General features: G+C 36.5%; 4 protein-coding genes and 1 long non-coding RNA gene across 5 annotated transcripts; 2 read left to right on the forward strand and 3 right to left on the reverse strand.

Annotated features, from left to right (window-relative positions):
- Window positions 1–30628: 30628 nt before the first annotated feature.
- LOC144447410 (heat shock cognate 71 kDa protein) lies at window positions 30629–40261 on the reverse strand. Its single transcript, XM_078137426.1, has 10 exons — window positions 40103–40261; window positions 38087–38305; window positions 37312–37517; window positions 36755–36907; window positions 35707–35984; window positions 34831–35108; window positions 33817–34055; window positions 33096–33258; window positions 32155–32387; window positions 30629–31764 (listed from the first exon to the last, which is right to left on the reverse strand). Exons 2-10 carry the CDS (start codon window positions 38298–38300, stop codon window positions 31561–31563), a joined length of 1968 nt encoding a protein of 655 aa, XP_077993552.1. The 5' UTR covers window positions 38301–38305; window positions 40103–40261; the 3' UTR covers window positions 30629–31560.
- Window positions 40262–43688: 3427 nt separating this feature from the next.
- On the forward strand, window positions 43689–48442 carry LOC144447530 (uncharacterized). Its single transcript, XR_013482033.1, has 3 exons — window positions 43689–44160; window positions 45822–45961; window positions 47650–48442. It is a non-coding gene; the product is annotated as an uncharacterized LOC144447530 (long non-coding RNA).
- Window positions 48443–48617: 175 nt separating this feature from the next.
- LOC144447529 (uncharacterized) lies at window positions 48618–56233 on the reverse strand. The gene is made up of 3 exons (XM_078137577.1): window positions 55826–56233; window positions 54993–55168; window positions 48618–49956 (listed from the first exon to the last, which is right to left on the reverse strand). The coding sequence occupies exons 1-3, from the start codon at window positions 56177–56179 to the stop codon at window positions 49935–49937; spliced, it is 552 nt and encodes a 183-aa protein (XP_077993703.1). The 5' UTR covers window positions 56180–56233; the 3' UTR covers window positions 48618–49934.
- Window positions 56234–56318: 85 nt separating this feature from the next.
- Window positions 56319–70090, forward strand: LOC144447528 (zygotic DNA replication licensing factor mcm6-B-like). The gene is made up of 18 exons (XM_078137576.1): window positions 56319–57122; window positions 58368–58511; window positions 59207–59317; window positions 59814–59976; window positions 60601–60740; window positions 60970–61082; window positions 61693–61838; window positions 62285–62435; window positions 63048–63189; window positions 63573–63714; window positions 64164–64271; window positions 64717–64872; window positions 65257–65385; window positions 66243–66404; window positions 66552–66660; window positions 66893–67054; window positions 67720–67865; window positions 68556–70090. Exons 1-18 carry the CDS (start codon window positions 57031–57033, stop codon window positions 68682–68684), a joined length of 2445 nt encoding a protein of 814 aa, XP_077993702.1. The 5' UTR covers window positions 56319–57030; the 3' UTR covers window positions 68685–70090.
- Window positions 70091–72363: 2273 nt separating this feature from the next.
- On the reverse strand, window positions 72364–77377 carry LOC144447517 (cytochrome c oxidase assembly factor 3 homolog, mitochondrial-like). Its single transcript, XM_078137564.1, has 2 exons — window positions 77176–77377; window positions 72364–74602 (listed from the first exon to the last, which is right to left on the reverse strand). The coding sequence occupies exons 1-2, from the start codon at window positions 77375–77377 to the stop codon at window positions 74526–74528; spliced, it is 279 nt and encodes a 92-aa protein (XP_077993690.1). The 3' UTR covers window positions 72364–74525.
- Between the last annotated feature and the right edge of the window lie 47623 nt (window positions 77378–125000).

Consider the following 125000-nt stretch of genomic DNA (forward strand, 5'->3'; position numbering starts at 1 on the left):
TGCCGTTCAATGTCATCATCGTCTCGAAAGTTATTAGTCAACAAGAAACCCAGATGTTTTTTCTTAGCAACAACCCCTAGTCTAACTCCCGGTATATTGAAGGAATACGACTAATCTTAGTTTGAGCTAGAGTAACACACATACAATTGGTCTTCTTGCTGTTAAATAAAATGGCACGAGTCTCACCATAGGTTCTGCATATATTAATCAGTTTCTGTGTTCCCTTGGCAGAAGGACTTATAAGACAAATATCATCTGCGTACATTAAATGATTTATGAAAATACCTCCAATATTACAACCTGTTTTCGAGTTACACAACAGAACACTTAAATAATCAACGTAAACATTAAAAAGCTTTGGGGATAATATCCCACCCTGTTTTACACCATTAGTGACTGTAAAGCCATCAGAAGTATGTGCATGTGTGTGTGTGTGTGTGTGTGTGTGTGTGTGTGTGTGTGTGTGTGTGTGTGTGTGTGTGTGTGTGTGTATATATGATTTTCGGTATTGAGGCAATATCTTAAATGTACAAACTTCAGATTTCTTATAGTTTGACATAATTATTTTCCAATTACAAATGTGAAGGGTGTGTCATGTATGATAGCTAGAGCTAAGAATTTTGCATTCCAACAATTACTGTGTTTAGGAACGAAAATCAAAAGACTTTGCCTCTATTACGGAAGGTATTCATTTTTTAAAAATCTAAAATCTTTTATTTTGTATTTTCAAAACATCTACAGCAAAGTTCATAAGAGAAGATTGTATAGACACTCAGCAGTAGCTTTCTCTCATTCCTGTTGTTTCAAAATTATGAGGCGAATTATGTTGCTATGACAACCTTCATAAACAATTACTGTTGTTATAGATACTAAAGTCAACTTCGTTGCAAAAATATCGCATTTTACCATAATTTATGCCATTACAGTGTTTTCAACCTGTCATGAAGTATAGCTGCCGAAGTATAATTTTGCAGATTTCAGAAAGCGACGTTTATACTATATTAAATATTAGTAATTCATTGTTTATGGTGCGATTGCTAAAATAACCGTAAACGTGTATACGTGTGAACCAATCAAACCGACCGATCGCATGACACGTGTGTAAATCTGGTAACATTGTATCTATTTTCAATGTTTCACTCTGGACCCACCACCATCACGACTGCACTGGAACGTCATGTCTCGCCTCAGATGTAAACACAGTTCTGCATCAGCAGTAATACTATAACCCGGTACTATTTTGCTCTTTACAGAATCTGTATGAACACAGCAAAGACCACAACCAACTGCAGGTTCCGCCATAGTCATGATAGTGTGTACATATGTAGTCTACATGGTCTATGGTTCCGCTGAGAACATTGCGCGCGCTACAGGACAATGTTCGAACTGTACGGGCGCCAATATATATAGAGTTCGAATGCTCCGAGTACGTGTGTTGTCCGTTGGTCCGTGATAGTGACATCGATCTTGTAATTTTCGAATGGTTTCCTGTCAAAATGAATTTCTCAATGAAACTGATAATTTTATTACTCGTATTGGTTCTAATTTCACAACTTAGTATGTGTAAGAAGACTCAGAAAGCGCCATCTAAGAAAAAACCTCCAAAGAAACCAGCACCACAATCAAAAGCTCCAAAGAAACCAGCACCACAATCAAAAGCTCCAAAGAAACCAGCACCACAATCAAAAGCTCCACAGAAACCAGCACCACAATCAAAAGCTCCACAGAAACCAGCACCACAATCAAAAGCTCCACAGAAACCAGCACCACAGCCAAAGCTTCTTGAGTCGCCAGGTAGGGAAACAGCTAGACTAGCTCAAGTGTCCGAGATTTTTTTTAACTATCTACATGTATTTGAATTTTTAAAAACACAAATGTGTTCTTTTGTATGAAATAGTGACCAGTGGGATGAACTCGAAGCCCATTCGCATAATAAGCCACAGGGATTCAGAAAAGATCTTTACATTTGTTTACAAATATAATGTACTTAATTAAAAAAGTATCAAAAATAAATAAATAAAAATTAAACGATGAAGAACCCCAACCACCCAAATATTTGTAAACAGATACAAGGCCTTTTCCGAATACCTACACAGAATTCCTCGAGTCGAATGCTATAGATTACAGTGTGTATGGACTCCGTGTATGGACGAGATGAAGTCATCAAACTTACGACCTCATATTTATTCATGATCAAGGTGGAGGTAAAATCATGCATAAAGTCACATGACAGATGTTTATATTATGCAAATTAATAAGTGCTCACTTGTCTGATTAGCTAGAGAAATAATCTTTGGACCCGTCTGTCTGCCTCTTTTTGTTCGCTGTATATATATTTGCTACAGTACAGGGCAGCCAATGTTCACTTCTGATTTTTGTCTTTCAGATGATAATTTGATATCTATTAAAATACCAAACAGAAAGGAATTCTGCGACAATGAAGACAGTATAAAAATATGTCACATGACCAAAAAAATTGACGACAGGGTTGATTTAGAAATAAAAGTTGCAGAACCAAACGCTGAGCAAAAGATAACATGGTATCGCAGGATCAAAGTTTACAACAGGCCAAAACTACTGGTGGTCCCTCTTCTGAAACTTGGACGTCCACCAGACAACATGTACATGTACAGTGATAAAACACATCTTGTTATCCTCAGTGTAAAAGACTATGATCTAGCAAGCAACAGTTTTAAAGTAGTCGTGACTCAAGGGAAAAAATCTGCCGAGAGAAAGTTTATGATTGATCCAGAACCTATTGGTAAGTCCTTTGACTTGCTGTGTCTTGTGCTTTTAATTTTTTATTATTTGTTATATACACACACACACACATACACAGAGACATGCAAAGACATACATACATACACAGGCACACACAGACATACACAGACATACACAGATATACACAGACATACACAGATATACACAGACAGACACGACATACAGACATACACAGGCACAGATATACACAGGCACACACAGACATACACAGGCACACACAGGCACACAGACATACACAGGCACACAGATATACACATAGACATACACAGACACATACGCAGGCACAGACATACACAGGCACACAGACATAGAGACTCACAGACACATGCACACAGACATACATAGACACACACAGACAATATTTTTCTATATATCAAACACATGTATATGATATATATGTCTATATAGTTATGTATGGAATATTTTACCAAAAGTTGTCTATTTTCATCGATGTCAAAATTTGATGGGTTAATATCTGTGTACTTATACAGGTAGTGTTTTTGTCTCTGCAGACATCTACATTAGCAATTACTGTATGCAGACCTTCTTTTTATATCGAATTAAACTTTTGCTCAGAACACAAACTTGTAAATTTTACTGGAATAAAAATTTACTTTGATACAATGGCCAGCCAGCATGGATGAATTTGTTAATAAACTTTGATGTTTTTGATTTGCATATAGACCTGGGCATCCATCCTATTGGTAGTTCAGTTGAGATTGAATTAGACGACTACATACAGTTACAAAAGTATGTCGGCCAGTTACATTGGTACCAGGAGGGTGTACCCGTGTTGCCAAGCAACGCAAAGGTTACACCAGATGGACGCAGGTTAACGATCACTGCTGTTGAAGAGGAGAACTATGGCATCGTAACATGTGTCATATACAGCTCGTCAAATTATTTTGTTGCCAAGCGAAGATTTGAAATCAGACGAGGTAAGGATAGACAGTCATTTTGATTGGTTTTTCAATTTTGTTTTGTACTCGTAGTCAATTAGAAGATTATGTCAAATACTAGAGGGGCTTATGTGGCAATTTATCATATACTGGGGGGGCTTACATGACAATTTATCATATACTTGGAGGGTTTAAATGGCAATTCATATGAAATCTGTAAAGACAGTACCTATCAAATTGCCATGGCAAAACATGTTTTTGAGAGATAGTTTTGAACAAGGAGTGGAGGTGGGTAGGATGAATATTGAAATTAAAAACATAATTCTAAAATGTTTTTAACATTTTCTCTATGTATGCCTGTTTGTCTCTCGCCATGTACCTTTCCTCATCTCTACTATGTATAACTGTCTGTCTGTCTGACTGTCTGTCTGTCTGTCTGTCTGTCTGTCTGTCTGTCTGTCTGCCTGTTTGTCTCTCTGTCCTGTCCTTCCTATGTCTGCTGCCACAGAGATTGCAATCTATCCATCGTCTCCAGTGTTTCCAAGAGAAGTATTCCGTCCCCTGGGTTCAGGCATAAGTTTTGAAGTAAGGATTGCTGGTCAATATTCGCCCCAAAATGTAAAATGGTGAGTCTTTCAGCTCCTGTTAAAGGGGAAATGTCATTCCAGGAAGTAAAGGCATTTTTAGAAAATATGGGTTCTGTTGGTGGAGGGTCTATGGTTCTGGAGAGTTATTTCATGATTTTACATCTTCTACATATACGATTTCAGAAAAACAACAAGTTGATCTTGGGCATTTATAGGGTATCTTTGCTGTATGCTATTGCATCATGGGAGATAGTAGAAATACATTAACGAATGGTTGAACAGTGAATATTCATGAGTACAAAATGCTATTATTTTCAGTGTGAAATATTAACTGAGCCATTAAAAACAAACTAAAATAAAGTCGTTTTCATTTTATTGAAATATTCCCCATCATCAAACCAAGGCATAATCTGTAAGGTACGCCGTGACGGGGCGCCCTCACACATTGGCTGGAGGAGACTGGTGAAACATCACAACGCATCTTACAGTCTAACCAAGGCACAACGCTCAACAAAAAAGGAAATTAAATTTATTTTTATAATTGCCTCAAAGGTACAAGGGTCTGCGGCTTGTTGACTTAGAGATGCCAGGTGTCAATGTCACCAACAAAGGTCGTACGTTAACTTTGAATCACATCCGAAAGATTGATTATGGCACCTACATTTGTACACTGAAAGACGAGGAAACTGACGATACTATCAGCAAAGCAGAGTTCCAGCTTTCTCAGCCAGGTCAGGATTCATGACAAGTGATCAACAAGAAGATTTTCACTTGTATGCCTTTTCTACTCGGATAAACATCAATGACCAAGACATTCAATATGTTTCTTCGTGAAACTGAAGATATAATCTATTTTTACGTGAAAATTATAGCCTTTGAAAATTATGTGTCACTCATGAACTATTTCAACTGTAGTAAAGGTGAAATTAGATTCTGTTAGAAGTCCTACTTCAGCCATTTAAAGTACTTTTGCAGATGTTAAAAAATACTGCTGGAACTGTTACTGCCTCATCAAGTATGTGTCAATTATAACAGCATGCTTTGCAAACAACAACAACAACAACAACAACAACAACAACAACAATAATAAATACTTTGATATAACAGATTTTTAAAAAAAACTTGATTTATCAGTTATTGTTATTATTTTTTTCTTAGTGTTTGATCACTATCAGGACATCACCCATTACTGGGACTGCAATGTAATGCAGCCCCTGAAAGACGAGAACGGCATTCAAATTCTAGACGTTATTACTCACCACAAAAGTAAAGGAACATGTGCAACAGTAGGAGAGGGAATTGTGGGTAGAAGTGTTCATCTAAATAGTGGACCAGATCAGTGTGAAGGTGAGTATTTACACCAATAAACAATATGATACCTGAGAGCAAATGCAGCATATGCGGTACTTTTGGAATTTTCATAAGTGTTTTCAGCCTTACTTTCACTAACGTAGCTATACCCACAAGTACTGGCTCATTGGCATTCAAGCATCATTGAGTTCTGTTGTTAATACAAATAATTATCCAAAATAGCAAACTTCAGCAAAAATGCTTTTCTAGGTTCATGTGTTTTTGAGTATATCGAGTGATCATGCCATGCTCATTTGCAGTCACTTTTTTCGGTATCGTAGTGCAGAGCAGTAGTATGTGTGTACTAATGCACGTATTTACAGGTACGCATTTGTCACCTGTGTGGACTGCCTCACTGTTGTCAAAGTTAAATAAGTAAATAAATAAATAAATAATGAATATTTCATAATATTGTAGATTTTCTCTGTATTGTAGCTTATCTGCTTAACATTTAATCTCTTCCTAGTCCTTGAATGCAATATAATAGTTCTACAAGGTGTCACCACTAGAGGGCTCCCTTCATACATACTGTACCAAAATTGCAACATCTAACACAATCAATCACTTTGCAAATCGGTTGATCAATAAACTTGTTGGTCTAATTTGCCAATAACTTTCCTACTATAGAATAATCAAATTGGCAATTCTCATTGATTTACATTTATAAGATTTCTGATATTTTTCTGATTATAAACCAGCTGAAGGATAGATATTTTTTAAACCCAAAAGTTTGAATTCCACCGTCTTAGGTTACTGGTATCTGATCAGTGAAGCTATACTGATTTATAATTAGGGTTTTTTTTTTTTTTTTTTGGGGGGGGGAGATCAAATCTTGCTAATAGCTGTGCGAGACAACTGTTTTTCACACTCAAATGTCACCCCGTCTGTCATTGGACACACGACCCCTGATGGCACACTTCATGAGCACATGTCCTATTAGATGTGTAAAGGCTATAATCTGACTTGTCTTTCAGATGGATATTTCACTTTGATAGAAGATAAACTTGCTGAGGAATGTTTAACAGACCCTGAGAATTGTATCGATGGTTTCTCTGTCTCTTTATGGGTGAATTTAAAAAAAGCCGTTTCAAGCAAGTATGTATCAATTCATTGTATGGTTTGATTTTCACTGATAAGAGAATTTGGAAGTTTTACCTGGACCTAATTTTCACTGATTTCAGAAAGGCGCATGCGCATCGTGAAAAGTAAAAGTATTTTCCAGTGGACTTTATTTAGTTTAGCAAAACATTATCAACAGCAACAACAATGACAACAACAAATTAATATAATACTTTATTGTCATAAGTCGTGGTTCTGCGAAAAAGCACTCGAGTTCAAATATCATGACAACAACAATATAAACAGATTACTAAAATAAATACATTCAGTAAAAACAGGAGAGTAAAACAACACTGTGACTCGTTTAAAATGTAAATGGCTTTAGTTTTTCATAGTATATTACAAAAGCCTATGATCATAAAACATTGAGATTGTATTATTGTGTGTGTGTGTGAGTGTGTGTGTGCATGTGTGTGTGTGAGTGTGTGTGAGTGTGTGAGTGTGTGTGCATGTGAGTGTGTGTGCGTGTGTGTGAGTGTGCATGTACACAGGGAATATAAATTATATTAAGATGTTATACATATGACCTATTTTCCTGATTATAAATTGAAAAGTCTGTTTAAACTCCGCATCATTAGCATATTGTCAAAAAAAAACCCACAATTGGCAATAAATTTTAATCTTTCTGTTTTTCACTTTCAGACCAATATATTTGATCTGTTCTGAGCCCTATGGATTGTGTATCAAGTGTACGCTACCTAAAGTTAATTACATCTGTGAAGTCACCATGGAAACAGCAGAAAGGAAATGGTATATGGCAGGAATAGTTATCCCAGTGGATAATTGGCATAATGTCATGGTAACCTGGGACCCTATTGGTGAAGTGAAGATGTATTTAGATTCAGAGATGACAAAGTCAGTATTTTCCGTAAGCAAGCTGAAACCAAGGTAATTATTTGAGGAGGATCTAAAGAAGCCAATTCATTCAACAGTTTTATAATATATTGCCCCCTCTATTGACATAGCTGTGTAGTGGTGTACAGTAGACCTTTACGATATATTGCCCCCTCTATTGACATAGCTGTGTAGTGGTGTACAGTAGACCTTTACGATATATTGCCCCCTCTATTGACATAGCTTTGTAGTTGTGTACAATGGACCTTTACAATACATTGCCCCCTCTGTTGACACAGCTTTGCAGTGGTGTACAATAGACCTTTACGATATATTGTCCCCTCTATTGACATAGCTTTGCAGTGGTGTACAGTAGACCTTTACAATATATTGCCCCCTCTGTTGGCACAGCTTTGCAGTGGTGTACAGTAGACCTTTACGATATATTGCCCCCTCTATTGACATAGCTTTGTAGTTGTGTACAATAGACCTTTACAATACATTGCCCCCACTGTTGACACAGCTTTGCAGTGGTGTACAATAGAACTTTACAATACATTGCCCCTCTGTTGACACAGCTTTGCAGTGGTGTATATGAACAAATTAAAAAATTTTTCTTCAAAAAGGAGTGATGATGCGATTTATGCAGTGTATCTAGGAAGAGGTGTATATACAATGAAATATCCTAAAGGATTCTTTGATGAAGTTGTTGTATGGTACCAACGAGTTATTACAGCCAAGGAATTGACGACAATGTTTTTACAAATTAAAGGTACACATTTATATGTCTTTGAATATAAATTGAAAATTTCTACTCCCAGAATCAAAACATTTATTTATGCTGTAACCTAAATGTAGACACAAACTCCATTACCCCAGTGTTGCAGGCAGTGGGGATTTTTGGGTCTTTTGACACACATTTTTTGGACCTGACCCACAATTTTAGAAGTGACGGGTGACCCACACTAAAATTGTATGCAAATATGTTTAGCAACATGACCATGCCTATAGCAACAGCCAAATGATTGCCTGTATTGCATAGATAACAACAGGGTTGGATAGGCAACTGCATAATCATTCAGCAAATATCTACCATGGATCAGCATGTGGGTAAATATTTTTAAATACTGTATAGTTGTGCTACAATGCCATTGACGCTTTTGTTTTATAAATATTAATGTCCCCAAAAAATTGATGATGACCCAGAAAAATGAAAGTCTCGGGACACTATGTCCCACTCTTTCAAAAGGCTGGCTGCAACATTGTCCTACCTCAGGTAGGACTCAGAACTGCCTCAGGTAGGACTATAGTATACCTACATGTAGATGGGGCTATATAGTAACACCTCATCAGTATCGTCAGGGGTATACTACAACGGGCTGATATGTGTCTTGATCTGAAGAGACACTTGAAATGAGCTGGAGTGATACAGCTAGGATTTTGACGCCAGCATTTGACAAGACATCAGTGGAAATTTGGGATTCACTTCCTGTAACTAGAATTTTGATTTGATACTATGAACCCACGGTCCATGAACATTCAACCTCATGTTTTATGTTTGTACATATTTGATACAATTTTGAGATCAGTGAACTTGCATGATAACACTGACAAACTAGCAATATAACACTGACTGTAGCAATATAAGACAGTACAAATTGTAGTGTTAAGCAGCTGATTAGGTGGTGAGACCTCCACTTCTACTTCAACATGCCTGTGTTGCCATGACAACAATGAGACTGCTCTCCTGTTTCTGAATCATCAGAATTAAGTCAAAGTGAACAAAGCCATTGATTGTGTCACCATCACGATTGTGTCTAAAATTTGACAACCTTTTCCCATATGGTTGTCCTTGGCTTGATGTGACCTGACAAGATACGCTCACAACCAATACATTTACTTACCATTTTTTACATTTTTTCCAACCATTCAGGAATGGGTCCCTATCCAGTAGAAACTGTGACGTATGAACGAAAGGTGTCACTGGGAGCCAGTGTTACCCTTCAGTGTCCCTATGATGTTCCTCGTAGGTTCCGTTCTTACCTGTACTGGGTCAGAGACAACAACATCATCCCTGAATTCAGAGGAAGGCCGACCATCCGTCTGACTGCTGATGCCGAGCAGAATATAACATGTCAATATTTTAGTGGGAGAGAATTAGTAGTATCCAACCCATTTAGTATCAAGTTAAAAAGTAAGTGACTTAAATCATTGTGTGACTGGCTACTCCATGTCGGTGTGAATACTTAATGTTCTCAACTTTTTATAGCCATGGACTGCTAGGGTGTTAACATTGGACACTTTGGGTCAACTCACCAGGGGCTGACAGACTTTGGCCAACACACTCTGAGAGGGCAAGATTTTTGTTAATAATACACATACATACATACATACATACATACATACATACCACCACCACCAACAACACCAAAAACAACAATAACAACAACAAGAGTACTGCTGATAGTAACAATGTAGATAAGCCCAAAATCAGACCGAATAGTATGTTTAGAGTCAGTGGTAGGCAATTACCAGAAATGCATGGACTAAACAGTAAATTTGTGATAAAAATGTACAGTATCGTGACATGCAGAGCTGACGATAATAGTGTGCTTGACTGGCATCAGATTTATTCAGTTAGAACAGATATGCTTATACTTGAAATAAACCATCACTAAATTATGGTAGATTTAATGGAATATGTGAGAAATATTTGGTTATTGCTTCAAATGCATGAAATGTACAAATTATCTATAATATTTCTGTAGAAAAACTCACCTGAAATAAACTTTTCTGGTAGTTTTTCATTTATGTCAGTGTAGGGTGTTGATTTGTAGGTTAGCATAGTTTTATAGTTTGGACTGTCATATTAGCAGAGAAAGTGATTCTGTTTCAGTATATATGTATGTAATAATTTCATGTTACATTTACGTTTGATAGACAAACCAGTGGAGGTAAATGAACATGATATCACCAGTGACATGACGGAAGAACATGAAGCTGAAAATAAACATAATGAAATGATACTACAGTTTCAAAAGTATGCACAGCAACAGAAGCCACAGGATGCAGCAATATTTCATGGTACGTCTGGTCAATATTATGGGCTGTATGTCTTTGAGTCAATTTGGAAAGACTGCCCACAAATCAACAGTCAACATTTTTTTTTCTAAAATCAGCATTTGTTGTTCAGTTGAATGAAAAAACTGCTATATAACTGTAAGTTTAAATTCAATTACATTAGTACGTTTTTCCTTCCAAATCAGTAAAAATGAATATAAAAATGAGCAGTCTTTGTTTTAGCAAACATATTTGATGGCTCAGATGAGTTTTGTTGGTGTTTATAGATGTATTACATAAGATTTGATATTTAGCAGTACAGAAACTACTCTAGGTGGACATGTGATTAGCTGACTTCTGCTACATATCACGTTTTTCCCTAATCCTTTGTGTTGGCTCTAGAGGGCCAAGAATTTGTGTCGAGAAATTGATGGCTTATTTGCATTCATCATATCCGATAGCCATATCAGTGGTATATTTTTGGCACAGAGTCTCTTTTGAGAGCTTGACGATCAGAAGGCTAGGTTTATTTAGCATTATTTTCACTGTTAAGAGCTGAAGGATAGATATCAGAAGGCTAGCCACCCTGTGTGTGATGTCAGAGCTAGCTACGCCACATTGGAAAGCTAGCTTTCATTACATTTGACTACCTTCATTTGTATGTTGTTGACGAACATTTATTATTGCACTGTTTTTACATTTTATTGTAGAGCTTCCATGTGCAAGTTATCCCTGTAAGAATGGAGGAACGTGTGAGATAGAGGAAGTGAAATATCAGTTGAAAGGAGAAGTAGTGACCGACTATACATACAGGTGTAACTGTGTTGATGGATTTATTGGAGTTGACTGCCAGAAAGGTAAATTAATTGTCATTTATGATATCAAGAGTCAATCTCAATATACAATAACTCCAGCCCTGAGTATTTATCTCACCAGTTTATTACCAAAGTATCTTCTGTTCATAATTATGGTACTAGGGGAAGTTGGTACTGTATGAACCCCACTGGAAACAAGTTTTTGGCTTTGTGGGTTATCGAAGTAATGATGAACTCTTTGACAGGAAAGGAACATTGTTGAATTTTCTCCTCAAATGAAAAAATGTTATCCGCGTTAGTTAACTTTGTCTGTTTGTAGATGTGAAATGTTTAAATATCTCTTATTTATTTCTTTGATTTTATCAGCCCAGTCTGTGTGTCACACCAGGCCATGTAAGAATGGTCGATGTATGGCAAGTACAGACAATGTTCATTGGCAGTGTAAGTGCAGACCAGGATATCAGGGATTAACATGTGAAGATGGTGAGTACAGAAAGTGGTACTAATTAATTCCCAGTTGTAAGGCAAAATGGACAGAATAGACTGATCTTTGTGCACAGACTGAGACAGACAAACGAACAAACAAACAGACTAAGAGAGAGAGAGAGAGAGAGAGAGAGAGAGAGAGAGAGAGAGAGAGAGAGAGAGAGAGAGAGAGAGAGAGAGAGAGAGAGAGAGAGAGAGAGAGAGAGAGAGAGAGAGAGAGAGAGAGAGAGAGAGAGAGAGAGAGAGAGAGAGAGAGAGAGAGAGAGAGAGAGAGAGAGAGAGAGAGGGAGGGAGGGAGGGAGGGAGGGAGGGAGGGAGGGAGGGAGGGAGGGAGGGAGGGAAGGAAGTCACTAACATCATTTAAGGCATTCAATTCTCAATAGGATGACACATCTTACTGTGCCATGATTCCAACCAATAGGATGTCATCTTTTTCAGACCAATGACCAATTTCTACCAATGGTATTACCTCTTGTTTCAGATACGGATGAGTGTATGATGCCCACAATGAATGACTGCAATCCATTGGCTGAATGCATAAACACACCTGGTTCATTTAAGTGTAAATGCAAAGCAGGATACAGTGGTGATGGGACTCACTGTACAGGTAAACAAAAAAGTTTGACAAATAATTGTAAGCAATTTTTAATATTGTGTAAGTAGAAGGCACAGTCAAAATACTGCTAACTCAGATCGTGCCGGTAACTAGAAAAGCAAACCACATGTGCTTGATGTAGCATTGTTTGTCTCGTAATTTATGACAAAAAATTTATAATGCATCTATTATGCTGGTTTCACCTGTTCCTGGACAATAAAACAAAGGTCCAGAATCAACAACAAAAAATAGACATATGATCGTGCTTCTCAACGTTAAGTCATTTTCTCATATTCAATGCATTTCTGTAGGAAGATATCAAAGTTTCTAATTATTTCTTAAAAGATTTGGTCTTCATATGAACATAATTCTTTATTTCTTGTAATACATATGAGAATTTATCATGGTGATGTTATTGCTTCAAATTACTGGTGTGGATGATTTGCCAAAGTTGTAAACGTTGCACTTTTTAATCCTTTTAGAAAATGTTATCTAGCATTAATTGAGTGTTAAAAATTAGTATCTTAGTGTCATGTCGGAAGCGCCTCGGTAAAACCAAACTACGGGTAACCCGAGTTCATCAATAGGCAAGTCGGGTTTTGACAATCTCTAAATCTGTTTGCAATGTAAAAGGATTATGAAAGTTGTAACAGCTGATAACGTCCCTTGACTCAAACGATTCACTCCTTGAAAGTAACCTTGCACTCGGAACTACAGTTTTTCTCGTTCCATAGTTAGTTAAATAATTTTTTGAAAAATTAAGCATTGAGATACTTAAATAGCAAATTCCAATATCTGATGTCCACATACCACATGTAATATCGTCAATGTACAGTGCACGATGTATCCTAATGTTATGATCGCGATCGGATCGTGACCTTTCACCCAAGCCAAATTGTAACCTTTCACCCAAGCCAGTTGTGCCTCGCGGCGGAGTAACACACTCACTAGTACTTGCACACATTCGGTCGACAGCATTTCAGTCTTGACCTAGTACCTGTACCAGCTATGACTCAGGCTTATCAGATGTAATTACAAAAAGCAAACACTTAGTTATGGTAATGAGCTGATAAGGATGGATAAGAAAGTGCAAGAATTGCACTTTGCTGGTAAAGGCGATGTTCCCCTCATGGCTCTTACAGGGAAATTGGAACTTATAGTCTAGCATTTAACTTGTGTGACATGACACATTTCTTAAAGATTCCCCCTGGGTGTGTAAGTGTTTCTGTTATTGTTAGCCTAGAGTTGAAACATGCATATCTTTATGCAAAAAAAAACCCCCATCATGTCATATGAATAAAACATTAATAACACACTGAACTGTATATTTATCTCATTGTAGAATATAAAAAATAAACACCAAGAAAAAGATGTTTCATAGTTCTATCTATCTATCTATCTATCTAATAAATTTATATAGAGCCAAATATCCAAAGAAAACAATGATCAGTGGCGCTTAGAGTTAGAAAGCAGATGAAAAAGCTCTCTGAAATATGTGAATTTTCAAGCGTCTTTTGAAAATGTCTACATTGGGAGAGGTTTTTAATGTCCAGGGGTAGAGAGTTCCAAAGTTCAGGAGGTACTGAAGAGAAGGAGAGGCGACCATAGGAAACCAGATTCTAGTTCTATCTCTATCTCTATCATTTTTATTGCAGCTGAAAAAGTGGACATAGGTCTTGCTAACCCTAGTATATGTAAACACTATATGGAGAAAGTACGCAAGTGTATTATAGTAGCTCATCAAATACATCAATGCAGTATACAGATTAATTTGAATATCACTGGACAAGTCTTACCTGACCAAGTAGTATGGACTAAACACATTGCCAGGTTGAACAAAACTGCAGCTAAATCCACACAGGTATAGTAGCTGATAACCAAAGGTTTATTAATATTAATACATGGATGATTTGCATATGCAAGTAGTTGTATAATTGTGATTTTTTATACAAAATTATTATCTTTTACAATTACACATTCATTGATAGGTGTATTATATCTTTTCTGTGTTGCTGTGGATATAAACTTTGAATGGATGTTGATGTAAATGCACTTTGAACTTTGAGAGTTAATCATATCATGACCATATATAAAACATCCATGCATATTTGTAACAACATGATATGAATATTCATAATATGTATATCATGAATATTCATGACATGCCTTATTTGGAGATGGGAGTTAATGCATTACAATATGCATGATTCAATTCAAACTTCTCACAAATGTCCACCAACCAAGGTGTGAAACTCGTCCAAGATCCAATTTCAAGGCATTTTTGTACTCATTTAGAGCTGACTACAATTTTGTTGACGGTTTTCAGTTTAAAGACGAACCTCTCATGCTGAATGGAGACAGAAAACAGAAACAGTTTTCCTGTGAAGAAGGTGACTTTGCTGACAACTATTTCACCGTGGAGATTCAAAATGGTCAAATTCCTACGCCAAAATTAACCCTCAAGTTTCTTCACCACTCAATAGGTAAGTAAACGGTTAATTCAATAGCAACCGTTGTTGTCAGCAAAAAAATCCATAGATAGAAATATATAGTTTGAATGTCTAAAATGAAATAATTCTTACATTTTTAAATTCTGTTGATGCTTGCCTTCAATGGCATTAAAAGTTGTCATATGAGTGACATTTCCTTGACATTTTAGGATACATTAATAAAATTATTTCATTAAAATTGTTGAAATAAATACTCCAGACTACCAGTTTGAGTTCTGCCAATGGTTTAAGTACGTTTTCTGACAAATATTTATTTATTTATTCATATTTATTCATCTTCTATTTCTATATTCTGTAACCTTTTAAACTTTGCATTTGTGAAAATTGTACTTTTGGATGTTGGCCTTTAACAATAAAACTTGTTTATATACCATACATTGTAATTACCAAAAGTATATTGAATTTGATACGTAGGGGAAAATTTTCCTGAAAAAATGTATCAACTCAGCTTTAGTTTGCTCCTTTAAATTTAATAACTACACTGTACATGTAACTCCAGAATTCTCCAATCTTAGTAGTTTACTTGAAAGTAAAATTTTCCTTTTTTTTCAATTTTTTTTCTCACAGAACTTGGTCCCCAGATGTCCAACAAACCGTTCACTGTCAATGTGTATAGTTACGATTTGTTTCCCCACAACGACTGGATTGCTAAATGGGTCTTTGAAAAAACTAACGACTTTGAAATATTGTATCCTCCGACCCTTACATACAAGTATGAAACTCGGCAGATAGACTCTGATCACATTGGTTTTTTGACATACTATGCCTATGACAGTGAAGAAAACCAGGTTGCTTCAAGAAGGTTTCATGATGAGCCTGGTAGGTTGGAGACATTTTTAATACTTTGATATTTTTTAAAGTTTTGTAATCCTGGGTCAGTCCAAAAACAGCAGAAAAAAAAGGAGTATTTGATATTGTTGTAGCGTGAATGCCTCGGTGTAAATTCAAGAAATACCAATTGCAGTCAGAAGAATATTGTGTGCAATATGTATATGTACTGGTGATAACTTTCATTGATGTGCACACTCATAGTATTGGTATCAATGTAAAACTCAAATATTGTTGTTTACCTGTATGCAAATGATATGCAAATGAGATTACAGTATCATTTTTATAGAAATTTCTGTTTTGGATAAACATATGTAATAATAACAGAACCCTGTATCATGTGAGTTCCATTGTTGGTACTCAGGGGTATTTGCATGCACACTTGTGGTGTTTTAATTCTGCCACACCTTCATTCACTACGCTCATGAAAGTATACAGTCACAGTTGTAATTCAATCTGATTAAAATCCGATGTAGATGTCGGCTAATTGTGCATTGCTATCTTACCGTCGTTATTTAGCTTGAATTGACCTTCGTAGTACATGTTTACGTTTTTAGCCTGATCGCCTCCTCTCCTCTAGAGAGATTAGCCGACTTCTACATCAGATTTTAATCAGATTGAGTTGTAATTGTACGTACACTTTTTAGCTTTCTGCAGTTTATTGGGTTTATTTACTTTGAAGTAGAAAAACATGGTAAAATATAGTAAAGTTGTTTTATCAATTAAAAATCCAAAATAAATACCAAATTCTTAACCCTGTGGTCACTTTAAAGAAGACTGTGTGTGTATTTTTACAAAGTCTTTAAATCTCTGACTCTGAGTTAGAAAGTGTTTATCCATCAAATGTCAAAAACAAAAACAACAAATAAAACGTTAATGTATGACTTTTTATTGTTTTTTCAGACATCAATGAATGTGAACTAGACACAGCTGTGTGTGATAAACACGCAGAGTGTGAGAACACACCGTCATCCTACATGTGTCTGTGTTATGATGGTTATAAGGGTAATGGTAGACATTGTACAGGTAAGTGATGAGAAGAAATGAAATATTTGTCATCAGATTCATTCAAATAAAGGATATTACATGGCAAGCTGTCTGTAACTACAGGGGGGGGGGGGGGGCTGTTCGATTTTCATTGAAAGGGTTGTGACTGACCTCACAATGTACTTGAAATATATGCCACTAGAGGGGGCTGTTCATTGGAAATGACTCGATGACATTGCGATGTACTTGAAAAATATGCCATTGGAGGGGGCTGTTTATTGTACGAAGATTAACATGTAAAATGCATGTTATACAATAAGATAAGATAAGATAAGATATAGCTTTATTATAACTAAGAAAATTGCCAATTTGGGTATTAAAAGTTAACCTCAGACAACAATCTCTTGCAGACATTGACGAATGTGAACTGGGTACTACCAGCCATTGTGACCGAAATGCTCAGTGCATCAACTCTCCTGGCAGTTTCAAGTGCAAGTGTCGAGATGGTTACCACGGTGACGGATTTCGCTGCAAGGAGATTGACTGTCCTATCCTTCCAGACTTCCCCAATGGCCACATATCTGGCTTGGCACATTCATTCTATGACAATGTTCAGTTTACATGTTTCAATGGCTACAGACTTTCAGGATCAAGTTCGATTACATGTTTACAGACAGGAGAATGGAGTGCAAGTAATCCAGTTTGTATAGGTAAGGATACAATCAGAAATCAGTTGATCGGCCGACAAAAATGTTCTTAAGTTTTAACTTTTTTTTTTAATGTTTCATGTTCTTGAAAATAACCAATGTTGTGATTTGATAATTAACTGTCAATCAATAACGAAATCTAGTCTTAGATGAAAATAGGAAATAATTATGAGTTGGATATTTGAGAGTAAAAAAAATGTATATTTGTAAATTTCTTGAATATTCAAATGAACACAATACAGTTGGTACTTTGCAGACATTTTGGTTTCATTCATTTTATTTGCACAAGTATTTGTTTTTCTCTCAGATATAAATGAATGTGAAGTAAACAACTACTGTGATTCTAACTCTATTTGTAAAAACACACCTGGATCATTTGAATGTCACTGTCAAAGTGGTTACCGTGGTGATGGGATACATTGTGTTGGTAAGTCTTTTCTATGTCTTTTGGCGTGTGTAGGTCAATATTGTTACAGCCCATTTTTTGGACTGAAACAGTTATGTTAATTACAGAATTTTCCCATGATTTTTTTTAACTGAATGATGGATCATACGTTTAAAATGCAAGCTGACAACAAACTGAGTGGCCAGATACTCACTTTGCAATTTATCTGAGTGTTTATATTTGGTAAGATGATTCTTGTATTGTTCTACATGCTATAGTTGTCTTACTTCCCATCACTGAGTTAAAAAAAACTAATTTATACCACAGATATTATTTTGCTGTTACAAGGGAGCATTTGCAGTTCTTGATTTGTTACAATTTTAGTGTCCCAAATCTGCAGAGTTCCTTGTCTCCTATACGTATTAAGTGGGAAACCATAGTGGAGTTCAGCCCATAACGCATCCTATTCTAACTTAGTCTAGCAGATGTAACCTGAAAGTGAAGCTTGTTGAACATTCATGTACTTCTTAAAAGTCAGGGTTCCAATCACAGATTCTTGCATTATTTTGACTTATCAGGGAAGCCACAAGGATCACATAGGATCATTCCTTTGTTCTAAGTCTAAGACCAACCTATTCTATAGCTCTATCTGCCAGACAACTGTTTTTCACACCTTATAAATTTCAATACAAATCTGAATTTGTCCGCCCTGATAAGCCTCGTTATAATTTACGCAAAAACTCAAAGACCTTTCAAAACTTGAACTTTTTAAACGAAAACTTAAAACACACCTCTTTAAAATGTATCATGAATTGTGATTTGGTTATTTGACTCAGAGTACAAAATTTATATTATTTTAGTGGTCATTTACGTTCGTTTTAATATTTGACATTTTTAAGGCTTTTATAACAAGTCTCATTCTATAATTTTAATGACCATTCACTATCCTTTTAACATTTGACATTTTAAGGGTCTTAACGGTATACTTGTTATTGTAGCATTCACCTTATTTATGTTTTTGTATTTTATGTGCAGCGCTTTTGAATATTTTAAATAGAAAAGGTGCTTTAGAAAATAAATAAACTTAAACTTAAACTAGACCTTCAAATTATAAGCTAGAGGGGGATCACCTACACCTCTCATGTACTGCTATGGTGTTAATATCGTACATTTTCTGTAATGTTTCTGTTGAAATTTTCACACAAAGGACATAATCATGGTTAGCTGGGGCATGAAATGAATTTACTGAATCTGTTATTTGTCGTATACTGCAGATATCAATGAATGTGAAGAGGCCAATCCGTGCCATGGTCATGCCAAGTGTACTAATATGGATGGTGGTTTTACCTGTACATGTTACCACAGTGCCGTACAGAATCTAGAAGATAGCTCATGTGGAGGTATGTATGTATGTATGTATGTATGTATGTATGTATGTGTATGTATGTATGTATGTATGTATGTATGTATGTATGTATGTATGTATGTATGTATACAGACTCTGTTGGAGCATAATAGTGGAAAGAGTTACAATTCATTGTGTGGTTAAGGTATGACCATGATGCCAACAAGTGACCTTTTAACCAAAATTCATATTGTAATTTTTTACATCAATAAACATGTATGTACTTCAGTAATAACATTTTTGGCCTTACTTTGGTTACTCTAATATTCTCATTTAAAATCAAGATGAAATATGACGGGTCATAAAAGTGCAATATTTTTGAAAAGAGAACAACATTAATCTAACAGTGATATCAATTTTATACTTCAAAATGGCCACCAAACACTACATGGGGAAATAATAAATTGATGGTTTCCTTGACAACAAGAAGCAATTTTCAGTAATAATTTCAAAAGGACTGTTGAAGAAACCCATTTTCATATGGTATAGTTTTGGATTGTTTGAGCTACTTTGATTTTCAAAGAAATTGGTCCCAAGGTGCATCATTGTCGTAAACCACCACAGCCAAGATATTTCATTGCTTCAGCTGAAATTTGTGCTGTTTCTTGCAAGAATGAAGGTGCATCTATAGAGATGAAAGCTAAAACTGTTCACAACTCCATTCCCATTGAGATATGTTTGTAATGAACTTTTCAGAGGAACTTTGCTGTATAAGACTAAAAACAAGCTTATAGTCTAAGAACAAACTATAATTTCATTTACTTTCCTGATATCAACATTGATTTTTAGATTCCATTTTTACTGTCATGTTTTCTTCATCAGAGTTTGGTGGTTTTTATAACGAAAGTCTGATGTACAAACACGGAGCACAAGGTCAAAGAATACGAAAAACAAAACCAGAAACACATCCTTCTGAAGTGGAAAGGCCGGCTAATAGTGATATTAGTGGTGTAACACATAATAAAACTGCCGAGAAATCAGGTAGGAGTTTGTACTTTGCTATATTAGGTCTGTTAATTGTCAATGACTTGTAGAGTGTAGTTTTGTGATGAGTATCAATCACATTCCAGGTTGTTTTTCATTATTAACTTTTGATTCTTTTTTGTTAACTTTTGAAGTTTGCAGACCCTTTCATTATTAACTTTTGAAGTTTGCAGACCCTTTCATTATTAACTTTTGAAGTTTGCAGACCCTTTCATTATTAACTTTTGAAGTTTGCAGACACTTTCATTGTTAACTTTTGAAGTTTGCAGACAGTTTCATTATTAACTTTTGAAGTTTGCAGACCCTTTCATTATTAACTTTTGAAGTTTGCAGACACTTTCATTGTTAACTTTTGAAGTTTGCAGACAGTTTCATTATTAACTTTTGAAGTTTGCAGACCCTTTCATTATTAAGTTTTGAAGTTTGCAGACACTTTCATTGTTAACTTTTGAAGTTTGCAGACACTTTCATTGTTAACTTTTGAAGTTTGCAGACCCTTTCATTATTAACTTTTGAAGTTTGCAGACCCTTTCATTATTAACTTTTGAAGTTTGCAGACACTTTCATTGTTAACTTTTGAAGTTTGCAGACAGTTTCATTGTTAACTTTTGAAGTTTGCAGACACTTTCATTATTAAGTTTTGAAGTTTGCAGACACTTTCATTATTAACTTTTGAAGTTTGCAGACACTTTCATTATTAACTTTTGAAGTTTGCAGACACTTTCATTATTAAGTTTTGAAGTTTGCAGACCCTTTCATTATTAACTTTTGAAGTTTGCAGACACTTTCATTATTAAGTTTTGAAGTTTGCAGACCCTTTCATTATTAACTTTTGAAGTTTGCAAACAGTTTCATTATTAACTTTTGAAGTTTGCAGACAGTTTCATTGTTAACTTTTGAAGTTTGCAGACCCTTTCATTATTAACTTTTGAAGTTTGCAAACAGTTTCATTATTAACTTTTGAAGTTTGCAGACACTTTCATTATTAACTTTTGAAGTTTGCAAACACTTTCATTATTAACTTTTGAAGTTTGCAGACACTTTCATTATTAACTTTTGAAGTTTGCAGACTTTCATTATTAACTTTTGAAGTTCGCAGACCCTTTCATTATTAACTTTTGAAGTTTGCAGACACTTTCATTATTAACTTTTGAAGTTTGCAGACAGTTTCATTATTAACTTTTGAAGTTTGCAGACACTTTCATTATTAACTTTTGAAGTTTGCAGACACTTTCATTATTAACTTTTGAAGTTTGCAAACACTTTCATTATTAAGTTTTGAAGTTTGCAGACACTTTCATTATTAACTTTTGAAGTTTGCAGACTTTCATTATTAACTTTTGAAGTTTGCAGACCCTTTCATTATTAACTTTTGAAGTTTGCAGACACTTTCATTATTAACTTTTGAAGTTTGCAGACAGTTTCATTATTAACTTTTGAAGTTTGCAGACACTTTCATTATTAACTTTTGAAGTTTGCAGACACTTTCATTATTAACTTTTGAAGTTTGCAGACACTTTCATTATTAACTTTTGAAGTTTGCAGACAGTTTCATTATTAACTTTTGAAGTTTGCAGACACTTTCAAAGTTTGCAGACTATTTCATCAAAGGTTAACAAGTTTGAGTTTATTTTTATTGTTTGAAAACATAAATGAATTAAATAATTAGGTACAATTGTCCTGGTAACACTTTTATCATATACCCAGTACATGTGTATCACTTCCAATGTAATTCATTGAAGTCCTGCACATTGAGCCGGGCAATAATCTTCCATATCACATCCTGGCACACTTTGCCCAAATATAGTAAGTGGTGTGCTCAGTGATTTGGCTTTGTAATTTCTTCATTATTTTTGTGTCATTGTCAATTTATCTGGCTATTAATGAAATATTTATTCTGTTCTAAAATCATGACAAACTTATTTCAATTTATCAAATATTTTCATCTTTCTCTTCCCTACTGTCTTGTAGTACTATATGCCATGAAGGATGGTAACTACAAACTCTCCTGTTTTCCTGGTGGTGTTTCCCCATCCATGGGAAATCAGGATGACAGGATGGCACCAGAATTCCTTTGGATGTTGGTGAACAGGAAACCACCATCAGGAGAGAGATTCCTGGCTTTAGATGATCAACTCTATATCAAAAACATTCAGCCTGAAGATTCAGGAAATTATGCATGTCATGTGACCTATTACCATAGAAACAGTATGGAGGTAACAGAAGAAACATTCTACCATTTTGTTTTAGGTAAGACTTTAAATTCGTGACTGGTTTCTTTTTTATGTTTAGCACTTTAATTTTGGCTGATAAGGTATACCTTGGTAACTTTAGTCAATTATAGCCACTTTACTGCAGGTTGTTTGAACTTATATTTATCCAATAGATGATAAACTTTGGATCCAGGGAACATTATTTTTAGACCATTGAAATTTAATTTAGATTTTGGACAAACAAAAAAGGGGGAAATAGCATTGGTAAGTAGAAGTATGCAATAGGAGAAAAATGACTATCTTGCAAAAATAAAATATTATATTAATATGTTGTTAAAAAATGAAAATGGTGATTATCATTTATTAAATTAAAATGTCCAACATTACATAATTGTGTTTTGTGATATATACCTGTCTCTAGAAATCAAGTATACTAGTATTATAATATAGTTTTACTATGTTCATGTACCTCTTCTTGTTTTCCTTGCAGTGTCTATTCTACCAGAATTGAACTTTCAGTTAGCACTTGTTTATGCTACTGAAGCTTGCCATGATGAACGTAACTTCGGCCATCGAGACGATTTCGTCCATGTCCTTGAGAATCAAGTTTGTTCTAACAACACGTGTAAACTGACACATTTCCAAATGACGTGCCTTTCCATACAAGGAGATGAGGTCCAGGGACCACTTCAGATGGGGATGCAACAAATACTACATGAGTTGTCTTTTGAGTTTTGGCTGACTGTGTATCCGAGCATGATTAGAATGGAGAAATGTGATGAAACGTGTATACTTGAACACATGAACTCTAGGATGACAAAAGTAAGTTTCAGTGGAAAAGATCAAGTGTCTAGATTAATGTACTGGGAGATGTCTTAAAATCAGAGAATTGATATAAACTGATAAAAAGTGATCTTAGACAAATTAACATTTGAAGTAGCAAAAAAATCATATTGTTATGAATAAATATTTCTAATAACGGAGTCACTGACTTCTTGAGTTGCCATTTTTGTAATTTATAAAAATAATCGTTTGTATTTAATTTTCAACTTCTAAAAATGGTCTTTTGACTGACTTACTTCTCAGTGCAAGGATAGGATTTAAATGTAAAATACACAAAGGATGTAGAAATAAAGTAATTTAATAAATAAATAAATAAATAAATAAATAAATAAATAAATAAATAAATAAATAAATAAGTATAAATAAAAGTAGGAAGATAGAATTGAGTAACTAGCCATGAACTTCAATATCAGATTTTAATCAGATTGAATTTTGGTAAATTATAAAATATGTTGGATTTGTTTGTACCTGTACCTATATCTGTCAGTATATGTATCTGTACCTGCACTTGTGTGTCTGTGTCTGTGTCTGTGTCTGGGTCTGTGTCTGTGTCTGTGTCTGTGTCTGTGTCTGTGTCTGTGTCTGTGACAGTCTGTATAAATATGTTGAATGACCAGATAACAGGTCATGGTCAATGGAGAAAGAAGGCATGTTAGTTGAACTGAATAGCTAAAAAAGCATCACTATATTATGAGCCTTTACTACATTATCTTCAAGTTTATTGTGCCAGTCTAATATCATATGTGAGCTTTTGAAGTTATCTATGAACTTATAGTGTGGTATCTTGTAGTAACAGAATTGTTTGTAAAGATGATGGCTTCATTGATAAAATTGATGAATTTAACTTCAGAGGTTAGTGAGAGGTCGACAGGTATATAAAATCAAATTACAAATTTTAAGATTCTTCTGTGTGTTTAGCATTGTAATGCTTGTCAATGTATTGGTTTCACGGTATAGACTCAGTAAACTTGAACATTTCATTGTTGAGCAGCAAATGATAGTATCTTGAAAACATGACATTGTTTGGAGAGCCTGCACAACAAGCGATAATATGTTGGCGGCGAGTCAGTTCTAGCATTGTCCTAATCGGCAAAAATTGTCTATGTCTTTTTTTTGACAGGCATACAGTAGACTTGAACAGTTTGTTGTGAAGCAAGAAATATATGTTAAAAACATGACATTGACAGAGGGTCAGTTTTACATTATAACACATTCTCTGAGACATACACTGAATTATAATTGTCCTGGTGGCTATGGAATAGAGAAGGAAATGTGTGGTAAGTATTTGATATTTTTATAGTTTAATTATTATATTTGAATAATATAGCTTTGAATTTTGTATGTAATTATGATTTCAATGTTTGACAATACTGGGAAGAAGAAACAAATTATTGACAGAGACAAAGCTAGTAATTTGGTAAATTTAGCTTCAAAATTGCATTAACAATAGGCAGCTACCATTCTGAGCTGCATAAGTGCCCTCATGTTGGCAAGAGCATAGTGCTTTTGTTTTTACAAGCTTATTTCTGTTTAACGCCAACCCTCACCTTCCTCATAAGTGTTTGTTAAACAATTAGGTTTTGACCATTTCAAAGGGGGGGGGGGGGGCTGTTGGGGATAGCCCCCCCCCCCCCCCCCCCCCCCCCCACCATTTTCATTTGTATAATAACTTACAAACTTACAAATAATCTTTTCCCCGTTGTAGTGTCCTGTAAGCCGGGTTCCTACAGTGGTAACAATGACCCAGAATGCCATGAATGTCAGAAAGGAAGGTATCAGTCACGTTATTGTTCCGAGACGTGTGAAGAGTGCCCTAACAACCAAGACACAGATACTATAGGTGCCACGTCTGTATCACATTGTAAACGTAAGTGAGAATATTGGAAAAAAAGTGGAATCATTCCGGGAGTACCCTATTAAAGTGAAAGTCAGTGTTTTCTGTTCTATGGCACTGGTATAATACGTACGACACTGGTATACATACAACACTGGTAATTGAGCCTTTGGTTTACTAAGATAGACGCGAACTAAATCTATTTTGTTCTTCAAGTTCAATGTGATAAATTACACAAGTGGGAGATAGGAGTTCCTTTGTTGTGTGATTCTAATCATCCTGTGATCAAGATAGTGTAAACATTGGAAGTCCCAAAACAGCACTGCAAGTTCATGGAACTCTAAATAAACTAGTTTTCAGATACACCTCCTTACTGAGACTATAATTAAATCAACATCCATTCAAAAGCTTATCACTGTTGTATCAACATGTTGCGACAATGGTTTTAGTTTGTGTCGATCTTAGTAAACCGAAGACCAGTTACCAGTGAGAGTACTAATATATACACGTAAGAAGTTTGTCAGTTGAGCAGGAACACTTGATCATGATTATGACCTAAATTTTACGATATGACAATTTCCATTTCAGAATATTCTATTGCTTCATATCTGGCCCTGTATATTTGCATCCAAAGTCGGGTTATATCAGTATTAATTTATGTTAATGATATAATATGAGTACTAATCTGGTATTCGTGTCTGACGATAGCTTGCGCAGCGGCAGCGTATCGACTCAATGACTAGCATGCATGCGTGTCCTATATGTTATGGAATTTTTTCTGGTGGTTTTACCCAAGGATGCATTGACTACGCATGCGCATTCTATATGCTATACCCATTCTCCACACGGAGGGCCTATCTACAATATCATCATGAGGCAGCCCAGGCAGCAAGTCACAAATGAATCTATCACATTTAGCACTAAATCATGCACAACATTGTAGAGAATTGACAACACTTGAAGATGTTGATAATACCAGGGCAGATTAATAGATTGTTATAAATCTATAAGAAATCTTGTTGTTGCTATTTTCTGTCTTTTCATTTCAGTCTCTTTTTGCATTTATCTAAAAAAATCTATTGATGTGTCGATAGTTTGAATCTGTTAAATGTTTAGTAATGAAATTTTTACTCACAGTCAAAACAATTCCAAATTTTTGCTGATTTCTTGTTAGTGTCATCAAAGGTGTACAACAATGGGCTATTGTCGTGTGTCTTGTCAGCATCATCAGGGGGGTGTACAACAAAGGGCTATTGTTGCGTGTCCTATCAGCATCGTCAAGGGGGTGTACTACTATGGGCTATTGTTACGTGTCTCGGAAGAGTTAAACGTTAAATGTTGTATTTCCTTCACAGATGGTACACTAAGTGTCATAGCAGGTAGTGTAGTGGGTTGTCTCTTAATCATCGTCATCATTGGTATGGCAGCTGGGTACAAGTAAGTACTTGTTGGAGTATTTTATTTTGACATTTGGCCTTGCCACATTAGATATTCAAAGTGTGGCATATTTTGGGTCACTTTCCTCAGGTTTTTTACATTATTAAAGTGGCCATATGGATGACAAATGGGTATTTTTAAAATTTTGGATTTTTAATTCTTAAGACAACTCTACTATTATGTTTTCATACTTACAAAAACAATGTGAAATATCATTAATACCAAGACCATGTTTGCAACTCAATAAATTACAATAACCTAAAAACTGTCTGAAAAGTTTGTTATTGTATGTACAGTAACAAACACTTTACACATTTTTTAATGTTTTGCAATTTTTGAGTTACAAAGGAGGATTTTATAGAAATATTGTTTCAAATCGATTTTCCAAGTAGGAAAATATAGTAGAGTTGTTTCATGAATTGAAGATCAAAAAATATTAAAATACCCATTTGTCATCCATATGGCCACCCTAAGCAAGTACAGTTTTTTTCTTTAATGTCAATGACCTTGACTTTAAGGTCAATGTCAAGATAAAGTTGTTCCTTGCATATCACAGAGGATACACCTATGTAATGGAGAAATTAAAATCATTGCATGATCAAGGTCTGTAGCAGACAAAACAGAATGGCATATTCGTTTTTTAATTTACTGTTCCAAAGTCATTTTATTACATCTATTTATACTATACATATGTAAAATCTTTTAGGAATTTTTTTTTGGTAATTTTAACTTAAAGCTCAAAAATACATACCTACTTTGAATGTGTGTCTTATAAGAAATAAAAATATTTAATCAGATATTTTCGTCTGTTTTCCAAGGGTGATTGTTAAATATTGCAAAGGATCCGTGCAGGATAGGACACTTCGTCACATGAAAGAAGCTGTTACGGAAAAACTGGAATCAGCAAAGGGTGCAGTGAAAGGAAAAGCCGGCGACCTGAAGTTCAAAGCCGACCTCGCAACTACTGGTGTCCAACAGAAATACAAAAAGAGGAAAAAGAAGATGGATGAGAACACTGCTGACGCATCACTAAAACAACAATCAGATCAGGAAATGGCCGATGAAAACCAATATTGGTATAGCCATGACCCTAATGACATGAATGTGTATTACAAGCATGGATTCTATGATACTAACAATCAGTGGTTTTACTATGAAGATATGCCCGGCTTTACGCCACCTAGTCCAAATCATGGTATTGATGAGGGCGCTAAAATTGAACTTGAACACATATCACCAAGTCCATCAAAGACAAATTTGAGGAAAGATCCACCTCCAGGAAGAGGTAGTATCCCTCCCAAGCCACCACCAAAAAGGTCATCAAAAAGTGACCTAGAAAGTAGCAGACCGGTTTCACCACAAGCAGATATACCCACTTTTGAAAACATATCACCACCCCTTGAGAGCATATCACCACCCCAAGAAAACATATTGCTACAACCTTCTGGAGATGTACCACCACCACCAGCATCTCCACCTCCTGCACCATCTACGCCACCACCTGAAGAGACGAATGTTAATGTGAGCGATGTCCGCGCCCGTTTCTTATAAGAAACACAGTAGTGGCTGTCACCTAAGATTTGAATGTGGATTTCTATAATCTTGCCCAGTGCAAACATCTGGCAGCTAGGTCAATAACAATCTCATTAAAATCTGATGTGGGAAATCTGGCACCGTTTCTTTATTTACCGCCTACTTTTATTATCATTTTTTTTTTGTTTTGTTCTGTGAGCACCCAATATCTACATCTGTCACAATACCATTGGTGTTCTCGGACAAGACGAGAGCACTGGATGAATTTACTCAACATATCTCAACGTATGAGAATGCGTAATGTGCAGAAACATACAGGTACAGTTCATCAGAACACTGATCTAAAAGAGCTCGAGTGCTGAGTGCAGGTGACAATGTTATCAATATTGTTTGATGGTTCTCTTTGTTTTAATTTTGAACATCAAATGTTTTATTGTAAGATGGATTCTGATTGGCTACATGTAAGTACGAGGTTTAGTACAAGAACACCTATGGTATTGTGTGAGATGTAGGTATCAGATGCTTCAAGAACAAAAACAAATGACAATAAAATTAGGCGGTAAATAAAGAAATCACCACATTAGATTTTAATCAGATTGGGTCAGTAATAACTTTTGCAGAAGGATGAGTGAGACACAATGAAGGGTCAAGCAATATCATGTGTGGAAGATTGTAGTATTTATCAAAATACAAAAAAGAAGAATAAAGAAAAAGAGGACTTTTTGGTGCTTCTAACTTTTTACCACCGACAAATATAATTTTATCACCACGACCAGCATCATAAATGGACTTAATAAACGGATAACTTAACTGTTATTCCTGTGTATATAATAATAAATAGCAGAATCTATTATGTAAATAGAATAACATTAGAAAGTTTCTTTGGTTGATAAAAGTGACTTTGTAAAGTTTGAAGGAGTTAAATTAGAGAGTAAATCAGTTTTTAAGTTTTGTACAAAAGTAAAATGTGTGGATTGTTTCTTTCTGAGAGTATGCTAAGAAATAGCATGTCTTACAACTATAGATTCTCTCACAGTCCTCGGAGCTAAAACCCAACTAAAAGGGTTGTTTTGTACGCATGTACCGATATTTACTGCATAATGTAATTGTACTTGAATATCCTTCTGTGCGTGTCCATCGACCACATAGGGATAACCGTTTGCTGACGTGTTATTGTGATGCTCCATGTTATTGCAAAGTCCCAAGCGATGGGAGTAACATGGGAGTGGTTGCAGTAACACGTACACGTCAGTGAATGGTTAGCCCTATGTAGTCGATGAGGGCACTCAGTACAAGTATATGCAAGTACAGTTATGTGGTAGATATCGGTACATACAAAACACCTGTTCCCGTCATGATACTCAAGAGACTGTTGAGTCTAGTCTTTTGTGGTGGTTGGGTATGTTAACCTTTGACCTATGGCTATGCAAATATCATGACAATGCCGTGGCATATACATATGATATAGCAGTGTGCTATAGTTTGGGAACCAAAGTACTACCACACCAGAAAGACTATAGAGTTTCAATTAGAATTAGATGGCATGATGTACTTTACATCTCGCGTTTTTGTTGCATATTACACAAACAAAATACAACCACTGATAATGTGCTCTTACATGAAATGTTGAAATGTTATTTTCTCTCAGTGTGAAGACAAATAAATAGTTCTGTGTTTGAATCTCCCTTCTTTCATCTTACAAGAGATGTAATTTGTATTAAAAAATGTTAGACGTAAAACTCATTGTGCTGCCTAATTGAAACTCTATAGTCACTCTGGTTTGCCAGTAACAGAGGTGGGAATTCAGATAAAATTTGCATTGATTTCCTTTGTACCACATTTTGATAGGAATCCCTATAAAAACAACTGAATCTCCCATCATAGGTAGATGTTACCTCCTTATTGCGACTTTTTCATGTTTATTCTTTTCTCATAATTGAATGGGTTTTTTTTGACGACGCACTGCAAAATAGTTTACTCGCATCTACCTGATTTGCTTTCAGACATTGTCTTGGGGGCTGCCTTCTTCAGGCAGCCGAGAGACCGTAACATCTATTGACTCATCTAGGTATATCAATTTTGAGCAATTTCCAAATTCCAAACAACTTCTCCACAAACATCTAAGTTGCTGTATCAGTTATTCATGCACACAGACATACATGGAACAATTACATCATGCCAATAGATGTACTGAACTTTCCATACAGTTACAAAAGTACTGAGGTTTAGTACATGTATATCCCATCCAGACAATGGTTGGCAAGTTATCTTCAAATATCTGTACTCGTACATACGATATACCATTTACTAAAACTGCTATGCATGCCTTGTAGCACTCCTGGACACCAAATTTGCTTCACTTCAGCAAATCATGATACCACTAAAATTTATGTATACATACATCCAAAACAGAAGAGTGAAACAAAATTATACATGTTTATATTTTTCAGCATTCTTTTTATTGTACATATTACTTTACTCAAGTATAACAGTACAAAGAAATGACTTTACTTGATACAAAAGGTCTTTCCTTTCAGCAGGAAGTTTGCACTTAAATCTCAACAAATAAAGTGACTTTACAGTAACATTTTATCTATTGAATGTCTAGTTTCTCTAGATATATTTCAAATAACTTGCATATACATGTAGCATTCTTTCATTTTGAATGACGAAGGGTTACTGTAAAGTGACCTTTTTTCACCGTTGCCGACGTGCTTCATGAATGTCAGTGAACTTTAATGTGAGTGAGTTAGATAGTTCATAAGCTCCTTTGCATTTATACAGAATTGGTCACAATGTGTTGGAAGGTATATAAGGTTCAATATTTATTTCTCTATAATGTTCGAGAGTGCAGATGTTTCGGGAGCTGGTAGTAATAGGTTACTTTCCCCAACTAGAAAAGTCGATACGTGGACACCTTTGTGAGTGTGGTCTTATCCCAGAGTTAGCATTACGAGGATTTGATGCGTTTCCTCGTAAACAAATGAAAGCAAATGTAAAATTACTTTTGTATAGTATAGCACAATTTATCTAGTTTTACATTCAACAGATTAACAAATCTAATATTTAAATAATTACAATTATGTCAACATCCAAATGTCTGCCTTTTGAACGTATTAAGTGGTAAGGCAGCGAGATAAATTATACCAAAAGTTTCTTATATTCATGCTTTTAGTTGACTACTGTTGGGAAATAATGTTATCAGGTCAAATTGCCATGAGGCAAAAGTCTTTCCTGTAGACAGATCTACATGATAGGGCTGTATTACATCTCAGCTTTTATATTGGTGATGTTAATCCTGTAATGATGGAAATTTTCTTCATACTCCAAGTCTATATCTTGTGCAAATTTTTTGATGTTGGTTTAGTTTAGTCGACTTCTTCAATGGTTGGGCCACCGCTGCCTCCTTCACCTTGGGCGCCACCTGCTGGTGCTCCACCGAAATTACCTGGCATACCACTTGGCATTCCACCTGGAGCACCACCAGCATCCTGGTACAGCTTGGTGATGATTGGACTACAGACTGCCTCGATTTCTTTTTGTTGGTGTTCAAATTCATCCTTTTCAGCAGTCTGTGGGAGATGAAAAATGTGTTATTGGTTTGCAGAACGGTGGAAAATGTACAAAATAACTTTTTTTGTACGTTATCAGAAATATTCACACAAACTATTTATATAATTGATGTGGTCCTTTGATGCAGAGCTTCCCCAAAGCTATTTGATGTACAACTGATATTCAGCATTCCATGCAATACACCAAATTGTCATGATTTCACATCACATAAATTCCACTCAACTGCCACGAAACACAAAACTGATACTATTTCACCTCTATAGCTCTCTGTCGTCCACTGTAGCAGACATGTATTGTTACATGAACACTGAATATTCATGACTCCCAGAAGTGTTTATTTCCTTCAGGTAAATAGTTAGGAATATACATATGTATAATGTGTTCCTTACCTGGTTGTGCTCAAGCCAATCAATAACTTCTTTACATTTATCAACAATCTTTTTCTTGTCGTCTTCACTGATTTTATCTTTCATTTTGTCATCTTCAACTGAGCTCTTCATGTTGTAAGCATAACTCTCCAGATTGTTCTTTGCAGCGATTTTCTCTCTTTGGGCTTCATCTTCTTGCTTGTACTTGTCAGCATCTTGGACCATACGTTCAATTTCTTCTTTGGAAAGACGACCTGAAAGGGTACGTAATTGGTAGCGACTCGTCAAAGATCTCATTCTACATACATAGACACTTCATGAACTACAGTGGAGTTCAAAATACTGTTCATTGGCTGTGTTTGACAAAACCATACAGACCTCAATAAGAAACTACACATGCTATACTTAGTAGCAAGATATCAATATATTGCTACATTTTGTCTAAAATAAAATACACCATTTACAACTAGTAACACTGAAGTAAACCACTTTCTCTCATATATAACACTCGTATCAAGTGTTAAAGTATACTGTTTCAATTGGTTTATTTACAAGTCCAGCATGTTGTGGCCTTCTAATGTGGTCAATAAGCAAATGAAACAGTATACTTTTACACTTGATATAGATGCTATAAACAATTGTGGTACACACAGAAAATGCTTTACTTTGGTGTTATGGGTTGTAGATGAACATCTTTAATACTAACTATTCAAATAGTCTGTTTCTTCTTCCATTTTTAATGACGTACCGCTATGAACTGATGAAGTTCTATGACCATGTGAACGATGACCGTGACAAAGATTTAACCCTACTTTCGTATTTCAAGGGCATCCTAACGTGAGGATTCTTTTCAATTGGCTACAAAGTGGGTAACTGGAATACGATGTATTGGGTGGCTTGACCCAATGTCCCTCAAAAGTGATCTTTACACCTTTCTAAATTCACACAAGAGCTGTACTTACCACTGTCGTTTGTGATGGTGATCTTGTTTTCTTTGCCAGTGTTCTTGTCCTTGGCAGACACATTAAGGATACCATTGGCATCAACATCAAATGTGACATCGATCTGGGGTACACCACGAGGTGCTGGAGGAATGCCTGACAGTTCAAATTTGCCAAGTAGGTTCTGAGAATATAAAAGTAGTAAAAGAAATAAACTCAGTATATTCTGTATGCATTTTTTTCAGTAACTCTTGTTACATTACGTCAACAGACATTCTCTGATGTAATGCTACATGGTTTAGAATAAGTCCAACTGGGCTGAAGTCTGACTTTAGTATACTTGTACTGATTGTTTTGCAAAGTAGTCCTACCGTATTTGATACTTCTTTCACCATTACAAACTCAATACGACAATTTTCATGTGAGAATGAATGTTGGTCTCTGGGTTCATACTCAGTAATGAAATTTCTACTTGCAGAGTCAAAGAATTTCTTGGAAGCAAATCCATAATTTTCGCTGATGTCTCGTCAGCATCGTCAGGGGTGGTACTACAATGGGCGGGCTCTTGTCATGTGTCTCTTCCAAGAAACGTCAAATGCGCTTGAGAGAAACAGCTGGGATCTCTAATTTTTTAGACAATTTGACAAATTTTGTGTTGTGCTAAAAAGTCAAGCATTTGAAGGATTTTGCCATTTGTCTGACAAACATCTGACAGCATTGTATATCACGAAGCAATACTTACATTGTCTTTGGTCATGGCACGTTCACCTTCACAGACTTGAATGAGTACACCAGGCTGGTTATCAGAGTATGTTGTGAAAACCTGTTGCTGGTTGGTTGGAATGGTTGTGTTTCTTTTGATTAAAGCAGTGAAAACTCCACCAGCTGTTTCAATTCCGAGAGACAAGGGAGCAACGTCCAGTAGAAGAAGATCTTGTACCTCATCAGACTTGTCTCCAGAAAGGATAGCAGCCTGTACAGCTGTAGGAAAAGTAGTAAAGAACAATATGTGTATGAGTATCATTCTCTACACAGTAACGGCAAGTTTTTACAATTCTTGAACTGATGCAGAAAATCAGGAGTAAAATATAGAAAATAATGATTTCCAGAACATTCTTGATAAAGTCAAATTGCTTGCACTCATTTTACATTCAATTTATCTTAGCATACATGCAACAGGGGATATACCTATTGGTACTGGCATATCCAGTGTCATGTTGAATGTCAAACAGCTTCTCTAGTAAACTTGCTTGGTACACACTAGCTTAGGACCCTTCGTATTAACGGATACTACTATGTCCTACCCACAAACACTTTGACATATACTTCTGTATTTCAACTACATGTAGGTTAAGATTTCACATTATGAACTCTACCCATTCAGATAGTGACAGGACATCACTTATATCACTAACTCATAGTTTCCGTTCTGATTATATGATCTGGTCTCTTGAGGCAAACTCATTAATATTTAGTGATTTTGTTGAGGTCGGCAAGCTGGTAAAATCTACCACGTTCCCAAACAAATTATGCTAGGTTGTATGGGAAACCACTTCCCCCTTTCTGTTAACCTTAGCAACCTTAGCAAAAACACGGATATTCCCATAACATGAGGGCGCTACAGATTCAAAACCCAGGGACAACTCGTGTTTCTGACTAATCTTTCATTTAAGTTAACACATTGAATTGGATGTACATCTATAGGAAATCAAGCAGTTCAACTGTTCTGCTAACAGATAACAGATGGTGTGTTTACCTGCACCGTAGGCAACAGCTTCATCTGGGTTAATGCTTTTATTCAGTTCCTTGCCATTGAAATAGTCTTTCAGATGACCTTGAATTTTGGGGATACGTGTAGAGCCGCCCACAAGCACGATATCGTGGATCTGTTTCTTCTCCATTTTGGAATCAATAAGGGCCTTCTCGACAGGTTCAAGTGTATCACGGAACAAGTCAGTGTTCAGTTCCTCAAAACGAGCACGAGTGATGGAAGTGTAAAAGTCGATACCTTCAAACAAGGAGTCAATCTCTACACTGAAAATACGAAAAAAATAAATAAACAAAATTAAGTATGGTTCAATAGCTGAGCAGTTTAATTATGTTGCTTTCCACTTACACTGTATGATAATTGCATGGTGCATTAATTGCAATATCTAATTATCATATTGAACAACAGATTGATTCATTAATTGCCACATGCCATATTGCTGGTTCCGAGACTCAGCTTAACCTCGCAATTTCGACTTGAGTTTTGAAAATATCCCAGTGGTCTGTTGGGGAATGATTATCTTTCATCGGGCTTCAATTACTTGAACAAATTCAATATTCAGCCAGGGAAAATATGAGTGACCTGTGGGACCTTCTCACCATGAATTGCAAGACAAGTAGTGACTAAACCTTTTGATCTGGAGAAACGTTTTGATTCATATTTCGAGAACCAGTGACATAGACAATGGTTGTTGTGACGTAGAACAACAACCATATTTTCTGTTCAAAGACAATAACTTGACATGTGCATGGTATAAAAGTGTTTAAATATTGTTGTTAATCTGTAAATATTGCTGCCTTCTATACAGCTTTGAGATTAGACTGTAGTCATCAGAACAAATTAAAACAAACTCTTTACACTTACTTTGCTTGTGTGCTGGACGACAGGGTTCTCTTTGCACGCTCGCATGCAGTTCTCAGACGACGGAGTGCCCTCTTGTTGGTTTTTAGGTCTTTCTTGTGTTTACGAGCAAATTCTTTAATAAAATGATCAACCATACGCTGGTCAAAATCTTCACCACCTAAATGAGTATCGCCAGCGGTGGACTTGACCTCAAATATACCATCTTCAATTGTCAGGACGGAGACATCGAAAGTACCACCACCGAGGTCAAAGATGAGGACATTGCGCTCAGCACCAACCTACAACCATAGAAACACATTGTCAGCATAACTACAAGAAGGATTTTGCAAAAACAGATATGATTAAACTTGGGCATACAAATGTAACTTTTAGATTTCGTGTAAAGTATAGTTTATTCATTTGCACGTACACAATACATGGCATCGTATGAAGAGTTGCTTGATGCATCTTGGAACAGACAACAGACCTATCATGGGGTAGCTCTCAGGCCAGACGATGACCCCATACAACATTTAGCAGTCATATTCGATGCTGAGATGTTCTGTTGTGCAGTTCAATCAAGCATCTTCAAAGTGATGGCTTGACACGAATACACATATCATAGAGAGACTAGTCATAATCATAATATTAATAACTGATTACTTATAGGTCCCCATGTTAAATATCGACGGTGATGAAATGTGGCTGGATATCCACAACTTCTCAACAATGGATGGATGCGGGAAGTTTAATGCAAACATTCAGCAAAACTTTAGGCACATGGATTTTTACCATAAAACAGGACATGTTTATGACAATTTTCAGTATGTGCCAAACACAGGTTGACAACATTAATAGGTATACACAACAAAGGATTAGCTATCAATCTCCTCATTCATGATTGTATAAATAAAATATGCAAGTTGTATCCTATATGCATATTTAATTCCCCAACATTCATAGACTTGGAAGACACACAGATGGAGTGTAACATGCATGCAAAAAGAGCAAGAGATGGGAGAAGCTGTTGCTATGGTGCCCTCTGATGCTAATATAACTTGAGACTTACCTTTTTATCTAGACCATATGCAATAGCAGCTGCAGTAGGTTCATTAATTATACGAAGTACATTGAGACCAGAGATTGTGCCTGCATCTTTTGTGGCTTGACGTTGGGAGTCGTTGAAATAAGCAGGCACTGTGATGACAGCATTGTTGACTTTCTGTGGGGTACAATTATAAATCAATTGATAAACCTAAATTCACACTAAAAAGCATATTTTCATCTGATTTCCTATGTTCATGCATTCCACTGTACTTATTTTTGATGACTGATATTTCAAACTCCTATATTGGTTAACTAGTGAGTTGTTGTAAATAAAATATAATGGCCGTAGCAGGATTAGGGGATCTACATAGTCCCTCCCCTAGCTTGTATTTATGGCAAGACTATTAGTTCAAATCTGCATTTTGTAAGACAAAGTAACACACAAATTTCTGTTACATCACATTTGTGCTAGGTTTGAATCAAATTGGCCATTACATGTAAGAGAAATTGCACATTACAGACAGACAGAGCCCATCGTAGTAGCCCCCTTCCTTCAGTGAACGGGATTAATATGCGTACCTTTCCCAAGTAAGCTTCAGCTGTTTCTTTCATTTTGTTGAGGACCATAGAGCTGATCTCTTCTGGGTAGAAAGTCTTCCTTTCTCCCTTGTACTCTACTTGGATCTTGGGTTTCGCTGCGTCATTAATTACTTCGAATGGCCAGTGTTTCATGTCAGATTGAACAACACCATCATTAAATTTGCGCCCAATAAGTCTCTTGGCATCTGAAATGACATAAAACAAATTACTTGAATAGTTCTTTATAGCACCTCCACGAGTGTTTGCAAAGTCCCCATTATGGCACTTAATCGAAGTAATGCACAGCTTGGTCATGTCGCGTGTAACGAAAGTTATGGCACTTAACAAAGAATTTGGATAACATGGTAAAATTGTATTTCAGGTAACCTGAATTATATAAGGTATATCATTTCATGATTCAAATGAGGTCAATCATATTATCTGAACTCCTAGTCTACCATCTCATCAGTGAAGTTTGTTGATATGACATGTATGGATTGAATAGGTCCATTCTATTACAGTTGAACAACTTTCTCTACAGCTCTGCCCGACAATGGTTTTCCACACCCAAATTCTAAACAAAATCTGACATAGGCCTTTAGCAATGTCTATAATGGTATAATCTGGCCACCAAAATGATCCAAATTCCTTCAAACAAGTTATTAGTCACAGAGATAATGGTGAAGGGAAAACTTTGTCTTTAGGAGCATTGAAAATAAATAAATCATTTTCCCTTTCACTATGTATCCTTGGGAATAAAAAACCTAGAACTTACCAAAGACTGTGTTGACGGGGTTCATTGCTACCTGATTCTTGGCACCATCACCAACCAGACGTTCTGAGTCTGTGAAGGCCACGTAGCTTGGTGTTGTACGGTTTCCTTGGTCATTGGCAATAATTTCTACCTTTCCATGCTGGAACACACCAACACATGAATAGGTTGTGCCCAAATCAATACCAACAGCTGGTCCTCCTTTAATACCGGCCATAATTTCTGCGAACAAGTTTATTTTCTAAATGTTATTCAAATTTGGAAACAAAAGTATTGTAAACTAACCCTTCTATGATAAATAATACCACTGCTAGTGTTTGTTAGAAACTCTGTAATTGATTACGAGAAAAAATGCAAGAGTTTAAAATTTATGTTCATACATTTTTACTGTGGCCTTTGAACCAGGACACATACCAATCACCTTCTAAGGCAAACTTTAGTATTACAACTGTAACTGCAACATTAGCTGTACTCCACCTTAGATAAATCATTGTATGTTGACACTATTTTCACGAAAACAGTGGAGAAATACCTAGAAAATATGCAGGGATGTACAACCCATATGAGATTCTCCACACTACATTCATAAAATATTTTCAAACATTGACAGCAACACTGTAGCCCTCATCCTCGGTCAAAACTTCACCCAGTGGAGACTTGCAGAGGTATACGAAATTATAGGCTAGTCTTGTATAAATTTGCATTTGCTCTGTAAAATAACTAAATAACTAATTGACAACAGGATGGAATTACCCTCACATAATTGCTTTTCTAAGCTGTGTATGGATAATTAAAGTGAATGTTTCATGTTGTGCTCATTACATTTCAAACAGAGAGGTTGCTTCTTTCTTGATTCAAATGTTGCTTAGTTCTATGTAAATCTTTATTCTTTTATTTAAAACATTGTGATACAAATAATACTACAAGCATTTTTCTAGATTGTAACTTTGTTTATGACATCCTCTTTAAAAACCATGATTTACAGTTTCCTGTATGTACACTGAAAAACCTTGAGAATATTCTGGTAAGTGAAACGTCCATAGCGACTGGAGTCATTTTAGTACAGTATGCTGTTAAAGTGTTTATGCAACTAACTACCTCGAGAACATTCTAGCGGGTCAAAACTTGAGTCATTCAAGGTTGGGGTTCGGGTGGTGGCCAATGAAAATTAAAACAGTACGACGTGTAATAACAAAGGTATTCATTTTCAGACAATAGATAGTGAAAATATTTAAATCTCACGTTATCATTGTCTTGGTTTAAAATTCATTATGCATGTAAAGGATTTCTTTGTGAGTTAGCACGTAATTGAAATTCTTCTGCGAAAACCTTCAATTTCTAAGAAAAATCATGTGCCACCTTATAAATAGCCGAACTCACACTGTTTCACTTTCATTAGGTGCAGAGCGGCATACCTAGCAACGCCTGAAGGAGGTCTAGTCACTAGTAACAAATGCGTTCACGTTCTTGCTTCCGTTGCGTTGGTGTGGAACATGAATAATTTGTATGATAGTCAGATAAAGGAAGAATGGTACGGCTAAAAATTACGAACCGAGAAGACATTAATATATCGAGCATTTACGATAACTACGGTAATATGCTAGAGGTCAAAGTAAAATATGATTGTTGAATCTATCAAATCAAAATGAAATGTAGAAAATTTGTATTTTTTAACAGATACCATTTTTTACCGGTCACGAAATCATGTGACTGGAGATTCAAACAGGAAGTCGCTAAGAAACACTCCCCAAACTGGCCACGTGAAAAAATTGTAATCTGAAAATAAGGATCTACGTTCGTTAATTCCACTGGCCTCTTGGTAACATTGGAAAACCATCCAATGCAACCCCATTCGACCAGTTGAAGTTTTGCGGCTTCAGTATTATACTATAAAACCCTTTGTGAAGATAGCGTTACAACATCGATAAAGCATGGCTGCCGCACATGTCTCGACCGGCTTTTTGAAAATCGGTGACATTTTTAACTAAATATTTGTACAATTTCTTACAGGTAACTTACCTTGATTGTAGAAGATCACAAAAAATTACAAAAGTTGTACAAATGGTGAGCGAAAGGTCCTAATATTTGATCTCACGGTTTTACAGTGACCTAGTGTGGTCTTTCCCACTCTGATGTAGCACGCGGAATGGCTGTGACGTCGAAGGGAGTGACGTAGCTGAATATTACCATCGAAGAACGTTCGAGAACATTTGTCACGTGATATAAATGACCAATCAATGATGTTGATACAGATCAGTAACCAATACAATCTCTCGTAACGAAAAGATATTCAATGGTCGATATCGTCATGATCGATCATGTCACACATGTGTGATTCACATGTACATACCCGTGATTGGCCCAACTGTGTGGAGTTTAACCGTATTCCCGGGGGCGGCAACAGTGGCCAGTTCTGGTACAGTGCATGTGCAGTGGTAGGAGTGTACGTATGTGGCCAGTACTGAAAACCCCAGGCCCCATTTTAGACCCTCTTTGACCAAAAATCAATACCCCATTTTAGACGATTAATACAGGTTTTTAAAAGATGAAAGTTTAGCCCTATAAAATACATTTTCCTTACGCGTATACGAGGTAACAGTTTGGGGAAAGTGACGGCAGTAATATGATGTGGTAAAGGACAATGGACCACGTGTGGACCCCGTTTTAGACTCTTCAGCTCGAAGAAAACAGACCCCATATTAGACCAAACTCGGGCTAGAAAACACACCCAAACATTGCCAAATGGCGCGCAGCACATACATACGTATACTCAAATAAGGGGAGTAGCCACCCCGGAGCTATTCATGACATGATCAAGCCCTGATTTAAGTACAAAAAAAATCGTCATATGAGTAAGCCATCTTGACGGTTTAATCATACACGTGGACATACTATGCATGTACTTCCTTGCAGATACTTCTCTGGGTTATAAAGTGACGCTGGCATCCCAACTAATTATAAGTGGTTTGATGTGAAAGTGAATCGAAGTTTCAAATTCACATTTCTCAGTATAAATTTTAAACTTTCTGTCCTAACAAAAAAGCAATATAATAAACAAAGTATTTATATATATATAATATACATAATTTAAAACATTCAACTTTATTTCTCATATGTGTGTAAGCTGTCATAAGTTGTCATGGTGATAGGCATCTAACTTTCTCCTCAGATCATTGTCATGTTTTCGACAGTAAAATCTAAAACGGAAATAAACACGTTTATTTCAATATGTAAAACGACTTTGAACTTGTTTTATTGACAATTTGAAGGGGGCGAGAGTCTACACATTGCACGATAGAGTGTTCGCAGGGTTGGAAATACCGATTTCGCACACACACACACACACACACACACACACACACACACACACACACACGTACACACACACACACACACACACCCTTGCATTATTGACATTTTGCGAATTCAAAAAATCAATGGTGCTGTATGTTTACATTTAATTTATATGCACGATATGAATTTTGGAATTTTATATATATTAGCGACAATCGTGCAGTCATTCCGTCGTCTTTGTACGTACGTCAGTTTTCAAAAGTGCAATTTTTGGTCTGCACTGCGATGCACGATGACAATAGGCATTTTTCAATTAAAAGCATATTCGAAAATACCTCACTGTCGATTAAAATACAGCAAGAAATCCTGATTTCTTGCACAATCAGGAATATTTTCCGATCGGCAAAATTATTTTTTAGAAAAAATATATGCATACGTACTTTCGAATTGGATAGACAAGTTTTAACATGGCAGGTACCATTGGTTTATACTGTATGGATTAAAAACTATTCAGATAAATACTCTTCCAAAGAAAAAATACCCAGGACAACCTATATCCGACCCCTGGCTTTCTTGTAAGTCTTTGAGGGTAGATAGCATACGCTTGTTTCCACGTGTGCCATGTGGTAGACTTTACGTGCACCTGAGTGTTGAAATTATCTCGAATGGATAATTATCCCAAACCGTGGTAAACGGGATACATTTATAACTACCGGTCAGATATACTATTACTAGTACTCCTCAGAGGTGTAGATGTTGTAAGTGTTAATCCTTTCGGCGTTTTTTTCCTGTAGGCTGTAGGCCTAACTTGTGATATTACAAATAAGCCAAAGCAGGACTATTCAACATGTTACAATAGTAATATTGACCTGCAATACTTTCACAGTAGGACAAAGCTAACAATGCTTGATTGAATGAGCACATTTATTAATACAGCGATAGTTTAAGGGAGCATTCAGTTATTACAAGGGGAGGGCGGAGAATGCGGGTGGGGTACCGGGTGGTCACTTCTTGTGAATTAATTGTCAGGTGCGATGTGGAGAGGGAAGTCAAAGTGATAAGGGGGACCATGGTTTAGGGAAAGGAAATTGAGGGAGGGTCATTTTTTAGCATGACGGAATCGGGAAGGGTAATATTTTATGCAGCAGCCCGGGCCCGATTTCCCCCAGCCCTCCCCCTTGAAATCCACACACACACACACACACACACACACACACACACACACACACACACACACACACAAACCATACAAAATACTTCCAGTGCATTGACGAGTATAAAGTTGGCGTCAGATTCAGATTCAGATTCAGCTAACGTCATATTGAGCGTCAGATTCAGCGTCAGATAGCGTCAGATCCGAAGACACCCGACGGACTCAATCAAACCTGAATTAATACAGGGGACAGATTGCGGCTCCACAAGCTTTTGATGGAAGTTGGGATGTCTCTGCTTTTACAATTTTTATTTGGGGAAAACACGTGAAATAGAGTTGAAATACACCGAGACATTGATAGCCCCAAGTTCAGCCACGTTGGTTGATACATTTTGCCAATAGTGTACGTGGCATCAGTAAAGGTGTCAGAAAAAGTTAAGTTTACATACGTAATATGTTGCTATTTTTAAAAATTTAAATTCAAAATTTAAAAATTGTGCAAGCAGAGACATTCCTCCTTCCATCAAAAGGTTGTGAAGTGGAATCTTTCCCTGTAGTCTCAACAGTTATGGAGCGTAATCCACGTCAAAAGTCGAACTCGTCAAGTGATAAGTCAGGTACATCAAGTGACAGGTCAGGTACATCAAGTGACAAGTCAGGTACATCAAATGACAAGCCAGGAACGTCAATTGACAAGTCAGGAACGTCAAGTGATAAGTCAGGTCCGTCAATTGACAAGTTAGGAACGTCAAGTGATAAGTCAGGTCCGTCAATTGACAAGTCAGGAACGTCAAGTGATAAGTCAGGTCCGTCAATTGACAAGTCAGGAACGTCAAGTGATAAGTCAGGTCCGTCAATTGACAAGTCAGGAACATCAAGTGATAAGTCAATTTGTACGGACGTTGTATCATTTTTGGCAATTGATAATTCAATGTGGACAGTTGACAATTCATAGCGTGCAGTTAAATCAAAGCGTACGTTGAAGTTTGCACAAAGCACCCCAGCTTGCTTGGAAGTGAATACACGTCAACTGACGACTACTTTACAGAACGCATTTGGAAATCGTAATACCAATGTCTACAAAGCTAGGTATGCTCGTGACAAGTTATATGACCTAGGTCATGACCCGGAAAAAAAACATTACCCGTCTTGTGTGCGCTCGCACATCTTTGCCAGTTTAGGCATTTTGCGGAATTACTTCAAAACGATGTTGAAGTAGTAGGCCGAGTTCAAAGTCGTGTATGTCTACTGTGTCAGTTGAATGCCATAGGTATGTGTAATAACGAAGTTGTCCAACTCATTCAAGAATACCATGGCCAACGAACTGTATCATTCCACACTGATTTCAAGCCGACTCAGGACTATTAACTGATGAAGAATTAGACGAGAAAATCCGTGAAATACAAAGAGATTTTCCTAACTGTGAGGTGTGGCTGTAGACGAATGATTGGTTTTCTTCGCTCGAGAAATCTTCGTGTACAACAAAGAAGGGTTAGAGATGCCACAGAGTTGATACGCATGTTGTTCTGATATGGGCACTTGAGGTACGTTCAGTACGCAGAAGCTTGCCATATCACGTGCACTCACCTTTAGCTCTATGACACATTGATGGAAATCACAAACTTATTCGGTAAGTTTTAAAATATTACTTTATTGTTTATTGTGGAATTATTTTTGATACATAGTTTTTATGGTTTTGTTGTGTCTTGATGATGATGATGATGATGATTAATTATTATTATAAACATAGAGAGAGAAAACATACAAACTGTGTTAGGCTCTCTCTCTCTCTCTCTCTCTCTCTCTCTCTCTCTCTCTCTCTCTCTCTCTCTCTCTCTCTCTCTCTCTCTCTCATTCTCTCTTGTCCTCTTACACACTCTAACTGTTCATTTAAATATATATATGTAAAGTGTATAATTATATTTATAATATACCTTGTGATATTGCTGCGCCATGATTCACTAGAATCAGTCACGTGATAGGAAAATAGAATGACTATTTCCCTAGGGAAATAGTTCCATCAGCTATTACATGGTCACATGACCATCGCAGGTCAAAATGGCAGCTTCTGATGATGTCGTCTGCCACTGCGAGTTCACAGCAAGAGGTATATTACAAAACACATATTGCTTGGCCTATATTCGGGCTATAGCACCCGTTCATTATCCCCTCATGACTGTGAGTTACCAGAATCATATGCTATTTCCCTCGCCCTTCAGCCTCAGGAAATAGCATGTGATTCTGGTAACTCACAGTCTCCTTGGTGTAATAAACTGGTGCTATAGCCCTCATGGCCAGGCAATATGTGTTCAATATATATACATATATAGTGTGTGTATGTATTATTATTATTTAATATTTAATTATTAGCATTACTGAACAGAGGTTCACTTGTGCTATAACTTATGAGCATGGTGAAATGTGTGTGTGTGTGTGTGTGTGTGTGTGTGTGTGTGTGTGTGTGTGTGTGTAAATGACATAAAATTGAAAACTGACAGACTGATGGGCCTAGTATTTGGTGGTCAGGGTGTGTAGATTGCAAATTGTTCAAATGAAAATGGTCACAACAGAGATGTGAATTTTGGGTCAAAATATGTGATTCATGGTGTGGGAAAATGCCTTGACCAGGCCTAGAAATGAAAGGTTAGTTATTGTTTTATTAATGTCGTTTAAATCTGTTGTGGGCTACTTAACATCTCAATGTCAATGTGTCAATGCATAAAGTTTAACCTTGGTTTGCGGTTGCTTGGAAATTTTAGCACTGCTGAATTAAATCATAGACACTGTCTATGATTAAAACAGGTGCATTCATGCTACAGACATGATAAATAGTCTTGCCCATGAATATCTGTCTGTCTGCCTATATGTGTGGTTGACTTAAATTTAAAGAAACTTAGAAGTCAAAAACATTGGGAAGAATATTTTGTAGTGATGATTTTAGTCACTTGTTAGCACAACTGAACAATTGCTAGTGCTATATCATGGTGTGGTGTCTGTCTGTCTGTCTGTCTGTCTGTCTGTCTGTCTGTCTGTCAGTGTGTGTGTGTGTGTGTGTGTGTGTGTGTGTGTGTGTGTGTGTGTGTGTGTGTGTGTGACTTGAATGCAAAAGCCGCCCAATTGATTGCCCTAGTATTTACATCTATTTGCCCTAGCATTTATATCTATATCATGTATGCTAGTGGTGTTTTTGTGCAATATGTATTCTTGCTTAGCATTTATGATCCATTTTAGTGTTCCTTTACATAATTTTGAGTATTTCAATCAAGCCATTATTGTGTTATATACTTATAGGTGGCGTTTTATTATTCATGGAGGAATTGATGGTTACTCCAGAAAAGTCATGTTTTTAAACTGTATGGGCCAGTGGTCTTTTAGCCTTTGCAAATTCCAGTGGTACAGTTGGAAGGGAGGTCTTCCTATCCACAGAACAAGTAAGTATAAATATATCTATACAACCCTGTTAGTGTTAGTGTGTTAATAAGACTACTTTGGGAAACTGACAAAACATACCTAATACAGGGTTGTAGACATAATTGTATTAGCCCTGTGGTGGTATAGCCACACATATATCCTGTACAGGGTTGTGGACATGACTGTATTAGCCATGTGGTGGTATAGCCACACACATATCTAGTACATATTTGTAGACATAACTGTATTAGCCATGTGGTGGTATAGCCACACACATACCTAGTATAGATTTGTAGACATAACTGTATTAGCGATGTGGTGGTATAGCCACACACATACCTAGTACAGAGTTGTAGACATAACTGTATTAGCCCTGTGGTGGTATAGCCACACATATATCCTGTACAGGGTTGTGGACATGACTGTATTAGCCCTTTGGTGGTATAGCCACACACATACCTAGTACAGATTTGTAGACATAACTGTATTAGCGATGTGGTGGTATAGCCACACACATACCTAGTACAGAGTTGTAGACATAACTGTATTAGCCCTTTGGTGGTATAGCCACACACATACCTAATACAGGGTTGTAGACATAACTGTATTAGCCCTGTGGTGGTATAGCCACACATATATCCTGTACAGGGTTGTGGACATGACTGTATTAGCCATGTGGTGGTATAGCCACACACATACCTAGTACAGATTTGTAGACATAACTGTATTAGCCATGTGGTGGTATAGCCACACACATACCTAGTACAGATTTGTAGACATAACTGTATTAGCGATGTGGTGGTATAGCCACACACATACCTAGTACAGATTTGTAGACATAACTGTATTAGCCCTGTGGTGGTATAGCCACACACATACCTAGTACAGAGTTGTAGACATAACTGTATTAGCCCTTTGGTGGTATAGCCACACACATACCTAATACAGGGTTGTAGACATAACTGTATTAGCCCATAGTTGTTGTAGCAGCTTTGGATAACATATCCCAATAACTGCTTTGGTGTGCACAAGACTTGAGACATACTTTAATTCAACCTGTTTAGCAACTTGTATTTCAACAAAACATACATGCATCTATGGTTCAGAGATGTGTATAACAGTCTATGCATAGAGATGAAATGCATATCTGTGTAGTAGGTATACTTTTGACAACCATGTGGAAGAGCAGTAGCAAAACATACCCTGCAACATGGACATGATATACAATGTTCCTATGTAATATTGCATATGTTAGTTGGCATAACATTTAATCCTGCATGTATTTCAATCTCACATATTATTCCTTCAAAATGTTCCTAGATACTCACACCTACTTTTCTGTCACAGTCTCAGTTTGCTAATTAAGTATTGAAATATAGATTGTATGTGTGATGGAATTCAATTGTTTTGCCTCAATACTTCATGATGTGCAGAAATCTTTATTAATTCTTTATTTGCAACACTTCTGTGTCATATATCCAGTGAGTTGTTTTACTATAATTGTTTTATTATTTTTGATAAGTATGTAGTATTGACATTCATATACAGTACTGTCCTACATACATATGGACAGAACAACACCTATTGGCAGGGTTGTATTATTGAAACTATTAACTTAATTTTCTTCTATTTAGACCAAATTCTTTTGCAACAGTAAGTTTGGCAAAGTCAGGTTTCCATTATCTCATTTTCAATTTTCATTTGACAGGATTTGGAATATGGTGTTGATTGGGAAGGCCCAACTCTAACAAATGTACCAGAACTTGTAAGTGTAACAATTCCTGATGTGACAATACCACTTGAAGAGGAGAAATATAGAGAATTGTGCATGTTGATCGACCCACTTGCAGAATCATCAAGTAATGGGATTGATATACATGTATATGTAGTTAACATAGTTAACTCTTTCCTGTCATGATAAAGTACCAATGGTTGAATATTGGTTACAAATTAATGGAGTATTCAAAAAGGTCAAGGTCATGTTATGTTTGATGTCAAGACACTGACTGAAGGACAACAAAAAGACAGGGAAATATGAATATATTATTGTATTCAGCTGTCTGATACAGTAATGGAACGAAGTGGTAACTCTTGAACAATCACGAAAAGTGTTGTGTGCAATTCTTATTGACCTATATTCTGTCCAACCTTATCAATGATTATGCACAACTCTCAGGCAAAAATATTGCTTTCAGTATTTCAGCCAAAAAAGTGGATTCAGATCCTTATGTGTCGTTACTCTCATAGGGCACCTAGGGGGCTTACCTTACGACATTCAATGCAGCAGAAGATCTGTGCAGGTTTATCGCGCAGTCATTGTGATATGATCCTATATCGATCTAGATATTCATAGAATTTGATGCTTTTGGGGGGTTTGGACTGACGTCAGGTCTATAGATGGCTTTGACAGTGATATAGTACCACGGATAGTAATTGTACTTTGTGATAGTGCTGTCATGTCATTTATTGTGAACATGTAACATTATTTTAACAAAAATGTATCATGGTATACATGTATATTTTAATAAAATGAATAAACATTTCATGATGACCAAGTATAACTTGCAGATGTATGTATGTTTTGGTTTCATAGTGCAAGCTTTGGAGTACATGTAATGTTTTCATTCCCTGTAAGTCAGTATCCTAAAATTATTATGACAGTAAAGGACACAAGAATTTTCTGAGAACATTTTTATTATAAGTAAGCTCAAAATTTCTCAAAACTTCTCAAAAAACTAAATACTTTTTGAAAGGACTTACTGAAATTAACCTATTAAATGCATCAAAGTTAAGGCTAATTTTGTCCCAACTATCTAACTGATTAAAGTCTTTGACAAGTAACTCATCATCAGAAGTTGTCACCTCAATCATAAGTTTTCACACCTGTTCTAAAACAAAGTGCAATGATATAATTTTTAGCAGCATATGAATCGACTCTCTGGACTTCTTAATGTAGAACCGAAGCAGTAACCCTTTGTTGTTTCCAAGATATTGTCACTTAGCCCCTAAATCTAATCTGTAATCAGTGTAGTGAGAAGCATTAGAGAGGATTGATGACATCAAAAATGGAAAGATACTTCAGGTTTATGCAATACATTGAATTGGAGAAAACACAACTAAATTTCTAAGGTTACATTGATCATAGGTAGACACTGGATTGAGTTTTGTGTGTTGTAGAGAAAAAAAGATAATGTTAGAAATTATGAAAACAACTAATGCAATCCTCTTGCAATCTATGTTTCTAAAAATGATGCAAAATTACATTTCTGGCAACTTACTACCTACTGTGATTAAACTTACACCAGTCCAGTGAATACACTATTTCTGGTAACTTAGTACAACTGTGGTTAAACTTACACCAGTCCAGTGAATACACTATTTCTGGTAACTTAGTACAACTGTGGTTAAACTTACATCAGTCCAGTGAATACACTATTTCTGGTAACTTAGTACAACTGTGATTAAACTTACACCAGTCCAGTGAATACACTATTTCTGGTAACTTAGTACAACTGTGGTTAAACTTACACCAGTCCAGTGAATACACTATTTCTGGTAACTTAGTACAACTGTGGTTAAACTTACACCAGTCCAGTGAATACACTATTTCTGGTAACTTACTACAACTGTGATTAAAGTTGCACCCGTGAATATTTAAAGAATTTTACCACAAAATGAGGCATATTTTTAATCAGCACCTTACTAGCATTCTTTGCATGTGTATGTTGTCTGAAAATCATCTTAACATATTAATTCCACAGCTGAAAAGTAGATCAAGAAAATATGTGTTAATACCACCCAAAACCTACACATTGGAATGTGACAGTTGTATCAAAGGAGTTTTTCAAAGTTTGGTAAGACTCATGGCTGACATGAAGCTGCACTTCCTTGGTACAAACACCAGGGTCTGGCAATGTAGATATTGGTATGCTACTGAACCATATGAAAATTTTCCAGGGCATATTCCTGTCGCCTGTTATACACTGCAAAACATCATGGATAGAGGGTTTGGTATCTGGGAAAAAAGAGAATAAAATATATTATATGCAACAGTTTTTTATGATATGTTAACTAATTTCTGAATAAACTAGCTCTCTTAGTCCTTACGGTTGCCCACAATTAACCAATACTCCATGATTATGTTAAGTCTGGCTATATTGGTACTTAACCTATGCTATTTCAGAACCCATTACCTTCCAGGAAGGAGCATATGAGCCCATATAGCCATTGGTCCTTACTAGTTGAAGGGTGATGATGTGTAATGACAATGACATAAGTGTATGTTCATCATAGAAGCATGGCGATTCAAACACAAGTTTTCTTCTTCCACTTTAGAATCTGAAACAGGCATGTTTTGAACTAATGACTTGACATATCCTTCTTCAGTTAAACCGGATCTGACAGAATGATCAAAATTTGAATAAACTGGAGATGTAAAGGTTATTTGTTCAAAGCATGTCTGTATTTCAATCAAAGTTGTCAAAGAGAACTTGTGTTTGTGAATAATATACATTTGTACCTGATATATGAGCCAATGACCCAATTACTGTATCAAAAGCAAAAAATGACATTAAGTTTGGACTCACAAGTCTTCATCAAAAATGCACTCCCTCACATGCTTTACTTCTATCATGATTTTAAATGACATTAGTAATAAATAGGAAAAAATTTTAATAAATTTTATATGTATTATAAAAGTGTCTGCGACATGCGGGATAGGACTGGATTTAGATAATTGACCCATTTGGCCAAGGTCAAAGGTCAGGGTCTCCAATGAAAGTTTACACCTAATAATTTAGGGATAGACACTATAATGTAGTCTCTATGTATTCAAGTTTTCGAGTTATGCCATAAATAGTCATTGTTAACAACAAACATGGCTGGCATGCCACTTGGACACTTGTGTATGTTGTGAACTGAAGTGACTTGCACATGTCCCATATGACAAGTCATCTTTGCGCCTGGCTTAAAAGTAACTGGATATTGCATGTCTGAGAAATGCATTATGGACGGACTAACAGACCCACTGTAATAATCAATTAAACTGAGCTCTTTTTTTCGCAACTGCATGCTTTGAGGCAAGAAGTAGTGAATTTATTATTCATCTATCATAAATGTACTTCTACTTAGGCCCTTGAGGCAACTCAAGACAAATGCTTGGTGAGTGAATGTGAAACAAGTTTCAAACTGGTATTATAACTCATGCTATACAGCAGTACTATTATGTATGGTACTCTGTATGGTACAGCTGTACTACTATTATGTATGGTACTCTGTATGGTACAGCTGTACTACTATGTATAGTACTATGTATGGTACAGCTGTACTATTATGTATAGTACTCTGTATGGTACAGCTGTACTACTATGTATGGTACTCTGTATGGTACAGCTGTACTACTATGTATGGTACTCTGTATGGTACAGCTGTACTACTATGTATGGTACTCTGTATGGTACAGCTGTACTACTATGTATGGTACTCTGTATGGTACAGCTGTACTACTATGTATGGTACTCTGTATGGTACAGCTGTACTATTATGTATGGTACTCTGTATGGTACAGCTGTACTATTATGTATGGTACTATGTATGGTACAGCTGTACTACTATGTATGGTACTCTGTATGGTACAGCTGTACTACTATGTATGGTACTCTGTATGGTACAGCTGTACTACTATGTATGGTACTCTGTATGGTACAGCTGTACTACTATGTATGGTACTCTGTATGGTACAGCTGTACTATTATGTATGGTACTCTGTATGGTACAGCTGTACTACTATGTATGGTACTCTGTATGGTACAGCTGTACTACTATGTATGGTACTCTGTATGGTACAGCTGTACTACTATGTATGGTACTCTGTATGGTACAGCTGTACTACTATGTATGGTACTCTGTATGGTACAGCTGTACTATTATGTATGGTACTCTGTATGGTACAGTTGTATCATTATAGTACTATATGTATGGTACAGCTGTACTACTATTATAGTACTATGTATGGTACAGCTGTACTACTATGTATGGTACTCTGTATGGTACAGCTGTACTACTATGTATGGTACTCTGTATGGTACAGCTGTACTATTATGTATGGTACTCTGTATGGTACAGCTGTACTACTATGTATGGTACTCTGTATGGTACAGCTGTACTACTATGTATGGTACTCTGTATGGTACAGCTGTACTACTATGTATAGTACTCTGTATGGTACAGCTGTACTACTATGTATGGTACTCTGTATGGTACAGCTGTACTACTATGTATGGTACTCTGTATGGTACAGCTGTACTACTATGTATGGTACTCTGTATGGTACAGCTGTACTACTATGTATGGTACTCTGTATGGTACAGCTGTACTACTATGTATGGTACTCTGTATGGTACAGCTGTACTATTATGTATGGTACTCTGTATGGTACAGTTGTATCATTATAGTACTATATGTATGGTACAGCTGTACTACTATTATAGTACTATGTATGGTACAGCTGTACTACTATGTATGGTACTCTGTATGGTACAGCTGTACTACTATGTATGGTACTCTGTATGGTACAGCTGTACTATTATGTATGGTACTCTGTATGGTACAGCTGTACTATTATGTATGGTACTATGTATGGTACAGCTGTACTACTATGTATGGTACTCTGTATGGTACAGCTGTACTACTATGTATAGTACTCTGTATGGTACAGCTGTACTACTATGTATGGTACTCTGTATGGTACAGCTGTACTACTATGTATGGTACTCTGTATGGTACAGCTGTACTACTATGTATGGTACTCTGTATGGTACAGCTGTACTACTATGTATGGTACTCTGTATGGTACAGCTGTACTATTATGTATGGTACTCTGTATGGTACAGTTGTATCATTATAGTACTATATGTATGGTACAGCTGTACTACTATTATAGTACTATGTATGGTACAGCTGTACTACTATGTATGGTACTCTGTATGGTACAGCTGTACTACTATGTATGGTACTCTGTATGGTACAGCTGTACTATTATGTATGGTACTCTGTATGGTACAGCTGTACTATTATGTATGGTACTATGTATGGTACAGCTGTACTACTATGTATGGTACTCTGTATGGTACAGCTGTACTACTATGTATAGTACTCTGTATGGTACAGCTGTACTACTATGTATGGTACTCTGTATGGTACAGCTGTACTACTATGTATGGTACTCTGTATGGTACAGCTGTACTACTATGTATGGTACTCTGTATGGTACAGCTGTACTACTATGTATGGTACTCTGTATGGTACAGCTGTACTATTATGTATGGTACTCTGTATGGTACAGTTGTATCATTATAGTACTATATGTATGGTACAGCTGTACTACTATTATAGTACTATGTATGGTACAGCTATACTACTATGTATGGTACTCTGTATGGTACAGCTGTACTACTATGTATGGTACTCTGTATGGTACAGCTGTACTATTATGTATGGTACTCTGTATGGTACAGCTGTACTACTATGTATGGTACTCTGTATGGTACAGCTGTACTACTATGTATGGTACTCTGTATGGTACAGCTGTACTACTATGTATGGTACTCTGTATGGTACAGCTGTACTACTATGTATGGTACTCTGTATGGTACAGCTGTACTACTATGTATGGTACTCTGTATGGTACAGCTGTACTACTATGTATGGTACTCTGTATGGTACAGCTGTACTACTATGTATGGTACTCTGTATGGTACAGCTGTACTACTATGTATGGTACTATGTATGGTACAGCTGTAGTATTATGTATGGTACTCTGTATGGTACAGCTGTACTACTATGTATGGTACTCTGTATGGTACAGCTGTACTATTATGTATGGTACTCTGTATGGTACAGCTGTACTACTATGTATGGTACTCTGTATGGTACAGCTGTACTACTATGATAATGTATGGTACTCTGTATGGTACAGTTGTATCATTATAGTACTATGTATGGTACAGCTGTACTACTATTACAGTACTATGTATGGTACAGCTGTACTACTATTATAGTACTATGTATGGTACAGCTGTACTACTATTATAGTACTATGTATGGTACAGCTGTACTACTATGTATACTAGTAGTACTATGTATGGTACAGCTGTACTACTATGTATACTAGTAGTACTATGTATGGTACAGCTGTACTATTATAGTACTATGCATGGTACAGCTGTACTACTATTATAGTACTATGTATGGTACAGCTGTACTACTATGTATACTAGTAGTACTATGTATGGTACAGCTGTACTACTATGTATACTAGTAGTACTATGTATGGTACAGCTGTACTACTATTATAGTACTATGTATGGTACAGCTGTACTACTATTATGTCTAGTACTATGTATGGTAAAGCTGTACTACTATGTATACTAGTAGTACTATGTATGGTACAGCTGTACTACTATGTATACTAGTAGTACTATGTATGGTACAGCTGTACTACTATTATAGTACTATGTATGGTACAGCTGTACTACTATTATGTCTAGTACTATGTATGGTACAGCTGTACTACTATTATAGTACTATGTATGGTACAGCTGTACTACTATGTATACTAGTAGTACTATGTATGGTACAGCTGTACTACTATGTATACTAGTAGTACTATGTATGGTACAGCTGTACTACTATTATAGTACTATGTATGGTACAGCTGTACTACTATTATGTCTAGTACTATGTATGGTACAGCTGTACTACTATTATAGTACTATGTATGGTACAGCTGTACTACTATGTATACTAGTAGTACTATGTATGGTACAGCTGTACTACTATGTCTAGTACTATGTATGGTAAAGCTGTACTATTATAGTACTATGTATGGTACAGCTGTACTACTATGTATACTAGTAGTACTATGTATGGTACAGCTGTACTACTATGTCTAGTACTATGTATGGTAAAGCTGTATTACTATTAATGTATAGTACCCAAATAACATTAAAGGTGACAAAAACATGAAACCAACAGCTTAAATTCATACAGTACCCCTGTGTCACTAACTCCAGTGTTTGGTTCAACGTCAGATTGGTCCTCACTTCACTGATGGACAGATTATCAACATCTACATTACAAACTTTTTGATGATTTTCCAAACAGCCTATAGTAACTTCCTTTCCACAATTCACACAGGATACTTTGGCTGCCTTACTTTCTCGCTCTTCCTAAAGCAGAAAAAAAATACAAATAATTAAATCTTACTTGATTATTTAATGTTTAATTAAAAAACAGTAGTTACAAACATTTATCAAGCTATACAGGTCTTCCTTAGGGCCACAAGCTTGACTAGTTCCTAGGAACTATTTTTACAATATCCATTTTGTGTAAATTTTGATATTTTGTATATTTGTGGATAAATTTAGAGTATTTTGTAAGTCTATAAATTTCTGGCAATAAAAGTTTTTATATTAGTATATATTAGTATTTGTTAAATGCTGATATCAATTTTTTTTAAGGTGGTATGTATGTAAAAGGTACACAAGTTCTCTTGTCATTTTGTGCCAGTTTTACCAGCTTTCCACCTTTCTATTGCTGGGGTTCCCATACCTTAAACACCGGGATATGGCCAAGGTCAGTTAAAATATAATCGATACACACAAACCAAATAAAATATCTCTTTTGCCAAATCTGATGTGTGCTGAAATGAGTGTCTAAGAAAAATAAATCATCATTCCAGTATTTTCAAAGCTTCAACCTATCATAAGATCAATCTGTATATGTTAGCTATGTGCCCCTTATGTATTAGTCTTTCTTTGTATAAATTTGTTTTAAAATCTATTTCCTTGTTAATACCTATTATTCATTTCACAAATTCCACTTACCTCACAGTGAGCGCTGCTAGCGCTGTGATCTATCTGCATATTCTTTTGCAGGGGTCTCACATAAGCTACAGCGTGCTTTAACACGGACTCGTCCCTAAAATAAGGTACCGAATAGCCACTGCTAGGCATGGGTAGAGGGGTTAGTAGTTTGCCACCAGCATGCATGTTCCTGTATATTATAAATCCACCACCATCTGCCAGTTTAGGATAATGACGGTATAGAGTTTCCTGCAAATGTTCGAAACCACCATCCCCATCAAACGTTATTTTTCGCGTGCCCAGTCCCACCTTCCTAAGTTCCTCTCGTTCCAGTAGGGATGGTACACAAGACGTATCGTCACTGTCGTGGTGCATGTCTTACTGCTTCCGGGTCGATTACCGTTGTGATCCTCAGCTTACTTGTTAGAATCTGAAGAAAACTTCTATGACGAAATATGACGTAGGGTATGACGCGTCGTGACGTAGTTGAGTTGACAATCAGCCATCCTAAGGGGTACCAGTTTGGTAATAGTATAGATTGATTCATCCGCCAGATGCATTGACTTGTCGTTTTTTCAAGAGTTTGACTATCATCCAGACCTGACTTATTACTTGATGTTCCTGACTTGTCATTTGACGGACCTGACTTATCACTTGACGTTCCTGACTTGTCAATTGACGGACCTGACTTATCACTTGACGTTCCTGACTTGTCAATTGACAGACCTGACTTATCACTTGACGCTCCTGACTTGTCAATTGACGGACCTGACTTATCACTTGACGTTCCTGACTTGTCAATTGACGGACCTGACTTATCACTTGACGCTCCTGACTTGTCATTTGATGTACCTGACTTGTCACTTGATGTACCTGACTTATCACTTGACGAGTTCGACTTTTGACGTGGATTACGCTCCATACAACAGTATTATTTCAGCTTTGATTGAGTCCGTCGGGTGTCTTCGGATCTGAGGCTATCTGACGCTGAATATGACGCTGAATATGACGCTACCTGAATCTGAATCTGAATCTGACGCCAACTTTATACTCGTAGTGCATTGGATAGTTTCCATGGCAGGAGGGAGAATGGCTAATTTTTGGAACAGCTAAAACAGGTCACGTGACACTAGTGGCGCGAAAACTGCACGTCCTGTGACAAAAGCAGTTGACAGGCTTCTTTCGGACATACAGCTGTGACTTCTGAAGAAAAATATATATAAACCATGGATGTCGCCGATCAACGTACAGGTACGACTCAAGTCAAAGATGACTTAGCCGACAGATGCCAGAAGCTTTTTCAGGATTTTTTGGAAGAGTAAGTATTTTGCTTGCTTCGCTATGACGGAAGTTTCTGTCAACCTGCATTGTTGTTCCGTTCATTTAAATGACCTACCTCGTGGTTTCTTATCGAGTCGTGGACATAGACGTTCTAACGAGGTCTGTTCATTAAAATATATTGTATTGTTTCAATGTTGAATCTTTCAGTACTCATTCAAAGTATGTGCATTGTGGCATACTTTGTTGTAAATATTTGTTGTGATTAGATTGTGTGCCAATCCTTGACACTTCCAAAGCTGTTGTGTTGTTCTTTTTAGTAAATTTACATTTTCATTTTTCAAAACATGTCAAAGAATCAACCTAGTGTATTATGAATTAAAAGGTGTAAATGAATGTATGTATGTATGTATGTATGTATGTATGTATGTATGTATGTATGTATGTATGTATGTATGTATCTGTGTGTGTGTGTGTGTACATACATACATACATACATACATACATACACATGTATGTATGTATGTATGTATGTATGTATGTATGTATATATGTATGTATCTCTATCTATCTATCTATCAGCATTATGTGTGTGACTGTATGTATTTATATAATTATTATCACTTGTACAAATATATGTAATATTAATGCATACACACACACACACACACACACACACACACACAAGCAGCAACGTCTCTGAATTTTTGTCTTCTCTCTGATTTTCAAACTAGGGAAGTGTTATAGAAATTACTGTTTAATAACAATATAACATCAAAGTAACACATTACTAGATAATCAATTTACTACACCTATTAGTGTAGGAATACTGTAGGTAACTTGTATCCACAAATCATATTGTCTTGTACAAATTCTAATCTCTGATCCATACTGTGTAAATGTGCTACAAATGAAATCCCTTGGCAGCATTCTCCATCCTTCATGTGTGCTCTAGTTGTTGATAAGGTGGGGAAAAAAATTGTGTTTCCGATAACACAGCCTCAGAAAATAGGGTAGGTAGATCAGGATTTTAGTTTTTGTATTTATCTTTTTTATTGTTATTTTTGAAAAATATTGCTTTGACCCCAAAACAAAGGAAATGTCAGCCAGAATACCCCTTCTGTCATGGTTCGATGAAATATATACAGACATACCTGGGGAAAGAAGTACATGATTCTTGTCTTTTAAATTTTTGCTATAAATGTAAAAAAAAGTTAAGGGTCAGCGGCTTATTGGAAACACACAACTTTTTTTATTTTGCCTAACTTGTGATGTTATTGCACAGATTCAAAGTTGATGGAGAAGTGAAGTATCTGTCTGATGTCCAAGAATTGATTCGTCCTGAAAGAAATACTCTAGCTATCAGTTTTGAAGATGTACAGAATCACAACCAACAACTAGCTACTACCATACAAGAAGAATACTACAGGTAAAAAAGTTGTAAAATGTTACATTTGTATATAGTTTGGCAGGGATGCAGCTGAGTTTGAAAGGACTCTGGAGGTGGTAAAGCATGAAAACCAGGTGGACTCATACATCAGCCAAATGACAGAAGTATACATATTTGTTGAAACAAAAAGAATTAAAAAATTTGAAATAGACAGCAAAACATTACAGGTTTTGCCTGCTACTGTCCCATGTCGTCATCCGTGCTTGATTGTATTAAAATTTAAGTATAAAGTTTTATGGGACCCATTTTTTGAATGAATTGTACATCAGTGTGTCCTGTAAGCCATCCTGCTATTAATGTAAATATATTTATTGTAGCACATAAAAAATCTGGCAAAGTGGCAACTTACGATGTATCAGGTGTATTTTAATTTGGTGAACAGTGCAAGTGGAAATTAGACACTACTTGTAAATAATTTGTCTGGTCAAAACCGTCAGCTTTTTCTAAAGTATTAATAGCAATTTCATATATTTAACAGGTGTATTTTTCCCCCAAGTTTTATTATAGAATTTAATGTACTGTTCCATAAAATTATTTAGTTTGCAAGTTTACAGTAATACCTTATCACCAAAAAAAAACCTGTTACAGTTAAAATAATATTAAACTACATGTATTACATTATAATTTATTTTATTTAAGTATAAAATTTGCAATGTTCTTTTTTCTTTTTTCAGGGTTTATCCATTCCTTTGTCGTGCACTTTGTAACTTTGCTAGAGATTGTGGACAGGTACCACCAAACAAGGAGTTTTATGTTGCTTTTGAAGAAGTACCAACAAGGCATAAGTAAGTAAAGATGTTTACATTAAAGTGGCCATATGGATCGAAGGTTTCAAAGGTTTAGATAGGATTATTCTTTTCTTCAGAACAAACTCAAGTTTTTCTATAGCTCTACAAGACAACTGTTTTTTGCCAAAAGTTTTATCCTATAAATCTGAACTGACAATGATTGGTTGATATATGATTTTATGTATGTAGTACCTGTTAAAGCTTAGTCACATATGGTCAAACAGCAAGTTCAGGACAGTCATATCAGACTTGTACATTTTGTAAGTCAGAATGGATTCAGAACACATTCACTGACATCGGTATCATAGCCTGGGATTGGACTTGTTTCACGGCACTTTGCATGTTTCCATAGTTACAGTAGCGTTTGGCCATCAAACTATCTCCATCTTGACTCTTGTGTTTTTCCGGTTATATTAACACGGACAATGTACCATTTTTGTGAACAGATCATTTCTGTCTTATTTCTGAATATTTGCTATTATTTATTTGACAGAGTTCGTGAACTGACGACCGCTAAGATTGGTACATTGATTCGCATCAGTGGACAGGTAGTACGGACACACCCTGTACACCCTGAACTTGTCAGTGGTACGTTTGTTTGTCTTGACTGCCAGTCTGTTGTCAAAGATGTGGAGCAACAATTTAAATACACTCAGGTTAGTAAACTGTTTTTTCAGTTCCTTCACTAATGTTTCTCAAAACTTGCAGCTAACTTCATCGCATGGCTTCTGCAATCAGCTGATGACACTGCCACCTAGTGGTCAGTTTCAGTTAGTGAAGTTGTGAAGATGATCATGTGCAAATGTATAAGTCATCCGATTACACACTTGTATGCTGGGGGTGGGGTCCCAGGCTATGAAAACGTAGTCACTAACTATGGACTCTCCAACAAACTCTTTGTTTATAAGGAGAAATTTACATGATTTACGAAAGAGTTTTTCCCCAAAGTGAACTCTGGCATCATACAAATAAGTTTTATATGATAAAGAGCTTACATAGTGATGAAGGCCTGTGTTTGTCATCAAACAAAAAGCACACAATTCAGGCATTTGTATCTAATGTAGTGGTGGATAATCATCAGTAACTAAATCTTGAAGGCGGCAGATGAAACAATTAGTAAATCCTGAAGAAGGCAGAAGTGACATTGCCAAAATGTAGACATGAAATAAAGTAATGTGAATGTGCATCAATGAACATTATTCTAACTATAACTTTTTTTTGCAATCGTATTTAATTCTATTCCAATATGTATCTTTTTATTGTTGTTTATTATTTTTTAGCCCACGATATGTCGGAATCCAGTGTGTGCCAACAGATCTCGGTTTATGCTGGATGTCAACAAATCACGCTTTGTAGATTTCCAAAAAGTGCGTATCCAGGAGACACAAGCAGAGTTACCAAGGGGAAGCATACCAAGGAGGTTGGTTTTCATGTTTTCATGAAGTCTTAGTATTATAATTATCCATGTAAAGGCCCAAGCTTGTTTATGAGCCCATCTCATATTTTGACCTGTCGTTTTCTATCTATATTCTGTGAGAATGGGATTGTTTGAACTACACTTACTATAATTAAACTACCACTCACTAAATAACTTGGCAAATTAAGTGTCATGAAATTATGTCTTATTTTGCCTGCTTAATTTTTCACAGCGTTGAAGTCATTTTGCGAGCGGAGGCAGTTGAAATACCACAAGCTGGTGACAAGTGTGATTTCACAGGAACTCTGATCGTTGTGCCAGATGTATCACAAATGTCAGTGCCAGGTAGGTAAACTTATTTCTCTTGTGACTTTCCGGTACAGTCTAGCACAATGTTACCTGCCTGTTAGCCAAAATGTGATAGAGGAGAAATATTTCATTCTTCATCCCCCAAAAACTTTAATTGATTAGAACATATTCCAGGAACGTAATATGTTCAACATGAATGTATATTGTACAATGAGTAACACTAAAGTAAAACACTTTCTCTATGTGATACACTACACTCGTGTTATAGCATTCATATAAAGTGTAAAAGTATACTGTTTCAATTGGTTTATTTACAAGCCTAGCATGTGGCCTTTCTAATGTGGTCATTTAACAAATGAAACAGTATACTTTTACACTTGGTGTAGATGCTATAAACGATTGTGGTGCATACAGAAAACAATTTGGTGTTATGGGTTGTATAGCACTTTCACACTTTCAAATGTGTGAAATATAACTTGAGAAATTAGTTGTGAAGCCTTTGTATGTCAAGATATCGTTGATAGATTTGGATTACAAAAAGAACAAAATAAATTGGGAAAAAGAAATATGGTTGTCATATGGCTAATAACAAAACAAGTTGTTGACTTTTATCTATGTTTACTATGTATCGATAAACTATTTACAGGTGCCCGTGCTGAGACTTCTGCTAAGGTCAGAGGTAATGATACCTATGAAGCAGAAGGAGTGCGTGGCTTAAAAGCTCTAGGTGTTCGTGACCTCAATTATCGACTTGCTTATCTTGCCTGTAATGTGGAGCCAACTAATCCTAAGGTAAGGTATTTGTGTATAGTAAGATACAAATTGTGTTTGATTGGATTATTCATTGTTTATTTGTTGACGTTTGGTGGTAAGGACATACAATTGAATTGTTTGAAAGGATACATGGGAGTTGGTTGATTGTGTGAAATGGGAGTGTGTTAAAAAAATATGGGTCATAAGAAACATAGAATTAAAGTGGCCATATGGATGGGGATTGGGTATTTATTTTGGATTTTTAGTTTACAAAAGCAATTTTATTATGGCTTCCTACTTTAAAAATGAATGTGAGACAACATATGTCAAGTCCTTGTTTGTAACTCAATAAATGTCGAAGGCTTGATAAATTTATAATTGTGAAAATCAAAAAATAAATTATTTACTGTTTGATGGTAAAGAAATCCAAGAATTTCACGAAGAACTAACATGTGTTGATGGATTTGTTGTGTATTTGTTTACAGTTTGGTGGTAAGGATATGAGGGGAGATGACTTGACTGCTGAAAGTATCAAAAAACAAATGACAGAGCAAGAATGGCAGAAAGTTTATGAGATGAGTCGAGATAAAAACTTGTATCATAATTTGATACAAAGTCTCTTTCCAACCATTCATGGTGAGTTTAATAATCTTGATACAAAGTCTCTTGCCAACCATTCATGGTGAGTTAATCTTGATACAAGGTCTCTTGCCAACCATTCATGGTGGGTTTTATAAGCTTGACACAAAGTCTCTTCCAACCATTCATGGTGAGTTAATCTTGATACAAAGTCTCTTGCCAACCATTCATGGTGAGTTTAATAATCTTGATATAAAGTCTCTTCCAACCATTCATGGTGAGTTAAGCTTGATACAAAGTCTCTTTCCAACCATTAATGTTGAGTTAATCTTGATACAAAGTCTCTTGCCAACTATTCATGGTGGGTTAATCTTGATACAAAGTCTCTTGCCAACCATTCATCGTGAAGTACACTTGATACAGTCTTTCCAACCATTCATGGTGAATTAATCTTGATACAAGTTTAATAACTCATTCTTTGTTATGAAATAGTTAGTGTAAATGATGTGATTATAAAATTTTTGCAACCAAAGAAATATAGCTTTTCTTTTCCAGTGCAGATACAAGTATGTTATATAATGTCAGTGAACTGATTCACGATGTAGAGCCATATTATTGAGATTTTATGTTACATGTTTTCATGTCAGTTTTTTTTTTTTGTAAATGAAGGCAATGATGAAGTAAAACGGGGTATTCTTTTGATGTTGTTTGGTGGTGTTCCCAAGACAACCCAAGAAGGTACCAGTCTCCGTGGTGATATCAATGTTTGTGTCATTGGTGATCCTAGTACAGCTAAGAGTCAGTTTCTCAAGTAAGTGAAAATTCTAAACAAATAGAATGGTCCTATTTTATCCCCATGGCTCCAATGATAAAGCGTTAGTAATCAAAGACCATGCAATTCAAAGATGTGGGTTTTAAAGGAAACACCACTGCGGGCAGTAAATACATTTTTTTAAAACTTTGGGTATCGGAGAGTTATTTTAGAATTTTATATCACTTGCATTATGCTTGATAGCCAAGAAACACTAGGTTGAAACTTGTTCCTCACTATTGTTCAATGGAGGAGCTTACCACGACAAGGACACATCGTCTCATGGGGCCATGGGAGTTGACACTAAGTACTTACAAGTCACACCTCTAGAATACACGGAAGCAAATGATTTATCATCATTTTGTCATTGTTTTGTCATACAGAGCTGTGGAAGAATTCAGTCCCCGTGCTGTGTACACCAGTGGTAAGGCTAGCAGTGCTGCTGGTTTGACTGCTGCTGTTGTAAAAGATGAGGAATCCTATGAGTTTGTCATTGAAGCTGGAGCTCTCATGCTGGCTGATAATGTAAGTAAGATTTTACATATTATGCAAAACTGTAAACTTGCTACCAAATGCCCTCTAGTGGCAGTGAGTGAGCAAGGCTTGGGGTTCTTCTCAAAAGCCCTTGATCCAGTAATGCTTTTGCATTTCTTGTTGTGTGAAATTGGTTACAAAATTTGACAGTTTGTGAATTTACTTACAATTAGTTGTGTTATATATAATCACAACAATCTGTAATCAGGAATGTCTCCCTGCCCCATCTGAAGATGTTCTATGTATATCTTGTTATTTATCCAGAGGAAACAAACTGAAACAAAAAAATGCTATAGTGAACATTCAGTTCCTCAGGAAACTTCTGAAGACAAGTTTATAGAGCAAGCACAGAACACCAAGGAAAGTTGATAGACTTCATTTTGTGCTAACATAATCAATTGTGTGACAACTACTAATCTTTGTATTTGTCCGTTTTCTAGGGTGTTTGTTGTATTGACGAGTTTGATAAGATGGACCTAAAGGACCAGGTAGCTATTCATGAAGCTATGGAACAACAGACAATCTCAATTACAAAGGCTGGAATTAAGGTAAGTAACAAACATGAAAGTTTTATTTAAATGACCCAGGTTTGTGTTTTACAGCCCATTGCAACCAATATGAAAGTGCACATGCTACACTACAAGATAGCAAGATTACAATTTGTATCAAACAAAGCCAGTGAACACTAATATGAAACAGGCTGTACGATGTGCTATAGTCTCATGAGAGTGCTGTTCACAAGCTGCTTTGGATTGGAATGCCATGTCATGTCGTTTTTGTATTTTACAACTTGCCATAGTATGATTATATGAAAAAACAAAAGGTTTTACAGTTTAGCCACTAGGAGTGCTCTTCATAAAATATGGGAAACTCAGATTTACCTGATTTTCTCTTTTTGTTACCAGGGTTCTAAAACCTTAGCAAAACTGTTATTAAATGTAATAAAAAATACTGGTAATTTACAACTTGTATGTAATTTGTTGATATTTGCAGGCCACCCTCAATGCCCGTACTTCCATCCTTGCTGCAGCCAATCCAGTAGGAGGGCGTTACGACAAATCCAAACCACTGAAGCAGAACATTAACCTGTCGGCTCCTATCATGTCAAGATTTGATTTGTTCTTTATATTAATTGATGAATGTAATGAGGTAGGTATAATCAATTTGTACTATGCACAAATCAAGTTGTATGTGTTCAAACAGAAAATATGGAGTTTATACCCTTGTAATTCTACGTTCTGACAACACCCCCACCTACATCATTAGTACCATGGCGTGGTGAAATGTTAGGTCAAAATGATCCGTTAATGTCTAAAATTAAGCCTGGACTGGTGTAATTATTGTGTTTTCCATTATTTTTTTTTGTTCCACTGCACTGTTGATATAATAGTGATGCGAGAACTGGTATCAAAACCCAGGTTTTTAAGTTTGTAAAGAACATCTATAATATATTACAAGTGTTATGATTTACAAACATCAGGGGCTACAAAGATATTGTAAAGTTGTAACATATTCCTGTGTGTTTATTTCCAGGTGACAGACTATGCCATTGCACGTCGTATCGTAGACTTGCATAGTCATAGTGAGGAGGCTGTAGACCGCAAATACTCTATTGAAGATATGCAGCGATATATGATGTTTGCCAGGCAGTTTAGACCAAAGGTAGCCAATAGTTTATTTAGTTCACCAGATCAAAATGAAAATATAGTAGGGCTTATAAAATACGCTCATGGAAAGTCCTGAAAAATGTGATGAACTCCTGGAAAATTGATTGACTGAGTGATTGATGTTACTGTCATAAAGTTTTGTTTACATGGGTGAGAAATGCAAAACAGAAGTGTTGATGAAATACAATGTATTTTGCTGGTCAATATTCCTGGAAAATTATCAAAGTTGATGTGAATACTCCTGGAAAACTGATGAAAAATTCCTGGAATTTTATTTGACTTTAAATGTATGAGCCCACCATGTACATGTACATGTACATAGAAATGAATTATCATCAGAATAGTATATCTGATGAGGGCCAGAGAAGTACATTTTGTAATTTGATGTTAACTAGTTTAAGTCTATGACCCTGACAAACTAAATATACAAGAAATGAATATGGAACAGCACAATAAATTTTTTTAATTTTTTAAATAGTGGTTGTAATGAATGAACTACTTATTGATATGAGAAAATGATTGTAGTAATATTTACATGTTGAATAAACAAATTATTGATAATAATGATTGAAAGAATACGGGAAATTATACACGTTTCCTACAAATTATGAAGGTATGCTTTTAAAGTTGCTTTGAATCTGTCTTTCATGTCGCTTGGTAGTGAATTCTAGTACCGAGTGACTGCATTATTGGATACCTAAACATGGTATGATGTGTTGAAACTCAAGGTGACATACATGTTGTATAGTGTGTACTCCAAGTCAATTTGATGCTTCACTGACATGCAGCAATTTCTAATTTGTCACATAATTGGAAACTAATTATGCTGATTTTTATGATTTAAATCAACAGATCAGTAAAGAGGCCCAGGATTTCATGGTTGAAGAGTATCGGCGTTTGCGACAACGCGATACCAATGGCGTGACACAGTCATCATGGCGTATTACTGTACGTCAGTTGGAGAGCATGATCAGATTGTCAGAATCAATGGCAAGAATGTACTGCCAAGATGAGGTAAATGAAAATTTTAATTCAATTTGATGAAATGAAAGAGAAATGATACCTTGTGGATTTGTAAACACTTAGAAGTTGAATGACATCAAAGATGTTGTTTTCGTTCATGTTTTTCATTCACCGTTTTTCTTTTGTTCATCGTCATAGGTACAACCCAAACACGTAAAAGAAGCATTCCGTCTCCTAAACAAGTCCATCATTCGAGTTGAAACACCCGTCATTAACTTCGAAGAGGAGGATGACCAACCCACAGAAGGTAAAAACAATAGACCTTTACATAAAGTAGCGCCCTCTAGTGACCAAATATTGAAATTGGATTGTCATGGGTGCATTTGGTATTTGTGATAATCATCATGTAGTCATAATCATAATTTTGAAAGTATATCATCAAAATTATGATTGATGACAATTTGTTTCAACTTAACTGACTTCCAATTTAATACTATATGTCTCGTATGTTTGACTTTGAATAATGGTTTCTATGGTAGATGAGGAGGAGGTTGAGATGGAAACAGAACAAGTGCAGGCGTCACCAGAGAAACAAGATGGTGAATCTACAAAGAAGGGACTAAGGATGACATTTGAAGAGTACAAGACTAAGAGTAATTTACTTATACTGTATATGAGGAAAAAAGAAGAGGAGTTAGAAGGTATGGCAAAACATTTCTTAACCACTAACATGTATGTACCGCAGATTTTTTCGACTCGTGTAGATATTTGATTCTTGACTTGTTTAAGTAATATGTTAAAGTTCGGCCCCGTCTGAGAACATATGTATGATTTTGGAGCCCAAATTTTCGACAACATAGTTTTCCAAGTTTCTGATTTCCAAATAAATTTTCGACTCATTGAAGGACATAGTTACCAAATTGCCAAATTCACATTTTCCTGAAACTTTTGACTCTCCTTTTCTAGCTGGATGTAGACTTTTTAACCCCTTATTTGTTAACTTCTTTAGCATTTGTGCTTGGAATTTGAGTTCACCAGTATATCTGTACCTATTATCCAGCCCCAATAACCAAGCCTATTATTAAATATTGGCAGTAATTACATGTAATCAGATAAAAACACCCTTGCCTTCAGTGGAAAATGGTATTAGCCCAACGGGCTCAGCTTGGAGGGGGCTATAGGAATGACCCATGTCTGTCTGTCTTTCCATCTGTCTGTCTGTCTGTCTGTCCGTCTTTCCATCTGTCTGTCTGTCTGTCTGTCTGTCCATCTGTGTGTGTTGATATTGACATTGAAAGCATGATAAATGACACCCATGATGTTTAGATGATGTCTTCATATTTACATACCTATGTTATTTTACCAGCATCTGATGAAGAATCTGGTGGTATTAGACGAAGTGCTCTAGTGGAGTGGTATCTCAAGGAGATGGAAAGTGATATCGAAACAGAAGAAGAACTAATCCAAGAGAAGACGAAGATTGAGAAAGTCATCGACAGACTGTCCCAACATGTAAGTGTATAATTATAACCTATCGATTGATTTCCCAACCTAATGATGTCATTGATTGTCCCAGGGTTTGAGTTTATAACACACTTTACTGAGTAAACATGTTTTGTACGAGGATTTTGTCCACTTTTGATTTTCTAGACATCAGGAAACTGGGAAAATGGGGCAAGTTTTCAGTGTGGTGACCAGTTAACTTCATGAATCCTACATAACAATTCAACTGCTTAGTATCCCCACAGTCACATAAAAGCTGCCGTCTGTCTGTCTGTCTGTCTGTCTGTCTGTCGCTCTGTTTCTCTTTCTCTCTCTCTCTCTCTCTGTGTGTCAGTCAGTCAGTCAGTCACTGTCTGTCTGTTTGTCTGTCTCTCTCAGTCTACTTGGTACATACATTCCATATGCAGCTTTGTATATCTTTGTCTTTTGTAAATCATGGAAGTGCATATAGATCTCTGATGCAAAGACACAAAGGGACCCCCCACCACTACCCATGAGTCCCATCTTCATGCAAATAAGTCAAACATGACATGGCAGTTGGAACAGGCAATGGATGTATGATCAACTGATTGCACAAATAGTAGTCTTGAGTCTTTTACATGTTACCTGTACATCTTTTTTATTATCTAGTTCTTAATGTATATTTACATATTAGTTTTGAATGTATATTTACATATTACCTGTACACATCTGTTTTAGGATCAAGTTTTGATTGAACTAGCCAGGACAGGACTGAAGAAGAGGAAAGGTGACGAGGAGTCAACGGAAGTGGTGGAGGAAGACGACCCTTACTTGGTTGTACATCCTAATTATGTACTAGATGATTAAAAGGATTTCATGATAACTCTGCACTAGCTGTAACTGGAACGTTTTTTGTTGCGTTTTTGATAAATATAATGATTTTACTTATAATATGGTACATCCTGAACAGTACTGAATCACCTGTGGATAAATGTACTAGTGTAGCTGTACTCATAATATCATACACCCTGAACATTATTGAATCACATGTGGATAAATGTATGTGTGTAGCTGTACTCATAATATCGTACACCCTGAACAGTATTGAATCACATGTGGATAAATGTATGTGTGTAGCTGTACTCATAATATTGTACAACCTGAACAGTATTGAATCACATGTGGATAAATGTACTAGTGTAGCTGTACTCATAATATCATACACCCTGAACAGTACTGAATCACATGTGGATAAATGTACTAGTGTAGCTGTACACATAATATGGTACAATAAATCTAATCCAATTATTTTTGGGTCCGCACCCTAAAATCAGTGTCTAATGCAACCACAATTTCAACCTGTTACTGTACTACTTCTTGATACGATCGACCCAAAATTGAAAATAAATAATAATCCAGTTATAGGTAGTGCAGCTTTAACTATGTATTCACTTATTTAATATGACTGTGGTGGCATCCTTAGTTTCGACAAGCCTTATTTAATATGACTGTGGCATCCTTAGTTTCAACAAGCCTTATTTAATATGACTGTGGCATCCATAGTTTCGACAAGCTAAGACAGACACAATCTAAAATTGTTATTGTGGCATGTGTTCTATAAATGAGCGATAGCAGTGCCTTAGTAGTAATACAACAAATACCATTATAATCACCCTGGAATCAGGATAATGTAAACACTGAAAGTAAAACACTGCCAAGTTCAGTCGTAATAAAATGGTCTATAGAATTGATCAAAATGAACTTCATACTCGAGGCAGGAATTTGGAATTCAACATGATGTCAGTGTAACTTGCATTACATCGATTCTTGTTTGTCATGTGAATTTGTACGGTTTTTTTTGTTTTTTTTTGAAAGGCTATGCTGTGTGTTTGAGATGAAAATTGTAGATATTGCAGAATATATTTAGTAAAGTTTGAGATACGAGTGAATATGCTATTAAATGTTTCCATGGCGTTAACAGAAAAATGTATATCCCGCTAGTCACTGGCTATAACAGATGTATACATTTGATAAATGAAACAAAAACATACAAAAATGTAGAGAGCAGTTACAACATACAATTGTATATTTTGTCCTTTTCATGTGTTATTCTTGAATAACCGGTATTGTAGAATATGACATTTTGATAAAAAAAAGTTCATCTATATTCTTACCTTTAGGCCAGGTATTTTGGTATTTACTAAATTGCTAGTATTGAATAGAATAGTGTTTTGGTGTTTGAAAGAATTATGTTTTCAAATTTTCCTGAAATAAAACAAAAGTACAAAATGAGTTTCAGCATGTACTTAATTGTGATGTGTATGTGTGTGATGATGAATGGTCATTGGGTCTATACTTAGGCGGTTAGGTTTGCCATGACAGGGCGCCCCCACACACAGGCCATTGAGGGCGCCCTCACACACAGGCCAAATCTCTTGACAAAGTGACAGATGTATCTTACAGTGTTTAGATTCACATGTGTAAGTGAAAATTGTTGAACAACAAATTGTGTTAACATCATGAGTTGACTAGAACTTGATATGAGACAGTCTCTTGTAAGTACACCATAATGATTTGTCTATTTGTTTGAAAAATTGGGATATTTCCCCTCATCTTTGTTTGACTGAATTGAAATTTCCCAATCGTTTAATTCACATTTTTTCCTTTTAGTCCACTATAATAAACCAAGTGTATAGTTATATATTGAAATAAAAGTGTTGTTATTCTGTATATGTCATTTAGCGGTTATCAAAATTCTGGCCATCTTGCCTTTAAATGAATTAGAGGGACTCAGATTTGGCAAAGTGAGGGCATCAAATTTGGTCAGGGCCATTGATCGATCATGTGGCAATGCATGAAGCTGTGTAAAATACAGAAAAGACACTTATTTAATAGCATTCCAGTAGTGGTTTGGCATGATTACTGGTAGTCTATAATACACGTACAATAATATTACAGTGAGAACAGCCTGGTAAATGAGTGGCACAGTAATGTATCTTCTGCACTCACTTCTGACTGCCCGAAGCAATTTGCAAAAAGCCCTCGCTCCTGTTCTCCAAACCATGAAATCTGTTATCTCTCTGACATATTCATATAAAAAGCAAACCATGATAACCATTCAGTATGCCTTCTTAGGACTACAGTTGTAATCAATATCTTTGTAACTTGGATATAAAGACTTGAGTTGCCAATTGGAAGGCAGTTGTCTGTGCAATACATTCATATATTTGATACCACAAATAGTCAACTTCTTTCAGTACGCTCACATGCTTAGTCCTTGTTCTGATATCAAGCCATCCTTACAAACCAAATCGTATTTGTAATGACCACTTTATCAGAAATTGGCGAGTACTTCACTTGCTGATTCTGTACTATCCTGTCAGTATGGCGCCCTCATCCTAATAAGAAGTGGACTTCTTTTGTTTTTACTTGCTATTCTCCAAACGCCACATTTTGACCAGCTGGCCATCACTTAGACTGTAAGATACATTCCGCCCTCCTCTTTCCCATGTTTGAGGGCGCCGCTTCTCACCATGCCTTACAGACTAGTCATCACTCATTACCAGGAATTCCAACAATGACGAATCTTTCAGTCTAGCAGATAAATTAGAATATCCACAATCAAAAGTGAGATTATGAAATAAAGTTGGTTTCCAGAATAATACTCCATACTAATATCCTCACACTATGACCACCTCTAGTTTCCCCCTACATCTAAGTGATCTACGTACAGTATAGCAGTCTCAGAATTGACACCATGCTACCATGTGGTGGTGGAATTATAAAAGTGATATTTTTCACTAGAGGTCTCTGCATATGGGTTGTTTATGCTAGGAATTACTCGGTACTTTGGAGAAAATGTTATACTGGCACGAGTGTGGTTGAAGTCATGGAGTTTGCCTTTTGGTAAACTCCATGTTATGCAATCACACATTTCACTTTCTATTTGAAAATCGTGAAAAAAAAATCACAAAAAGTGAAGAAAAATAAACAAAAAACAACAGAAACCTGACTTTGACATGCCATGTTTGACTGCACTACCATAGTTCATGTGAGAAGTAAATCAAGCAAAGCAGCAAGGTTCATTTTTAACATAACTTCATTGATAGAGAAATCCGAAAGAAGGTGAAAATGTTGTCTGTAAGACACAGTGTATCATGCTGATCTATCAGTCACAAAAAATGCCTGGTTAGGGCTGAACAACACAAAGTATCTTAAAGTCCGGTGAATATGTAGCTAGTAAGGAATGCCGTGATGTAGAGCTCTCACACATCAGTCAACCACCAGATCAGAGAGGGCGGGTAGAGCAGCACAGTGTATCTTGCAGTCCAGTGAATGTGTGTCAGTAAGGAATGCTGTGATGTAGCGCCCTCATGCATCAATTAACCACCAGAGCAGACCGGTGAGTGTAGAACAGTATGATGTATCTTGCAGTCCAGCCAAAATGACGTGTTTACAGTTAGTATGGTGGTACGAGAACACAACAAAGACATTTTATTACCTTCGGTAATTTCAGTATGTTTATTCAGATATATTACATTGGCCAGGATACATTGCTACTATAGAAAGTATACTGTTCACAAAGTAACACAGACAGCTACTGAAACTACAATTGTAACGTGTACACAGTTACAAAATAAGGATATGTAATATGCAGACTTAGTTTTCAAAATGTTTATAATAATCTCTGTTATATTCTTGACTGGGACATTTGGGTCTTTGAAATTTACTGAAAAACGTATTACACAAATCATCTCTTAGATACAAGTTTGTGAATCATTTGTACCATTGGTCAGACTTGCTATGTTGAAGAAAAATGTACTGGGAAGGCTAAGACAACAAAATTATTTCAGTACATAGATTGCCGATTTTCACTTTTCACATTTGTTTTCACTTCAGTGGCCTTGTACAAACATGTTGGGAGCTAACAAATAATGTCACCCAATGGCCATAGATACCTAGATCTAGTCCTATGCACGTTACAATCATCTCCACCGTATAGTCAAATGGATTTCTCCAGCACAGAATTTCGTTTTTACTACCAACAGCAATAGTTGGAGTGTTGGTATAAACATGATGACCTTATTGCATCCTCATGTCACTTATGTTCAAACTGGAGGTTGAAGTCGTAGTAAACTGAACAAAGTAACCAATTACAACCTCTTGTCAGTGTGTAATGGATTACTACTGACATGCGCTGTTCATCCTTGCCCCAGTAAATTAAATCCTCTTTCTCCCAACTTGTATTTAGATGTGTACAATTATTTCCTTGGGAGAAGAGGACTATGCTAAATTTTTAAAATAGAATTTGCCCATTTGACTATACATTACAAACATGTTTTTAGAGTAGTTTCAGTGTGTCTGTCCATAGATCCTCATTTTATCTTAACAAGTTTACAGTAAACTTTCTGTAGTAGTAAGGCGAGTGTATATGGGTAGATGCATCCTTGGCATTATTCATCTCCTAAATATTAATCTACATTTTGTTATGTATTACAGGTGAAATATACACGTTGTCAAGACACCATGATGTTCTTTTGTTATAGTTGTGAATTTTGTGTTTTGTGATTGGCAGTTAGGATATGGAGGTAGACCATGGAACTTGTCACCATTCTGTATCACCTCTACATAGCAATTCTACCTATATAACATGGTCATATATATGTCTTTGTTATGGAAACACAGCTTTTCTCTACAGACATAATTTATGACTGATTCAAATGCTAATGTTTGCCACAGTTTTGTTCAGGGAGAACACCACTCAAGGAAATGAAATCATTTTCATGAACTATGGGTTAGGGTATAGACACTCAGACTCATGAATATTCAGTGTTCAATTTGAATATATTATTTCTGCGGACTCCCATGATGCAATAGACTATAGCAAAGATACCCTTTAAAGGCACAAGACCGACTTGATGCTTCTCTGAAATCGAAGTAATTGTAGATAATGTAACTAACATCATGAATGATTCTCCAGATCCCATAGTTTATGAAACTGTCTCTATTTCATGGAATGGCGTTTCCCTTTTAAAGGAGATAAGTAGGTAAAATCTACAAGAGTGCCAAAGATTTTTTACTGAGGTTCCCCATCAAAAGGTACAAGGTATAGAAACCTATGCAAGTTTTAGCAAACTTCTGCCTTGTGTCAATTGCATGCATGCATTCCAAGCTATTTTCAAAAAAAATATCCAGAGCTGCCAACTTTATGAGACACTTCCTTGAACCTTGACAACATGCCATTTAGGAAAAAAAAACAAAGGTAAAATAAGTAAACCTGTGAGGTCAGTGATTTACATGTAAACACACAGATTCCTGATCAAGTCACTTACATGTACACAACAAGTAAGTTGTGAATGGTGTCATTTATTTAACAAGTCTGCATATATTGTATATAACAATCACAACTATAAGGCTACATCTAGTTCCATCAAACATTCAAACACAGTCCTTCTTCTGTAACTTTTTCTATAAAACAAGTATAAATCTTCTTCCTCTCCAGAAATTTCATCCGCTCCTGCAGCAATATATCATTTCAATCTGAGTTTGTAAACTGCACCAGCTAGTCTCAAGTAATTTGATTGGCTATCCATGATATTGCTTTCATTGGGGACATTTCTGAGCCAATCGTTAACAGTCTTCCATAGTCAGTTCTCTGATGAACACAGTCCAAAAGTGCAGTGAGGAAAAGTCTCAGTTGTACTGTCGCTATGATTTGGACTCTTTGGAATCAAAAGTTTCATCTAAGAATGTCTCCTGTCGTACAGCAAACATTGAGTATGCATCTAACAACTGAGTTAAGGAGAATGCAATGAGATCCATGAATCTAGGCTCAAGAAACCTTTCTCATCAAGTCTTAAAGGGACATGATCTGCAACTTGCAAGTATTTTTTGGTCATCTTTGTTTCCAAATAAAAGGTTACTTATATTTTACCCTTCACTATTACTTGTTTGAGTAGTCACTGGCAACACTCCCACCATATTAACTGATGTGACACTGCATTCTCATACTCTATGAATAAAATGATGTCATTGTATATTAGGCTACAGTATCACAGCAGGTTATAAGGCATGTGTTTTGCTAGTGTCTGCTGGTTTTTAGACAAGTGATAGTGAATAGTGAATGGTAAAATATAAGTAACCTTTTATTTGGAAACAAAAAATGATGAAAAATGCTCAGGAGTTGCAGACCATATTGGGCTGATACTGGTACTAACCCATCAAGTAGCTAACATGTTCTGGTCACTGTGTTGGTGCCAGCCTTGTGTTAACATAGAGCTGGTATTGGCATTAACCTTTCCAGTTGCTATCACAAACTGGCGAGATTTTAATGCTAGCCTACAGTGTTTAATATCATGATGATGACTTGGTACTAGTACCGAACTAATCGTTGATACTAGTAGTCCACTTAGAAAGACACAGGTGACTTGACCTGTATTTCCACAGCAAATTTCATCACAAATTCACATGAAGAAGATTCTTTACAGTGACCATATGGATGAGGATTTGGAATTTATTTTGGATTTTTAATTTACAAAACAATGCTATAATGGCTTCCTACTTCAAAACCAAATGTGAAAAACATATACCAAGTCTGTCTTTGTAACTCAATACATTGCAAAAGACTAATAAATGTGTAAAATGTTTGTTATTGTATGTACAGGAACTAACTTTTTACACATATCTTAGCTTTTTCCGATGTACTGAGTGCCAGTTACAAACACATTATGTTGTTTTACATTCATTTTTCAAGTAGGAAATCATGGTGAACTTGCTTTATGTGAATTAAAAATCCAAAATGAATGCCAAATCCTCATCCATATGGCCACTTCAAATACTAATTTTACAGATGATTCTCCATGCATTGAATAGAGTATAGACACTTATGTAAAGCTGCAATAATTGTAGGCTATCCTTAATTCCACAGTAGAACTATAGATATACAACCAATTTAAAAACAAAAGTGCTTGCTTGTGCTAAAGAAAAATGAGACAATAGCATTAATAGGAAAGGTGAGTAAATTGTGTTTAGATCAATAGATCACATAATACACGTAGGGGCTGTTCTAAATCTTCAACACAGATATGTCCTGCATTGACTTTCCACACCATTATTATTTTTTTTATCTCCAAAAAGTTGTTTTATTCAGTGTATCCAGCTTGGTGATGGTACAGGAATTAGACAGCAAGGAATCACAGAGTTGTATCAGAAGTTGAGGGACAACTCATTTTCAAATGTATGAAACATGAGTGAAGCAGATCTGTCCTGCCAGTCTGATAGAAAAGTTACAAACTGGAACTACAAATGTATATGTATAAAAGTGCAGTATATGGTTTTGGGGATTTGGTTACAATAAACTAATGCATGAGTCAATGTAATGCCAGAGGGACCCCCACCTCGGGCGATACGGGACAAATGTGGGGGATTAGACTGTTTTTGCCATTAAACAATGCCCGAGGGGGTGGGGCAATTGCCTCATATTGACCTCCCTAGTCATTTTCACGGACGTAAAAGAGTGGTTGTGTGTCAGTCAGAATTTTTTAATGCCCCACCCATTGGGGTGGGGGAAATGTTGGGAGTTTTACTTGTTTTAGGTGGGGATTTTTCAGAATGTCTTGCCCCAGGGGGTGGGGCATTTGACAAATTTTATGAGACTAATTTCCAAATCCCCCACTATGCCCCGAGGTGGGAGGGGTTGACATTGACTCGTGCATAAATAAATGCTAGAATTATTGCAGCTACCACACGTATGTCAATGTATTTTGTTTAAGGGGCATTAGTTGACAAGTAAAATCTATCACAGCACAACCCCCCCCCCCCCTACTTTTCTACACCCCACTCATGTTACTCAACCTCATAGACTCGTGGTGCAAAAGGTAAGTGCGTACATGATAAAACATTACCAAATGGGGGGGGGGGGGGGTAAATCGAAACTACAGTGACGCATAGATCCATGAGTGACGCAACCGACTAATACAGACGTTGTGGGACTCTGTCTGATGTACAAACACATTCTCACATAAATTCACCAACTAGATTTGTCATACAATATAATTTGGCGCCATTCATTGACAGATAATCACATTCTGGGTCTCAAATACGTTCTAATGCACAAACCCACGTGTTCCCACACGTGCTGTTCTGAGCAGTGAGCAAATTTACAACTCTGAACTTTGAAGGGTGTCTCTGTTCTCAACTAACATACACACGCAAAGTTGATAGTGTGTAAACACTGGTGACAACATGAATTAATCTACAAAATGTTTTAAATGATTGCCCTGAAACTAGGACATCTAGGAACTCGCAGTGTCACCGAATGTGTGTTGCATAAATATCACAGTGTACGTGCAAAGGATACATACTCCGACCACCGCCGTTGCAATTAAACATCCAACTATTGTATTTCTCTTGAAGTATTTAGCACGAAGTTTCTGTTTCATGAGATCGCTGTGTCGTTTGGTCATCTGTTGTACAAATTCCATATCGTCTGGACTTATCTGATCACGAGAAAAGTCCACTCGCCTCATAACTTCAGGTGGTTTGTTTCTGGAGTCCGCCATCTTTGTAGGTGATATAACTTGCGCATGCGCCCATGTTACATCTTAAATTTACGAAATACTGAGCTAGCCAAGAGATCAAGACAAGTCACTGGGTAAATTGGCCAAACTAAATTTTACTCACAAATAAATTTTGCGCTTCACATTTGAAAAAAAAAATGTTTCAATGGACGAGAATCGTTCGTGTGTTACCTCTTACGTCACGAGGTCAAGAGGTCAAACGCCATATACAGAAAGACAAATACCATTAACGAGTGTGAAGCTACCATCATATTCATATTCATATTCACTTTCAAAAGTTGACCCCTAAGCTCAATCTCAATATGATGATGGCTTCACACGTTCATCATCAGATTCGAAGTCTTCCGAATGGGTACGAATGCGAGTTCGGCAAATCACATAAAACCGTCATTGGCAGGTTGAAATCATGCGATTGTGATTACTTTTCACTTGAATTGCATGGATTTGCATGCTCCCTTTTTATTTTTGCCAGAGTATCCAATTTGCTCCATGAATTACTGTTGTCATGGACCATTATTTTTTAACAGCAGCAAGTTCGAATCTGTTGATGACAGTCCGGTTGTTGGTGATTTCTCTACTCACATCGACGAGCGAGCAAGCATAGTTGAGATCATGGAAAGGTAAATATATCAGTCGAGTTGATTTCTTACATTAGCTTTCATAAGATCAGTTGTTACTTGGCGAAAACATTCGTGGGCTAAGCCTTTCGTCACGATCGAGGTCTCATCACGGAAAGTAGTTGTACTTTGCGGGTTGCAATACTCCCATGATCTTTGTTTTTGTTTACAACTTACAAGCAAATATTACATCATGTAGTGGTTGATGTACTAATACTATACTTGTAATTGTTCAGTTCCCCTCAGACCAGTGTTTTGGCCGTAACTAATAGTTACTATTAGGACTAACCTATATGAAAGGAGCCAGCTGGTCCTTCATGTAATTATCTGAACATACCTACAACTTGAAAAGTATTGTATTTTGAAAATGTATGTTGATTCACAGACAGTGGAGCACTGTCTATGGTTGATTGTTGCTCTACATCATCATGTTACCCTTAAAGTTCAACATACGCGATGACCACTTAACAGTATTGTTGTGTGTACATCTACGATCATAAAGTTACATTGTAATGATTCCATTTTGTAACCGCAAACAACATAAACATGATTTCTTCTTTTTGGTGCTACATTAGCTGGTGAAAATCCAATGATAAGAACAATGCTACAACTCAAACTGAACTTCCTGTTTTTGTATCTGCTCACATGAATGAATTATTTTCATTCATAGCATAGAATGATTTTGATAAATTAATCAAAAAGATTTTAACACATAGATAATACCTCTGAACTGTTCGACTGTAATTCTTGTATGCTTTGGAATCTAACTCATCACGAAGCAGTTTCATAGCACACATTTGCACTTTTTCACATTTTTCAATCACTTGACTGAAGTATTAGAATGACAGAAGAATACCATGAAATCCACATCATATGATAAACATACAAATTATTACATTATACAAGATTTCTGATACTAATGTGGCTATTGTATTGGTGTACTGTTATTTTATACATACTTTGAAAAAAGTTTTACATTTCAAATATTATCCTTATTTTTGTAGAATCACTCAATGGCATGTTCTAAACAAAACTCTATGTACATATTTAATCAATAATCATCTGATAACGTTTCATGCTGAAATATATTATAAGGAACAACTACCCTGAATAACCTGATAATGAGAAAGGAATTTCATGTACATTTTTATTATATGTCACATATGTTGGACCACCCCATTATGCATTGTTTTGTTCAGTTTCCATAACAAGTTCAACTACTAGGCTTCAAAATATTTATGTATACTAGTACATTGACAGATATCACTAAGTCATCAAAAAGTGAGAAAGAGGGAGAGGCAAGAGAGTGGAGGGGCAAGGGGAGATATATTAAAGGGAGGGAGGGGAGACAGACAGAGAAACAAGTGCTTACAGTGAAGTTACACTCTATGTAATTTCTCAACCAAAGAAACATTGTAATGTTTATTTATTACTACAAAGTTGTTCTAAAATCATGTCACATTCAGTTACATAGAAGTAAAGTAGTTCTGGAGGAGTGTGTCCTCAACAAAGACTTGTATTTTTTCCCATTAACCAGTCAAAATTATAGACAAACACTGTATGTGCAAAAAAGCAGAATTTGGTTTTATTAAGGATTGGTTTCATTGAATTAATAGATGTCATATTTTCTTGCCTTTTTCAGGAATCAAGATGTACCAGAGTTACTGGTTGTGCAAGATGGTTGATTTGTAAAAGTGTGAGTGCAGCGAGCCAGACTAAAGCTATTAACTAGGGTAGCAGTAAATTATAATTTATTATTGCAGATATAGGTCATAAATAATAGGACATTGATGTAAGTCTATGCTCACAGTAGGCTCATGTTTCTGATGGGAAGGATTGAGAGAGCTAGCGAGGGGGGGGGGGGGGCTCCCGCAGTCATTTGTACAGACTTCCAATGTCTCTACACTAGCTTAGTTCCAGGATTATGATCCACATGACAAAAACACCACTGGAATCATTGACTCATGTAATCTAGCAAATGTAAGAACAACACTTTTGTTTTTTAGTCAGTCTCTCTTTGTCCGCTGAAATCTTGCTTTTCGCAGTAAGATGTCCATGTTTCTGCTAATTTCAGTACAATATATGCTCAAATTGCCAAATGATATACCATACACATGTACATACTGTATATAATGGCAAGATACATTTCAGGAAACATTGTAGCCATGTATATTTTTGTAATAATGTTATTGTTGTTAAGTTAGCCAATATAAGTCATGTAATGTCAATACAATGCAAGTATTGACAAGTATCGAGCTGGTCTTACTTTTATCATTGTATTTTTAAATCATTTGTTATATATTTTATTGTGAAGCGGTTTGTTATTGTTTTAATGGAAGTCGCTATAGAAAAATAAAGTATTATTATTATTATTATTGCTTATTTTAAATAACACCAAGTGATGCTTAAGATTTTTTAAATATTTTTTTTTAAAACTTTAAAATTAATATCAGTTGTGTATTGCAACTTATTTTGTTAAGAAATAAATTTTCGAAAATGAATATTGTATTGCTTGTATTTCTGTTTTGTGGGTTTGTGATCAGTATTAACCTCCAATGGGCGACACTCAAGAGAGTTAAATCACAATTGGTTCCCTCCATCTGTCTTTCTATGCATGCACTGTCATTTCTCAGTCTTTGCACAAAGTTAACACATTATATGGGACAGATGCACATCAATTAATTTCATGACAAAGTAGTGGTCATCTGATAAAATAAATAAATAAATAAAACTCACATCTGGGCTCTCAGAAAACTGTTGTTGCCACTCTTGATTCTCTTATGCAAACTCACTGGAGACGGTGGGCCCACAAATATTTTAGTCGTAATTAAAGTAAGTGTACATATGTGATTAGGGAACAGGGAACTCAATGATCACATGACCCTTTTGATTCAAGCTGAAGGTCATAGTGGAACTTCAAGGCCATCATAATTTGTTTTGCACTTTCTCGAAACTTCCCTGAAACATTTTTGAATACTGAAATATGACTGGTAAAGCTGAAAATCAGTCTGTAAAAAGCCAAATGTACATACATTTAGAGAAATGTGAAAACAGCATTCATTTTGCATATGAAGTTGTTTTGTAGCAATAATCTGTTACCAAGACAACTGATGTCAATATTCCAAATTACACCAAAATATTAGTACATGTATACTGGATATTTGAGAATCCAAAAGTGATATAAGCATGGCAAAATGTTTTGAATGCAAGTACCTCTCTGTGTGTATATGACTTATAAAACAAAGTTGCCAGAATGTTTAGATATTTGGTTTGGATTGTACAGGGTATTGTACTGAGTGTGTACAGACTGGAGAAATCATGTTTAGGTGATCCACTTGTTTGTTCTGGTTCTCAGTACCCAACCAACCCAAATTTTCAGTTCCCACATCAAAATAAAAAAAAAATACTTTTGTTTTCTCCCACCCTTAATATTTTGCGGAACAGCAAGAATAAACAAGAATCTTGACTTGTTGATGCCATTTACATGTACATGGGGTGGTGGTGGCAACATTTGTTCACAAAGAGCATTTCTTTCATGGCGGACAGTATGAAAGCAGGGGGCTGAAATTGGGAATGGGCTTGTTACCAGGAATCCCATAAAAGTAAGATAGAGAGGAGGAAAAGGAGAGCCTGAGAAACATGAAAAAGATGATTTTTTATTCTTTATCTTTTTTAAAAATTGACTTACCGGCCCATAGTTGGCATGAAAAAGTTATGAAACACAAAAAATAGGGCCACACTTGTATCAAAAAGAGTGATTTACCATGAAACCAGCCAATGCAAGGTCATCCAGTATGATATTACATCACTCAAGTCAAGGTCTACACACACCTCATGTAAGGTACAATACAAAACTATAGTGCCATTGCCTGACTGGTGAAACGTGTGTTGGTTGTTGGCGAGGATTTTATTTAGGTTTTCTAGTTTGGAAATGTTCATACCTATACTCATGATGATCTGATAATACTGAAGCACTTAAAATTTTAAAAATGTGATATTTTATCAAAAAAGTTCAATTTGAGGAGTACTGGGCAAATTAATCTTAAACTTGACGGAAAATTTTGTAGGTGTGTCCAGGTGAAGAATCATTCAAGCCAATAACACCTTAAAAGCCTAAAATGGTATTTCTTGTCAAGAGGCTAAAACTACATAACTAAATGCGTACATGTAATTACATTAAAATTTTGTCAGAATGTTAGGGAGCAATCTAGATGAAGAAAACTGTTGATGAAACGAATACAAAATTGTTTATATACTATTTCTGAGATCTTATAAAAAAAATGTGCAACTTCAAAACTACCTGGCAGATATACATATTCAATTGAACATCCTGTTCTGATAATAACTTGAATTTCAATATCAGTTATACACAATGTCATTGACACTATTTTTTTAAATTGTTGTTTCCTATTTTTCCCCAAGTGTGTACATTTAAAATTAAAGAGTGGCCATTTTCACTAGTATTTGTCACAGAATCATACTGATAAATCCAAATTAGTTAATTAGTGTGGCTTTTATTTATACATTAACAGTAAACATATCTATGGTATTTGTTGATATTTTGCAGTTTTGTTGTGTTCAGAAATAAACTTCCAGATCCACTATACATGCAATTATCCTTTAATGACTTTCTATTCCTTTTCCAAAACTTACTCCATACTTGTCTGGGTCTGAAAAGTAAAAGAAAATTTATTGACATCAACATCACATGAATGGATACAATAGAAGAAAGTATATCACAACTATTTTGTAGAGTATACAGATATATGGGTAGTAATACACCCTCTGTTTCTGTAATTGGTATAAAAGACATATAATCTCCGTTACACTGTAATGATTGGTTGCCATGATGGTGTTATTTGGCGTAGTGTAGTTCGTAATACTATACAGTATCTGTATAGTACCTGCCACGACTCACCATAGAGAGTTATTAGGGTTAGAAACAACATGCAACAGTTGGCATCCAGACTAGGTTTGGCAATGCTTACTTAGGGATCAGAGGGTTGCTTTAGTATAGATCAATTCCTAATGATTACAACTTGTCCTGGCAAATACCGCTGACCTGAACTGAACAAGTACACGACGTAGTATTTGTAAACAAAAACAAGTACATGTGCAAATGGGAGTATCGTATGCACAACTACTTTCCGTGATGAGACCTCGATCGAGACGAAAGGCTTGGACCATGTGCACGAATGTTTTCGCCAAGTAACAACTGATCTTATGAAAGCTAATGTAAGAAATCAACTCGCCTGATATATTTACCTTTCCATGATTTCAACTATGCTTGCTCGCTCGTCGATGTGAGTAGAGAAATCACCAACAACCGGACTGTCATCAACAGATTCGAACTTGCTGCTGTTAAAAAATAATGGTCCATGACAACAGTAATTCATGGAGCAAATTGGATACTCTGGCAAAAATAAAAAGGGAGCATGCAAATCCATGCAATTCAAGTGAAAAGTAATCACAATCGCATGATTTCAACCTGCCAATGACGGTTTTATGTGATTTGCCGAACTCGCATTCGTACCCATTCGGAAGACTTCGAATCTGATGATGAACGTGTGAAGCCATCATCATATTGAGATTGAGCTTAGGGGTCAACTTTTGAAAGTGAATATGAATATGAATATGATGGTAGCTTCACACTCGTATACCATTATGTATTAACATCACTTCGTGATATTGACTGAAATTGATCAGGCCAATCAAAACTCGGCGATGTTACTGTCTGTTGCTGAAGAAATAGCTTACCATCCTTTAGAAGCACAGTCGATACCTCAGCTACCTCCTCTCTTTTTTCATTACACCCCCCCCCCCCCATTTACTTTGCTGTACTGTTTGAACTTACAACATACTGGGCATTCCCCACTCCTTGGACGGGCCCCCATGGAAAACTATCAAAAGAAAATAGTTTTATTAAATAAACGGTGATAACACAGAGAAAATAAATGTTGTGGATGAACATCTAACTCATCCTTAGTTACGTCAATACCAGATGTAAAAAGAAATCTTATCAACATATGACTGACACAACCTGGGACTTTCCCTGCTCAAGGTCAGCAATAGAACTTTGGACGCTCAGTCCACAAATACGACATGATTTCGAAACAAAACGTTGGTGAGAAGAAAAAGCTTGACATACTTAGGAGAAAAAAATAAGGTATGACACAAAATCTCGAGAAATGGAAAACCTTGAGCAATTTTTAACGCTAGTTAATAGTAGTGTAAGGCGTAACAATATTTGTGTGGTTCCGATTACATTCGATTTTTAAAAAGGTGGGTAGGTAGATTTTTTATTTACTTTATTTTTTTTCATGTGTGCATGTGACTCGTGAGTGTCTAGTTCAGGTTTTCCATTGTGTTCCAAATAGTCTCTGTTTTGTTTATTTCTTCCTATCAGATGTACAGTCATTACAGAATTGGAAGAATAGTTTTATATTGTCTTTTTAAGTTGATGTCAGTTTCCGCACCCACTGTTTCTTGCAAGACTTCACGATTTTCGCGATTTTATTATTATTTTTCTCGAATACATATAAAGTTTAGGGTCGGCGCGAAAAAAAAGTAGGTGGGGTCGGGTAACCGGAACCACACAACTTTTTTTTTATTTGGCCTAATGACCGTCAGTCAGTCGTGATTGGCATTAAACTACGTATTTGGTACAGACTTTTTTGAAACTCTCGTGAAACAAATTACTCCCAGTATCAACAAAAAGGGGAGAATTTGTTCTAACCCTCTGTTTAATTAAAAATGCCATAAACACTCATTGACAAGAAGATAAAAAAAAAAATCACAATTCAAAATTCACCTTTGGCCTGTCAACAACAGCTGTTACGATCGGATGGTCTCTCAGCAGTCATTGTTGCAAACCACGGTCTGTTTTACGGCAACGTTGTTAACGAGCCTCCCACTTTTATTTCGAAATGTAGTGGTAGAAATAATAACTCTGGTTTGGGGGAATGTCAGCAGTGTGTGGTGATCGCTGTGAAATTTTAACATTTTCAGGGTAACATTGAACTTTCGTCACTGACATTCAAAAATACACAACTCTGACACAAGTTTTACAGGTTATTGACAATATTGAACATTGTTTATTCGTTAAAACATCATAAGAATAGGAACGGGCGACCCGGTTTCCAGGATCAGTAAGGGTTATTTACGTTTGATCAGGTGACGAATGTAGATAGATCAACGTCAGTTTAAAATCGGGCATGCGCAGAACTCAGTTGAACTTGACGGTATTCGTGAGGACTGTTGATACAGCTGAATCATCGAGGGATCGCCGAACGACTGTGCCTATCATACACATTTTATGTTCCCTAAGAACAATTTAGATAGATAAGAAACAGGCTTCCCACAGACCACTCAATACAAATATAAACAACATCATCCGACCCCTACTGATACACAGACACACTCATCGTCCTCGGCACAAACAAGCTATTGAAAGTCATCACATTGCAGGATTAGATTTTGACACATACAAGTGTATTGATTCAAAGTTGCAAGTGACCTCCATGCTTACATCACACTGACTCTCACATTGAAAGACGTAAATTCATATAATTTTCAATAATATTTGCTGAACCATCGATGGTTTTAGCCTACGTATTACCTATTAGCTTGGTATTAGTGACTGTAACTGAACTTGAAGTGTGTCCTGCATGTAGTGAGTATCTGTTACGTACGATTAACGTGTTGCTTCATGCTTGACAGTATGCCGCAACATCAAACTTAGGGGCCGAGTCATTTTAAAACTGACGCACAAGAAAAGTAATTTCTTCGTTTTCGTTTTATTCGCACGTTTCCATAATTTATACACAGTTGATTTTGACTGTCGCACCACGACAGTGATGAACACGTTTCACAGTCATGCATGTTTCAACTATCAGTCACATGAAAACATCTACAAATCTGTTTGGAATTACTAAACTACTACTGCTGAATAATTATTTCACATGTTTCAGGCGATCGAACTTTTTGGTTTTCACGTTAATAGAAGGATTGAATCAACATCAGTCGAACGATCAACTTGTTGTTAGTACTGAAAAAACGTTCGCAATACCACGCTATCTACGACAATTTAGTCGAAGTTTAGAGGTCACGTCAAACGTGACATCTCATCATCGGTAATTTCCGGATTTACATTTGTATTCGTTTCACTTTATACGCAAACGTGGCCTAACTTAGAACCTTAGGAGCATTTTAGCGATGCCCTCTCCATAGTCTATTCAACTCAATTATCGTGAATGTCCTATAACTTAGTGTTGCCACTACGATTGAACGATCGGCTTGTACCATGGCACCTTTGGTAATTTTCGTTGACAACGTCACATGCCGTTACGTACGTAGTATAGAGTGCAGTGTTGTTGTTTATGTACGTTGGACCTCATCGTGTCTAAACAGCCTACCCGTCTAGAATTTGGCATAAGGTAATCCTCAAAGCTAGAGTTGCAGGTACAAGAAAACAAACAATGTCTGCATTACATGCACAGTGTAACCCCTTGCTTTGGCAGTCGGTTTACGTGTATCATCCAAGTCGGAATAAATTGGTTGACGTGTGCGTCCAAATATCATCATTTATACTATAGTCGGGACGACAAAACAAACCGTAAAAAGTCTTTTGATTTCAGGAACTTCTGTTTAACGTGAAAACCAAAAAGTTCGATCGCCTGAAATAATTATTCAGCAATAGTTTAGTAATTCCAAACAGATTTGTAGATGTTTTCAAGTGATATTGAAACATGAATGACTGTGAAAGCCGCTAACATGTTCATCACTGTCGTAGTGCGACAGTCAAAACATGGAAGTTGAAACAGTATCAATGACGCTTTGTTATGGCACAGAGAAGTGTTTTGATTTCCCTTAGTGCCGATATCTTTGAAACCCCACTTACAGATCCCACTGGTGAAATTTATGCAAAATAATGTTGTGAAGACCACAGTTATCACGATGTGCCTAGTTCCCTCAAACGGGACGGGTCAACGCAATCGATAGTATGAGCACGAATGCATCCGAATGCATCGTATATTCATTGATGATGAGTGGAAGTGGGTCTCTTTTATTGTGTATACATGTACTTCCATTTATCCTAATATATGACAGTCGGTTTGCATGGTTCTGTAACCAATTTCCTGTTGCCCAGCTATGAACAAGTACCAGTTGCATATAATAATTTATATTGGGGCCTGAGGTGTCACCGTTGGTTTTGTTTGGGATGCAAGTGTTAAGTGTACAATTATGAAGAAACAACAACCACACAAAGTCTGAGTTTGCAATGTTCACATCTATATTTACGATCGGCACAAGAGATACAGTACATACAAAAAATACTCAATACATACAATTACATACATCAAACATCTAATAAATACAATAAGTGTCATCAATTAATCGTAATCCAACTGGACAGTACGCTCTGATTGATTAATTACTTATGCTTGGAGTATATAAATAGTTCAATATTCAAATACTTAAAATACAACAATTTCTGACATCTACTTCAATAACTTCCAATGAATTCTGAGTCTCGTCGAGGTAGGATACCGGCTTATCAAAATCTCAATTTAGAATGCAACGCTTCAATGAAATACTTAGTAGTTGTAGGAAACTCGGAATATTCCCACGTAACACTATATAAATTCAATCTAGATTCTATTATTGTTCTAAAGTCTTCATTCACCACTCAAGGTATTCAAAATCAGAGGTTAAGTATCAATGTATCCTAATAATTTAGAGTCAATAACTTGTATGATTCAACTCAGAAATCTGGAATTACAAAAACAATAAAGTTAATCAATTATTCAATGGAGTTAATGTATTCAGTGGCAGTATAATTAATTCATCGTTCAGTTCAACTGTATCAAGAATCAAATACAAACTAATTAATTATACAATGGAATTAATGTATTCAATGACAATATAATTAATTCATCATTCAGATCAACTGTATCAGGAATCAAATACAAACTAATTAATTATACAATGGAATTAATGTATTCAGTGACAATATAATTAATTCATCATTCAGATCAACTGTGTCAGGAATCAAATACAAACTAATTAATTATACAATGGAATTAATGTATTCAGTGACAGTATAATTAATTCATCGTTCAGATCAACTGTGTCAGGAATCAAATACAAACTAATTAATTATACAATGGAATTAATGTATTCAATGACAGTATAATTAATTCATAGTTCAGATCAGCTGTAGGAAGAATCAAATACAGACTAATAATTCATTCAATGGACAGTGACAATATCATTAGATTTACAGGCAAAATAAATAATTTACTGAACACTGTGCACTCCACACGCGTAGAAATACATGTACTTGCAGACGAGTAGCTCTCTGTACCATTCAACTTCATAATTCAGCTCAGTAGTTGCAGCAACGCGTCCTTTCTTCTCAGCTCCAATTCTACTGACATTCTTTTCTTCGTCCTCGGCTCTCAGGCACACTTTAATTCTTCTACAGACCAGGGTCCACTGATACTAACACTGCTTTCGTAGTACTGAGGCATAAATAGAAACGTCCAAAACACAGGCAAATAAGTGAGTTACTGAACACTGTTCACGCTCAACATACATAGAAACACGTGTTACTTGCCGACGAATGGTCCTCAGCTTACAACTTCATACACTTTGCTGTCCGTCTTCTTTCAGCATAGTTGAGTAAGGCAGCCGTCAAGTTGCCCTCTGAAATTGACTTCAGCTCAGTACTTCAGCAACGTGCCTTTCTTCTCCTTCCCTTCAGCCTCAGTTCTCTCTCCGTCTTTCTCTAACTTCTCTATCTCCTACCATTCTCCATGTCTCCTCCGCTTCATGCGTGCTTCCACCAAGTTCGAGCTACAAGTTACAACTGACCACCAAGTTCGAGCTACAAGATACCACTGACCCCTGTTAAAGGTCAAGTCCCAGGGTTCCTTAGTTAGGTCGGCTAATAGCGCCCTCATGATAGAGCTGCAAATACTTTTGTTTATATCATCTGGTTACACACTCCCCTGCTTCGGGAAAGGTCGTCCCGACCTTCACCAACCAATTTTACCATTCTTAAAGATACTCTTCAGGTTATCATCTTAGTTGTCTCCAACCAAGTGCTGGGTATGGTCCATTCTGCTGTCTCTCCCACAGAGGTTGACAAATAGATCGCACCAATTTCCACATAACCATTCTAATCTTTACCTGCAGCTAGTTTCCTTTTCAAGTTGGACAATCTCTCTCCTTGTCCCACTATCAAGTTCTCCAATTCTGCAAATATAGTCTTCAGGTCTTTTACCATTTCATTCTCACCATCCTTTTGACATATCTGTGCATAAGTCAGTCTGTCAGGTGGTCGTCTTATTCTAGTAGATCTCCTGGGTAGAGTTCTCTCATCAGATTCGTTTTCTGATTCCATTACTTCCACACTTTGAGATTCTTCTCTTACACTCATTCCATCTGTTGTAGTCACATCCATTTCTGGTGTATCTCTCTGTTGGGCTTCAATTTCTGATTCTTCCATCTTAGAACTTACAGTTCTTGGTATGAATTCTGGTGCATCAGCTGACATGTCACTAGTGCTGTCTTTAGTAGGTGATTCAATACTTTGACCACTTTCTAAGGTTGCACCAGTGACTTCTGTTCTGACGTTCTGCATTTCTCTCTCTGTCTCTGATCTTTCTTCTTCAGCATGACTTCTTCCAATTGTCTCTACAGATATTGAAGATGGAATAGATACTGCACTTTCCTTACCATGCTCCATACCTGTAGTTTTCTATCTTCTAGTTTCATCTCGTCTCTTTGATGTAGATGTTATTATAATTGGAAAATCCAGTATAACATCATCCTCATCTGTCTCTTCCTCTTCACATTTCTCCTCAACTGTTGCCTGGCTCCTTGTCTTTCTTGTACTAGAAACAATTTCTGGTTTCTCTCTTGGTAGTTTCAATGGTCGTTCTGTGTATGGAATTGGTAGTGAACTGCAGGGTAACAATAAATTCCTATGCAGAGTTTTCTCTCTCCCATCAGGTCCTTCAGACTTGACTACATAGACAGGTATGTCTGGGTGGATTCTCCTAACCACTCTGTACTGCTGTGACTCCCATCTGTCTGCAATTTTGTGTTTCCCTCTTAGGTTCACATTCTTTACCAGAACAATATCTCCAGGTTCAAGTACTGCTTCTGTCACATTCTTGTCATATCTCTTCTTGTTTTTGTCTGCGGTCTTCCTTGCATTCTTGGTCGCCAACTCGTATGATACTTTCAGTCGATTCCGCATCTCCTCGATGTACTTGTCATATCCTCGCACCGGTGAGTCCTCTGGCTGCAAGCCCATGTACACATCAATGGGTAATCTTGGGTGTCGCCCATACATCAGATAATATGGAGCAAAGCCAGTGCTATCATTGCGGGTGCAATTGTAGGCGTGTACCAATGGTGCCACATACTTCCTCCACTTAACCTTCTGTTCCTTAGACAACGTACCTAGCATATCAATCAGTGTGCGATTGAACCTCTCACATTGTCCGTTACCCTGGGGATGATAAGGTGTGGTTCGCGTCTTCTGTATTCCGGTGAATTCACAGAGCTGCTTTATCACTTTGGATTCAAAGTCTCTGCCTTGGTCAGAGTGCAGTCTCTTGGGAAACCCGTAGTGTACCAGGAAGTGTTTATACAAGTGCTCTGCCGTGGGTTTGGCTTTCTGGTTGGTTGTAGGGATTGCAACAGCATATCGGGTGAAGTGGTCCGTAATAACCAGGATGTTTCCAACACCTCCCTTACCATCTTCAATTGTCAAGTAGTCGATACATACTAGCTCCATGGGTTGTGTTGTTTGAACATTTACCAATGGGGCAGTCCTTTGCAGAGTAGTCTGGAGCTTTCGTCGAGTACATCGTTCACATGTCTTTATCTTCTGTTCTACATCTTTGGACATAAATGGCCAATAGAACCGATTACGTAGCAGTTCCAGGGTCCGTTCTTGTCCCAAGTGACCAACGTCATCATGAACTCCTTCAAGTGCAGTTCCCCGAAACCTGCTTGGTAACACCAGTTGATACAACCATTGTCCATTATGTCCCATTCTCTTCCGATACAGTACCCCTTGACGAAAACATAACTTATTCCATTCCTTCAGTCCACTAATCACTGCAATTGGCTCTTTCGATTTCTCTGTTTTAGTTGGTAACTTCTTCTGTTCTTTATACTGGTACAGACGTCCTATCACTGGGTCTGCTCTCTGCCATTTCTCCCATTCCTGCATAGTTACAGCTGGCAATGCCTGTGTTCCTAGCATAGATGGAGGTTCATTCAATGACGGTGGAATTGCTGCGCTGGAACATCCAATTGCATCTATCCAACCATTTCGATTTGTCTGTTGAGTCTGACACACAGCTGTTACCACTTCTGCTGGTACAGAAATCAGTTTGTCCTTATCTTCTCGCATTGTGGTAGACGTCATTTCATTCTCAGTCACTTCTGATGTTGTCTTCTGGTGTTGTCTGGACAGACCATCAGCATCATTGTTCTGAGTTCCTGGTCGGTACATCAGTCTGAAGTCATAGGTGGCCAACGCTGCTACCCAACGGTGACCTGTAGCATCTAGTTTTGCAGACGTGCTGACATAGGTTAACGGGTTATTATCTGTCACCACTGTAAACTTGTTGCCATAAAGATAGTCATGGAACTTTTCAGTGACTGCCCATTTCAATGCTAGAAATTCTAGTTTGTGAGCTGGGTAATTCTTCTCACTTCTTGACAGACTACGACTTGCATACATAATGACACGCTTCTCCTTTCTTTCTCCTTGGTACAGTACAGCACCTAAACCTGAGAAACTTGCATCAATGTGAAGTTCAAACGGCTTACTATAGTCTGCATATGCCAATACAGGAGGGCTGGTCAAGTGTCCAATCACACTGTCGAATGCCTTCTGATGTATTTCTGTCCATTTAAATTCTGGAGCTGCAGTTTTACTCTGTCTAGACTTCCCTCGTCTCTTATACTTGGTTTGTAATCCAATGGTGAGGTCATTCAATGGTTTCACAATGTTGGAATACCCTTTGACGAATCGCCGGTAGTACCCTGCAAAACCTAAGAAACTCTTTACTTCTTTGGCATGGGTCGGCACTTTCCACTCCTTCAATGCTCTGATTTTGTCTGGATCGGTTTCTATTCCATGTTCCGAGACGACATGTCCCAAGTACTTCACTCTCTGTCTGAACAGTTGACACTTCTTAGCTTTCAGCTTTAGTCCGTTCTCTGCTAGTCTGTCTAACACCATGGCTAGTCGTTCTTTGTGTTCTTCAAATGTCTTAGAAAAGATTATGATATCGTCCAGATACACCAAGCAGATGTTCAAATGCAAATCATTCAAACACTTCTCCATACACCGTTGAAATGTGGCTGGACTTCCTGTCAAACCCATTGGCATTGTGGTACATTCCCAGAATCCCATAGGTGTCACAAAAGCTGTCTTTTCAATGTCCTCTTCAGCCATTTCTATTTGCCAATAGCCAGATTTCAAATCCAACGAGGTGAACCACTTGGCATTACTTAAGGCATCAAGGCTTTCATCTATTCTTGGAAGAGCGTAGGAATCTCGAATAGTACGCAAGTTAATCTTACGATAGTCGATACACAGCCTAGTGCTTCCATCTTTCTTAGTAACAATGACAATTGGAGCTGCCCATGGGCTGTGTGACTCACGAATGACACCACTCTCCTTCATCACATTCAATACTTGTCGTACCTCTTCATACATGGCTGGTGGGATTCGTCGAAAGCGTTCCTTGATGGGTTCACTATTTGTCAGTCTGATTCGATGTTTCTCAATCGTACATCGTCCGAGATCATACTCATGCATGGAGATCGCAGCTTTTTTTGTAAGTAGCAATTCCCGTACTTGTTCCAACTGTTCATCATCAACTGGGGATCCTGACATCTCAAACTCTACTCCTTCTCCTAGAGAGATCTTCCTACCATCTTCTATCTCTGTGTTCTCTGTTTCAACCTCATTCTCCACCAATGATCTTTCCCTCATAGCAAAATCACAAGGATGTTCATCTGGCTTTCCCAACCATGTTACAGAATGAGCACTAGCAACAATTTCTCCTGGGCGGATAGTCACTGGATGCACTGATGTATTCTTGATACAGACAGGCACTTTAGATTTCTCTCTTTGACACTTGAGAACTGTTACAGCAGGATTGGTACTAATTTGTCCTCTAGCTCGATTACTAGGTTCCACTGACACCACATATTGGTCTCCCCTTGGACCTTTCTTAGCACGGCCCCAAATAGTGGTGGCATGTCCTGGGTCTAGTTTCACTGGATGACGTAACAATGCTTTCACATCTCCAAGGTTACCTTTAGGACCAACAAACCTGTCTCTATCGTTTAACTTCTTAAATACTCCTTGACCAATCGCTGATATTCTCATGTTCCTTCCCTCTCTGCTTTTTCTAGTGTTGAACCAACTTCTAGGAAATAGTTCTAACATATTTGTTCCAATCAGTATTGGCACCTGCACATTATACTCATTGTTTGGAACCACTAATGCTGGAATTGTATATCCACTGTCGTCACCAAATACCTTGACTGGAAAAGACATCGTTGCTTCTACAATACCAATAAACTGAATAGGAAGATCGTTAGCTCCTTTGATCACCAGTGTATCTTCAACCTCATATATAGGTAAATCAGATAAATGCTGATCATAAAAGTCTTTACTAATGGTTGTGACTTGTGACCCAGTGTCAATGAGACATGAACTTTCCACACCATCAATAAATACTCTTCCTTCCATTGCACCACCAATCAACCCAACTTTCTTCGACGGGACCTGAAGTGGCTTCCTACCAACTCTCCTCTGATGAATCCTATTCATATTCAAATGTGTTGAATTCTTATCCTCACTCAGTCCACCATTCTTGGAATGCAATTCACCATTACTGTGTCTGTGTGATGACCTAGTTTCTCTCTTTGGTTCTCTACAGTGTTTTGCCATATGTCCCTCCTTTCCACAATTGTAGCAAAGGAATGGTTCTTTATGCACAGGTTTCCCTGTTACTCTAGGGTGTGACACATTCTGCCTATCATGCTCCAATCTCTGTACTCGTTCATTTGTTCTCTTCAGTTCATCTTTCAGAGAATTCATCAAGTCTGTTTGAGCTTTGATTGTCTCTGAAAGTCCCTGCATCCCTTCAGCTGTCAGTGTCATCATCTTCATAGTTTGAGAAAGTTGACTCTCTTCATTACCATGAATGTTCGTTTCTTCTGTGGTTTTAACTTGCTGGGTCCTTCCAGTTGAAGTTTTCTTCACCTTTGAGTCATCCATTCTCTCCTTCCCCATTCTCTCTTTCCCTTCCTGTTCTACCTTCCTAGCTAGTTGAAGTAGCTGTTCAAAGCTGGTGCTGTGTCTCATTTCTGATCGAAGAACATCATGTACCCGATCATCCTTCAATCCTCGCCAAAACACTGTCTTTAAAGTCTCTCCTATAGCATTCGGATGGATACCACCTCGCCTTTCAACTGTGTAGATCTCTGCTTCCAGTCGATTACCATATTGTGATACACTTTCTCCTTCTCTCTGTCTGTTATTACTGTAAAATTTCTCCAATAACATTGCACCAGTTTCAACTTCACCAAAACTTATTTCTAGTTTATGAAGAATCTGTTCCAGTGTAGCTTCTGGGTGCATGTTCATCACCATTTTAGCTGCTGAACCACGCAGTGACTTCCTAACAGCTTGTCGGATTACTCTGAAACTATGAGTAGAATCTTCATATAGACATTCCACTTCATATTTCCACATTTCAAAGTCCACATCAGTCTTTCGATCATTATCACCAGAGAAGTTTGATAATCTGGGAGGTTGATACAATGCCATTGGTGTTGGCTCCACACTGTCATCCTCGAAATTAAATCGGCGATGTACACTTTGCGGTGTTCTCGCTTGTTCACCAGGTGGACCACCTCTGTAACTGGTTTCAGGTAACCCTCGTTCCAGTTCACGTTTTACTGTAGCAGCTTCCTCTTTCAATCTATTCCTTCTTTCCAGCAACTCTTTCATTCGTGCCATCTCAGACTCCCCTTGTTTAATCGACTGTTCCAATTCATCTATCTCACTGGTACCACCTCCTACATTCTCCCCACGGACTCTGGAATGTACATCAGACAGCCACGTGGGTGTTCTATCAATTGGAGTACGCAGCATGGTATGACCACGACCCCTTCCAATTCCACTCTTGTAACCACCAGAATCTGTCACAGTCTTAGCGTCACCATAAGCAGTTAATGTAGTTCCAGTGTGATCAAGGTCAACCCATTTATCAAGTCCACCAGGTTCAACCATAACTTCTGGTTCTCCACCTTCTGCCATCTTTTACCAACTAAGAGGTCAAACGTGTATATTCTTTGAAACAAAGCTAGATAGATATGGAATCAGCTTGAGAACAGAAGAGGGAATTAGAAAACTATTATGCAATTTAGTAAGGGAAAAATCCTAACAGTATCTCAGTATCTTAATGCAACAGAATACTTTGATGCATTAATGCAAATCAGCAGTGACAATAACCTTAACAGTATCTCAATCAAGGATTTACAAGTGTGACCAGACTAGTCACTTCAAAGGGTTCAATCTCGTTCACAAAATCTAATATGGTGTTCGCTTCCTCGAACTGTACACTTTCTATACTCTTTCTATACTTGTATCCAACCAACACAATTTTCCCTTGTTCACCACCACCCTGGCCCCACGTTGGGCGCCAAATATGTAACCAATTTCCTGTTGCCCAGCTATGAACAAGTACCAGTTGCATATAATAATTTATATTGGGGCCTGAGGTGTCACCGTTGGTTTTGTTTGGGATGCAAGTGTTAAGTGTACAATTATGAAGAAACAACAACCACACAAAGTCTGAGTTTGCAATGTTCACATCTATATTTACGATCGGCACAAGAGATACAGTACATACAAAAAATACTCAATACATACAATTACATACATCAAACATCTAATAAATACAATAAGTGTCATCAATTAATCGTAATCCAACTGGACAGTACGCTCTGATTGATTAATTACTTATGCTTGGAGTATATAAATAGTTCAATATTCAAATACTTAAAATACAACAATTTCTGACATCTACTTCAATAACTTCCAATGAATTCTGAGTCTCGTCGAGGTAGGATACCGGCTTATCAAAATCTCAATTTAGAATGCAACGCTTCAATGAAATACTTAGTAGTTGTAGGAAACTCGGAATATTCCCACGTAACACTATATAAATTCAATCTAGATTCTATTATTGTTCTAAAGTCTTCATTCACCAATCAAGGTATTCAAAATCAGAGGTTAAGTATCAATGTATCCTAATAATTTAGAGTCAATAACTTGTATGATTCAACTCAGAAATCTGGAATTACAAAAACAATAAAGTTAATCAATTATTCAATGGAGTTAATGTATTCAGTGGCAGTATAATTAATTCATCGTTCAGTTCAACTGTATCAAGAATCAAATACAAACTAATTAATTATACAATGGAATTAATGTATTCAATGACAATATAATTAATTCATCATTCAGATCAACTGTATCAGGAATCAAATACAAACTAATTAATTATACAATGGAATTAATGTATTCAGTGACAATATAATTAATTCATCATTCAGATCAACTGTGTCAGGAATCAAATACAAACTAATTAATTATACAATGGAATTAATGTATTCAGTGACAGTATAATTAATTCATCGTTCAGATCAACTGTGTCAGGAATCAAATACAAACTAATTAATTATACAATGGAATTAATGTATTCAATGACAGTATAATTAATTCATAGTTCAGATCAGCTGTAGGAAGAATCAAATACAGACTAATAATTCATTCAATGGACAGTGACAATATCATTAGATTTACAGGCAAAATAAATAATTTACTGAACACTGTGCACTCCACACGCGTAGAAATACATGTACTTGCAGACGAGTAGCTCTCTGTACCATTCAACTTCATAATTCAGCTCAGTAGTTGCAGCAACGCGTCCTTTCTTCTCAGCTCCAATTCTACTGACATTCTTTTCTTCGTCCTCGGCTCTCAGGCACACTTTAATTCTTCTACAGACCAGGGTCCACTGATACTAACACTGCTTTCGTAGTACTGAGGCATAAATAGAAACGTCCAAAACACAGGCAAATAAGTGAGTTACTGAACACTGTTCACGCTCAACATACATAGAAACACGTGTTACTTGCCGACGAATGGTCCTCAGCTTACAACTTCATACACTTTGCTGTCCGTCTTCTTTCAGCATAGTTGAGTAAGGCAGCCGTCAAGTTGCCCTCTGAAATTGACTTCAGCTCAGTACTTCAGCAACGTGCCTTTCTTCTCCTTCCCTTCAGCCTCAGTTCTCTCTCCGTCTTTCTCTAACTTCTCTATCTCCTACCATTCTCCATGTCTCCTCCGCTTCATGCGTGCTTCCACCAAGTTCGAGCTACAAGTTACAACTGACCACCAAGTACGAGTGTGAAGCTACCATCATATTCATATTCATATTCACTTTCAAAAGTTGACCCCTAAGCTCAATCTCAATATGATGATGGCTTCACACGTTCATCATTAGATTCGAAGTCTTCCGAATGGGTACGAATGCGAGTTCGGCAAATCACATAAAACCGTCATTGGCAGGTTGAAATCATGCGATTGTGATTACTTTTCACTTGAATTGCATGGATTTGCATGCTCCCTTTTTATTTTTGCCAGAGTATCCAATTTGCTCCATGAATTACTGTTGTCATGGACCATTATTTTTTAACAGCAGCAAGTTCGAATCTGTTGATGACAGTCCGGTTGTTGGTGATTTCTCTACTCACATCGACGAGCGAGCAAGCATAGTTGAAATCATGGAAAGGTAAATATATCAGTCGAGTTGATTTCTTACATTAGCTTTCATAAGATCAGTTGTTACTTGGCGAAAACATTCGTGGGCTAAGCCTTTCGTCACGATCGAGGTCTCATCACGGAAAGTAGTTGTACTTACAATACGGGTTGCAATACTCCCATGATCTTTGTTTTTGTTTACAACTTACAAGCAAATATTACATGATGTAGTGGTTGATGTACTAATACTATACTTGTAATTGTTCAGTTCCCCTCAGACCAGTGTTTTGGCCGTAACTAATAGTTACTATTAGGACTAACCTATATGAAAGGAGCCAGCTGGTCCTTCATGTAATTATCTGAACATACCTACAACTTGAAAAGTATTGTATTTTGAAAATGTATGTTGATTCACAGACAGTGGAGCACTGTCTATGGTTGATTGTTGCTCTACATCATCATGTTACCCTTAAAGTTCAACATACGCGATGACCACTTAACAGTATTGTTGTGTGTACATCTACGATCATAAAGTTACATTGTAATGATTCCATTTTGTAACCACAAACAACATAAACATGATTTCTTCTTTTTGGTGCTACATTAGCTGGTGAAAACCCAATGATAAGAACAATGCTACAACTCAAACTGAACTTCCTGTTTTTGTATCTGCTCACATGAATGAATTATTTTCATTCATAGCATAGAATGATTTTGATAAATTAATCAAAAAGATTTTAACACATAGATAATACCTCTGAACTGTTCGACTGTAATTCTTGTATGCTTTGGAATCTAACTCATCACCAAGCAGTTTCATAGCACACACATTTGCACTTTTTCACATTTTTCAATCACTTGACTGAAGTATTAGAATGACAGAAGAATACCATGAAATCCACATCATATGATAAACATACAAATTATTACATTATACAAGATTTCTGATACTAATGTGGCTATTGTATTGGTGTACCGTTATTTTATACATACTTTGAAAAAAGTTTTACATTTCAAATATCATTATCCTTATTTTTGTAGAATCACTCAATGGCATGTTCTAAACAAAACTCTATGTACATATTTAATCAATAATCATCTGATAACGTTTCATGCTGAAATATATTATAAGGAACAACTACCCTGAATAACCTGATAATGAGAAAGGAAGTTCATGTACATTTTTATTATATGTCACATATGTTGGACCACCCCATTATGCATTGTTTTGTTCAGTTTCCATAACAAGTTCAACTACTAGGCTTCAAAATATTTATGTATACTAGTACATTGACAGATATCACTAAGTCATCAATAAGTGAGAAAGAGGGAGAGGCAAGAGGGTGGAGGGGCAAGGGGAGATATATTAAAGGGAGGGAGGGGAGACAGACAGAGAAACAAGTGCTTACAGTGAAGTTACACTCTATGTAATTTCTCAACCAAAGAAACATTGTAATGTTTATTTATTACTACAAAGTTGTTCTAAAATCATGTCACATTCAGTCACATAGAAGTAAAGTAGTTCTGGAGGAGTGTGTCCTCAACAAAGACTTGTATTTTTTTCCATTAACCAGTCAAAATTATAGACAAACACTGTATGTGCAAAAAAGCAGAATTTGGTTTTATTAAGGATTGGTTTCATTGAATTAATAGATATCATATTTTCTTGCCTGTTTCAGGAATCAAGATGTACCAGAGTTACTGGTTGTGCAAGATGGTTGATTTGTAAAAGTGTGAGTGCAGCGAGCCAGACTAAAGCTATTAACTAGGGTAGCAGTAAATTATAATTTATTATTGCAGATATAGGTCATAAATAATAGGACATTGATGTAAGTCTATGCTCACAGTAGGCTCATATTTCTGATGGGAAGGATTGAGAGAGCTAGCGAAGGGGGGGGGGGGGGCTCCCGCAGCCTTTTGTTCAGACTTCCAATGTCTCTACACTAGCTTAGTTCCAGGATTATGATCCACATGACAAAAACACCACTGGAATCATTGACTCATGTAATCTAGCAAATGTAAGAACAACACTTTTGTTTTTTAGTCAGTCTCTCTTTGTCCGCTGAAATCTTGCTTTTCGCAGTAAGATGTCCATGTTTCTGCTAATTTCAGTGCAATATATGCTCAAATTGCCAAATGATATACCATACACATGTACATACTGTATATAATGGCAAGATACATTTCAGGAAACATTGTAGCCATGTATATTTTTGTAATAATGTTATTGTTGTTAAGTTAGCCAATATCAGTCATGTAATGTCAATACAATGCAAGTATTGACAAGTATCGAGCTGGTCTTACTTTTATCATTGTATTTTTAAATCATTTGTTATATATTTTATTGTGAAGCGGTTTGTTATTGTTTTGATGGAAGTCGCTATAGAAAAATAAAGTATTATTATTATTATTATTGCTTATTTTAAATAACACCAAGTGATGCTTAAGATTTTTTAAATATTTTTTTTAAAACTTTAAAATTAATATCAGTTGTGTATTGCAACTTATTTTGTTAAGAAATAAATTTTCGAAAATGAATATTGTATTGCTTGTATTTCTGTTTTGTGGGTTTGTGATCAGTATTAACCTCCAATGGGCGACACTCAAGAGAGTTAAATCACAATTGGTTCCCTCCATCTGTCTTTCTATGCATGCACTGTCATTTCTCAGTCTTTGCACAAAGTTAACACATTATATGGGACAGATGCACATCAATTAATTTCATGACAAAGTAGTGGTCATCTGATAAAATAAATAAATAAATAAAACTCACATCTGGGCTCTCAGAAAACTGTTGTTGCCACTCTTGATTCTCTTATGCAAACTCACTGGAGACATGGGCCCACAAATATTTTAGTCGTAATTAAAGTAAGTGTACATATGTGATTAGGGAACAGGGAACTCAATGATCACATGACCCTTTTGATTCAAGCTGAAGGTCATAGTGGAAATTCAAGGCCATCATAATTTGTTTTGTACTTTCTCGAAACTTCCCTGAAACATTTTTGAATACTGAAATATGACTGGTAAAGCTGAAAATCAGTCTGTAAAAAGCCAAATGTACATACATTTAGAGAAATGTGAAAACAGCATTCATTTTGCATATGAAGTTGTTTTGTAGCAATAATCTGTTACCAAGACAACTGATGTCAATATTCCAAATTACACCAAAATATTAGTACATGTATACTGGATATTTGAGAATCCAAAAGTGATATAAGCATGGCAAAATGTTTTGAATGCAAGTACCTCTCTGTGTGTATATGACTTATAAAACAAAGTTGCCAGAATGTTTAGATATTTGGTTTGGATTGTACAGGGTATTGTACTGAGTGTGTACAGACTGGAGAAATCATGTTGAGGTGATCCACTTGTTTGTTCTGGTTCTCAATACCCAACCAACCCAAATTTTCAGTTCCCACATCAAAATAAAAAAAAAATACTTTTGTTTTCTCCCACCCTTAATATTTTGCGGAACAGCAAGAATAAACAAGAATCTTGACTTGTTGATGCCATTTACATGTACATGGGGTGGTGGTGGCAACATTTGTTCACAAAGAGCATTTCTTTCATGGCGGACAGTATGAAAGCAGGGGGCTGAAATTGGGAATGGGCTTGTTACCAGGAATCCCATAAAAGTAAGATAGAGAGGAGGAAAAGGAGAGCCTGAGAAACATGAAAAAGATGATTTTTTATTCTTTATCTTTTTTAAAAATTGACTTACCGGCCCATAGTTGGCATGAAAAAGTTATGAAACACAAAAATAGGGCCACACTTATATCAAAAAGAGTGATTTACCATGAAACCAGCCAATGCAAGGTCATCCAGTATGATATTACATCACTCAAGTCAAGGTCTACACACACCTCATGTAAGGTACAATACAAAACTATAGTGCCATTGCCTGACTGGTGAAACGTGTGTTGGTTGTTGGCGAGGATTTTATTTAGGTTTTCTAGTTTGGAAATGTTCATACCTATACTCATGATGATCTGATAATACTGAAGCACTTAAAATTTTAAAAATGTGATATTTTATCAAAAAAGTTCAATTTGAGGAGTACTGGGCAAATTAATCTTAAACTTGACGGAAAATTTTGTAGGTGTGTCCAGGTGAAGAATCATTCAAGCCAATAACACCTTAAAAGCCTAAAATGGTATTTCTTGTCAAGAGGCTAAAACTACATAACTAAATGCGTACATGTAATTACATTAAAATTTTGTCAGAATGTTAGGGAGCAATCTAGATGAAGAAAACTGTTGATGAAACGAATACAAAATTGTTTATATACTATTTCTGAGATCTTATAAAAAAAATGTGCAACTTCAAAACTACCTGGCAGATATACATATTCAATTGAACATCCTGTTCTGATAATAACTTGAATTTCAATATCAGTTATACACAATGTCACTGACACTATTTTTTTAAATTGTTGTTTCCTATTTTTCCCCAAGTGTGTACATTTAAAATTAAAGAGTGGCCATTTTCACTAGTATTTGTCACAGAATCATACTGATAAATCCAAATTAGTTAATTAGTGTGGCTTTTATTTATACATTAACAGTAAACATATCTATGGTATTTGTTGATATTTTGCAGTCTTGTTGTGTTCAGAAATAAACTTCCAGATCCACTATACATGCAATTATCCTTTAATGACTTTCTATTCCTTTTCCAAAACTTACTCCATACTTGTCTGGGTCTGAAAAGTAAAAGAAAATTTATTGACATCAACATCACATGAATGGATACAATAGAAGAAAGTATATCACAACTATTTTGTAGAGTATACAGATATATGGGTAGTAATACACCCTCTGTTTCTGTAATTGGTATAAAAGACATATAATCTCCGTTACACTGTAATGATTGGTTGCCATGATGGTGTTGTTTGGCGTAGTGTAGTTCGTAATACTATACAGTATCTGTATAGTACCTGCCACGACTCACCATAGAGAGTTATTTAATAACTCTAGGGTTAGAAACAACATGCAACAGTTGGCATCCAGACTAGGTTTGGCAATGCTTACTTAGGGATCAGAGGGTTGCTTTAGTATAGATCAATTCCTAATGATTACAACTTGTCCTGGCAAATACCGCTGACCTGAACTGAACAAGTACACGACGTAGTATTTGTAAACAAAAACAAGTACATGTGCAAATGGGAGTATCGTATGCACAACTACTTTCCGTGATGAGACCTCGATCGAGACGAAAGGCTTGGACCATGTGCACGAATGTTTTCGCCAAGTAACAACTGATCTTATGAAAGCTAATGTAAGAAATCAACTCGCCTGATATATTTACCTTTCCATGATTTCAACTATGCTTGCTCGCTCGTCGATGTGAGTAGAGAAATCACCAACAACCGGACTGTCATCAACAGATTCGAACTTGCTGCTGTTAAAAAATAATGGTCCATGACAACAGTAATTCATGGAGCAAATTGGATACTCTGGCAAAAATAAAAAGGGAGCATGCAAATCCATGCAATTCAAGTGAAAAGTAATCACAATCGCATGATTTCAACCTGCCAATGACGGTTTTATGTGATTTGCCGAACTCGCATTCGTACCCATTCGGAAGACTTCGAATCTGATGATGAACGTGTGAAGCCATCATCATATTGAGATTGAGCTTAGGGGTCAACTTTTGAAAGTGAATATGAATATGAATATGATGGTAGCTTCACACTCGTCCACCAAGTTCGAGCTACAAGATACCACTGACCCCTGTTAAAGGTCAAGTCCCAGGGTTCCTTAGTTAGGTCGGCTAATAGCGCCCTCATGATAGAGCTGCAAATACTTTTGTTTATATCATCTGGTTACAGTTCCCTGTGGTGATATGTGTGTGCACATGCAGTGCCAGCTTGTCGGCAGAAGTGTGGTGTTGTTTATATTTGTAATGAGTGGTCGTGGGAAGCCTGTTTCTTATCTAACTAAATCGGTCTTGGGGAACATAAAATGTGTATGATACGCAAAGTCGTTCGGCGATCCCTCGATGATCAGCTGAGTAAAGTAAGTACAGTGAGTGTATATGGCAAACAACGAAATAAACCGGAGAATTGTATATTCGCAGCAACACTACAAACCAGACGATTGTTCTGCCTGACGCAAGTCCGAACAGGTAGGACGATAATTGTTGGTAGAAATTACAACAATAACATACGTCATATCAATTATCATGGGTATTCTAATATACGTATGCAACAGCCATTGAGTTGTTTTGAACGATAAGGAAGCAAGACGTAAAAAAGAGAACTTAAATGCTATGGAAAATATTATTTTCAATGTCGTCGTTTTCCTTTTCAATAATAAATAATCGCCAACAAACTAAATGGATACATCACATTTAGACAATGCCGTTTCAAATTTATCAAAGAATGAACTCTGACAAGAATAATAAGCGTATGCATTGAAAGGTAAAACGTAAAAAACCGATAAAAGTATATTGTTATACAGTGAAAAAAAGGTATTTTCAGTTTCATCATTTAGAAGTTGTAATAATTTCTGAGTGCCAACAAACTGGATGCATATGAAAGAATGGCCTTTCAAAATGCAACCAATAAATCTAATGGGCGTTGACACAGAAACGGATAGAATCATACCTAAAATACACAGACACACATACATTGTACTGGTATATACACACACAGACAGACTAGACAGACAGACAGACAGACAGGCAGGCAGACAAATACACACACACACACACACACACACACACACACACACACACACACACACACACACAATGGTCATGTACATCAACTTACGCCGTGGCCAACATGGTTTTATGTTCAAATTTAGATTTCAGATTAACTTCCGCGTTTTTAGGAGCTTACTGTTGAGCGTAGTATCATGCAGGTGGGGCACGATACCTACCACGTGATATGGTTTGACCCCTAGAACAATAGAGCGTGACCCCGCTGCACTACAACTTAGTACAAGCGAGTATTTCCCGTTTTTCAATGAATTTTGAGTGTATATGTAAATAATTTCTCAAGATAAATTCCACATTTGTTGTAAAGCTATAAAGCATCATCCCAAACTGCTTAAATAATATCAAAAACGTCCAGTTGTGAAATTATTTATGTTCGAATGCAGGAGACAGGTCAAACTACTTAGTCAGAGCTTTCGACGAACGCTATTTTCCGATGGTTTTTTCACAGAAGAACACCATGTATTCAATGAAAAAAATCAACATTTATACATTTTGATTCATGATATTTACGTTATATCTTGCCACCACTAAATGCTCCACGAATAATGACTATACGGCAGCGTCAAAGACTAGTCGAAACTGTCTTAATTTCAAGATGGCGACGCACGCCTCGTCATATTCCTATAAGGGGTGGACCATTTGATATCCTGGGGGGGGGGGCTTGGAAGATTTCGGGGGGAAAAAGATGCCAAGTGGAAAAAAAATCCGGATATGAGTGGGTGATGGAAAAAAAAAGATGGACCACTGCTTCTAGAAAAAAAAATATCTTGATAGGGAAATGATGCACAGGTTTGAGTATACTGTTCAACCTGCTCGTACCTCTCCAACCAGGACACTTGTCAAATCATGACAAACAGTTTCAAACACGTCAGGGACCAGTCAGTTTCGTTAGCCTGTGGTACATATATATATTTGTTCTTGTCTCTGTTTCTTTCATGAATGGTTTAAATATTACTTCATGTAAGGGTTCAAACATAACTATACATACAATTATACATATAACACATGTGTCACCTAGCTACCACACTAGTTATATGTAATTTTTTGGCTGTTTCACAATCAGTGCTTCACTTATCTTGCACTTTGGGGCAAAAGTGAACTTGACTGTTTTGTAACAGTAATCTTCATACTATTACTATCACTATTGGATAGTTTATAAAAGAACTTAATTATTGTCTGAAAGTGTCTGTGAATGGCCTAAACATTGCCTTTAGAAGTAAAAATCCTCCAGGGCCCTAGAACCCCCCCCCCCCATTGACACACACACACACAAGAGGTACACATATTCCAGTCTCAAAGCTCTTCCTCTACAGCTTACTGTCAGATGCTATGAAACTTTATTCATGGGGTCAGTGACTTTTTGTTGGCCCAATGGAAAATAACACTGACACCCCCCATCCCCCCAAGCTGGAGAAACTGACTGGTCTATCTAAATGTCTGAGCTCACCAATCAAGTTTCCGATTTGTATTTTCAGTGTGTCATCATACCATGGCATAAAAACTGTCAATGATGTTTATTTAATTGAAAATCAAACATGTATGAAATATGTAGTTTTCTAAATAAAATATGTGTGTGATAGAACAGCATCTTTTTACTCTCCGTATTACCCTGTGTGAAAACCAAACAGAAAATTGTGGCAACAAATGTAGGTGTTCAACGTTGACGTAAAAAAAATCCGGATATCTCAAAGAAGCAAAGAAAAAAAAAGTTGCCAGCATAGGCGAAGGAGAAAAAAAAATTCTCAGGCAAGCAGGTGGGGGGGGGGGAAATAATGACTCTCCACCAATGTTCCAAGCCCCCCCCCAGGATATCGAATGGTCTACCCCTAATGTAACGTTGTACTAGTAATAGTACCATACACTTTCGAACAAACCACTTTGCCAGAAATGCTGTTATAAATACAAAAAAAACACCGTAAATCTCACATTTTTATTTTATTTTATATAATTCATTTTTTCGTGTCATTGTCGTATAACTAGGGCCACCCTGGATACATTATGCAGCGATCACATATAAAACTTCTTACGGGAGTACACCTCACACTCTCTGCAAGAAATGCGTCGAAGGCACAACCAGTTTCATTTCACTGGGAACAGCACGTATCTGAAACAATACACATGTAAAAATGTTAAACAACTACATAGTTTACTTGTCGACACGAGTGAAACTTCATTTTTCAGTAAGTACGGCAAGACAGAGAACGCAGAAAGAACGTAAACTTATGGGCGTTAGACCGGGTGCGGTACGTTATGCCAGGCGTAGTGCATTGATCACCGGCAACTAGCGTACTAGACGTAGACGTCGATTGCTGGACGTTGAATGTCACAACTATCACAGTCATTAATTATCAATGGACATGTAGGTATCCAACAAATGCTGCCTTGAAGTTGATTCTAGAAAATGGAATATCCATGTGCTTTTTTCATTTTGGTAAAAACGCGACCGCGACCGCGACCTACCGTACCGAACTACAAATACAATGAACTGCAGGCCGACATGTACACGTACGGTACGGTATACACGGTCACGTCGCTGAATACTTTTCGATCTGATTTGGTACCAGTACACATAATAAATTACGATGGCAAAAATAAAGGAAAGACGAATTTAAAACGTATGAAACGTGACAATGTACGTACCTTGTCAATCTGTTGTCAACAGCGAATTTGTATCCAGCAGTACACAGTGCTAGGGGTAGGCAGGAAGTGCACTCGACAGTGTATCAATACTGAATGAGCTTCATTGCGCTGACGCGATAGCGTATCACGTGACTGGCATCGTCCCCCCCCCCTGGTATCATGCACCTCTCCAATAACTGCAATGCGGTTGTTTACACGTCAGCCTTACTTATATTTCGAACACATAAGTTCGATATAACAATGTGTAGTCCTTTATTCAGTCATAAAATCAGCTGAAAAACACAAAGCTATCAACTATAAGAATAAGGACAACGCTACTTCGTCATACTGTCTTGCGCATGCTCACATCAGTTCTTTATTCAGCTCGCCATTTTGAAGACTCAAAAATTTCACCTAGCTGAATTATCGGAGACATCTAACAGTTTGCACCAATTTTTCAGTTGCATCGATGTCAGAATCTGGAAGAGAAAATAATAACCGACCCGAGGGTCGTGAAAATACCCCGTCCTCGGACGGAGATGGTATGGAAAATACGTGTAAGTTTTCCAATGCTACAGCGTCGAGTGTAGCTGGATTCAAAATACCAAAAGTGTCACGCACAAAAGGGCATCGAAATCTCCAAAAAGTTCAAGGCCCAAGAAACGTACACGTCGATCACCTAGTTCATCGAGTGCGAGTTCTAGCAGCAGCAGCAGTAGTAGTAGTTCCAGTGATAGCACTGATAGTAACTCAGAATCGTCAGATAACGATGACAGCAATAATTCTGATAACGATGATGGTGACTTTGACCCCAAGAAACTTGGTAAAGAGGTTACTGTGCCAAGTCACATCACTAAATATGCAGCTCGATATGCACGTAAGGGCTTGTCAAAATCTGATAGGAAAATCAGATTTTGACAGGAATCACCTGTGCCTAAGTCAAGTGAACTCAAACCTAAGACGGTAGATTCGTTCGTGCGTAAACTGCTCAAACAAAATGCATACAACAATAACATACGTCATATCATGGGTATTCTAATATACGTATGCAACAGCCATTGAGTTGTTTTGAACGATAAGGAAGCAAGACGTAAAAAAGAGAACTTAAATGCTATGGAAAATATTATTTTCAGTGTCGTCGTTTTCCTTTTCAATAATAAATAATCGCCAACAAACTAAATGGATACATCACATTTAGACAACTGCATTGCCGTTTCAAATTTATCAAAGAATGAACTCTGACAAGAATAATAAGCGTATGCATTGAAAGGTAAAACCTAAAAAACGGTGTTATCGGTGTGGGAAAGTCGGTCATATCACAGGGTGCTCAGGCTCAGTTAGTTTTGTTTACAAATACATACATACATACATACATACATACATACATACATACATACATATATACATACATACATACATACATACATACATACATACATATACATACATACATACATACATACATACATACATACATACATACATACATACATACATATATACATACATACATACATATATACATACATACATACATACATACATACATACATACATACATACATACATACATATATACATACATACATACATACATACACACACACATACATACATACATACATACATACATACATACATACATACATACACATACATACATACATACATACATACATACATACATACATACATACATACATACATACATACAAACAAGTAAACAAAAAAATAAAAAAATAAACAAGTAAATAAATAAATAAATAAACAAACAAACAAACAAACACAAACAAACAAACAAACAAACTACCCGACACATGAGTAGATACATACATGAATAAACGACAACAAACCAACGAACAAACACTGCCCCCCCTTCCGAAATGGTCACAAATGCAAATAACCCATTATTGGGTTATTGGGTTATTTGCATTTGTGACCATTTCGGAAGGGGGGGGGGGCAGTGTTTGTTTGTTCGTTGGTTTGTTGTCGTTTATTCATGTATGTATCTACTCATGTTTCGGGTAGTTTGTTTGTTTGTTTGTTTGTTTGTTTGTTTGTTTGTTTGTTTGTTTGTTTGTGTTTGTTTGTTTGTTTGTTTGTTTGTTTGTTTGTTTGTTTGTTTGTTTATTTGTTTACTTGTTTATTTTTTTGTTTTTTTGGTTTACTTGTTTGTTTGTTTGTATGTATGTATGTATGTATGTATGTATGTATGTATGTATGTATGTATGTATGTATTTGTAAACAAAACTAACTGAGCCTGAGCACCCTGTGGTCATATCAAGGCGAATTGTAGGCAAAATATGATAGGTACGGAAAAGTCGGGTCAAAGGTCAGTCTTAGATAAACAGTCGAATGTCAAAGTTGGTAAAGTAGGCTTCTGTGCTCAGGTTACCCATGTAAAGTGTGGGGAGATAACTGTTTCTGTTTGCAGGGTCGTGACACTGTTGAATTAAAATGTGGTCATGAATTGCCAGTTATGAGTATGACGGCAATGTCTAGGCAAATAGAACAGGATATGCCAGTAGTTTTTGGTCTGGTAAAAGGTCAGAAATCTAAAGTCTTGCGAGACAGTGGCTGTAATGCAGTAGTAGTAGTTAGAAAGGGACTAGTTGACAATAGTCAGATGACAGGCGAGGTGCGTACATTTATCATGATGGATAGGACATGTAGAAGGGCGCCAGTTGCCAAGGTTACAGTGTACACTCCTTTCTACTCGGGAGTAGTAGAAGCTTTGTGTATGGAAACCCCATTATATGATCTAATCTTAGGAAACTTTAGTGGAGTTAGACAACCTGATGATCCTGATCCTGCCTGGCATTGCCATGAAGTGAGCAAGCTAAGCCAAGGGGATGGAGAAGTGAGTATTTCTCCTAGTGGTGAGGTTGTTGATTGTAAGGTCAGTGGTGAAACAAAGGGGGAGGCTAGTCCAAAAACTGTGATACAAGCCGTTCAAACTAGAGCGCAGGTAGCTGCAGAAAACAGGCCAGTTCGTAAGTTAGTTGTCCCTGATATTGGAACAGAAACTGAGCCAGTGACTGCACAAGGGTTGCAGTTGGAGCAGCAGAAAGACGAAACATTAAAACGAGTACGTGAGTATATTGCTAGTGGTAAAGAGGTTCACTCTGGTCGTCGTAATGTGGCAAAGTTTGTCAGTAGGAAAGGTTTAATTTATCGGGAATTTCAGTCCCCTAATATAGACCATGGTTGTGTGTTCACTCAGCTAGTTGTACCATTAAAGTTTCGTCAGAATGTGTTAAGATTGGCTCACGAGTCGATAGTAACTCAGAATCGTCAGATAACGATGACAGCAATAATTCTAATAACGATGATGGTGACTTTGACCCCAAGAAACTTGGTAAAGAGGTTACCGTGCCAAGTCACATCACTAAATATGCAGCTCGATATGCACGTAAGGGCTTGTCAAAATCTGATAGGAAATTCAGATTTTGACAGGAATCACCCGTGCCTAAGTCAAGTGACCTCAAACCCAAGACGGTAGATTCGTTCGTGCATAAACTGCTCAAACAAAATGCATACTTTTGCCTCACCCAAGACAGACGTAAAGGGCTAATTGCTAAGGTGGATCCAGCTTGCCTTGATCTCGTTGATGATCTAGATTTGTTTAAGCATAGCGGATCTACATTATTTGGCAAGGAATTTAAGAAACAATTATTGAAAGATATCAAACTAAGCAAATCCATCGCCTCATTGGTTGGCAGACCAAGAAGAGATAAAAATTATAAGCCTTTTCGTTACAGGCCCGGGGGAAACCCGGGCTACCAGAGAAACAACCAGTTCCGCCAAGTACCACATTGGAAACAAAGAGGACAAGGACGGCCCTTCCAAAAGCAGTCAAAATAGTGACTTGCGAAAGGAAGAACACTATCACAGGTACAAACAATCATTGTTCAGTTCAAATTCAAAGACCCCAAATTCTGGTTGGAAATTCAAACACAAGGTTAAACTTGCTACTGTCTACCCAAAAATGTTTAGGGATCTGTTATTACCAGGAGACTGGATGGGGAAAATAGATCTAAAAGATGCCTATTGTACGGTTCCAATTTAAACCCAACATCAAAAGTACCTCAGGTTTGTGTGTGGAAGGTCGACACTCTCCTAGAATTTGCTTGCCTTCCATTCGGCCTAGCTACGGCCCTTCGAATCTTTACAAAGATACTAAAGCCAGTCGTGACTCTCCTATGGTCACTAGGCATAAGGCTCATAATTTACCTAGATGACATTCTGGTCACGAACCTATCAAATCAAGGGTTGTTGTTGGATATGAATACAAGGGATTTGCTACAAAAGCTTGGCTTTGTGATAAATGTGGAGAAGTCAATTTTTACCCGACAACAAGAAATAGAATTTCTTGGATTTGTTGTAAATTCTGTAAGCATGACATTATCCCTCCCAAAGGACAAGATTGTGAGAATTCGAAAAGAATTCGAAAATCTACTACAAAAGCAAACAGTGACAATTCGAGACCTCTCTCGCCTTTTAGGAAAACTAACTACCTCGATACAGGCAGTATTCCCTGCCCCTCTTCACTACCGCCATCTACAGGCAGTGAAGAACAAGGCATTAACAAATACGGGCCATTACGACGCCATAGCGATACTGACACCACAAGCCCGAGAAGAGCTTCAGTGGTGGATAGCTCACCTCAGAGCCTGGAATGGGAGAGTAGTAATGACTCCCCAACCAGATTTAATAATTGAAACGGATGCCTCAAAACATGGTGGGGGGGGGGGGGTTGTCTGTCAGGGGATTCGGACAGGGGGTCTGTGGTCGATGTCAGAACGGATGATGCACATAAATTGTCTAGAACTGCTAGCAGGTGCATTTGCAGTCCAATCATATGTAGGAACAAAAACCTGATTACATATCAGACTAAAGATGGACAATCAAACAGCAGTAGCATATGTAAACAAACTTGGGGGGACAAGGTCAATAGTTCTGTCATCCCTTGCTTTGAGTCTGTGGAATTGGGCTCTGAAAAGAGACATTCACCTGATTGCAGAACATTTACCATGAATACAGAACCACATAGCAGATTGGGAATCTCGCCACAGCCCGGTTTCAAGTGATTGGAAATTGAAACAGTCAATTTTCAAAGACTTGATGAAAACAAGAGGTCCATGCAAAATCGACCTGTTTTCCTCCAGGCAGAGCATAGCATTGGATGCATTCCAACACCCCTGGGGTGTCAGTCACAATTATGCCTTTCCTCCATTTTGCCTAATATGAAGATGCCTAGCAAAAGTGAGGAGGGAAAAAGCAGATCTAATTCTGATCAATCCTGTGTAGCCATCCCAGCCCTGGTATCCCATAATTCTGGAAATGGCAGTGGCCTTGCCAGTTCTCCTACCACAGTTACAAGATCTGCTCCTCTCTCCCCAGGGCCAAATTCCCCCATTAGTACTGAACAAGACATTACAGCTAGCCGCATGGCATTATCAGGGAGTCAATGCAAACAAAGGGACTTTCAGAAAATGCTACCAAACTCTTCCTTGCAGCATGGAGGGAAGGAACTAATGCAAATTATAACTTGGCCTGGAAGAAGTGGTATAGCTGGTGCGATACTCGGAAAATTGATCCACTTCATGCCACTGTGGCAGATATAACAGAATTCTTAAGTGATAAATACAGTGAAGGTTTCCAAAATCATACAATAAATATTTATCGTTCAACATTGTCAAGTGTTCACCCTCCAATAGATGGGTTCCCAATTGGCCAACACCCACAGGTAGTTCGACTGATGAGAGGTATTCTAAACTCAAGGCCAGCTTTACCGAGATACCAACAAACTTGGGATGTTGCAAAAGTGATCAAATTTATCCAAAAATGGCCAATTAATTCAAAACTTTCCTTTAAACAGCTTTCCCTAAAAATGGTCATGTTACTAGCTTTATCAGCTCCAAAACGTTGCTCAGAATTAGCTAAGTTGGATATAAGGTGAATGCGTTCCCTACCAGAAGGAATTGAGTTTACATTGATAGGATTTGTTAAGACTCAAAGAAACTCAAGCAAAAAGAAAGTTCTATTTGCTAAATTCAATGGTACAAACAAATTATGTGTAGTTCATACATTGGATACTTACCTCAAAAGTACCAAACAATTTCGACCACAAATTGACGAAAATACTTCAAATCCCTTGCTGATTTCTTATCGACGCCCTCATTCACCCATTCTGCCTTGTTCAATTGCACGATGGTTGAAAATGCTCATGTCGCAAGCAGGTATTGATACAACAATTTTCAAGGCACATTCGACAAGATCAGCTTCTAGTACAAAAGCAGCAATGATGGGAATTTCACTTAGTGAAGTCTTGAGGATGGCAGATTGGTCACGCAAGACAACTTTCACTAAATTTTATTATAAACCAGAATATAGCAAAGCCTATACACAGGCAGTTTTGACTGTTAACAATTAATAGATAAGGACTGTGGGGCTTTAAACATACATTGTTATATCGAACTTCTGTGTTCCAAATATAATTAGTAATTTTGCAAGGGCGCGAAGCGCCCGAAGTAAAGTTTGAATTACATAACACCCCTTTGTCGCATTCACCACTATATTCATTTAAAGTCTCCATTATCACCTTCCGTATGACCGTTTTGTAATTTTGATCACTAAGTAGGCTAGTGTTCAACTTCCAATAACCGGGTCCTCTGTCTGACCAATTTCTGCCCGAACTACAAGACGAGTTTCAGCAGAAGTGGTACTTGACAACAGACGTGTTGGTATAAGCCAAATGTCTAGCCTGCTAGTTAAGCCTAAAGACACTTACCTCCAGGTAAAATGTTTTATCTCGGTTTAGCTGTTGCCAGTCGTCACATACAGGCAGTCATAACAGGCAGTCAGAGTGCCCACTGTAACCAAATTATAGACACCAAACCCAAGGTGCCAACCAGATACCCTATGTTTAAAACCTATATTTTCACATTTACATTCATTTGGCGAACTCTAGTCATAGCGAAATCGTTTGTCTTTACTTTCTGATTTGGTAACTACAACTTAAGTAACAGCTACCCGTGTCCCATTATGGCTGCAGATATATGCATTTTTAATCATTATTGTTCTTGATAGCATTTCTTCCTAACCATTGATGTTGGTTTGATTTTAACTGCACAATATATACTAAATGCTAGTTTGCAAGGTCTCCTCTGAGGCGTGAATGAGATTAGAGTCATAAAATGTATGTGGGCTAATAAAGTAATTACTATTCTATATTTCTTTGTTTATTTAAATTGTCAATCTTAGTAATTCCTTCTCCTTTTTTTCCTTCATGAAATTCTAGAATTGACATCCGACGTAGAATTTGGCTGGATATAATCATGCTGGAAGAGATAACAAGTGTCATGAGTGACGAAGAATATCATGAACGATTTGAGATTTGTCTAAAGAATGGTCTTTCATTGAGACCTGAAATGAATTTAGCCTGTGTACATGAAGCTTTTGACAACTTATACATTGACACTGACAGGGAGATGCGAGTACTTGCCATTGGGACTGGAAATGGTGAGTGAGAGAGAGAGAGAGAGAGAGAGAGAGAGAGAGAGAGAGAGAGAGAGAGAGAGAGAGAGAGAGAGAGAGAGAGAGAGAGAGAGAGAGAGAGTGTGTGTGTGTGTGTGTGTGTGTGTGTCAGTCGACCGATGTTGCATTTGTGCCATTTTGTTAGTTAGCGCATTGTGAGTCACTTCCAAAACTACCTTCTCATTGGCTGTAATAAAATTATTCATTCATGTTGAGATCATGTATGCATTTATCCGTTCCAATAATTTCGGCTTTAAATTGGGCGCAATAACCATTTTATAGGTGGATTGATATTTTCACTTTGTAATCTCTGTACCGAATCAATGATGTCCATAATTTCAAACTAGAGTTTCTTATTCGCGAAACTGATTTGAATAATTTGTTCTATTTGCCAAAGGTATCGCCGATGTTCCAATCATAAATGCTATTGTACGTCGGTACTCAAATGTAGTTTATGAATTTGTGGAACCCTTCCAGCCCAAAGTTGACGAATTCAAAACTTTAATTGAGTCCCATAAGGAGTGGAAAGGAGTTACTTTCAAGTCATACACTCAAACCATTGATGACTTCATCCGTGACAAGAAGAAAGAAGGGCAAGATATTCGTTATGACGTAATACACGCCATTCACTGCGTCTATTACTTTGATGGTGGACATACAGTTCGTACTCTGTACGACTGGATGGCAAAAGATGGAATATTTCTCGTAGGAGTTGGTTCAGGTAAATCGAATGTTTATATGTTTGCAAAGTTGTTATTGAATAATACTTTTCATTGTGAATAAATAATTAGTCCCTGCTTTTTTAAATAGTCTTATTTGTGGTGACCTAGTCTTCAGAAATACTAATGATTGAAAGAGATTATGGAAATCATTGTGCAAATTCGTTTAATTTACATGATACAAATATGTGTACAAGTTGACCACGTGTTTGACCTAGCAGTTTATGAGATGATAAGGTTCATAAAATATGTTAACTATTATAAGAATTATGCAAATTAGTATAAACAGATTCTACTCATGCTATGGATATTTATTTATTGAGTAAATCAAATCATTGATATGCAGACACCAACTATGTAAAATGATATGCAAATTAACAAAATTTATATGCATGAATTTCACTAACTAAAATAATAGTTCCAAAACACAAGGGAGCTTTCCGTAATAACAAAGGGGGGGGGGGGGTGGAGGAATCAAGCCAGGTCTTTGGCATTTGAATAAAAAAACGGCGTAGTTATTAGAGTTTAACATTCGTAGTCAGGAGGTCCCAGGTTTGAATCACACTAGAGAAAGGGAATTTCTCTTCAGTATAAGATCCCACCACATAAATAGTCTGAAAAGACATGTTATATAAAAATAAAAAAGTTGACGGACAGACGATGAGAATCTATCAAACCCTTAAGCTCCGCTCAGGTGTTGCCGACAGCAGAGCTAATAAAATGACACACCACGTGATGCAACTCTTTGAATTCCCGCACAACGTGTAATGAAATAAAAGAAGAAATTCAGTTTAAATCTTTCCTTTATATCCTCAGGTGGCTGGGAGGACTGCAAAATCAAAATTGATCAGATATACAGGAATCCGAAGAGAAGATTCGCTGACTGTGAAAGTGTAATGGAGTGTTTGAAGGAATTGCCAGGAATTAAAATGGAAAAAGACGCTCAGCAATATCAAATAAAAGTAACTGAATGTTTTCAGCCACATTCTGTAGACGGAAATAAGATGCTTGATATGTTTTATGGAATTTTGAATTTTCGTAAATATGTTGGACAAGAAAGGGAAACTATGTTGTTGGATTACTTAAAGGAATGCTGTATTCGGGAGGGTAATGATTACTTTCTTGTAGTTGTTGATAATTACATTGTTATCAAAAAATGAGTTTGCTTCTCACCAGCGCCTCGAGGAAAGAAAGACATCTTGGAACACGGAATCTACCAGTTGACACGTTAGCTCAGTTGGTTAGAGCACTCTGACTAGCGTTCAGGTGGACGATTCCTACATGTGTCACTTTTCTTTCCTCATTTATAACAAATTCATTAAGGCTTATAGTGAGTTTCTTTCATTTATAGCAAACCCAATAAATAACGTCAATGGCGTTGTAGCACAAATGTATTTGGCTGTTGCTAATATACTATATATATTAACATATATACATTTTTTAAATTCTTTATTCACTTACCTACCTGTCTCTGTTGTTATCCTTGTAACAGGCATTATCACTCCATTGTTGCTAAGGGTGTGGTCATGGTTGCTGGGGCCAGTTGTGTCAAAATGTTTTGAACAAATACTGCAGATAACACCTCCGGAAACATCCCTACCAAGTTACAGCCCTATTCACCATGTAGTTTTCAAGATATAAGTGTTTTGACCAAACTTGAGATTGTTAGACCTAATTTGCAGATTGTTGATGGGTTGACCATATTGTGACTACATCTTCATGTACACATCCCTATATGCACCCCTATTAATTTCATTCCAATCTGCTGAGTAGTTTTGAATTGCAGATTTTTGACCAAAAAGACACATTTTAGCCCTAATTTGCCTATCACTTATGGGATCATCACGCCATGAACAATTCTTAAACTAATCACCCATAAGAACGCTCCCACCAAATTTCAGTCAAAGCACAGTGGAGATTTTTGACCAAAAAGACACTTTTTTAACCCTAATTTGCTTATCACTGATGAGATCATCATATCAAGAATACATCTTCATCTAAACACCTCTTAGAACGTTCCCACCAAATCTCAGCCCTATCTTCTCAGTAATTTTGGAATTATAGACTTTTTAGCTCTAATTTGCTGAAATGATTTAATGATATATAGTTTTGGAGTTTCTGTTTTTTGACCAAAAATCACATTTTTTTACTCAAAACACACATCTCTCATTCGATCATTTTCATTTGAACAATTTCCCACCTACACACCCTAAGTAAATGTGTCCGCCAAATACCAAGGGAATCGGTTTGGTGGTTTTTGACTTTAAGTCTTTTACACACACACACACACACACACACACACACACACACACACACACACGCACGCACGCACGCACGCACGCACGCACACAGACAGACAGACAGACAGAAGACAGACAGACAGACAGATACATACATACCATCAGTGAGTTCTTGTTCTACCAGTGAGATCACATGATATCATCTTTATATTTTCGCAGCTCAAGACTTTCTTTCATCACCTCCATTAGCGTATAAACTTGCAATTTTGTTTTTCTAACAGCATGTACAAATTCCTACCGCAAAAACAGGCATCAAATTATTTCGTTTATAAAATCCTTCCTTGTGAAAGAAGTGTGATTAATGGTTATGGTATAATGAATGGCTATAGACAGTACACATGTACAGTCGTTGAATACAATGTTATGCAGTATAGCTTGAAATTCAAGGTCATACTTGTGTGCAATGGGCGTGGTTTAATCTAAGGCCTAAAAATCTAAATCCTTTGAGTATTTGCATTGGAAAATGCATAAGTGAAAGAGTACAATATCTGAAAGGTAAATAGTTTTGTACATGTAAATGGAAGTTTTTGATGATAACTGTAGAAATCCAACGCAACGAAATAAACTTAGGGCGTATAGACATTTAAACCCAACATTTATTTTGAACCACATCTTGTTATTTTGAAAAGTTTTCAACTCTGACATTTTTATACAAAGTTTAAATGCTCCTGTGATAAGTTAATGATCGAAATGGGTCGATATATAAATGTACCATTAGAAGACAGAATATGCTCTGTGTGTGTGTGTGTGTGTGTGTGTGTGTGTCCAATGAAGTGGAGTCTGAAATTCACCTTTTGATCAATTGCTCTAGGTATAGTCAACAAAGACAGAGTTTCTTTCAAACAGTATCCACTATTTACTCTGATTTTATGGATACGAATGATAAGGACTAAATACATCGTAATAATGTCAAGTATAGATAAAACTATTGTAGTGATGACTACAAAATTCATAATAGATTGTTTCAGGATCAGGGAGAGTATTTGATTTCCTCTTTGTTTTGCATCGTAGTCGTTATATATATTTATTTCTCAGCTGTTTTGGGCTTTTGGCTCACGTGACCTCCTTTTTTCTTTCCTATGTATTAATGTAACCCTCCTCCGGGAATAAACTGTGGTATATTCCGTTATTGGAATAAAGAAAAACTATACTATAGCATACTAATAAAAAAAATTGTGTGGTTCTCAATTCAATGGTTATCAATAGATGGGGTAGGTAGATTTTTCATTATATATATATATTTTATTTTTTTATTTTTTTTTCTTCTTCATATGTGAGTGTCTAGTTCAGGTAGTTACGTTTTCTGTTGTTTTCCATACGGTCTCTGTGTTATTGTTTTCTTTTCATTAGATGTACAGCCATTACAGATTGGAAGAACGGTTTTATACCGTCTTTTTAAGTTGATATCTTTCTGCGATTCTATTATTTTTTTCTCGAATACGTAAAAAAAGTTTAGGGTTGGCGTGAAAAACTAGGTGGGATCGGGTATCCGGAACCAACAATTTTTTTTAGGCCTAATGGCAATGTAGTACTTACTTAGGCAAGGGCGCTCATTCTACCAGGTACAGAATGTCGTTGGTAAGAAACAACATAAATGACCTGTTCAAATGGAGGTTTTACAATGTATAGACATTGAATGTTACGCGCATCCAGGAGGTCAACGACACTTTTAAGATTCGAAGGTGTTCGCTCAAGTTCTTTCTTGTCTTTCACCAGTGGGTATATCACAGATTTGCCGTTCATTACGCTAGACAAATGGAGATAGAAGAGTATCGTGAATAAGAAACCCATGCAAAAAGGTCGTTCATTATAATCATACAGTCTTCTTTGTAGTAGTAGTAGTAATAGTAGTAGTAGTAGTAGTAGTAGTAGTAGTAGTAGTAGTTGTTGTTTCTATTGATACCCGGCCTCTAGTTTCAATTGCTTGACATGTCCATACTCAGGCGCCAAATGTACCCCTCTCTTTTGTTGCCCTTTTTTCATCACATCGTGACCTTCAATTATTTATATACTAATATACATCAAAACATATTTTGTCACCTTAATTTGTGCCCTAGTTGTATACCGGCATAACCCCATTGATTGCGTTTGCATGTCGGCAGGTGCCCAAAACTACAAGTGATTTGATGCAACATGACTTTAATATATATATATATATATATATATATATATATATATATATATATATATATATATATATATATATATATATATATATATATATGTGTGTGTGTGTGTGTGTGTGTGTGTGTGTGTGTGTGTGTGTGTGTGTGTGTGTGTGTGTGTGTGTGTGTGTGTGTGTGTGTGCGCGCGCGCGCGTGTGCGTGCTGTCATGAGTACTTTTGTTACCTCCCGTAAGGGTACGGGAGGTATTAAAAGGGGAATGTTTGTCTGTGTGTGTGTGTGTGTGTGTGTGTGTGTGTGTGTCTGTCTGTCTGTCTGTCTGTCTGTCTGTGTCACCATTTTCTAAAAATCGGCTGGCACAATTGTAATGAAATTTGGGATATATAATATTTAGGGTAATAGCTAGACCTGATTAGGTTTTGAGCCAGATCTGTTTATGTTTAATTAGAGAAATTTGCATATTAATGATATCAACTAATTACGTAATATCTTAAGACTGCATGCTTCAATTACAATATAATTTAGGATATTCGTTAAACATAACAACACACATTTGTCCTATAAAATTCGTTGATATATCTTCGAGCGTTAAGGAATAATTTGCATAATTAATTATTTTTAGTAATTAGGCTATATCTTAAGAATACATACTTCGAATTCAACATAATTTACTACATACATTAACCAAAAGAAAACACATATGTCCTATCAAGTTTGTTGATGCACCTTTCAGTGTTAATGAATAATTTCCATAATTAATGATTCTTGGTAATTAGGCTATATCTTACAATTCCATACTTCAATTTCAATACAATTCAGTACATGCATTAACCATAACAAATTGTGTATGTCCTATAAAGCTAGTTGATGTACCTTACAGTGTTAATGAATAATTTGCATAATTAATGATTTTCGGTAATTAGGCTATATCTTAAGACTGCATTAAGTAGTATCATACACTCTTACATACATTAACCTAAGAAAGCATGCTTGTCCAAAAAACAAAGCCTGTTACCATAGTTTTTTTAGTTTCATGAGTTATTTGCATAATTAGTGATTCCCTTACGGGAGGCATTCAGTTTAAATCTGGTTTTACTTTCCTTCTGACAGTTCATTGCGTTCCATTATCGATTTGAAATGTAGAAAAATGTACGGGCCTTGGACAAGACTATACTAATTCCGCTGACCTATTTCCATCGTCCACATCAGATAACAATTATGTATTTCTTTGGTATTCATTTTTACTTTCTGTATGGGTACGGGAGGTATTAAAAAGGGAATGTCTGTCTGTGTGTGTGTGTGTGTGTGTGTGTGTGTGTGTGTGTGTGTGTCTGTGTGTGTGTCTGTCTGTCTGTCTGTCTGTCTGTCTGTGTAATAATTTTCTAAAAATCGGCTGGCTCAATTTTAATGAAATTTGGAGTATATAATCTTTAGGGTAATGGCTAGACCTGATTAGGTTTTGAGACAGATCTGTTTATGTTTAATTAGAGAAATTTGCATATTAATGAAATCAACTAATTATGCAATATCTTAAGACTGCATACTTCAATTTCAATATAATTTAGTATATTCGTTAAACATAACAACATACATTTGTCCTATAAAATTCGTTGATGTACCTTACAGCGTTAATGAATAATTTGCATAATTAATTATTTTTGGTAATTAGGCTATATCTTAAGAATGCATACTTCAAATTCAACATAATTTAGAACATACGTTAACCATAACAAAACACATATGTCCTATCAAGTTTGTTGATGTACCTTACAGTGTTAATGAATAATTTGCATAATTAATGATTTTCGGTAATTAGGCTATATCTTAAGAATACACACTTCAATTTCAATATAATTCAGTACACACGTTAACCTTAACAATCGCATATGTCCTGTAAAGCTTGTTGATGTACCTTTCAGTGTTAATGAATAATTTGTATAATTAATGATTCCTGGTAATTAGGCTATATCTTACGACTGCCTACTTCAATTTCAATACATACATTAACCATAACACATTGTGTATGTCCTATAAAGCTAGTTGATGTACCTTACAGTGTTAATGAATAATTTGCATAATTAATGATTTTCGGTAATTAGGCTATATCTTAAGACTGCATACTTCAATTTCAATACAATTTAGTACATATGTTAACCATAACGAAGCAGATATGTCCTATAACATTTTTGATATAGCTTACAGTTTTAATGAAAGATTTGCATAATTAATGACTTTAGGTAATTAGGCTATATCTTACGACTGCATACTTCAATTTCAATACAATTCAGTACATACATTAACCATAACAAAGCGGATATGTCCTATAAAACCTTTGATATAGCTTACAGTTTTAATGAAAAATTTGCATAATTAATGATTTTAGGTAACTAGGTTGTATCTTAAAAATGCAAGCTTCAAATTTCGTATAATATGATACATATATCAACCATAACAATACGCACCTGTCCTATGAATTATGTTGCTACAACTTTTACCTTTAATGAGTATTTTGAATAATGAACGATATTCAGTAATTAAGCAGTATCATACACTCTTACATACATTAACCTAAGAAAGCATACTTGTCCAAAAACAAAGCCTGTTACCATTGTTTTTTTAATTTAATGAGTTATTTGCATAATTAGTGATTCCCTTACGGGAGGCATTCAGTTTAAATCTGGTGTATATTTGTATCACATTGTTTCTTTGAAAGTGTACCTTTTTGTTATCAGGTGAAATAAATTTCATTAATTCATTCCAGTATATATTAAATTTTGTGATTTCAAATAACTTTTGCAATGTGCAATACAGATTTAAGCAACAGCTGCATACATAATTAAACTAGAGCAAAGACCCTACACTAAACCAAAGTAACATCTAATGAATTTATACACTAATTCACGAAATCGTCATTTAATGAAATTCTAGTTTCCAAGGCACGGTTGTCGCTATCTATTCACGAGCAGAGAATTTCTCAGTTTGGTGTGGAATCCTAATTGTTAAGTTTCGTATTCCAACGATATCAACCTCAGCAGGTGAGTTGACTTTCTCCTCCTTGTAAATATCGATTGCGATAGCCTGGTCATGTTTCTTTGGAAATTTAGTTGACCAGAAAAGCGTTAACGTATTTTAATATGTATGTGCCACGCTGTAAATGTGAGTTACTGTTAACATCACCAGGGAATGGTGATACGAAAAATAGAACCGAGACTAAACTGAATAATTTTGGTTTGAACATCCTCACGAAAAACTGAAGACTTTGAAATGAAATATGACGTTGATAGAATTGCTGTAAAAATGAACACTTGTACGTCATGCATCTTTACATTTTGAAGTTTTTGACAGCTTTTCTGTAACCATGGATGTGAATCCGAATTTCGAATTTCAATCATGGCCTTTGAACTGTTTAAAAGACAGTAAAAGATAATTACAACTGACAATTTGTTGGTACAAATAGTCATCGATTAAGTTAGACAACTTGAATTGATCGTGGTAATAAGCGGTGAAATTATCGTCGGACAACTGTTTAAAGGCTAGCAAATTTATGAAACAAAATGGGAGTTGGGATGTCTACATGTTGTGGAATGATAGCGAAATGTCGTTCTGTGTTCAATCTTGCAAGAAAGGCAAGTGTTAAAAAGAAAGACCCGTGATAATTTATACCGACACGCTATTAAGGTATTTGATAGGTTCGTAACAAGAAGTGCAGGAGACTGTATTTTGCCGAAGTGCACTGGCGTTGTATTCCTGCTATATACACCCTATCAAGTTTATACATATGGACCCTATCTCTGTATTGAAAAGTACGGTGTGAATTACTTGAGTATTGTTTTTTGTTACAGAAATGAAAGTATTGCGTTATTACTATGTATTCATCATCCTTGGCACTTTATCACTGACATTTGTTATGTTGACCATGGTGCATGTATTGGACCCAATGACAAGATTAAGACATGCAATGTACGTCAAACATGTAAGTTACAATTGTGTACTTTTTGATAGACTGTCTTTACTCACACAGATTTTCGACAATGGTTGATACCCAGCAGAAAATGTATACCTGTCTGGATAGCTAAGGCTTACTATTAAACACATTGTGTACTACCTGTGTGGGGGAAACACTACTCCTCGGTGTGTGCGTTTCACATTTACCAACTGCACAAATATACATTTAGTCAATTAGGGCATTTTCAATTCATATTTACTATTGGTCTAATTTACTAGTAGGACGTGACTGTAGCATTTAGCCGTCCACATTGATTTAGAATTATACAGATATTTGCATGCCAATCATGAAATTATGGTTTCTGTCGACTTAATTTACAATATATCACCATTCATAATCTGGAAACAGGTGTCAGTTAGAAATGAAACAGTCAGGGAGATGAATGGGATTTTGTAATTTAATATATCTATATGTATGTTAAGTATGTTTTTTGCCATAATGTTTGAACTTCTGGTATATGGAGGGAATAAACTGTATTTATACCATGCACAGGCCATTTAGAAAAACAAAATGGAATATACTCTGGTCGTTCTACGACAACGGGTGTCTACGTACGTCATTACTTTCCCCGATTTTACTCGACGAGTAGTGAAAAAACAACCCTTAGGTCACTTGTATTTTCCGTGGCTGAACGAAGAAATATATTGGGAATAATATCTAAGTATATTGTATATCAGTATAAGTACAATAATATAATATCTTTATTTCTTTTCTGTGTAGGTTAAAAATAACGGGGAATCGAAAGTCGACTCTACTATTGTAAATAATAACAAAGGGACAGTACACATAGAACGGGAGTTGAACAAAACCAATGTTCGAGAAGAATCGTTGTCTAGCGCTTCCCTGACATCGGAAGAAAGTGTTAGGTTGCCCGCATTTGATGACACTGATGACGAAACACGTTTTGTACAATCACATGACCACAGTAGTTGTCAGTTTTTGAGGAGGGACGTAAGCAGACGGGAATCCGAAAATAGCCTACTCAGTTCTAAATTTGTGTTACCTCTCTATCCAAATGGTGCGGGACCCTCAACATTGTATAATGGATACAGATGGGTGTATTCATTTGCTCT

The sequence above is a fragment of the Glandiceps talaboti genome, chromosome 16, assembly GCF_964340395.1.
Source record: "Glandiceps talaboti chromosome 16, keGlaTala1.1, whole genome shotgun sequence".
Taxonomy (NCBI): domain Eukaryota; kingdom Metazoa; phylum Hemichordata; class Enteropneusta; family Spengelidae; genus Glandiceps; species Glandiceps talaboti.

What these genes read in the sequence shown, in the direction of transcription:
- LOC144447517 (XM_078137564.1), bottom strand. Translation starts at nt 77,377, where the DNA reads ATGGCGGACTCCAGAAACAAACCACCTGAAGTTATGAGGCGAGTGGAC. An exon ending in AACGGCGGTGGTCGGAGTAT is followed by an intron (nt 74,603 to 77,175) that starts GTATCCTTTGCA and finishes CTCAGTTGTTAG; the next exon opens with ATGCATACTCAATGTTTGCT.
- LOC144447410 (XM_078137426.1), bottom strand. Translation starts at nt 38,300, where the DNA reads ATGGCCGGTATTAAAGGAGGACCAGCTGTTGGTATTGATTTGGGCACA. An exon ending in CCCCGTCAACACAGTCTTTG is followed by an intron (nt 37,518 to 38,086) that starts GTAAGTTCTAGG and finishes ATGTCATTTCAG; the next exon opens with ATGCCAAGAGACTTATTGGG. An exon ending in TCGTCCAGCACACAAGCAAA is followed by an intron (nt 35,109 to 35,706) that starts GTAAGTGTAAAG and finishes TCGTATTTTCAG; the next exon opens with TGTAGAGATTGACTCCTTGT.
- LOC144447528 (XM_078137576.1), top strand. Translation starts at nt 57,031, where the DNA reads ATGGATGTCGCCGATCAACGTACAGGTACGACTCAAGTCAAAGATGAC. An exon ending in TTTCAGGATTTTTTGGAAGA is followed by an intron (nt 57,123 to 58,367) that starts GTAAGTATTTTG and finishes GTTATTGCACAG; the next exon opens with ATTCAAAGTTGATGGAGAAG. An exon ending in TTACAAAGGCTGGAATTAAG is followed by an intron (nt 64,272 to 64,716) that starts GTAAGTAACAAA and finishes TGATATTTGCAG; the next exon opens with GCCACCCTCAATGCCCGTAC.
- LOC144447529 (XM_078137577.1), bottom strand. Translation starts at nt 56,179, where the DNA reads ATGCACCACGACAGTGACGATACGTCTTGTGTACCATCCCTACTGGAA. An exon ending in CTAGCAGCGCTCACTGTGAG is followed by an intron (nt 55,169 to 55,825) that starts GTAAGTGGAATT and finishes TTTCTGCTTTAG; the next exon opens with GAAGAGCGAGAAAGTAAGGC. An exon ending in CTGGAGTTAGTGACACAGGG is followed by an intron (nt 49,957 to 54,992) that starts GTACTGTATGAA and finishes CTTTTTTCCCAG; the next exon opens with ATACCAAACCCTCTATCCAT.